At 42.4% G+C, this 144,179-nt stretch overlaps 3 protein-coding genes across 10 annotated transcripts in view; 2 read left to right on the plus strand and 1 right to left on the minus strand.

The window, feature by feature from the left end:
* Nucleotides 1-8,047, plus strand: part of LOC132781293 (phosphatidylethanolamine-binding protein 1-like) — a 21,570-nt gene extending 13,523 nt beyond the window's left edge. Inside the window, exons 2-4 of the mRNA XM_060785426.2 lie at nucleotides 4,185-4,294; nucleotides 5,103-5,203; nucleotides 7,726-8,047. Coding sequence (XP_060641409.2) covers nucleotides 4,185-4,294; nucleotides 5,103-5,203; nucleotides 7,726-7,952 — 438 coding nt within the window. The 3' untranslated portion in view covers nucleotides 7,953-8,047. The remainder of the gene's footprint in view (nucleotides 1-4,184; nucleotides 4,295-5,102; nucleotides 5,204-7,725) is intronic.
* A 3,710-nt stretch (nucleotides 8,048-11,757) lies between these two features.
* TAOK3 (TAO kinase 3) lies at nucleotides 11,758-106,491 on the minus strand. 6 transcript variants are annotated; one of them, XM_060785423.2, is made up of 21 exons: nucleotides 106,462-106,491; nucleotides 77,481-77,592; nucleotides 76,531-76,742; nucleotides 73,776-73,847; nucleotides 72,411-72,512; nucleotides 71,822-71,867; nucleotides 70,951-71,047; nucleotides 69,280-69,393; nucleotides 68,296-68,387; nucleotides 66,444-66,537; nucleotides 59,371-59,452; nucleotides 57,105-57,272; nucleotides 53,459-53,665; nucleotides 41,786-41,920; nucleotides 26,381-26,617; nucleotides 26,008-26,136; nucleotides 22,450-22,653; nucleotides 20,421-20,660; nucleotides 19,322-19,534; nucleotides 14,711-14,893; nucleotides 11,758-12,282 (listed from the first exon to the last, which is right to left on the minus strand). In XM_060785423.2, exons 3-21 carry the CDS (start codon nucleotides 76,648-76,650, stop codon nucleotides 12,121-12,123), a joined length of 2,697 nt encoding a protein of 898 aa, XP_060641406.1. In that variant the 5' UTR covers nucleotides 76,651-76,742; nucleotides 77,481-77,592; nucleotides 106,462-106,491; the 3' UTR covers nucleotides 11,758-12,120. The 6 variants fall into 6 exon arrangements, with proteins under 6 accessions (XP_060641406.1, XP_060641405.1, XP_060641403.1 ...); XM_060785422.2 differs by lacking the exon at nucleotides 106,462-106,491 and adding an exon at nucleotides 106,370-106,453; XM_060785420.2 differs by lacking the exon at nucleotides 106,462-106,491 and adding an exon at nucleotides 106,235-106,453.
* Nucleotides 106,492-116,623: 10,132 nt separating this feature from the next.
* Nucleotides 116,624-137,290, plus strand: SUDS3 (SDS3 homolog, SIN3A corepressor complex component). Of its 3 annotated transcripts, none has more exons than XM_060785416.2 (12): nucleotides 116,624-116,984; nucleotides 119,706-119,775; nucleotides 121,571-121,626; nucleotides 122,040-122,111; nucleotides 122,756-122,775; nucleotides 123,027-123,183; nucleotides 124,033-124,128; nucleotides 127,006-127,067; nucleotides 127,862-127,883; nucleotides 130,093-130,198; nucleotides 132,420-132,504; nucleotides 133,450-137,290. In XM_060785416.2, the coding sequence occupies exons 1-12, from the start codon at nucleotides 116,780-116,782 to the stop codon at nucleotides 133,546-133,548; spliced, it is 1,050 nt and encodes a 349-aa protein (XP_060641399.1). In that variant the 5' UTR covers nucleotides 116,624-116,779; the 3' UTR covers nucleotides 133,549-137,290. The 3 variants fall into 3 exon arrangements, with proteins under 3 accessions (XP_060641399.1, XP_060641402.1, XP_060641400.1); XM_060785419.2 differs by having other exon boundaries at nucleotides 130,111-130,198; XM_060785417.2 differs by having other exon boundaries at nucleotides 119,712-119,775.
* The last annotated feature ends 6,889 nt before the right edge of the window (nucleotides 137,291-144,179 follow it).

The following is a 144,179-nucleotide window of genomic DNA, read 5'->3' on the forward strand; positions in this document are numbered from 1 at the left end:
TATTATTATTATTATTATTATTATTATTATTATTATTATTAATTCTATTTAATCCTGAATGTTGACATAAAATGCTTAAAAAAGTCATAGGGACCATTGCTCCAGCTAGCCAATCACAGGCCAACAAATGACCCTCATTTGAATCTAAACAATGGGCTTTGGTTGCTACAATGAAAGCATCCCCTTTGGAACCATTGCTCCAGCCAGCCAATCACAGGCCACCAAAAAACATTCATTTGAATCTTTGGGCTTTGGTTGCTACAACGGAAGCAACCTCTTTGGAGACATTGCCCTAGCCAGCCAATCACAGACCACCAAACGACCCTCATTTGAATCTTGATGATGGGCTTTGGTTGCTACAATGAAAGCGACCCCTTTGGAATCATTGCTCCAGCCAGCCAATCACAGGCCACCAAATGGCCCTCATTTGAATCTTGGCGATGGGCTTTGGTTGCTACAACGAAAGTGACCCCTTTGGAACCATTGTCCCAGCCAGCCAATCACAGGCTGCCAAATGGTCCTCCCTTGACTCTTGCCAATGGGTTTGGTTGCTACAACGAAAGCAACCTCACAATCTGGTCTTCTGAGGCTGTCCTTGGGGCCATTGTCCTCTCAGCCAATCAGGAGCTCAGAGCCCACCCTATATAAAAGGCCTGCTGGTCTAGACTCACCAGCATTTGCAGGTGAATCAGCTCCTTAAGACAGCCAAACCATGGCTGCTGCCAAGAAAACCAAGAAGACTGTTACTTTGAGAAAAAGTCGTCATGGAAGACCCCGGAACGCCCTCACCAGACGCGGGAAGACCTCAAGGCCCAAAAAGAAGGTGGTCATGGTCAAGTTTCCCAAGAGAAATTACTATGCCACACGCTGCCTGATGCCTTCCTTCTTCAACCGTAGGATGCGAGCCCACCGCTTTGTGGCAAAAAAGGGCAAGCACCCCACCAGGGGGGGACAGAGCCATCGCAAGATGCCCTTGAGGTTAACCAATCGGGTGGTGGCCTCCAGATCAAGGAACCGCAAGGCACCCCTGAAGCTGGCCAGCCGGAAGGCATCCCTGAGAGCTGCTGCGGCCCGGAAGAAGTCCCTGAGAGTCACCCGGAAGGTGCCCATGAAAGGCGACAAGAGGAAGAAGCTCCTGAGGGTAACCAAGCAGAAGGGGGCTCCACGGTCCCACAAAGCCAAGAAGAGCTTCAACTCCAGAGCCGCCTATCACAAAGCTCTCCAGATCACCCTGAAAAAAGTGGCGAAGAAGAAGAAAGCCAAGTGGGTCATCCCTAGAGCCAATAGACGATGCCAGGGCAGCAGAACGGATCATGAGGCCTCCAACCAAGGGTCCCTTATCAATCAGAACCAAGACCATGGCTCCTCCTCCCTTGATGCTTCTGGGTTGACCCAGTCAACTGCAAATGCTTTCCCAAACGTCGCAAGCTAAAAAGGAAGTCCTTCTCTCTTCTCTGAAAAAATGAAATAAAAGAAGCCAGGCTGGAGGAACAACCCACTGAGAAGAGAGAGAAGGAAAATGGACCCAAATCCCCCCTGCACCAGCCTGCTCAAAAGATCCGCCAGCCTTGAAGGAGGCCACCTGAACCCAAATTTCAAGCCTATTTCACCAAATTAGATTTTATCCAACACCAGAAGAGAACAAAGAGAATAGTAATTCATCCCAAAGAACAGAGAATGGAAGAATGGTGACTACAGCCCAGGTGTCGACACCATCCCCTTCCCTCAAGGATTCCACCTAGAAATTCTAATAAAAGCTGGATCTTTTGAAACCCATCTCTTGTGTCATGGCAGTGTTTCTTGAATTTTGCCTTAATTCATACATTTATGCCCTGGGGGTGCGTCATATTGAGTGTTTGATCTCAAAATGGGAATGGGTTGAGGGATGTTAGGGGAATTGGTGGGGGGGGGGGGGGGGGGGGGGGAGGGTCGTGGAGAAAGAGAAGGACATTGCATGATGAAGAAAAGAAGAATGAAGCCATTGGTGAAGATTTTGGAAAGGCAGAGTCTACTAAGCATTGGTATTATGAGGGGATGGACTGGGAAGACCAAGGTTGACATCACAATGGGATCAATTGGGAGGACCAAGGTTGGCATTATGGTGGGTTTAACTGGGAGGACCAAGATGGTGGTATAGTGGGGTTAACTAGGAGAACCAATCCAAGCTGCTGCACCTACTAGATGCTCAAGAATTGAAGTAGAAGAACCAACAACGAACAAGCAGAAGAATAAAATATATAAATACAATCTATATAAATAAAAATGTAATGTTCGTTTGTGGGATTAACAGAACTCAAAAACCACTGGACGAATTGACACCAAATTTGGATACAAGACACCCAACAACCTAATGTATGTCCTTCACTCAAAAAATTGATTTTGTCATTTAGGAGTTGCAGTTGCTGGGGTTTATAGTTCACCTACAATCAACGAGCATTCTGAACCCCACCGACAATAGAATTGGACCAAACTTGGCACACAGTTCTCCCATGACCAACAGAAAATACTGGAAGGGTTTGGTAAGCAGTGTCCTTTGGTTTTGTAGTTGTAGTTCACCTACATCCAGAGATCACTGTGGACTCAAACAATGATGGATCTGGACCAAACTCTACAAATAATATTCCCAAATGTGAACACTAGTAGAGTTTGGGGAAAATAGAATCTTGACATTTGGGAGTTGTAGTTGCTGGAATTAATAGTTCACCTACAATCACAGAGCATTCTAAACCCCACCAACGATAGAATTGGGCCAAACCTCCCACACAGAACCCCCATGTGGGCCACAGCAACGCGTGACAGGGGACGGCTAGTATAATATATAAGAAGATTTTATATTTTATTTTTTGAATAAAAAAACTTTGCACTTTTCTTTACATATTGATCAGAGCTGACAAATGGACCAATTAGAACAGAAAGCTTCAACTGGAACTCAAACTTAATTAAAGTAAGCCCATGGAATAAATGGGACTTGCATAAGTGTTGGTTCACCATTCAGCAATATTTCTGGATAGGATTGACCAATAGGATCCAGTCTTTGGGGTGTTTAGTCTTTCCTAGTCTGGCTTGGTTCCTTCTGACTTGTCCATGTCCTGAATAGAGTTTACCCCAACTTTTTCTTTGATGGGTTCCATCTTTCAAGAAGCCACTCCAAAGCAGGGAGATCCCATTGGTTCCTCTCCAAAGGGAAAGCCATTGCGATGAAGATGGTGGAGACGTCTGTTCATTTCTAATCAAAACTTGCCCAAATTTGAAACCATCCCTTTAAATCTGAAACAAAGAAACTGACTGTTAAATAAAAGTAATTGATTCAGGAATAAGCAAAGTGTGTCCATTTGTGTTGCTTCTAATTTATGGAGACCTTAATAAGGTGAACCAAATGCCGGATTTGCTTGGCAAGATGTCGTCAGAGGGGATTTGCCTTTGCCTTGCTCTGAGGCTGAGATCGTGTGACTCACCCAAAGGTACCCAATGGCTTTCCATGGCCGAGCAGAATTTGGATCTTATTTTCCCAATGCTCAAATTGCTAGAGCGCCCTGCTGCCTCGTGGTAAACATATCGAACAAACAAGACAACAGAAAAACAAGGTTGGGTCGCTCTGACAATGCGGGCTGCGGCACAAAAAAGCCAGCACTAAACCAAATATGTTCCCTCTTTGAGCGGGATGCTAAAAGCACTATCGTCAATCAGAAAAAAATGAAGATTTTAATTATCTGTTTGTGCGGCTGCGTAAACATTTAATTCCCCCTCATGTCTGAAGTACGCCTCCTGTTAATTGGAATCAATTTAAGCACACTTAAGGTTCATTTCTATATAAATACAACTTTTAGAATAATTGGACGGATAGAAGCAGGGCCTGTTTTTTTGTTCGGAACTAAATGTCTCCTTTCAAAGAGCAATTAATCCAATAGGACAAAGGAGGGGGTTGAGATGTCAATAATGATTAAGGGTTTTTTATTGGAAAACGAAATGGGACCACAGTGAGCCTTCGGTATCCATGGAGGCTCCAATTCTATTGTAGACAGAGGCATTATATAAGATGGCAAAATCAAGGTTTGCTTTAGGGAGTTTTTCTTTTTGAAAAAAAAAATTCAAGCTCTGGATGGATTTGGGGTTTGATTCACTGGAGTTGGGGACAAGGGTCTTCTCTATCCATGATGCGGATTTGCCAATGTTTTATCTTGTAGGTCCAGAACCACCCAACATGCATCGACTGGACCGGATGTGACCCGAAGAAACTCTACACCCTGATTCTGACCGACTTGGATGTTCCCAGCCGGGAAGACCCCAAATCCAGGTGAGGGAGAGATTCCCCACAAGCAGAGACCAAGACTGAAGAACATCCCCAGGAAAGAAAAAAGAGGAGACACATCTCCAAGGGCTCCTCTGCCATCTGGATTATTGAATCACGAATTGATGCAAGCCCCAGGCCTACATTTTAATGGCCGCCTCCGGGATCTGTATAGAACAAGTAGAAAATGATCACTGCCCAAAGGACAACACATAATTGTGCAACTGTATCTATACAAAACGTCATAATATTTAATCATTTTTGGAAAATGCTCCTAGAAAAAGCCCCAACTGACCATTTGTACAAAGTTAGCAGAAGACATCTCTGGAGTTGAAAATCTCAGTCCTTTAGCTCAGTGGTTCCCAACCTTTGGTCTTCCAGCTGTTTTAGACTCCAGCTCCAAGAAATCCCAGCCAGCTTCCCAGTTATCAGGAATTGTGGGAGCTGACGTCCAAAACACCTGGAGAACAAAAAGATTAGGAACCACTGCTTTACCTGGACCAACAAAAGCCATCAGGATTATTATATAGTACAAAACACAATGGGGATGGGTGGATAGATAGGTGGATGGGACAGATTGATGTTTGGATGGATAGATAGATGGATATGTATCCATCAGTGTCAATGGATAGATAGGATAGGTGGATGGATAGATGAGAAACAATGAGCTTTCTTTATAATATCTCTCATGGGCACTGAAAGTGTCTGCCAACCACATGCCACCAAAGGTACATGGGCAAGATCAGCTTTGGATTTTGAATTGTGAGCAGCGGATGTTGACTTTTGCTCTCCCCCCCCCCACTTTCTCCTTCAGAGAGTGGCACCATTTCCTGGTGACCAACATGAAAGGCCACGACATGAGCAGCGGGTGCGTCCTGACCGATTACGTTGGCTCTGCACCAGGCAAGGGCACAGGTAGGTCGGCCCCATGGGCCTAGAAACCTCAAGGGGTGAGTAACCACAACAATCCTAGCTATGGAGTTCACTCACTTTCCAAAGCCATGGCAGTAAGATAGAGGGCACAACGGTGGGAACACCTCTCCCTGGGCAAGCTTGACCTCACCTGTCATGATGGATTCAGTAGTGTCCAATGATTCATGCATGTTCGTGTTCCAAACCATGGCTTTGGGCAAATCTCCGATAGCAACCCAGGTGCTCCTCTTCTGCAAAGGCAAGCAGAGACGAAGCCCAGACACCAAACAATGCATTTTTTGCTTTTGGGTGGGTCGCTTTGCTTGCCTCGAAGATTAGCGGAGCCTGCTAATCTGGCCTGCTCTTCAAACAATGCTCATGGGAGAGTCCGTTGTTGGATCTTTCTTTCTACCTTGACAGCTTCTTGGCTTTTCAGTTTGGGAGAGATATTTTCTCCTCCTTGTGGATGATTTTTTTCTGCTCAAAGAGCATGGTAGCCCTGGACTAACAGCTCCAGAGATCAGTAAGACATGAAAGGGGTTCACATTTTAATTTAGATGAGCTTCATTCGCAATCTTGGAATCTATATATCCAACTGAAGTACTTGGGCTTTGCCATTCTCTAATGCAATCGTTCTCAACCTTCCTAATGCTGCGATCCCTTAATACAGTTCCTCATGTTGCGGTGACCCCCAACCATAAGTTGATTTTTGTTGCTACTTCATAACTGTAAAGAATTGTTATAAAATATCTGTTATAAAATATCTGATATGCAAGATGTATTTTCATTCACTGGACCTAATTTGGCACAAATACCTGAATTTGAATACTGGTGGGGTTGGGGGAGGGGTTGATTTTGCCATTTGGGAGTTGTAATTGCTGGGATTGATAGTTCACCTACAATCAAAGAGCATTCTGAACTCCACCAATGATGGAATTGAACCAAACTTGGCACACAGAACTCCCATGAACAATAGAAAATACTGGAAGGGTTTGGTGGGCATTGACCTTGAATTTTGGAGTTGTAGTTCACCTACATCCAGAGAGCACAGTGGACTCAGACAATGATGGATATGGACCAAACTTGGCACGAATCCTCAATATGCCCAAATGTGAACACTGATGAAGTTTGGGGAAAATAGACCTTGACATTTGGGAGTTGTAGTTGCTGGAATTTATAGTTCACTTACAATCAAGGAGCATTCTGACCCCCGCCGATAGAATTGGGCCACTTCCCACACGGAACCCCCATGGCCAACAGAAAATACTGTGTTTTCTGATGGAAGAGATATGATGCTCTAATGGAACACAAAAGGACTCTGACTCCCCCCCCCCCCCCACCTAAATTGTAATGAAAGAAAGAAGAAACCTATTATTCCATCATTACACACCCAGCTAAACCACACTCCTAGAATTACTATTAACCACAGTCATGGATTGTTGTGTTGCTAGATTTCCTATTGCACCCCCCCCCCCCAAAAAAAACCATCAACCATTTCCAATCTCTCTAACCACCTTAAGTTGGTTTCTCCTTTAAAACTCATATCAGTTTGGCAACCTTGGCAGTCCATTCGAGGCAAATGTCGACATCTTGAACTGCCAATGGAAACTGCCCATGTTGGAAGTCTGTGCCAAGTCAATATGGGAATAATTCCACCCAGAACAATATTTCCCAGGGAGGTCCTCTCTGTCCCCATCACAAAACAATTTCTATCCCTTTATAACAGGTCAATTGACGCTTTGAGCCAATCCCCATTATGTTGAATAAGAGGGATAGCATACAGTATTCTATTGTCATGGGAAAGAATTGCAGTTAAGCCCAGAGGAAAAAGAAAAATCGGGATGGGTTTCTCTCCGAACCTTAGGAGCTCTGGGGTCTCTAGACCAATTATTTCAGCTAGCTTTGCTGTATCTTAGATGGGGCTTAGCTAGCCATTCCCATAGGTTTCACTACCATTGCTAAGGACCCTTTCACATGGCGTAAATATAACACTACGATTCCACTTTAAAAGCCATTGTTGTGTCCTATGGAATCCTAGAGCTTGTAGTTTGGTGACCCAGCTCAAGTTCTCTGGCAGAGATTTCTAACTGAATGACAGACCCCAGGATTCGATAGGTCTGCACCATGACAGTTAAAAAGTGGTATCATAGTGCTATAACTGTGAAGTGCAGTACTCAATGCAGTGGTCAATAGTTGAAATTGACTGCTGCCCCCGCAAAGCCTAATAGGAGTGGCTTTTTAGCCTCAGGGTCATCTCCCTGTTGGATCCAGGGCCATGAACATGTTGGATCCAGGGCCAAACCTGCCCTTCTCTTCAGGCTTGAATGCCCCTTTTGTGGGGTGGGATTAAGTTCAACAAACAGCTGTGGATTACAGTGTTGAAAAGCTCACGCCCAAGGCCTGCGCTGTGAATGAAGAGAGATCACCCTGTACACTTTGTTCCCAAACCTTTGGGGATTTGTCTCCAGTCTGAGCAAGATCAGCCCATAGTTTGACATCATACATTCTGTTCTTGCCCACTGCAGGACTTCAGCGCTACGTCTGGTTGGTTTATGAGCAGCTGCAGCCCCTCACCTGTGACGAAGCCATTCTGGACAGTGTCACCGCCACTGGGCGTGCCCATTTTCGGGCCTCGGCTTTCCGTAAGAAGTACAAGCTGGGGGCTCCGGTGGCGGGGAACTGCTACCTGGCCGAGTGGGACAGCACTGTCCCCAAGATCTACAAGCAAATGAATGTCAAAGAGGACGTGTGATCCTGGTCTGGGGAAAGCCAGGCATCGGAGTTTGGAAGAGTCAGTGGGGAATGGAATAAAGCAGATTGAATAAAGAGCCAAAATGTTCCCATTTACATCTTTGCTGTCTGGTAGCCATTCTACACTTGGGTTCCCAAACTGCTATGACTTAATACTGTGGAACCATGGGAGTTGTAGTGACGAGGCTTCACCTTCTCTGCCAAAGAGGACAGGTGTCCCACCAAACTATGGATCTCAGAATTCCACAGCATTGAGTCAGTAGTGTCCAACTGCATTCATTCCTCAGTGCAGATGAACTCTTGGATAGGCAAAACTAGACAAACAGCTCAATTATGAACAATACAGTTTGCTTTCAAAACTGAAATAGGTTGAGTATTCTTTTTCCAGAAATCCAAAAAATTACAAAATCCAAAATAGGTAGCTGGGATGGTGAGACCTTTGCTTGCTGATGGTTGATACACTCATTTTGTTTCATATAGAACATTATTACAAATACAGCCTATGAAATGACCTTCAGGCTAAGTATATAGGGAATATAGTAAATATTGTTCAGTTCCCCCAAAATCCAAAACCAATACGCAACCCTTCTGCTCTCAAGCATTTCAGGTAAGGGATACTCAACCTGTACAGACAAATGAAAATTCAGGGCACATTTCAGAGGTTATCTAAATCCCAATGTAATCAGTTGTTGGAAACCAAACTTGATTGCTAAGTACGACAAAAGCTGAGAACACAATTATGCCGGGTCAGAACATTTCAAATTTCCCAAGGTTCCTTTTGATAGAAGAGTTTGATCAAAATGGGAAATGGATCGATATTCAAAAAGAGAGCCTCTGTGAGCAAAACAGGCATCTGAAAATGGTTGCCCTTTCCTCAGGCATATGTTCATCAGCCTTCAAAAAAGGGGAATGAAGGCACTCATAATAGAAATGCCTCCCAACGGCCATTGAAATAACAGCTCGTTCGGCCCTACTTCCATTGTTCAGGTGTGAAGCATCCATCTCTGCTTTTAAAGCATCACTCCCATGATGGGGCTAGCAGTCATGCTACATATTTTAAAATAAAACACTGTAGGTGGGATGTGTTTCTTGGAGATGTTGAAGGCCATCCCATGAAAACTATCCAGGCTTAAGAGAGCCATAACTAGTACTCCCCTGCCTCATTTTATCAATTTATTTCCTTTATTTTGATCCCATCTTTCTCCCAATACAGACTCAGGACCAGCTGGCAGCCTGAAAAGGAAAGCACTTTGAGACAGGTGGCAGTGAGGACATAAATATTACTTCTGTCTTCATTCTAAGAGTTTGCAAGGAGCACCAAGAAAGGGCTTTTTCAGGGCAGGAGCACAATACATGGCCGAAGCTCCTCCTCAGTTACTGGGGAGGGCAACTGAAGAAGGCTAGGAAGCTGCATTAGCCCTCAGGAGAACGTGAAGGGTCATGCTTTCCACCATACCAACCTTTGGTAATACAGTCACGTATAAGTCTAGTTCATGTATAAGTCTTGCTCATGCATACATCAAGAGTATTATACATACATACCCATGTATAAATCAAGCTCATGTATAAGTCGAGGGGCCAAAATTATGGATTTTTGATGGGACCCATGGATAAGTCAAGGGTCATTCCATGGGGAGGGGAAAGTGCCAATGCCAACTTGGAGGCCCCAATGATCATTTGACCAGCCAACTATTCAAAAAGGTCAGAAATAGCTCCATGGCCGAGAGAGCAAAGTGGATCAGTACTTTCTTTAGATTCTCCTTGGACAGATTAGGTTCTTCACCACTCAGTATTTTATACATACACACACATACCTACACACACACATTCATTAAGGTACAGTGAAGTCGATCCAAGTTTGGGGGGTCAACCTTTGTATGAAAATTTCTAGACGTATTCATGAGCAAATGCAGTAACACTCATACATTATTACCCCCAAACATGCTGTAAAGTTGAGTTTCTTGAACTTCTTTCCACTTGCGACCCCTTTCTGCCTAGGAAATTTGGATGTGACATCAGGTATATGAAAATTGGTATAAAATCCAAACATTTACTGATCACAAATAAGCACTTGCAAGGCTTGCTATACAGGCTGATTTTCCTTCTTATGAAGTATAGCTGAAACATCTTCAGCAGAGTCCATTGTAAACACTGCACAACACATTCATGTAAATGCCTAAAGCAGCCAGTAGGTGGCATTCAGAAAAAAAATTGGGACTCCCAACTTTTAGCTAAAGGGACCCCACAGTTTAAGAAGCCGTGCTTTGAGGTACACTTTGGACATTCTCAATGGTTGCTCTTCCCCTAGAGAGCACTGTGGGTCATTTGGAGGCAAGGCATGGGCCACAATGGAACATTGCCCACTCCTGCTTTACACAGAGATTAGAAGACGCTTCTTCCCTCCCAACTAAGGTGGACGACACAGTGACGTCTCCGTCAAAAAGGCTCTCTCTGCTGCTGCTGCTGAATGTCCCAAAAGCAGGGAGGGCGCAACCGTCCGTCCTCCGCACCCGACGGGCAGCGGGGAGGGGATGCTCCCTCTGGCTACAATGACACAGCAAAGCGTCGTGAGCAACATTTTTATTTACAAAGATTATTAAAAGCTCTGACAAGTTTATCATGCTCTTCCTTTCGAACCTGGAAAAAAAGTAAAATCCTTTTGTTTTGTTTTTTTGTCTCGTCTCATTTTCGTGGGGAATTTTTTTGTTTTGTTTTAAAGTGCATGCAAAAGAAGTAAAGCCTTTTTTTTAAACCTTTTTTATTGTAAGAAAATACACAGTTTGAAAGTGTGAATAATGCAATATTCATGACCAAGAATTTCGGGGGAGAAGGGAGGGAGGGGAGGTAAGGAAGGAAATGTGGGAAGGAGGAACCAAAGGTCGAGGAGGAGGAGGAGGAGGAGAAGGAATAATAACAGGACGCAGCAGGGCCGGTCGGGGGAGGAGGGAGGAAAGTTCAAGGTGATGCGACTGAGAGACAGTGTTTAAACTCCAAAGATTGATCTGGAAAAGAGGTGGCAAAGGGGAAGGAAAGGGGTGGACGTGGTCCAGAGAGGGGTGGGGACAAGGAGGCAGGTAGTAAAAAAACTTCTGATCAGAGAAACAGTTAAAATACAATATGAAAATAAGTAAATTTCTCCTTAAATTTCCTTCTATACACAAAATACACAATTTGACAAGGCCCAATTTGTGCTCCTGGGATCCTTCTGGGCGTCTTTTTTTTATTTTTATTTTTTAAGTGTATTCACATTCTCTGCTACAGCAGAAAATGATTTATGATACAATCAAGAATGTGCCAAAGACCGCGGCCAAAAAACCCACTTGGCCTGGCCTGGCCCTTTTATTTTATTTTATTTTTTTCAAAAAAATCAGTCTCTCCCTCTTTCCCCACCCGCCCCCCCTTTCCCCGCCCCGCCGCCCCCAAAGTAATAATTATGTCCACCACTGATATGTACAGCACAAGTCAGAATTCATATTTTCTGTAAAATGTATCAAATTCTCGATCTCTTAATAAATTTTTTTTATTATTTTTTCATTTAATTATTCCTGATGAATAAATACCAAAAAAAGAAATCATCGTAATAATAATAATAATAATAATAATAATAATAAAATTAAAAACTAAATGTTATGCAGCAGCTGATTTAAGGTAAGGCTGCGATATCCATCTCTCTCCCCCTGGGGAATCTGACTTCTGGTTTTAAAAATTTTGTGTGTGGTTTTATTTTGTTTTTTGCTTGTATTTGTCATTGGTTGGTGGCAACACAACATGAGTGATTGCTCAAAAGCAAACATACATCCACTTTGTTTTGTTTTTTTTTTTGACTCATTAGAATTGTCTCCAAAGTTTCCACTGAAACGTTATTTTTTGTTTGTTTGTTTTTTAAAAAAATCATTGCACAGAGACATCAATACTGTGAGACACTATGAGATTCAAGAGGCTGCCGAGCGCGGTCCAGCTCCGGAACGTGACACTTGGCGGGAAGGGGGGGCCCCTGATGGAGTAAGAATATACAGGCACTAAGTCCGACGCGATGTCAGTAAGAGAGAGACAGAAAGAGAGAGAGCACACCCGTTAACATGGGGGGAATGTTGGGATATTTTGAGATTGGTTTTTGTGTTGTTGGTTTGCATTTTTGTTTTGTTTTTAATGGCAAAAGAAATTTAATCTCATCTGTAGTCCTCCTTAGGAAATTCTAATGTGACCAAATTTCCAAAGCCCATTCGAAGGCTCTCCATGTCAAAAGTTTCAATCTCTCGCTCTTGCCTTTCCAACAGGATCTTGATCCGCTCGCTGCGCTCCTTCTGGAGGGCCGCTAACTCCTCTTCAATCTGAAATGGCAAAGAAAAGGGCTTCGGTCAGGGCAACTGGGGGCAACGGGAGCTTAGCTAACACCACCATAAGTGCCGCCATAAGAAATACATGATGTTTTATGGTTGTGTTTTTAACTGTGCTGTGCCCCGCCTCGAGGAGAGGTGGGTAAGAAGAAATAATAATAATAATAATAATAATAATAATAATAATAATCACATAGTTCTGGGAATTGTCCGATGTGTGATCCAATACAACAACCAGCATAGTGATCTTGTTTGCTGTATACTAGTCTTGTTGTATTTCAAATAATGATAATAATCTATACATCTATAATACCTATGTATCTATATCCATATATAACAGAACTGCCCTCCCCAATCTGTACCTAGTCTGTACCTAGAGAACTTTGTGTATTTAGGGGATTGGGGGAGTGGGATGGGTATAAGAAAAAAGGGTGCAACATTCTGGAGAGGAAGATGGGGGAAGGGGTCTACATTGTTATATTGCAGCAATATCATAAATCATAATAATAATTGGTTTTTAATGCAAAGATGTTTTTTCTTAACTTGTATAGTTTACTGTATATGCTTATTTTTATGTTTGTTCAAATGGCATTGAATTGTTGCCAATTTGTAAGCTGCTTTGAGTCACCTTTGGGGTGAGAAGGGCGGGGTATAAATAAAGTAAATAAATAAATAAAAATACGTGAAAACATGTTTGTATGTATGTTTCTATCTATCTATGTTTGTATATATTTTCCAAGATGGCTCCCACTTCCAGAGAGCCCTGTGACTCCCACCAACAATGGATCTGGACCAAACCTCACACACAGTCCTCCCATAACCAACAGAAAATACTGGAAAGTATTGGGGGGTGGGTGGGTGGGTTGATTTTGACTATTGGGAGTCATAGTTTACCCCGTATCCAAAGGATCCTGTCATCCACACCGGCAATGAATCTGGACCCAACTTGGCACACAGACCCCTCACAACCAACCTTTAAATACTGGTGGGGTTTTTGAGGGATGGAACTGGGATGACGAGAGTGGTAGTTTACCCATATCCTTATGAACTTCCTAATGGGATGATTCATAAAATCCAAAAACAATGACTTTTTCTAATAAATTGAATTCATGTTTATCCTTGTAAAATCCCTAACCTGGACATCACCAGGTAACTAACCTAGTTAGTATTATAAATGACGAAGGGCAGGTACAGAGGAAAACATGCAACAACCTGTGTTGCTGTGCTAATGTCTAGTTCTGCCCTTCGATGAAGGCACAAATTGGGGCTGTATACCATATTTCATCGAATAAGAGTTGCACTTTTGATCCCCTTGGAAAAAAAAGGGGTGCAACTATTACGCAATGAAATAAAATTGGTGCCTTCCATTTGCTAAATTCTGGGAAGAGAGGAAGCTTGGTGTTCATTTAAACTGTCCTTGGGAGAGAAGGGAGTTTCTATGTGTTATAAACACCTGCGATGATTATGTGAGATAAAGAAAAAAAAGCATTTTGGGACCCCAAAAATGGGAGTGTGACTATTATGCGATGAAATATGATATGTCAACCACCTCCTTGCAATGTAGTACTTTTCATATGTTTAAACTATGGACAAATGAAATCTTATTTCCCCAGAATGATAGCCCAAATGAGTATATCAGAACTACACTTAGAATCTACATAAAGTAGTTCATAGTTCCAAAGAAGTGCACAAAATTGCATTTTTCTACTTTCTGTGGCAGATTTACAGGACAGCACATGCATTAAAGCACGACTTCTGCATTTCGGAGGCATCTTAACCAAGGATGACAGGACATTCTCCATCTCTGGTATTACAAAGCCTGCTCTTACCAGAAGTGACAGCAGGAATTTGTTTATCCCTATAATTATCTACTCACGGCATTCAAGGGACCATCTATACCTACCCCCCCCCCCCCAAGAAAAGCTAACATTCCGGCTGCTTTGCTGTATTTCCTCATGTATCACAACCATAGCAATAACCTCTTGAAGGAAATGTCTTCCTTACTTCACTTGTTTAGGGTTCACTGTGAAGGAACACAGCCACAGCCTGAAACTTTCTTGTCGATCTTAAGATTAGAGGAACCAAGTCATTGGTCCATCCAAGGTTTTATGGTCCTCCCAAGGATGCCCCCTTCAAACAACCTGGTCTATCCCATTTTCTCTATCTCCTCCCAAGATGTATTTCCTCTCCTGAAGCCCCCAGGAATGGCCATTCATGCTTTAAACAGCTGACAGCCCTGCTGCAATGTTAAACATCAGAACTACCACTTTTTCAAAACCCAGAGAACCTCCAGCCGCATCCATTTTTGCTTCTTGGGAAACATGCGGGAGGAATGGGATACCCCTGTCTACCTGTGACCTCAGGCTTTCCCAGTGCTTGTGCTGGGTTTAGGCCAGGGCCCTCTGACCCAGGCCCGCCGTACCTTTTGCTCAAGGTGGGCCCTCCGCAACGACACCCGCTGCTCCAACTTCTGGTGTTCCCGCTCGTGCTGTGCTTCCGTCTGCATCTTGATTTTGCTCTGATAGGCATTGAGCAGCTCCATCTCTTGCTGAAGCTGCAGCCGCAGGGCCTGACATTCTGCTTCCTGAGCCTCGTCTAGCCGCAGCTGGGGAAGGGGAAACAGGTGAGGTTTAAGCAGGGAGAACCTTTCTCATTGGCCTAAAGTGCTGCAATGATGCATATTCAATGGACCAAAAGGAAGCATCGATTACCAGTCTAGGTCACAGAGCGGAAAACATTAACTATTGCCACCAATTTCAGGAGTCACATGATCACAATGTCTGCAGACTACTCTCCAAGAACAGTACAGTAAGAAAAGAAGCAAAATAGGAAAATTTAGAAGAAGAATAAAAAGATGTTGACTGCATTGCCCCTGTCGAAGTGGGCAAAATACCTCTTTTGCTGCAGGTCATGATAAGCCTTCATGGTCTGCAGCCTTTTCAGACCTCGTAAAGGAGCCATCCAACAATGGGATCTACCAAAGCACAAAATCTTAGGGAAAGAAGAAGCTGGCAAGTAGAATATTTTAGCAAGGCCACCACCAGCTGCAAGACTCTCATAAGAAAGGCTGGCATTCCAAGGGTGTCTTTGTGTATGGTACAATCCATTGTGAACAGTGAGTAAACCCTAAAAAAAATTCAAACAATGGAGCAATGGTCAAAAAGGTTGCCGTGGACCTTCTAGAGTGGGAAATAGCACCAGATGGTCTTCAAAGAAACATAGGTCTTATCAATGCAGAGCAAAGTGGAGAAGGAAACTTTTTAAATGCAACAACTTAAGAAGAAGAGGCAAACAGAAGCTGTTCTGCTGATGACTCTGTGGGACTATATAGAAGTCAGCTTCTTTTTCAGTGGGGTGAACAAGATGAAAAAAAGGAGGAGAAACATGACATCCATTAACCTACAGAAACAAAGAATTAATCTTAGAAATAAAAACAGGACCAGTCCTTCAAGTTACTGCCTCCTTCCCCAAAATACAAAGGTGCTTATTGACACAAAGTGTCCCCAACTTGGGACACTGGTCTAACCAAGAGAATGGCCACTAAAAAGATCAGTGAGAAGAGGAAAGGTCTCACAGGCTTGAACAGTACTACAATTAAGCATACATGCCAGAAAGATAAGCCATGAAGCCCAAGAGGATTCACAAGAGATATGCCTGCAATGTTCTCCCATCTTTATGTGCACACACTCTGTGATTTAAGGTAAAATGTGATGTTTTATAGAGTTGCAAATGCAAGTGGAAAGTATATTTGGTGATGTATGGTCGGTTGGCGGAGAGAAGGAACGTTGCCACACTAGAAATGAATGGCAACTGGCTGAGTGCTTGAAAAGAAATAGGGAAAGTGGGGTTTGACGGATGGCGGAACTCCTTGAAGTGTGCTTGTTGTAGGCTGCGGAGGTGAGGAAGAGGATAGGGTCAACACTGCTAATTGTTTGGTTTCAATGGTGGGGCGGATTAGAAGAGAAATACCTTGATGGATAGGTTAGGCAGGAATATAACAATGTAAGACGCCATATCCTACACCGCATGCTTCTGCACTTAAAGTAATCTTGCTCCTTCAATTTTACTTCTGTGAAAGCTGTCACAAACACACACGTCTTTTCACTGGCCATGAAAGCGGTAAAGATGTTTTCAGGGGATTGGTGATAACAACACAATGCAAGAACTGGGCTACAGGATTGAAGATGAGACACTATTGATCCTTCATCCCCTACTAAGTGCAACATGGTCTGTGGGGTCAGTAGGGAGTCACTAAGACCTCTCTTCAGATGGATTTTTGGTATGATTCTGGAGATCAATGAAAGCAGAAGACAGGTACCGAGTAAGCCTGAAAACCAGAGAACCCAGATCTCCTGGTGGTACAAATCTGGCAAAATAGAATGGTAACTTGTGGTTCTTATTTATGGTGAATAAATCCACCTCAAGCCCAAAAAAACTGCATGATCTCTACAAACTTGGATCTATCTGAGCAATGGCTAACTCAATTGGTAGTGGTTGCTATCAAATACATATCTAAGGAACCACCAATGGGGCAGATAGGAAAGTTAGAGTTAAGAGATTTACAAAGCCTCTCAACTGGAGTACCTTACACAGAATCTCTGTGTGGATCTATTGACTTATTTTTGTTGTAAGCTGGAAAGCAATTTACAAATTCCAACGTTAATATAGTTCGGTACTCATCCCCTTTCCTGGGAACTGTAAGGGAAACTGAGTACACTCCACCTCATCTTTTGAGTTTGCTTCTATCTACACCAAACAATGAATGATCTGAAGGACAGTTTCCTTATTTTCTTGGCGCACTGAAAAGCTGAGAACCAGTTGTGGCAGAGAATGAAATTTTATTTTGTAATGCCGTGTGCAATACGTCTAAATCTGTGGTCAAGGCACTCCAGGATCGAAAAAGTGGGTCTAAGAAGCTGAGAGACACTCAGCATGAGCAACCTCCCTATATCCTTCTCAAATGTCTTCTGGTTCAGAAGACTGGGAGTTGGTCTGGAGTGTGAAACAAAAGCCATTAGATCTCAAGTTGCGAAAAGCGCTTGCTCTACAGAAGTTGAGACAAAAAATGGAGAAGAATGGTTCTAATTGATCTTCGGCCATTCTTCCTCTGCGAAACTTCAATTGAAATAGCTTCCAAAGAGCCTTGTGCCTTGGAATGCAACCAGGGCCATTTTTTCCTTGCCTGCATTACAATGCTTGAGCCACATGGATCTCCTTGCTCCTGCAGCTGCTGCAATGGCCCATGCTGAGAAGATAATAGAATCCTGCATGGCCTCAGCAACATGGGCAGAAGACTTATACAACTTAATGAATGACTTACGTAAGGTCTTGGAATCTAATTAGTTGTTACTTAACAAGTAATTTATCCAAATTATAGCGGGCCCGGACATAATACATGTGGCAAAGGAAGCTCCAGGGGTAGGAGGGGAAGGTTGAGGTGCCTTTTTTTAAGAGCAGGAAACATGCAGTGTCAACTTTTTAAAAAATTGTGTTGTTTCATTATGACTGGGCATCACAATCCATAAGAGCAATGATACTGGTAAACTGTGTTTTAATATGAGAAATCTAACAAAACCTTCAGTTGCTTCATTACCTGAGGAGACAGAGCATAAAGCTCCTTCCTATCCTAGCTTTATCAGTCAGGGAATCTCCGGACTGGTCACATTAAACTTTCAGATCCTTCAGAGGAGTCTCAGAAAATGCTAAAGGCTGTTGTGGTTGACTATATGACTTGGCACCTAGTGGAAGATCCAAATTAGCCATGGCTATTACTTGAATAAAGTCTACATTAAATTATCTTTTGCGGTCTCCTCCACCTGGGCAGAGTCAGGCCATTCAAGAATACAAGAGGAATCCCACACAACCAGTAAGTGCTCCTAAGACTGAGAAGCCAAGTAATTAGATCTTGTCATTGTGACCATGTGACTTCCTGAGTAACAATGGGAGCCATAGCACTGGTGGGTGGCTCCTGCAGTCTGAGAATTAAGACAACGGGTTAAGGGCTCTTTTAACTAGGATGTTAATATTTTAATGTGTATGGTGCTGATATTTTAATCGTGTAATGAAGTGGCATTGTGTTGTTATTGTATATTTTTTGTATGTTAACACATGTTGTGAACCGGTCCGAATCCCTCTTTGAAGGTGAGAGGGTCGGTATATAAAACCTCGAAATAAATAAATAAATAAATAAATAAAGGGCAAAATAAATGCAAAAGAAGTTAGAATGGAAGGCAACGCTTAATATAATACAAATCTTCATGGCCAATATGGCAGCTGTGAGGCAATTAAAGCTGGGTTGATCCACAGCCTCGAGATCAGGCTTCTTCAACCTGCAGTGCTCCAGCTGTTTGGGCCTCTGACTCCCATAAGCCATAGCCAGCTTGTGAAATGGTCAGGAATCCTGGTAGCTGGAATCCAAAACATCTGGAGGGCCACAAGTTGATGAGACCTGCTCTAAAGCTTTCCTTCTTCCAAAAGCTCCAAAACCACTCCTATTTTTCTAGTTTACCTTCAAGTCTATTCTTCTCCTGGCCTCTTGCTTCTAGAACTCTTTCATCCATCCCTCTTACTCTATACTTCTTCCTCTTTTTCTCCCATTGCATAGTCATTTCTGTCTCGTTCATTCTGGCTCTCAATCAACACTGTCTCTACAGCTCAGTTCTTTTCTTTTGGAGTATATATTATCTTCACTCCTTCCTTTCCCCTTTCTGTGGCATTCAAACAGCACTGGTTCATTCTCAGTCTCTTGTATTCATATCCACAACAACCTGTTCTCCTTCTTTTCTCTGTCCTCATTCTGCAGATGGAATGACTGAAGCTGGGAGAGAATGGGACACACCCAATGCCACCTAGTGAGTTCTTGCCACTAGCAAGAACCCAGACTCTGAACCATTATGCTATAGCTGCCCATCGTCTGTTGAGAAATGTTTCCCAGTCAGCCTCTGCACAAAGTTTCCCAGCAACCATATCCTGAATTTGATTTCAGAAGGACCCTGCTCTCTCTAAAGGAAGAATGTTGTTGAGTTGTCCTCACCGCTTGCGACGCCATCATTTCGTTGATGCTCTGCTCATACTGTTCAGCCAGGATGGCAAGCTTCCTTGTCTGCTCGTCCTTCAGGCTTTTCAAAATAGTTTTGTGCTCACTCTTTGGAGTCACTTCCAGCTGGTGGTTCTTGAGTGCTTTATACTGCTTGGTTTGCACTTTGCATGTGTCCTGGAATTGCTTCTTGATCTGCATTTCCATGGCCTGCGGCAGAAGAAAACCACGTGGGATGAGTTCACAAGCCATTGCTTATACCATATTTACTCAAATCTAATGCTCATCTTTTTTGGCTAAATTACATAGCCAAAAGTGAAGTGTGCATTAGATGTGATTGAGCATTAGAATTGCACACGTAAAGCCACCTGTGCCCCTCTGTCAGGTCAAGGCTGGTGAACTTGCCAGCCTCAGGCTGATGGAGGGGTATGGCTTCCCAATTGGCTTCATTTATTGAGGTCTTCAAAACCTCTCCCTAAGTTCAGAAGGCCTTGTGAATGAGGTCTTAGTTGGGAAGCCACTGTCCGTACATCAGGCTGGCAAGTTCACCAGCCTTGGTCTAATGGAGGGGAACAGCCTCCCCTTCCCTGTTGGCCATTCAGAGGTAGGTATGCCTATACATTTCTATGCACACAAGCAAACAATTCTGAAACATTACAAGCTGCACAATGAAACTTTGAATAAAATACACACCAATCATGGCTACTGAATTTATTTCTCTGGTTTTAATGGCTAGAAATAGGTGATCACTTTTTTAGGGGGTTGAACTGAAAAGGGATGGTTGCATTTGGGGTGGGCATTCACCTTTGGCCAAACCATTCTGACCAGAGGTTACAGAGAAATAATCATGCAACTAGAGGGCTGCAGTGAGCAATTAGGGGCTAAATTATACTTTAATTCCCACTGCAAAGTATGCTAACATCTCTCTATGATGGAAGAGGGTGTTAGAATGTCGTTCTGTACCATAGAGCCCTGAAAGATTTCCTTTTCTTTCAGTAGTGAGGACTGTGGTGGTGAGAGGCAGTGGGGAGCATGAAACAGGGGCTCTTTCTTGCCCAACTCCTGTACTAGGCCCTAACCACTGGCTCCTTGCTACCTTCAGGTTTTTGGGCTGCTGCCGCAGTTCCATGACATGCTTCCTATGCAGCTCCCGCTCCCGCCGCTTGTTGTACTCCAGCTGGTTCTCAAGCTCCGTCTGGTGCTGCAGCCGGATCAAGTCCATACGCAGCTTCTGCAACGTGTGCAGCTGCCTGTATTCTAACTCCCGCGTCGACTCATCGTGCCGGATCAGCATGGCGTGCTCCATTTCTTTCTGGGTCCTCTTCTTATTTAGCTCCTGCCGAGGACAAAAAAAGGATGAGTTATCATCCAAAATTTCACTTTCCTATGTGTCACGGGAGTCGTGACACCATCTCGGTGGTCCAGGATAGAGTCAAGCCCTGCTTAAGAACTGTTATACTGAGGCTGAATTAAATGTATATATACCACTACTGTCAGAGGTTACAAAGCAACTACTATATTTTTGTAAAACAGAGGTAGCATATTACAGTCGGTTCTTTATATCCATAGATTCTGCAACCACAAATTCCAAGATCCATGGCTTGAAAATATCCCCCTCCAATAAAAAAAAATCCCATTTTACATAGGGGACACTATCTTGCGACCCCACTGTATACAAAGGGAGGTGAGCACCCACAGATTTTGGTATCCAAGGGGGTCCAGGAACCAGGGCCCACTGTATGACAATTATTCGTATAACAATTGTGCATTTTCCAAATGAAATATCACTATTTTTAAAAGTATCCTAAATGTGTCAACAGCAAAAATAAAAATTGTTGAAAGATTTCTCCTGATGCTGAGATTGAAACAATGTCTGGCTAATCCTGCCTCCAAATGCAGAGAGATCTTTTGAAGGTAACAAGGAGTGCACGAAGTTGCCATCCTATTGTTGCTCATTCCCTGAATATGGTACTCAGGGTTATATTGCCTCTGAACATAAGAGGTTCCCATTTAGCTATCAGAGGTAATAGCAGTTGATATGGCTTCTCTTTCTCCATAAATTCACCTAATATCCTTTTGAAAATCATCAGAGCCAGCAGCCAAGGTAAACTCCCTACATTCATCTGCTGCACTGAAATTTTGTCCCACTCTCCGAGCAAATCACTCTCATTATCTCCATGATGTCAAGACAACCTTTCAAGGATGTATTTCCACAAACTGCCCAGAAGGTGGCAACCAGGAGTAAAAGAAACTCGGTTTGAAGAAAAAAAGGTTCTTTCTGCTCTAAAACCTGGCAAACTAACAACAAGTGGCTGAAGATGGAGGGTGGGGATGTATCCTTTAAATAAAACCGAGCAAGGCTATCAACATGGCTGCTGAATGAGAGTGAGACAGAAACACCTTTTGCAGGTATCTCATATAATACAGAGTTACCTATGGTTAAGGATATTCACATAAAAGTTTAAAGTGTTGAACATCCATTCTTGTTTGGAACCATTCTAGAACCTCACTTGAGTACTTTTCATGCAATTATGCACAGTTATGTTCCTCCTCCCACTTATTTTCCATTTCTAGCCCAATCTTGGCTCCATCTGACACCCATTTTTTTTCTTAAAGAATTCCGCCATTTCTCCCTGGTGCCATTGGAAAGACAACTTTTTGTCTCCAAAGCATGGCCCTTCCACCTTAAGTCTCAAATAAGGGTTAGGTGCAGTCTGGGTGAAAATGGTGGAGTGTTGCAACCCAAAGCAAACTGATGCAGAATGGTCATTTTGGCAGGATTTAATATTTCGCACATACTGCTCCAGTCTCAACATTCAGGTCAAATAGTTTGAAGAGACTGAAGCGTTGCTGCCCCACGAGCCACTTAAAAACATTGGCAATCTCATTTAGCCACCCTTCTGGCTTATGAACTATATATCTATTCTGTATTTCTGGAATAGAACAAGGCTGAGTTACGATTTCCCATTTTGTAGGGCAACACAGACAATGGGTTCACCATATAGTCCAACATAAAATAATTTGGTAAGTTACTGATGGGCCAACAGGGGCCTATATTCCATCTATATTTTTTCTCAGTCTCTTGAGAGGAATAGGGAGAGAGAGAAAAGATTAAAAGGCCGTACCTCCCGAATGTTTTGCTGCTCCAACTCGTGCTTCCTGAGCATGGTTTTTCGCTTGAAGAAACGGCAGTTTTTGTCATAGTAGAGTCTCTGCTGGCTGAGAAGATGGGCCTCCTCTTCAGCCTGTGTGTGCTGCAGGTTCTCTTTGTGTTTGGATATCCGCTCCTGTTTCTCCTTCTTCGGTGTGCTGTGATCCTCATTCATCTCCTGGACACACACGGAGGGAAGGCCGAGAACCAAAGCCATTTGTTAGAAAGTGGACGGCTTTTGTGGGAAGTGGGCAGAAAAAACACACAAGATCCCCCTCCCGCCATCTGTACGAGCTTAACAAGAACAGTACGGGCCTTTGAATCCCTGTCCAAAAGGGTTTAAGCCCATTACCCCTCAAGACACCCCTGCTGAGAGGTAATCAGGTTATACCAAACAGAAAAAGGCTCTCTAGAAGCGGGAGCAAAAGTGACTTAAAGCTCAGGGAGCCGGAGGGAAGGAAAATCCAGGAGTGAAAGCAGGTCTCTGGGACTTGAATCTACTTCACAAAACTACAACTCCCAAACAGATACCATGACAATTTAAAGTGGGACATGTGTGATTGGGTTGAATATTGCGAAGGAAAGGGATGGGAGACATGAGTTTTAGCTTCACTCCAATGGAGGAGAGGGGGAAGAGGATTTGCTGAAGGGGCTGCATTTGAATCTAAGATCAGGCTGGTAGGGCTAACATAAAAGTAGGCCTGGAGACCAGTGATGGAGTTGACTTCCAATAGATCAGAGTTCCAGGTTCATAAAGGGATTGTGGCCTTCGGACAGGCTTTGGGACCAGATAATAAAAAAGATGGCCTATAGAGAAGTCAGACAAGGTGCAGTGGGATTTGCCATGACTCTCTCAAGAGGCAACACCTTTAAGGAAACATCTGAGCTGCATTTAGCAAAAGCCATAGATCTGGAAATTTCTAGGTCTTCCGGCATGACCTCAGCTGGAAGCTGTGTCCAGAATCGTATTGGAGGACCTAGAGATTCTGAAAAAAAGTCCTCTCTCAAGAAATCTCTAGGCCCTCCATGATGACTGAAAGAAGTGGACTACAGAGTTACAATGGAAGATGAGGAATTCTTGGAGAGGACATTTTAAATCAAATATGTGAATAATCAAATCCACCTGAGTCAAAAGCGCAAATGTAGAGGGATGGCTGCATAGGCTATCTGTCTCGCTGTTTAAGACTCTTATGGCTCTCTGTAAAATCTAGACAGAATGTGAAGGCAAAGAAAGTTCTGCACCAATACTTTTCTGTTCCAGCTTTGTTCCTCTTTGATCAAATACACAAGGAGACATGGATACTCCTGATTTCATAGCTCTCTGAAATAAAATAGCTTATGGGGCCAAGAGGCCAAAACCAAGGACCTATGTGGTATATGTACAAAATACATGTTATCAGTTGTAATCTATTCATTGTGAATTAAGAAGAAATGTGTTTCACACATTTCATAATCTGTAACCCAAAAGTTATTTGTGTGTTTGAGGGTGACACAAGGAGGAAAGAGATAGGATTCAAAAGACAATCTCTACAAAGATTTACCAAACTTGGTTTCCTCCATGGGAGAAGAGTAAACACATTTAGCAGATTAATGAATGAATTCAATTCAAGCCAGTGCTGGAAAGTCCTTTATAGAGCAAGCCCTGAAAATAAATGCACACAAAAGCCACAAAGGCAAAACCGAGCACCACTTTGGAAGTTCATGCAATTATCCCAAAGCTCTTTAGCTGTAGGTATTTAGTTAAATATCCATTTTTAAAAAGGTTATTTTGAAAATATATTTGTACCCAATTTGTAACACAGTGTCCTGAATTGAAAAGATTATAAAAATACTGGAAGGAGCGTGGAGTTTGCAGTGTTTCTGAATATTTCTAGGGGCCGAGGGAAAGGAAAGTCTTTGTGGGCAATCCAAAGGAACGGTGACCCAGGGACAGAGAGAATTGGTTCGAATTACGATCTTGGAAGAATGAGTGAATTTCTGGATGATAGTTTTAAAAAGTGATTTTTTTCAAGCTCTGGTTCAATTGGTCACACATACAGCCATTATGACTGGTTGCTACTGATGACTCCATCCTCCAATAATTTGTCTGATTCCCATTTAAAGCTGCCGACGTTGGCAGTCATCACTCCAACTTGAGGAGACACCGCACTTTTAACACCACCATCCTTTTTTTTTGTCTATCATAAATCTCCTATCATTCAACTTCTCTGGATGATTCCAAATTATAGTCAGCTATAGTCAGATATTTGGAATTTAAAGGTGGAGAACTGTTATACATAATAACTTCTAAAACCAAATCAAGGCAGGTATTTTGCAAGGGAAGCAAGTAATGAATGCAGTTTGAAGTCACTTCAGTTGCCATGGCTCCAGGCGATGGAATCCTGAGAGGTGTAGTTTGGTGAAACACCAAAACTACTTGGAAGAAAAGGTTAAAGGTCTTGTAAAACTACCCATGGTTCTTGAGTGCTTTATACTGCTTGGGTTGCATTGAGCTGTGGGAGTGAGACTGGTGTTAAACTGGATTCATTCAACAGTGTCAAGATAAATTCCTGGAGAGAATCTGTTATATATATACACACACATATGGTCAGACATAATGGAGGAGGTTTATAAGAGATGCTTGGTAGGTGACATTTAAATCAGGAAATAATTTACATCATGGAGTGTATTCAGTAAATGTATGGGAGCTCCTTCTACCAATGTAAAGGACAACCCAAAGGTCATTCAAAGGTTAGCATTGCATAGTCTCTGCTTTCACTGGGTACCAGAGTCAGACTGAATTACATCTACTGCTGCCTCAAGGATATGGGGTAATTAAAACACCAGAGAAGCGTCCCTATGCCCATCAAGGCAACCCTACTATAAGAGTATTCCAGAGAGGGAATGTGGGGGTCTTACGCAATTCCTTGTGAAAGGTTGCCCTCCTGGATGGCAAAAGTAAGAGACATTCTGCACGTTTTGTTGAATTTGAGATACCTTATAATATAGGATATTTGGATCCATATCTCAAAGCATGGGGCCTGTAAATCTTGCCTTTGAGTCATCACTCATGCATGAAGGTTGACAGAGCTACTGTGTATTTTTGGAACCCACTTTTCTTAGCGTATTTATATTTCAGAAATAGATAAATACTTTCCTCTATGAGAGTAGGTTTTCAATCTTTGGCCTTCCAGATGTTTTGGATTTCAATTTCCCAACATCTGTCAGAATTGTCCAAAACATCTGGCACGCTAAGGGGCGCATGTCATGACCAAACATTGGTGTCTAGGCTTAAGGAGAATTGGTTAATTAAAACTGACTGCATTTCATGTTTATTTACTATTTAATTTAATATAGCACCCACTCAAAACTTTTAAGGAGTTATCAGCTTATAAGCTTAGACAGGTTTTTAGGCAGAATTCACAGATGATGTCCTGCAGTGCGATATCATAAGCAACATTAAATAATGGGCCTTATATTCATTCAAAGCCATACTATCAATGATCTGCTTTGGGCTTCCCCCAGAAAAAAAAACAGGAACAGCTTTGCTTGCCTCTTTAATCTTTTCCTTGCAAATCTTGTATTGCTTCTTCTGACTTTCTAAGAAATTGGTCAGATCCCTCTTCTGCTGAGCCAAAATCTGCTGCTGGAATTTCTTCTCATCTGCTGCCGCTGACTTTGCCTGTAAAGGGAAAGGAGACAAACAAGTGGATTTTGGTCAAGAGTTTCAACCATCCCCTTTGCTACTTTTATATATGCTACTGTTTTAAGTGGAATTTCCAAGGGCTGCCCTTTGGCTATCCTGTGTGCAAAGCTCAGACCTGACAACAGGACATGGTTTTTCTCCACTAGCTGGAAGAGGACGGAACGAAACTTAGGTTCTACTCTTTGGGCCCCATATGGGAGTGTCTCTTATCCCAACTCACCTCCTTTTCTATGACGGCCACTTGCTTCTTGGCCAGCTTCTCCAGCTCAATGGACGAGTTGTTGGCATGAGTCTCCACCTCTTTCTGCAGCTTGAGGCGGTGCTCATCCATTTCAGCCTTCAGCTTGTTCTCCAGGGCGATCAGCTGCTTCTGGTGCTGGCGCCGCATCCGCTTATATCCTGACATCTGTTCCCGCAACTCGTTCTCCTGCTCATGCTCATGGATCTGCCTTGTAACCTAGGGCCATCAAAAGGGAGAGAGTGTTCACATTCTGCTTCAAAGACAAATCACAACATACGTTCCAAACCCAATGGCATTGTGGATGAGAATGCGCAGGAGTGGCTACTAACTGGAAGGCCTCTTGGAAGGCTGCAGAGGCCCAAGTAGCTTGGTTAGAGAGATATTTGAGCAAGGGAATGGATTGAGGCTCTCCTTGTTGACAGATGTCATTGCCCCTCATCATTTGCCTGTAGATTTGGGGACTGGGGAAACAGGTAGAATCAAAGAGGGTGTTGGAAGAAGCAAACATTCCTCACTCCTTGGAGGATGTTAGTATCTCCAGTTGCAACCTAGTCAACATTGTGAAGAGGTGAGGAAGAAAAGATGAATGAAATACCTTATGGAAATCAAGATCCCATACACCCATCTCCACACCTTCCTACTGAATAGAGAAAATTCAGGGGTGATTTAAGCTCCTTCCTGAACATAAAGTATCTGCTTTCTCCAACCATCACTAGAGTAAGGACGCAAAGGGCAATTCCTATCAGGAGTCACACCCATGGGGTTCTTGGTTTCGTCACACTCAGCTTGGTCAGAGGACATGAGGTCCCTGCTATGAGTGCCCATGCCTGGTTAGTGTCTTGCGCCGCTTCCACCCCACTATCCTTCTTGATGCCCTTCCGATGCAAATCCTTTGCTTTCATGTTGCTAAGAACTTAGTTACCCAAATATATAGAAAATAAATAACAGCACAGGCTTGAAATTATGTCCCACTGTATTCAGCAGAGTTACAGAAATGTCCATAGGAATTCAGTCTGAGAGTTGCTAACCCAATCTGTATTCTAAAAGGTTGCAATGTTTTGCTTAAACATTATGCAATGACAGCTTTAACATACAATAAGCTGGTATTTAGGTCCCACCCTTTTGTCTTGGTGTCTGAGACCTTCTCTGAAATGGGATTCACTTATATTTGGAAAGCGATCCCCCAGCCTTGACTAATACTCAGCAAAGCATGAGGAGGGGCACACAAGATCAAGAGAGCCAGGATGGTTGGCAGGCATGATCTATTACCAGACGGACTCAGGAGAGAAGACAAAGCTTGCCACATACAGTTCCTGGTTAAAAATCACTCAAATGTATCATTAGTGTGCCATAGTCCATTCTGGGCAATGGCCCGTCCCTCTCAATACAGTGATTCTCCACTAATACTGAGGAACTCTAGAACACACCAAGGAGAGTCTTGAACACCATCTGCCTGAAATACCAGTACAGATCCTGCTACAGCTAATGGGTAATCCACAAGGCAGGCCCACTTTAATATAGCAGAACTATATATCAGCCTCAGAGCAGAATATACAGCTTCCGGCAACCTGTGCACCTCCTTTGCTGACATCCTCAATGGCAGAGGAACCCATGGTGTCAGTAGAGGAGATGCCAGACTCAAACATCATAAGAACCCTAGAGTTCAAACCAACCTCAGCAGGTCCTGAGCTTAGCTCCAGCACTAGAACAGCAGACATTCCTTGCAACAGCTCTTGGAGAGAAAGCAGAGCACGAAGCTTCAAGTCATAGCATGGAGCCTAGGTCATCCAAAATGAATCAAAGCTCCAGACCTTGCTAGGCAAAGTGTGCTTCAGAGCTCATCAACTGTCTTGCATCTCACAATGTGGTTGAAAACAGTCTTTTAAGAGGGCCAATGTTAGATATACTGCAACTTAGCCAGTCATTAAAACAGCGTTGTTGGAATTTATATTGATGGCTCCCACTTCATAAACTTTTCAAAAGTTGGCTGCTCTCATTTTAAAACCAATTACATTTAAGTCAATCTGTAGTTTATAGCTCCCTTTCTGAAGCAAAGGATGTCTAAGATAAGTTGCAGTATTTTATCAAAAGTTATTTTCCTTGTTTAAAAAGCATGCTACCTTTGTTATTTTCCACTTTCAACTTTCACTCCTCATTTCCTACTAGAGAATCAAACAGCCTAAAAGAGGGCACCCTTACTGTGCAGCACCATCAACCTGAATTTCACCGATCCAACTTTTATTGAGTAAATTACCAATTAAAGCACACAATTTACAAAGGAGTTCATGATGTTTGTTGCATGTGACTACTTCCACAGAAACCAATCACATTCTTATTTTGTCACTGGGAAACTGAGGCTGAGAGATAGCGATAAGATGTAACCAACTATAATGGACACATACACACATAAATGGACTGCAAAATCTGGTCCAAGTTACAAAAGGTATGTTAACACACACCTAAATGGGCCACTGACTAACAAATCAAACATATCTTTCATTTAGGTCACGGAAAGGGATCTTCTGGTTCCTATATCCCAGTTCCCTGCCTCAGTGCAAAATATCAAACATATAAAATCTCCCCAGGAGATACCCTTTTACACTATCTTTGAACTGCCAATCCACAATGGAATTTCTAGTTTTTGCATACTCACATTCTCCCAACAGAAGCTAAATTACACCTACAGGTAGGCTTATTTTCCTCTATTTTAATCCACAGAAGTCGAGTCCAGAAAAGAGAAGCGGCATTAAGATGGTCCTAGGGAAGGAGCGCAAATGCTTAGCAAACGCAGTCGCTTCAAGCGCTAGGTCCGCTCTCGCGGCAACCAGTTGCTCACTCCGGTTCAATGCAAACATCCTTCTTGTTTAACCTCGGCAGAGAAGCACTTTTCATCCCCTGCTTTCAACATCAGATTTCAAAAAAGCATCCTAACACCAGAAGCAGGATGAAGATAATCTAACACAACTGCCCACCCTAAGGAAACATCCTGCAAATAGCAACTCAGTGCAATACTACAAACATCGCTTCTTGACCAGAGAAAGACGGCACAAGGTAACCATATCAATATCTAACTCACCCTAAAAGGCTGAATTAGTTTGTAAAAAGAATGCTTAGATTTTTATGTGAAATTACTTATGAGCATTATTCTAATACTGAGTCTAAATTCCTGGGCTGAGCATGCATTCAGAGACACCTGTTCCTCAATTTTTAGTATACATCTCTCTCTCTGCCTGAACCATGATATTCTCCTGGATTCACGTACCAGAGAACAGGATTCTAGGTTTAAAACAAATAGAACCCACCAGTCTGAAGTTGGCTTGGCTTAGTAACAGGAAGGATAAGGCGTAACTTTCAGGACCTCGGAGAGCTCCACAAAAGCAAGGTCTGGAATTCAACTTCTACTGAAGAGAGACTTCAACATTTCAACCATTTCCTAGAGAGCCTAGAAGTTATCCAGCTTGGATCCTAACACTTCATCCCCTTTCAAACAGCTCCTCTCTTGCTTTAATCCATCTAATGGACTTCTTGCTGGTCTCTTGAAGGTTTTGAACAACTATACTTTAAACACATGGTAAGAATTTAAACCAAATCCCCAAACTAGACAACCCGTAACCAGCGCTTTGTATTTACTTACTTCTCGCCTTTCCATACAAGAAGTGCATTCAGGAGCTGCTGCCATCTTCCGCTTTCCTCTCCCTGTCTCCTTTCTACCTGTGCACCTTCCTTGCTCCGGAGCAGGTCTCAATTGTGCTGAATAAGGCGTTGTGACTACTTTCGCTTAAATTCCCCCTATTAATATAATCTCAGCCAGCATTAGCCTTCCGAGCACCCTGCATTACAGCAGTAATGCATATTCAAGTGTGTGTTTTTTTGAAGCCATAAGAACCCTAAAGTCCTTCTCAGGCCTACTGTTGTCTAGACAACTATCCCACACTCGGCAGAGGGATGGGGTGGATGGGCAACTCCCGCAAGTCAAGAGGATCAATATTGACGCCCCCCCCCCCGCCCCCCCGCCCCGAGGTCTGCCATGGCAACCTCTCCGCAAAATCTTTGCGGAAAGTGGCTGGAAGCACGAGCCTGGCTTTAACCCCCCGCTCCGTGCCCAGTAAAAAGGTGCCCTTCGGATGAAACAAGGCCTGGCAATTACCAGGGATAATCATTCTAAAAGCTTGTCATTGTTTGGAGTGTCTCCCTATTTTTTTCCTTTGGCAGCAGCAGCAGCAACCGAGGATGGGTGGGGGGGGGGGGGGGCTTGCTATAGAAAACAGGCAGGGTGGGGGGCATCATGTGCCTTAACTGGCAGTCCCATGCCTAAACCAAAGGAGGACTGGTGAGGTTGGGGCTACTCCCAACTATATTGAAGCCAGGCTCACACAGGAAACATCATGGCAAAGATAATATTCATTTTGGGTATGCTCACTTTGGATTTGTACTGAGCCGATACTCTTTCACTAACTTCAGGTTCAATTTGTCTCAATTAATATTTGGGAAGATGCTCGCCCCATCTAATTCTATTGCGATGGGAGTGGCTTTGGGCACAGCCCACTTGTGGAAAGGTGGCATACACATTCATGAAAGTCCTCTGTGAACACTGTGCCTGTGAAACACAGAGGGCACCTTTTCCACCTTTGCATTGTTCTCCTTTCTGAAGGGACAAGAACTGGCAGTGAGGGTTGTATTTGCCCCAGGAAAGGAACAGAAAATGTGTTCAGATGCTCCCTCAAATTCATGACACATTCTTGTGTTTTATGGAATATTATACTAAGGCATACAGCACCCCAACCTTGAGAGAAATGCAGGGCACAAAAGGCACTTGAAAGACAGTGAAATATATATAGTATGAACTAAAGTTCTTGTGATGTACAGCTACTTCCATCACACTCAAAAATATGTCCAAAGTTTTGGTACAAACTGGGACATTCCGGGGGAAGCAGGGCATTAATGGGGAAGAGAGTGGGTTTAGTTTATGGAAGTATCTGAGACCTCAAATCGTCTTGTGAAAGTGTCATTGCGTCTCTCCCTCACTCCTGTAAGCAACAAAACACTGAAGTTGGGGAAAGCTGCCTGACTCATCCTGGAGGCACATCTAAATGCATTTCAGCTCCCAGGTTACTTCATGTACTCAGCAAAATAATTGGGCATGCGATGGGGGCCTCATCCAACCTCAATTAGTCCAGGACAAAAAAATAGATCAATTTTGAAGGCCCCCTTTAATTAATCCAGCCTTTTCAGAACGGCGTGTGCCCATCGCCAATTTCAATGCAGAGTTCAACAGATGCCAGAACTGTGGTTACAAAGCAGTCATTGAGAAAGTCACTGGATTTTGAGAAAAGCTGAGCAGGGACTACCCATCCCCAACATCCCTTGGTTCCTTATTTCTCTGGTGCCTTGGTTCGCCAGAAAAAAAACAAGAAAAAGAAAGAAAGTTTCCCTCCGTTGTGGCATCTGTGCCCTTCTAGAAGACAATGGGGGACAGGGATGCCTTTGGGAAGCTGAGAGACATATGAAAATAGAGATAAACAGCTGGACTCACAGCCATCAATGCCCCAACCCCCTGCTAAAACCTTGCTATGCCTTCTGCAAGAGAGAGCTCTGTTCATGCCTCCTGAACCAGGGCTGCCCCTTTGCCATCTCCTTTAGACCCCTTTGAGAGCTTCTCAATCTATCTGGAGGAGGGGGATTCCTCTGCGTCTGAATAGAGACCAGAGCAGCTAGTGTCTGTGCTAGAGAGCCTTCCGTTGCTCTCTCTTGCAGCCCCAAGTGGGCGTGGGCGCGCGTTCGCTGCTAGCAGCCTCTTGACATATGCACAGCAAGGGATGTCAACCAAGCATCAGGAAACCCAACCGCGGCCTTCCCACAGAGACTCCACACAAGAACCCCTGTCCCCCCACCCCCAAAGTTTTTAATGATCCAAACTAATGGAGTATTGGGATGACTTTATGGAGGAATCATGCGGTCCTCTCAACTAGGCTCCTAGGCAGCATTGCCAATGTAATGTCCAAGGCGAGGTTCAAGTTATGGGGCCAGCTAAAAATCCAGGAGGCATTCATAATAAAATAGTCCATAATGTATGTACACACACACAATTCGTGATGAATCAGGATCTTTCTATGCTTCCCTGCCAAAACTCATTAATTTGGTTTTGGAAGGGCAGAGGTGGGAAGCAGAACAAGTTCAGAAGGGAGACTGCATCTGAGAGGATTCCTTGTCTTATTGAGGGGATTGAAACTCCCCAAAGCATGCCTGGGTCTTCAATAACAGCCCTCCAAATTTGTCTGGAGTTACTCAAGATCACTGGCCCGTGGTTCAAGAGTCTTAAAAACAGTGCCACTATCTTCCACTGTCTCAGAACAGAGCAGAGCTACCTGTAGAGTGCATCTTCATAGAAGCTGAATACTGAAGTATCTGAGGGAAAGCACAACTACTGGGAAGGAGGTTGCTCAGGCTTTCCCCCACATCTGCCCCATTATGCCCAATGGCACACTTAGCACCAAGCATCTTGCGATGTAGATGTAACGTTGTGGATAAGGAAAGGAAAAAGTTTGGAAGTCCTTGGTTCAGAACTCACCTCTGCAGCGAACTCACCAGTTGAGACCTCCTTCCTCAGCTTTCCATCTACCAATGGGCATAAAAAATCCAACCTACATTATAGAGCTTCGAATACTCTAAAGCAGTGGTGTCCAACTTTGGGACCTCCACTTGTTTTGGACTTCAGCTCCCAGAATTCCTGACCATTGGACAAGCTGGCCAAAACTTCTGGGAGATGAAGTCCAAGAACCTGAAGAACCAAGGGTTGGACATTACTGCTCTAAAGAATGGTTGGGGAACCTGTTGCTTCAGACAGAGATTATAGCCCTTGTTTCAATTTTCTGGCTCCACCAAGCTGCATCATAGGACCCTCCTGAGAAGTCAGCTTCAGCAGGCTCTTCAATGTTGATCCAGCAGCCATGCCATCAGGCCAACATATCTTCTAAATGACTTCACCATGAATGTCCTTGCCTTACTTTCCCCCCCTTCCCAATCCCCTTTTCCTTTTCTGTAATATTTTTAGAGTGTAAGCCTGACTATAGATCTTGTTCTTTTACTAGTGTGTAAGCTACTATGAGAGGACATCCAGCTGCTAGGTGGGATTTGTCACTGTGATGTGCACTCATTGACTCTGATTTATGGAGACCCCCTTCCATGTTGTTTTCTAGCTATGCTTTCTGCAGAGGGAGGCTTGTCATTTTCCTCCTCTGAGGCTGAGAGAGTGGGATTTGCCCAAGGTTGCCAAGGGGGTTGCCATGATTGAGCCTTGGTCTCTCAGCATCCAACACACAAAACCACTACACCACCATGGTTCTCATGTTATAGATAGACAAATGTCATGGCGTACTCGGTTCCGTTCCAAAAGCCCTCTGCAAACATTCCGTTCAGGCTTCTAGCAAAAGCAAACTACTCTTCTTCTTCTTTTTCTTCTTCTCATCATCATCATCATCATCATCATCATCATCATCATCATCACCACCACCACCACCACCACCATCATTTTATTCAACTTTTCCCCAATATTGTGACTCAAGGTGGCTTACTGAATAGTTAAACCAGAGCAAACTAAAAGCATACAAAATTGCCAGTAATATATAATATGTAAGTTACTTTAATAATCTATAGATTTGAAATTTTAAAATTCATTAAAATACAAGATATAAAAAAACCCACAACACACCATAAACGCTCCTTGCAGTCTGTTCCTGAAAGCCAGTGGGAATAGGGAAAGTTTTGATTTTAAAAGGAGAGCAAGGAGGGAGCCTTGCTGGTCTCTCTAGGGAGGGAGTTCCATAGTCTGGGAGTAGCCACTGAGAGAGCCTTCTCCCTTGGTCCTATCAAAAGTGGGTTAGAATCAGAGAGAAGGTCTCATTACTACTTTGGGCTACCAAAGAAACTGATGACCTTTTGGAAGCCATTTAAATAAGGAGGAAAAGGAGAGACTACACAAGGGTTTTCTCTGTTGGTTTTCTCTGTTGCTTAACACTGGCTTGAGCCCTGGAAGCAACCCCTGGAAGATAAGTCCAAAGGAATCTGGTCTCTTAACAGAACCCCTTCTTCCTGCTCTACATTAACTCTTGTCCTCATCATCCCCACAGTAACAATACTACTAATTGGACGCAACCCCCACCCCCCCTCTTTTTCTGAGTCACATTGCTTACAGACTTTGCCATAGGAGAGGGTGAGTTCAGATGAGAAGCTCTCTCCTTTGGTGACCTCTTTTGTGAGGACATACACAAATACCTCATTTAACTTGACTACAATGCGGCGATCACCATTGATGTCCCTAAGGGAACAGCGGGAATGGATTTTAAAACCTGATATGGAAAGGAGAAAAAGCGTGATTCATGGAGAGAAAAGATGAACGGCTGGACTGGCTTCAAGAGAACGCAGGGGTTTTGAAGTTAAGTGATACAAGGAACTCCCCTTTTATCATGTCAGGCCTAGCGGTGCATCTTGCTCAGAAGTGTCCACCCTTTTTCTGGGTCCCAGACGGAGAGCGTCTTTCAGCCCAGTTAACAGGCAATCCCTTCGATGGGAAATGAACCTCAAACCAGGGATGGGGGAATGTTTCACATTTGTAAGTTAACTGACCAGTGGTGGGGTGGTAAACTCTTAAGTCTGCTTCTATTATAAGAGCCTCCATAGCCATGGTTTCATGGAAAGTTACGAAACACAGATAGCTTACTAGTCAGTTCTGGCAGTTTTCATCTGAACTAGGAACAAATCTTTTGTAAAGTGAGTGGCTTCTAACTGCCCATGTGAGTCCATGCTTTGCATTGCAACTCACAGCAATATGCTGTTGGGAAAATCCATGTTTTCTCCAGTTACTATGAGGATTTTGGCTACACTCGGAAGAAAACAGGAGCTTGAGTGGGCTGGCAGATGGTATCATTGTCCATGCTATCCAAAGTTCCAGTGTTTTGAGCATGTGAGTCCTGCCTCCATTAGATCACTGGAACCAAACTCATTTTTTTTTACTTTCCAGACTACTGTGTGGTTCATAATCAAGCTATCCATTGGATTACCAATGTATCGGATTTTCCCAATACAGTCTTTGGCTCAAAAATGTGTATGTAAGAGCAGGTTTCATACAAAAATGCAAATTCTTGCACAGGTCTGGGTGGAGTCAAACGAGGGAGACTCCTCTTATTTTCATATATATTTATAGAGGTAAGGTCTATGCTCTTAATTGTTTGCTTGAGGGACATTTAAGGTTTAAGAAAGGTTTCTGAATATGGGGGGTTGGGGGCTGTTTGCAGGATGAAGAAAAACACACAAAAAGAGGAGGTGGGCCTTATGGAATAGCTTGAGGTTTACAGAGGGTGGGATTAGGGAGAAAGGAAAGGACATTTTGAAAAGGAAATGCCTTTCTTTGGAAAGCTTCTCCTTTCAAATAGGCATGGGGCAACAAAGCTTGTAGGAAGGAACCTGTAAGGACCTACACAAAAACGTGGAAGAGCATTTCTAGTCTTTACAAGACACACCTCTCTTTCAGGTCAACAGAAAGGGGAAGGTTTTGGGATGAAGAACGGATTCAACTTGAGAAAACCCGCACTTGGCATTCCATATGAAGCGAAAGGACAGAGGTTGAGGATGAGTGGATTGCCACAATCATGAGAAATTTATTGCTGGGGTGGTTTCTAGAAATGAGGAAAAGAACAGGGGTTGCACCAGAAACGTTCTCATCTAGTGTTGGGGGGAATCATTTTTAACTTGGTACAACATGCCCCCTTAGTTTTAAAAGCCACACCCTCTAGAGATTTCCTTCCTTACCTGGCATCCTTAGTAGGTTAGAATAAATGTACAGGTGAATAAACAACACAGACAACTGTGCTCAGTTGCTTTCATTGGTTCTGGAAGCCACTGAGCATGGATCCCATATTGAGTTATTAGCTATATCCAATCATGCCCTCCAACTGTCCCAATTTGGCAGGACCCTTCCCAGTTAATCATCTCTCATCCCACTTTCTCAACTGCTTTCAAAAGGTCCTAGTTGCAGGCTCTTCTCACTACAAAAGCAAACTTCTGCCAACTAGTCTATTCTTCCTTTGGCTATCTTGACCACACTCCAATTTTGTTCTGCAATATGTGCCTCAGTTTTCAATCTGTGTTGGAAGGTGTGTCTCTGTGTGTATACAAATAAGTATAGTTCTGTGCTCATGGTGGGTCAGCTGACTATAATGAAAAGCCTCCTTTTCATGCAGTCTTATTATCCTTACCTTGTCAAATAATGGCTGTGGGACTACCCACATTTGGTATTAGGGGGAGTGATCATCAGGGTGACAAGGAATGGCTGCCTCTCAAACATCTCCCCAACTGAGAGAAAGAAATCCAAACACAAAAATGAGCTTGATCTGGGCAATGGTGAAGTCAAGATATTCCTGAGATACAGGACTGTTATCTCCTGACTATACAAGTTTGGCATGCCACCTCTTTGACATGACATGTCAAGAAAAATGGGAAAGAAACCAAAACAAAAGGGAACTAAGGTTACCAGTACAAACAGCAGAAGTGGAAATGTGACACAGAAGGAAAGACTGGGCTCCAAACATGAGACCAAATACGCACAATAAAGGAATCCCGGGGAACTGGCACTTTCAAAAGTAGAACATAAGCATCCATGGACCAGAGGCCACTTCATAAGATGCATGAGACCACATCTCAAGTTGAGACAGTTGTTATGGACATAAATGTAGGGAGGAGAGATTTGCTGCAAGATCAGAGAACAAAATGCAAGCAATGCCAAAATTGGAAGTTGTATGACAGCTCCCTTGTCAAATAATTACAATGACCATTTATCAAGTAATGATGAATGATGAATACACTGGCACTGGTCAGCTAGACTTTGGTTAGGCTTGACACTCCAGATTGGCCTCCTAAATACACCTTCCAAATAGCACCCATGCCATCAAAGCACTCATGTACTTATGCGAACTCCTCCAACATTCTAGCCATCCTCCCAAGACACTCGCTCTGACTTAGAACACAGAATCAAATTCTGGTTAAAGAGAGGTGCATATCCTGGCCAATTTAGCATTCAGCAAGAGGAGGCGGTCTTTGGTCCTCCAGATGCTTTGGCCTACAGCTTCTACCAGGCTGACCCAGTATGGCCAATGGAAAGGCATGGGGACTTGTAGTCCAAAACATCTGAATTTCAGAGTCAATAAAAGCAGTAGCTCAAAAAAAGCAGAACTGACCAGGGAAACTTAGATCACCTGTAAGTTGAGAGTACATCCAGTGAGCATGAGTACTCTTCCACTAGTTTGGAGATGGGAGGAACCTTTCTCCACTCCATGCAGTTCAGTTAAGGTGAGGAGGCAATTAAAGAAAGAAAGAAAGAAAGAAAGACTAAAATAATAATTAAAAAACAATGGTTGGGTGTCTTTCTTGAAAATCTGGGAGGAGGAATGTTCTGATGACACTGCCAGTAAAGTCCAGTTAGTTTAGACTTTGGGACGCTTGGGTTGAAGATGGGAAGCCCTTCATTTGAGGATTAAAAAGGGACAGAACAGAGGAGGCTGGAATGAAGGCCTATGGGACATACAACGTTCTCCCCGCCCCCTGCTTTCAAGATGACAAGTTCAATACACTTCCTAGTACTTCGAAATGGGCAGCTTCTCATGTGGCATACAGTGGGGCTCTTACCTTCCAATGGGAAATGCCTCTCTAGCAATCTTCCATTTCTTAGTAAAGAGGGGAAGAAGCCATTAGCAGGCTCTTCAGCTTGAGAGTGCTTACAAGTGGTGTGAAGGGGCGGGGGGGGGGGGGGGGGGGTAGGCTTCACCAAGCCAAGCTGCCCTGGTAAAGATGTATGTTTCATAGCCAGTACTCAGCCCCTAAGTGGTTAGACTGGATAGGCTCACACCACTCTAGAAGATGGACATTAGTTCTGTGTTGTCGCTTGTCAATCTTGTATCCCTGAATTGTCTTTTGGTCCAAGGATAGGAATAATGTGTCAAGACGTTCAGGTGTCAAAAAACTTTTTCTCACCTGTTTGGAGTACCTTTGTGAAGACCTAGACACCTTTTGTTTCTCTTCAAAACTGGGGATTTAAAAATATCTATTACACTGTCTCCATGACTGAAAAGAAATCTTAAGAACAGAACACTGACAAGGGACTGTGAAGGGGCTGTGACAAGTGACAGAAGGAAGGGCAAGAAAAGGATGGTCAAAGCCAAGAGAAAGCGATATCCTGAGCCTTGAGGTTATGGAAACTAGCATGGAGGAGGATAAATAGACATGAAGGGTCAACATGACTGATGGACAAGATACTTCACTGAAGATGAGCAAAACGGTCTAGACTAGTGGAATCAAACTTGTGGCCCTCCATTGGTTTTGGACTTCAGCTCCCATAATTCCTGACCATTGGATAAGCTGGCTAGGGCTTCTGGTAGTTCAAGGGTCAAATAACTGGAAGGCAATCTGTTTGACACCTCTGGTCTAGACACTGTATCTCCATACTCACCTGTGTTTACCAAGGCAGGCTCTCTATTATGTAGAATGCTTATGAAGCTGTTGGACCAAAGTCATAGTGGGCATAACAAGTTACAAGACAAGTTAGTCCTTTCCGCCTCCCAAGCCATGCTTTTGGTGTGCTGGCAACTGAAGGCCTCCTCCTTACACATGACTGTGAGCTCAGGTGGCCAGAGCTGACAGAAATGGAGCCCAAACTGAGAAGCAAGAAGAGATCATTCTCAAGGGAGCCTGGGTAAGCAAAAACAGATAATATGGGGAGTCCATCAGCACCCAGCGAGGCCTGAGCATGCTCAATGGCCTCCAGAAGCCAAGGAACACTGGGGATGGTGTAGAGGAACCCTAAGAAACTGGAATGGAGATGCTTAGTGTGAACTCTGCACAGCTCATAGTATCCTGGAAGTTAGAAAGGGTGGCCAAAATCCTAACCAAGAAGTGGACAGTCCACTTTGATATTTGGTGGTAATATTTATGTATATCATTGAAAACCATGAGGGAGACGCTTAGGCAGAATATCTTTTTTTTTCCCAATAGGCCGGCCTATGCTTCCAAGCATTAAATAGAGAGAGAGCTGGACATCCACATGGCACTCAGAAGCAAAATTACCTGTAATGCTAGCTGGAGATAATAGTTGCAGACATGGAAGGAGCCAGCGCCAGAGGTAATACACCAGTGGGCAGCTGGCTATTTCATTCTCTCGCAGATAAGTATCTTGGGTCATGGTAACCTCTTCAAGCATCATGATACTTCAAACTGCTGCCCAGCCAGTAATATGATATTTAATAGCAAATGTGCTCCAGCAGACATTACAATTTTGGAAGATTGCTTCTGAATGCTGACAATTGGGTGTAAGTGAGTGTTCCAGATTTTTATATATTCCCTACTTCTAGGATACACTCTGACTGTGGATGAACCTGAGATAGTCAGTATCCATGTGTAAATGCTGATGTTCATTAGTATTTGGATAAAGGAGAGGCTGACAAAGATGGTGCTATAGCACCAGTGTTAAAATCTGCACGCTGTTCCTTCCCCCTTTAGAGAGGCCTAAGCTAGGGCTGACTGGCGTTTTCAACCAAGAGTTCGCTCATGGCTGGACAGCTCCACCAGCTCCCACTGAATTGGGCCCATTCTGATGGCAGGAAAGGTCTCTCTGGATGCCATGGGGTTCACTACCAGAGAAGAGAAAACAGAGGCCTCTGTTCAAAGGCGGTGTAAGACATGCTGCTTTGAAGGCTGTTCTTCCACGCCCATACATCCAGGTCAACCTGCAAGTTCCAGAGGGAGCTCTTCCCGATGCCAGAGGAAACTATATCATACACAGACACACATACACACCCCTCCCAGGATCCATGCCAGCAAAGCATGAGACTCTATGAAGGGTGGGGGGACAGCTCCTCTGGCTACACATTCCCTCTCCTCAACCCACCTTTGTCTGGGGCTCAGGAGACCTTTTGCTGTGCTTCTGAAGATGGGAGTGAGGTTTAGGGAGAGCCGTGGAAGGGGAAAATGGCAAAAGGAGAAAAATCATTCAGAGAGAAGTCAAGACAAAAAAAAAAGGGGGGGGGGAGGACGATCCATTGTAATTTCTGGGCTGGCTCAGGATGATGTCATAATGGCAGGCAGCAAATGCAATGGCCAAATGCTGGGCACCCTGTAAATCTCTCTGCCCATGTGACCTCTAATACTGATTTGGCCGAAATACCCAAAGATTTTGATGGTTTTCCTATGGAGGAGAGCCTTTCTGGGTTGCGAGGTGCCCCACAAACCCCCTCCTCCACCCACGGGTGGGATGCTGCTGCCAATTGCCAGCCCTGTGTGTGTGTGTGCGCGTGTGTGCGCGAGGCGAGTGTGTGGTGTGTGAAGAGGAAGGCTGGGGGAGGCGGCACAGACCTCACTCTCTCCCAGCACACACCCCTTTTGCTACTACAAAGACATCACTAGCAATCACATTTGCAATAGTACAAATGCTGCCTGAACCGCCGCCGTGGCCGCCACCATCACTGCTGTCACCAACGTCCCCTCCTCTGCTGGCTTTCCTCGGCGCCTCCCTTCAAAACAAACAACTCCCCCTCCCCCAAATAAAAAATAAAAAATTTAAAATTAAAGTAACCCCCTCCCTGAATGAAAGCAAACCAAAAAAACCCCTCCTCTGATGGTTTTTGGGTCCATCTCGGTGTCAAAATGGGAACAATGCAGTCCGCCGTAAAATGAATGAATGAGAATGAATGAAAGCAAACAGCCTTTTCACCATGGGAGGCAACCACGGTTCCTTCCGCTGGTCAAATCCATCAGCCCTCATTAAAATTACAATCATCAATAGCTTAGACTCAGTCAGCTCTGACCCCCGCACTCCCCCTCCCTGACTCCCAGCCCAGACAGACAGAAATGATATTCCACCAAAAAAAAAAAACCAGAAAAAAGAAAATGGATGCATTCGCCACAACCCAATCCAAAAAAGCTCATAGATGCACATAGGCACACATGTGTGCATGGATGTGCATGCATGTCTCCTTCTTGGTGTTGTTTGTATGTGTGTGTGTGTGTGTATAATATATATATCCCCATCCAGCCTTCTTCCCCCTCCCCCCTCCCCAAAGCCATGTTGAAATTTCCAAAGGCTGCAAATAATTCTGACGGCTAAGCAATATTTCCACAATATCCCAGAAAGACAAAAACATCACTTGTGCAATATCGAGTTGCTATGCCAACACAAAAAAGGAGGAAAAAAAATAAAGGGGGTGGTGGAAAGGAGAGGATTCCTGACCCCTTCCCCAGACTGACAGAGTCACATCGGAACAAGGAAGGGAGGGAGGAAAGGAAGGAGGGGGGGGGGCGACAGAAAGGGAGGCTAGTGGGGCAAGGGGTGTGGTGGCTGCTTACCAAAGATGCTGATTTGATTGTGGCAAAGCGTTCTCGGTTCCGGTAGTGGAGGGCCTGATTCTGGACTGAGTGGGTAGGCCGCAGCTCAGGCCTGCGCTCCCCGTGGCCCACCTCATCCCTTATGAATACATGATCCTGCAGAAATGGATAAAAACAAGGAGAAAGTCCGGTTGTGCTCTTTCTTCGCCGGCTGCCTCGCTCTCGCCCCTCTTTTTGCACAAGCCCCGCTGTTTGAAATGCATAGTTTGGCTCTCTCCTAGTCCCTGCAGCTCTCACAGTACAAAATGAATAAGCAACACATTGCAGCCTTCAGTTAGGAATGTCAGCTGATCGCTAGTGGGATGCCTTCTGAATCCCTGGCAGAAGAAAATCTCGCTCGCTCGCTTTCTTTCTTGCTTGCTTGCTTTTTTTTAACCTCCAAGAATTACATATGTGCAAAAGAGAGAGTCAGAAACACAAAGCACCACCGCAGAGCAGGAAGAGTCCTCAGAAGAAGAGCTTGCTTAAAACACTGCACCCAAATAATCCCTTTAAAAACATGGTTTCCATGGCTAGCAAAGATGCTGCTGCTGCTACTGCTGCTGCTCCTTCTCCCTGTGAACACAGAAGCAAGGATCTGCCACATTCCCTTCTTCCCAGCCTGGATTTGTCCTCCTTCTCCTCGGCGCTTGCTATCTTTCCCGGAGAAGAAGCATTTCTGCCTCCAAAAGCAGAGAGAGATGCGGCTTGGCGGAGAGCAGCCTTTCCCTCTCCCGCGCGGTGGGCTTGTGCTGAAAAGACTCTGTGACCACTCAGGGATCCTGCTTTCTAGTCATGATCGTGCACGGTTCTAGCATTTTCTCTCCATAGCCTTGGAAAGGAGGGTTTTTTTACATTTAAAGAGACAGAACACCCTTTTGTAGAAATAGTTTGGGTCTCCTCTCATATGGCCAGGGGTTCAGACAACACCAAAAAGGCACAGTCCAGTACCCTGATGCTTTGCATACCCAGAAACATCTCCTTCAATGGCTACATGTGTCAATGAAAACCTGGGATGTTTCCAGGGCATCCTGGATCTCAAAAGCACAACTTCCTTTTCCAGCTCCTCTATGGGCATGGCTTTAGGTGCCATAAGCCCCTCGGCCTCAGTTGCTTATCTGCACAATGGGACTATGGCAGTAATCTACACCAAGGGTGGGCCATTTCCAGCTCATATCATCCATGTTCATTTTTACAAGATGCACCAAGCAGAGTCAGCTACACTAGATACACACTGAGACTTAAAACCTCCAAAAATAAGAACAGGAATTCATTTCCAAGATCAAGACTAAATTGAGCTCATAGTCCTTTTCATAAAATTAGCTCTGGTTATCTCAGGTCTTCATTTCAGTAGCCCAATTTTGAATGGTTACTATTGTTAATAACCAGATTTTGCCAAGATATTATAAGTTACCTGGAGATCAACTAGCAGCTCCCAATCTTGCTTTATTATGTTTATTTATATTCTGCTTTTTCTCTCCACAAGGAGAGAAACATGACCAAGACAACATGGCCCAACATGACCTAGAACCACTCAAGGGTTTCAGACAAATAATTGCATATACATGATTGCTACTGATCTATTATACATGCTCAGGTTACAACAGGCCACTACAAAGACTTTCATGCTCCATGCTTAGTGGCAAGTCTCTAAGCTAGGACAACTCAAACAATGTATTCTACATTTCTCAACGCAGTAAAGAAGAGTATTAGTTGTGTGTGTTTAAACAAAAATTGCACAATCCGACAGAGGTCCAAACAGTATTAGAGGATGTGGCAGAAGAATCCATCTAGTCCAGTGACCCAACATCAACCTGAATTCAGCATGATACCTTCAGGAGGTACCTAAAAAGAGCTATGGACTTGTAAAAGACCTAGGGCCAAGCACTATCATATCAGGCACAAAAAGAGAAACCAACATTAGGAAACAGTAGAGATGGCTAGAACATAGGTAAGAAAAAAATGCATGATGGACGCAATTGAACGTAAGTGAGGGCCCACCAATAGGCTTGTTCTGTGGCAATGATGGATGCCAAGAAACTGTTCTTGTCCTCTGACATTGCATCTTCCAAACGTTGTCTCACATAGCTTTTTCTTGTTGTGGCCCAAGATGTGCTTTCAGGCTAAATTACTTCTATAATGGAAAATTTGGTACCCGAAACAAAAATAACATGTAGAGAACAGGCATAGGTTCCCATACCACCAGAAAAGAAGTTCAACCACGTTTCAGTGATTTAAAAAAAAAATTAAAAAGAAAAGTTCAACCACAGTGATTTTTAAAAATTTAAAATGAACAATACACACGTGAAATGAAACAACCAGGTCAGCAAGCCTTGGCAAAAGAAACAAAAACATGTCAAACTTTCTAGAGACTACTTGATGACATTTTCCAAAATGCAATTACTTCTTGTTTCTGATTTTCTTACAGTTTTCATATTGGTGGCCAAAAGTATAGATGGATGCTTTTGTAACATACTGAGGGTATCTCGTGAGGCAGGCATATTTGTACATTTCTCTCTCTCTGTTTTGTTGTCCATGCATGTTCTGTAAGGCATGCTGGAGATAGCTGCTGCTTTCTTACTTGTTGTAGCCAAACATACTCAACTACAGAAGGATTGGCTAGAGCAGAATCCCAGTTTCTCACTGCTTAAGCTTTTCTGCACTGGTCTGCATTTCTTCTAACGACTTCCATCATTCTCCACATATAAATGTTGCTAAAAACTTTAAGACAGACTTTATACAAAAAAGTATTTTTTCAGGGGCTTTGTTACCTCAGGCAAGTCTATAGAGAAGTAGTTGATGCAATGGCTGACTTCCACAACATAGCTTCAATACTCTTTAGGGGTAAAGTTGTATTTGTCATGATTTGGACTCCATAGACAAAGAAGTTGGGAAAGATGCCTCCCGTGTACCATATGGTCATTTTGTTAAATATATTCACCTACTGGAGCTTGAGAACGTGGACACGTAGTTTGAACATAGAGGCTTGGCTGAACTCCATCCATCATTGCTCTTTGCAACTTAATGAATCTAGCAAGGATGGGATGTTCAACTGGATCCATGAATGTGTAAATGTCTCCTGAAAAACACTGTTTCTTTAGAAGATACACTTCTGCTCCTTCAGAGGTCCTACTCCGAGTGCCCTCACAGAGTGAAAAGAAATGTGACTATCATATTTGGACAGTGGTATCCCAGTTATGGAACAACTTTCTCCAAGATTTTCATTTAAGAGGTTTCATTCTGTTGAGCCACTGTTCACAGTTCTACATGATAATGTAGTCTGCTTCATTTTAAAATCGGTGAGGGCTGATGACTCTCCATTTTATTGTCTGTTTTATTCTGCATTTCAATTATTTTTGCTTTTGCCCATTGACACTAAATTAATGTATGTTACAGGAGGGCACACAAACATATATATGAATGCATATGACATACATTCTGGTACACACAGTAGGAGACAGTTGACACCCAATAAGGACTTTGAGCAGTGACTAACTTTGAATGCAACCCATCGTTGTGCATAAAACCAATGGACAAGATATTAATCTGAACACTGATACATTATCTTGCTGACTATTATAGATTGTCCATAGGTCACTGTGCTTCCCCCTACAGAGCAGTGAATGCTCCCCAAGCAGGTTAAGTAATTCTCCTGTTGAATATATGAGTTTGAGGACCCTTCAGTGAAAGCAAACAGATCACAGATGGACAACAGACCTGGTATGAAACAAAAGAAGTCCCTGAGTCTCTTCTCACCAGGATCTCCTGACCCTTTCAACTCATTGCAACTTCCATTATCCTGTTGTATGTGTAAATGGTTCAGGAGACAAAAGCCTGTCACTTTGCTTGAGACACATTACTGACACTCGACAAAAAAATCCATGAAATTGGAGGCTACTGTTGAGTTTAGAAGGTGCTGTGGCAAGTTAGTGGGTTATATAAATCTAATGACAGAGTCTCTGGGTCACTGTGACCAAAACACCTTGCTCCTCTAAAAACTTATCTTAAAATGAGAAATGGCACAGGAACAGCTCATTCTTGTTACTTAGCAGTCCTAAAGACCGCAACTACATTATTATCCCTAACTGCTAATGGGTTACCTTATGTACTTTTTGTATTGAGCAGGCTTTAGTAAAAAGCTCCAAAAGCTGCCCTCCCGCAATTCTTTTCATCTCTTACCAGTACATCATTTTGCAGGTCCAGCTGGATCCCATTGCTAAGGGTTTTTTTTTAATGCAATCTCTCCTCTATTAGCTGCAAGTTAAATGCAATTTAATATAACCAGATGTGCCCTTCCATGTCTAAGAACTTGAAAAGAACACTAAGCTCATATTGAAAGAATTCTATTGTAACACTGAGTTCCAGCTTAATAGGAAATTTGGGTACAAACATAATGTCATGTTGCTTACAGGGAGGTCCACATTTTCAGTCCCCCTAAGCCCACATACACTTTGGTGAGCCAGCCACCATTTGTGTGGGACCTTTTCTGCTCATTAGTACTGTTAAGTGTAGGGAACAACAGATGAGAATGCCGATGACAAAGCATTATCACTAGGGATCATATTTGGGAAAGCCTCATAAGCAAGACTATAGTCAGGATGGTTTTTCAAGCACATCCAAATGTGTTAGTTAGTAGATATGACCAAACCCAGTTCTAACAAAAAGAAGAAACTTAAGGCAGGACGGTCATTTCTAGCAATGGATTGAACATACTCCCTAGGATATCTAACACCAGCATTTCAATTTTATTTTATTTTCCTAAGGCAGAAGAAGCCACATTCCTAGGAAGGATGCCATATTTCTCTTGGAAAAAATCAACAGAGATCCTACTTGACAATAAGAAGTGACAACGTGTATCTTTCAAACCAACACACGAATTTACAAGGTAATTTAAATTTGAACCAGAAAAACGTCTAAAGAGCCCTGATTCAAAGTAAATATGGCTGTGTTCCAAACAATATATGTATAATATATATGTTTACCTATGAACATTCAGGATAAAAGGAGCTTGGAAAAACATGTCACCTTATTTGGAAGCTGGACAGGAGACCTGGTATGTGTTATGGACAGAGGGAAATCATAATTTGGCTAGCTTTTCAAAGAAGCCAAGTTTCCAATGACACTTAAACTATGTGGGTATACATAGGAAGGAGTCTAGTCATCACATGCATTTCAATGAAGCTAGCTTTTAATCAAGTATCAAGACTAAATATTTAATTTCAAGAAAATATGGCTGGGATCCCAGTGGAGAAAATCTCTCAGGAATCTATATTTAGATGGACATATGATCACTAATAGCACTGAAAACAAAACATGTCAGGGGTGGAGGTTGCAGCACCATTTTTGTTCATCAGAAAGCTCATTCTTCCTCGAATTAATTTTTACTTTGAGACTCTATTCTTGATCAAGGAACTCCTGGGGCACATGGACAGGACATCATATTGCACATATCCCAATGTAATGAGGATCCCCTCTCCTTCTGCAGAGCTCCATGCCACAGCCTTCTAGAGTTTTGGAAGGAGGTGATTAATTATGTATTTTAGCAGCCTTCATTTTTGTCCCTCACAGCTCTTCCATTAATCTGAAAAGATAACTCAACACCCTTTAACATTTTAATCCTGCTTTACCAATGATGTGTAGCTCCATACTGTCTATGTCCCAAGTTGGTTCTACTGAGAAGCCCAGAGTATGCCAAAAAAAGGCAAACATGGAACTGGAAAAGGGGTAGAGAGGTATTCAGCAGACAAGATTACAGGGAATGTTCTGGAGGACCTAGCAAAAATGTCCTATTGTTTCTTTAGTTAGAAGTTGCCTCCTGCATTGCTAGTTACACATTTGCATCTGCTGGAAGCTTTTAACGAAAGAATATAGAAGTCCATCAGATGTGTTAACTCAAGAGGACTCTGGGTGACAGAAATGGAGGAGTTGTTTATAGCTCCTGATTTGAAGACACCTAGTCTTCAGAAGAGAGCACTTTGTTTTCCCTTGCTCTAGGCTTAGGTTCTGTGACAGAACAGTTACATTCCAAGGATTTACTTCAATGAACAAATTTCAGCATTTCGGAAAAATACTGAACACAGTTGGCAATAGGGAAATAAGTTACAATTTTTTGAGCCCCGCATTAATAATACTGTTCACAAATCTATTTAGAAAATTTCAACAGTCTTGTATAAACCAGTTCTAGATTTATAGAATGGGATCACTTTAAACAGAGCACTCAGCCCAGAAGTGACCCTGACGCTACTGTTATTCCAATGGCATCTGATTTTTCATCTCGAACTAGTAATTTAAACTCATTGATTATGCTACCCAAGTTCCTTGCAAATAAAAAGCACAACTTTTGTCTAACCTCACCTAGATCCCCATAATTGATAGTTTATGACGCTTGTATTAATTACCAAACAACCTCCATGGAGGGAAATTATATAGGACAGCTCTTCATCAAAAGAAAATGTGGAGAACTCAACTTCATACCATTCTTCTTAGCTATCATTCCTTGGTTTGGTGTAACCAAAGCTAGTGCTAAAAGCCATCCTTGCAAGGCACGCATGAATGGGTCAAAAAGACATTATTCTCCTCAGTCATTTGTAATGTGGTAAGCATCCTTGAGTGCTTTTTCATGGAATAAGGCAGTTAGTTGCCATCACATGGATGAGGGAAAAAGGCATGGCTTAGCCTAGAGACGTTTCATACTGCCCTGTCTGAGCACAGAGCATGCAGCATTTGACAGTTCTTGGGGTCAAATCTGGGAAAAGTTTGGCTGAGGAACTATGATCAGTTACTGAACGGACTTCGTGCTCCACTCTTGCCTTCAATTTCCTTGAAATCCTCATACTTTCCTTGAGATCCAGAATCCTTGAGGCTTCTTCCTCGTTGGTCCCCTTGGTGCTCTATTATTTCCAACTCCTTGTGGCCTTTATCATCCTTCGGTTCTTCTGTAGAAATCCACAGCTTCTTCTTGACATGTTCTCCAAATGGGCTTTCTTTTTTAGCCCTAAGGATTTTCTCAGCACCTTTTCTCAGCACTTTATCCAGTCTTTTAAGCTGCATTATCCAGATTTCACAACTGCATCAAATAATGCTACCTGTTGATGGTTCTTTAATGTTTCCCTTTATGCCATTATCTTATCCAGGCATACATTAGTGATGTAGACTAATACCTTGAGTCATTTGATTCTGATTGTTTCTCACTCAGGGATATGAATGCCAGGAGAGAGAAAAATGAGTACCTGGGTTACCAGGTAGAAGGCCCACTCAGGGTTTCATCCATTCTGCCTTGATATCCTTCATGTGGGCTCCAGGAAATCAGCACAGGTCCATGGATGCTGGAACACTGACACACAGACCATTGGGTTTTCATTCCCAAATGGAGCAAATCCGAATTGCGATAATGTTCTTCTTCATTTAGAGCAGACTTACCTGTCTTCAATGTGCGATTTGGGTATAGACATCGTAGGCCCAGGAGACCTTGGTACCACTACTATTTTCGCAATGCATGTTCTATTGCATTCATTTCACTTGGAAGGCCGATGAGAGTATTGGAGGGCAACAAGTGCATAACCTTGTGGTGCATGCATACACCGTTTATTTTACATTTTGGCAGAATTCTAAAACTAGACATTTTCTGTGGTGTACTGCAAAGCTGTCCTCCAATTAAGAGTTACCTGGATGCAGCAAGAAATGGGACAAGGATGAAGATTCTTGACTTGCTCACACCTGAGCAGGAATTGGGTCTGATGTCAGGTCCCAAACAACTAGGCCCACTACAAAATATATCTATTTGTCTAGAAGTTGGAAAGGTGTTTTTTAAATACTACCACTCCCTAAAATTCTGGGAGTTTACTGTCTCGAAAATTCTGGGTGTTTATAGTCTCCAAAAGGAGACATTCCCAATCTCTGCTCAAGTCACATATGAAAATATGTATTTCTTTAGATGGATATGTCGAGCAAAGTTGGAGTCCTACCTCTATGTATTTTGGAAATGCAGCAATTTATACCACATTATTCATAACTGATGGGGGACAATGACGTGTAGATATACATAACATAAAATAAAAAGACTTTTTAAACAAAAGATTCCCCCCTTAATCAGATCTAAATTGCCTAGCAAAACAGAGATCTTGAGACAGAGTAAAAGCATACTAGAAATGGTAGGTCAGTATACTGCAGCACCAAAAAAGCCTAATCTACTGCTGGGAAAAGGACTGAAAGACTTAAGGAAGCCCAGAAAGGTGCTTCCTGTTATAAAGGACAGGTGCAGACTTATGTCCTTCCCAAGGACATCCGGGATGCCCCAACTCTGGCAATTTTTAGGAGGAGCCTGAAAATGTGGTTGTTCCAGTGTGCCTTTCCAGAATAATGAATTTCTCAGCAATATGTCCTCAAAATGCACTTTATTATTGATTTAGGATTGATTGATTTGCACGCCCTATCCCCTCCGAAAAATTTCCATCGCAGTTATATCCTACCTTGCTCATGCCTAGCATTATTTTTTAAATTTTACATTTTACATTTGGCCCAGCCTTAGGTTTTAAATGCTTGTTGTGTTACTGTACTGCTTTATTTTATTTTTGTTTATGAGATGTACTTTAACTGTTTTTGTTATTGTTTGTTGCTATTGTTCTATTATTGATGTGCTGTGGGTTCGGCCTCATGTAAGCTGCACCAAGTCCCTTGGGGAGATGGTAACGGTGTATAAATAAAGATTACTATTACTATTATTATTATTATTATTATTATTATTATTATTATGTTTGTTTGACTCCAGCTGTCCCACATGTAGGGGTTCTGGATGATATGAAAATGCACAACCATTTTGAACCATACCTGGAAGTCCCCCATTTCAAGGAAGAGAAATAGTAATCTTCTTTTCCTATAGAAGGGTTCTATGGGGTATGCATGCACCATATACCAGCTATGCAGTGCTCTACAAATCTGATAACTCTGGGTGGGGAAGAGGTGTGCCTCTAGAACATGGCCATATAGCCCGAAAAAACCTACAACAACCCGGTGTACTTCTCTATTTAGGGCACAGATACAGATTTCTATATATCTTAAAACTGAACCCCTGAAGCCCAATGTCTATGAAAATTTCAGCTTTTTTAAGTGAAAGAAAAGTTTAAACAATTTGGTGGCCCTCCCTTTTGGAGGAGAAATCACCAAGACATATTGGGCTGTGCATGTCGAAAATTCTAATAAAAAAAAAAAACCCTGCGCACCACACGGGTCCCATGCATCTTGACATGCGTAACATAATTCCAAAAATCAAAGCCATGTCATCACATTCCTCAACCCAATCACAAGAGATCAATGAAGGCGACAAGCAACCATCCACTTTTCGTAGCCCGTTTTGAAACTTTACAGAGTGACCACCTTTAAGTATGAATGGCTTCATTTTAGGAGGGGAAAAAATACTGAAGCATGGATACCTAATAAAGATTCTGCTGTTTGTGTGATCAGGGCTTTCGCTGCGACGGCTAACAATTTATGGCAGAACAGGAGATGAGTCAGCTTTTTAGAAGGCCCATCCTTCCGACAGTAGCATATTCTATCAACAGATGGCGAAATTGTTTTAAATCAAAGGGTTCTCCAAATGATATCCTCTGCTATAGTTCTCCCGGTTTTAGATTAGACTCTGAAGAGAGCACTGCTAAAGCAATTCGTGGGAGAATTTAGTCCAACAATCCATTACCGGACATGGCCTGGAATATGTACCTCTAGGAGACATTAAGCCAACAGGTCTCCTCCTTTTTTGCTGAACTGGACTTACACTGAGCCTGTAGGATCCACTTAGCTGCAAGTGTGCTTATTATTTTGGGCAACTAAACAAGTGGCTATAATATAGCAAGGCATTCCAAATCTTAATTTTGTAGAGAATGAAGACCTGTTATTGGTCCTGCACCCACTAATGATTTCATCTGAAAAATACATGAATTCTAGGGTTGTGCAAAGGGACAGAATATATCTGTGTCCACCATCTCTATGGTAAGCCCTAACTTTATCAGCCTCTATCCTACTGCAGGATCACGAAAATGTGTCGGTGTTTTAACACAAGGGGTATGCAATCCGGTGGAAGTGCCACTCCCAATGACCAGACAATAGCATCCATAGAATCTAGAGGGCACCAGGTAGACTACTCCTATTTTGGACTTTCACCATAAGGAAAATGCTCCACCACATTAGTCCTTCAGTTACCCCTTGGGAACTTCAGCCAGTTAGTTTCACAAAAGAATGTGGTATCTTCTAAATGTAAATGTATCAGATTTTATAAAAACCTTCTGATATTTGTAAAAATCCCACTCTTTATAATATGTGCCATGCAAATAACGTCTTGCATACTAAACTGACACTTCCCAACAGAGCATATGGAATATTAGGATTATTTCCCCAAAATAATGATTACTTCTGCTTACTTATATAGAACTTTCTTTGCCACTATGTTGTCCCAACTGCTCACTTCTGATAGAAATATGCCGTTCTTCCCAATTCTTGTCTTTTTCATGTTCCTCTCCAAGCTTGAGTATCTCAACATTCACTTTTCACTCAAGGTCACCTATAATTACTCCACTCTAGGCATAATACCAAACCTTGGGAAGACTCAGTTAAACACACCCCTCCAAACCTCTGCTTCTGGTTATGTTATCTACTTAAGACCAATGTGCCTTTATCACATGTCTATTGAACCTTTGGTGGGAGTGTTTTTTTCTTCAGCTGTCAGAGACTTAGCAATCTTTTCTCTCTGCTCAGTGAAATTATCAAAAGAACTGGGCTACTGTACCCAAGATCAGGATGCGCATTACCTGAAAACCACCTTGAAACTCTCACCAGAGACAAAAATGAGGCACACCACCATACATTTGACCATTCTCCTGCAGCAAAGGCCTCTGATATGGTCTAAACCAGGCCTCTTCAACCTGGGGTGCTCCAGGTGTTTGGGACTCCAACTCCCAGAAGCCCTAGCAAGCCTGTTCAATGGTCAGGAATTCTGGGAGCACTTGCAGGGTTGCAGGTTGAAGAGGCCAGGTCTAAACTTATTCCTCCAATGGAAGCCCCAATGCTAATATTGTGCTTTGCATCACTCTCAATGGACAAAGCAGAAAAAGAGAGAAACACCATACTGATGTTGACCCATAAAAACATACCTTCAGGAGGGTGGTCCAGTACGCTGTTAACTTGTCAAGAGGGAAAGCCAGGGGCATGTCAGGATTAGGTGTTGGAAATTGCTGAGATTATTGTATTAGCTTGATGGATATGACTGTTTCAATCAGTGTGACAACCACTTGGGGGGAAAGACAGATGTTCAGAAGACAAGGTGATGTTACAGGCAAGGATAAAAGGTGGACATGCAGTGCTGGGGTGCAAAACGGGAGAAAATACTGGAGAAGACTCTCTGAAAGGGCAATTCTTCCTTGTCTCCATTGACCTGTGGCAGCCCACAGATCTTATACACACCTCACTTTCTTAACACCACTACAATTGTGCCTCTTCAGCCTCTTCCTGGCATACCAGGAAACCCTGGCTGCAGCGCTAAACCTGGCCTTACTTCCCTTCAACTCGCTTCCCCAGTGAACTAAGCGTGCCTCAAGAGACCAGAAGGAGAAAGCGTGACAAAGCAAAGATCACCTGAGGCTGGGGAGAGAGCACCAGCAAACATACCTTCTTGTGCACAACAGAGGAAGTAGAATTAAGGGTGCTCTCGTCATCATGCATCATGACCAGCTCAGAGCTGCTCTCATCCAGGACCTCCTGAATGCTGTTGACACTGCTGCTCTGGCTGCCTGTGCTGACAGACATGCTGGGGATAGAATGGTTGCTGCCCAGACTGTCCATCGTCCTACTCAGGTTTGTCCCATGCTCACTGTCCTACAAAACAAGGGGCAGGAGGGTTAAACAAGACACCACAGAAGGCATACGGCCAAACACAGAATTCTGCAGCGGTGAGCATCCAGTTAAAGGCAACCCTGCAGAAAGGAATGCATTGGTTTTGATCAATTTCATGTTGATGGAGGCAAGGTGGGCTGAAGCAAGGAGGTGCGCCTTCCAATGCACTGTCTAAAAATTGTCCACTACATATCGTGTAAAACTTTCAAAATAGCCAGCCACATATTTTTCCTGGAGGTATGGCCACCCACATATTTTTCCTGGAGGTATGGCCACCTTACAGTGAAATCATCATTTCCATAAAGGCTGGACAGGGGAACAAATGAAAGACTGAAATAAGCTTTCCTTCTAAGAAGTCTTAGGATAGTTACTCTTCACCTCCCAAAGATAAACCTGGCAAAATCAAATTGAAAAAATTGAGGAGATTCCTGGCTAACTCTGGTCCCCAGTAATATTCTTGTGGGTCTTTTCATTTTAATAGGACAGTTGTCTCAATGTCATTTTAATAGGACAGTTGTCTCTGGCCTGTCACCTTGTTTGCTTCAACCTTTTTCTTCTTTTGGCACACATGGCTACATTTCTGGATAGGTTTTGAAAAGACGATAGGAGTCTTTTCAAAAATAAAGAAAATGGGAAGGAGGTCTCTGGATATTAGTGGGAATGTTATTTTTTGAAAAGCTCTAACAAAAATGGAAAAGGAGGAGAGGGGGGTAACAGATGGGAGTGGAATGAGATGGAAAACGATGGTCAAAACAATCACGGCTAATCAGTAAGAAGTCCGGAGTAGCCTCTCTTTTGGAAAATGGGGACATTCCTCAAAGGCACCAAATTCACTGTAAGTTTTAAATACAAACTGGTCCCTATTTTTTTCCATCCGTGTCTTGGAATTGGCCATTTGAAAAAACCAGCAATTACACCTGGTCTTCATTGACTTTGGGTATAAGGGGTCCTGAGCAAAGAGGAGACTACTGGCAGAAATTTGTCCTTGATTCCCTACCTCAATAATCCTGACTCCTCTGGGAGAAAAATGCTGGAACCTGAAAAAGACCCTCTCCTCCCAAAGGCAGCCTTCATACTGCGACAACTGGTGACTCGTGAGCCAGGATATCTACTTTGTCCTTTAAGATCCCAGTCAGGCTTGTCCAAACTGAGGCGGTCCAAAAAGGGCTGCCAACTTTAAGTCCTTTGTGCAAAACTGCTTACTTATTCATATAAGGATGGGCAACCGTATGGCCCATTATCCGCTCCCTACAAAATAGTATGTGTGTGTGAGAATAGCATACCCCAATGTGGGAGGATCTGATCAGTCATGTTTTCATTTGTGGAATTCTGTTCAATTTTAAAACCTCTATAGACCCTTTAAAAAACTACCCACAGAGGAGTAAAAAATGAGGGAAATCCTCACCTCGTATGATTATATTTATATGGGGCATATGGGATCTTTAGAGCACAAAAAGGCCATGTGGTCTACAGCCTGTAATTTTAAATTTCCCCCACTTACCTTCATTTTCATTTAACTCCAGGACACTATAACAAAGATGTTAATAGATAGCTTTTATTTCCTAAGGACCTCCAATACCATTCCATAAAAAACTGAGATGCTATCCTAAATTCCTGGGATCAAGCCAGAGTTTGAAAGGAGAAATTGGGACTCAATAGACTTGGAGAAAAAGGCCCCATGTTTTGGAAATGAGGGAGGAAGGAGTCCATTTCACTGACATTGCCTGCTCCAATCCCAGCACTGAAACTTGCTTAATATTTAACAGGTTAATATTTAAGGCTGAAATGAAAAGGAGGGTGTGCTTTTTTAAGAGCAAACATGTCAAAGCCCACAAAAGACACAGGAGTGACACACACACACACACAATTAAAAGGCAAAATGTCATTCTTTGTGAGCTGCTTTGGGAGAAAGATGGCATATAAAGGTAATGGAGAAATTAAAATTTAAAGACAGCATATGTCACAACAGCCATCTTTCTCATGAGACATTGTACAGCGCTCTTTCTCAATTCTGCAAACTTTAGAAAGTTAAGTTTTGTCTCAATGCCCCCAAGATGACTTACATTGTTCCTCAGAGGATAACAGGTGGTATCATATTTTGGTTATACTTTAATAGAGGCTTGGAGACTTAGATCACATAGTTGAAGACTGTCAAGAATGTTTGTTGCTATGCAGTCTTGGCAATGTCTCATGGGTGCCGCTAAGAGCCAGACACATGCAACGATTCCAGGATGGATGCTCTGACATGCTTGCAAACGCTCAATGCCACATGCAAATATTATTTCAGGAACTAAGAGCAAGTCTGGCTGGACCACTCCAGAAGTATGTCTCAGAGAGGACAACTCATACCATCACTGTTTTTTGATGCCTCTCTAAAAGGCTCATAGCACTATGGTCTACTCTATTGTGATATACTGTTCTCTTTATCATGCTTGATTGAAAACTTGGATAACTATCTAACCTGTAAAAGTGTGACTGTTTTCTTCGGGCTTTTCCAAAATAAAAAAACCAAGTATAACACATAGATTGTGTTCCAATGACCCCGAGTTCCATGCAGAAAAATGTCTCTTTCCAATGAGAAATTAAAATAAGGAAAACGCTGTTTGAACAGAGATGGAAAACATTGACACACACAAGATATATCACTAGGAATTGGCCCATAGCTGGCAGTATGGGGAACCATGGATCTGTGGGAACTGGAAAACTCAAGGCAAGAATAGAGGGTGAAAGGGATTCTGTTCTTTGGCTTATCCTATTGACTAGATTTCACTAGACTTTGGAATGGGGCACATTGATTCTATAGAAGCAGGTCTCTTTGATCTTAGAAAGCAAAGCCCAAAGATTAGCACACCATTCCCTGCTGCTTTAGAAGATGATGGAACCCCGTACTACTGGAAATTAGGCCATTACTCAGGTGTCTCTGTTGCTGTTCATCCATAATAGTGTCAGAAGCAGGGCACAGACCAATAGTTACCCAGCTATATTCTACCATTATTTAGTAAGGGCTAAAATACGGAAGGATTTTATGGAACCAATAGGTCCAATGTCTGCTTTCCGGAACCAGTCAAGTTGACCTATTCACACCCAGGTGATATGCACCCAACATACTCTTGGAGCACTATGTATAAACAGATGGGAAACCATCAACCAAGGAACGTCATTCTGTTGGGTCCAATCAAATTATTTCCCAGGGGTCCTCCCAATGATTGACAGCAAGTTCCAACAATGTCAGATCCTTCAATCCATTCTGTTCCAAGTAATGAAGGGAGAAAAACCATGGGCCCAGAATAAGACACAAGCATTCCCATTCATGACAAACTTCCACAAGTCATGCTGGAACCCATTGGGAAAAGGAACGGAAAAGACCGCATGCAGAATGGGGCTCATTATTACCCATCACTGTTATAGATAAACTTGATACCTCCTCCTCTTCCTGAGATTCATTCAGAGGGCCGTTGTGGGCCTCTTGGAAGAGGATCTTCTTCATTTTCCGGTACTGAAGGTTATCCAGTTCTCGCACCGCATCCTTCGTCCTTTGAATCAAATCTATTAGGACCCGAGGAGGCCGTTCACAGCGCACAAACTCATGCTGGGTTCAGGAGAGACACAAAAGCATTGGGGGTCAGAAAAAAAAGGTCTATGTAAATGAACATCACATTTCTACATCTTTAAAAAGGAGCTGTTTCACAGTTTTGAAGATTGAAATGGCTGCAAGTAACATCTTAATGGAAACCACTGAAGACATTCCACTATACTGTGTAGTGTATATTTACAATAAATAAAATCCACCACAAATGAAAAGAATCATAATATTTTTAATACCCTTGATAAAGAGGGCATTATCAACTTTCAAGCATGAGTTTTGATTTACATTCTGTTGGTACTATATGTGAATACTATATCTGTGTTTGGTGCAAGTTTTTATCTATGTAATTTATTGTAATTATTTTATGTTCATATGTTTTTTACTTCGTTGTGCCCCACCTTGAGACACCAGGAGAGGCAGATAATAAATAACACACACACATACACACACACACAATATTATTATGGCAAACTTCCCATCTCATCTCATGTTTTCAAAAAGAAGGCAGTTATTAAAAGGAAAAAGGAGAACACATTTTCTCTAAGGATCCATAAGTAATGGCTGCAGTTTCTCAGTTTCCACTCTTTCCCAGTCCATTTCCTCTGAGTTCCAAAAGAAATAATAATACATTTGATATGATTTATTAATCAAATCCCCGATTGGGGATGGGCAACTTGTAGCCCTCAAGAAGTTTTCTTCTTCTTCTTCATATTATTATTATCATTAACATAAAAAAAAACCAAGCAAGTCTGAGTCTGAAGTTCGGAGGATACTTATAACATCAAAGAAAGTTGACATAAAGTTTGCTGGTTTGTGAAATCATTTATTCAAAGACTGGATATTCCTGGAATTGTTTTAACCCGAATGCTTACAAAACATAGGCATTTTATTCTATAAGGGGTTTTTTTATAATGTAAACCCATTGAGAATTTTTAGCATTAGGTAATTTTATAAACTTGATTTTTTTTACCAGTTTCGTGTCTTTTAACCTAGCATTTATTATCATCATCATTATTTTTACTAGTATTTTGCTTCCCCCCCCCCCCCCCCGATTTTTCACAATTTTACCATATTATACATTCAATAAGACCCATATTTTTGGAACCCTAAAAGCAATAGAATTAAAAATGCAAAGAACAGGAAGACTAAACCATTTTGGTTTTGTTAGCTTGATAAGCTTTCAACGACCAGGATGGTTTCTACAAGGGCCCAACTATGCAAAACTTCTGCTCTGAACATTGTGCTTAACCTAGTTCAGAAGTCATTCTAGAATACTACAATCCAGCAAACACTGGGAAAGAACCAGATGAAAGTGAGCACCAGCTGGATCATGCATTCGACTGCATTGGTCAAGTTGGGCACCTCAAAGACCATTCATACAACAGCAGAGGAAATGGATGATGACAATGAGACTGTGTCTAGTTCTTGACTTTCCTTTAATGAAGGTGCAGCTAATTGGTCCATTGACCAGGTTTGATTATTGTTATTATGTTTATTTATACCCTGCTTCTTCTCTCCACAAGGAAACGCACATCATTACAATAAAAGCATTTCAATACAATTTAAAATCCACAAATATACAAACATTAAAACAGAATTAAACATCAATGGAATTAAAAAATTAACAGTTAAAATCCACAAAACTGCTGAAAAATGTAGTCTGGACCACAATTCCTGTTAATTATTTTTTAAAAGACTGGAAACCTTGTATGATGTTTATTAAAAAAGAAAGAAAATGGCTTGTGGGATTTGAGAAGTAAACATAATAAATAAATATAATATGTAAATACAAATATTATATACTAAATATAATAGCAGTGGGTGGTAAGGTAGAAACTGAGATTGAGAAGCATGACTGCGAAATGACAATTATATTTCCACCTCAATGTCTTTGGGTTGGAAGATGGAATGTAAATGTATGTGTGTGTGTATTCATTCAAGTTTTTTTTTTTTGTTTGTTTAGCGTACAGGTTAGGTGGGGTTGGAAATTTTAAGAAAAAAGTGGAAGTAGTTTAAGACATGTATAATCTACTAAGGCTTTTCCATAATGTCTGCAACTTACATTGCAATGGTAAAATGATATTTTTTCCAAGATAATTACCCGCAATAGTTCTGCCGACGATGGCCTTTCCTGAGGTATTTTCTGCAAGCAGTAATCAACAAATCCCCGAAAAGAGTTGGTCCTGAGTAGAAGAACAGAGCAAACATGAAAATAACATTTACATATATGGGACCAACAAGACACAACAAGAAATTCTTCATTAGTCAGGAAGTTTAATAACTTAGACTGCTTTGATTTGATAGGAAGGGTACCCTGTTTGTTTGGGTTGTTTTTTTTTTTTGTTTTTTTTTTTTTTTGAGTACTTGGACAGTAACAGAAAAATACTGAAAAGATAGAAAAGCTAAATCTAACTTATTTTAAGAGAGTGGGCTTCACTGTAATGCTGGGGAATCTGAAAAAAGTATGATCATCTGGATGAGGGGCTAACCACTCTTGTAGCAGTCATGGAGAATGGGCACTATAAGAAAGCTGTCAAGCATGTGTTTAATGTCAGCTTTGGCTCTGAGATGCCATTATTTGACTTCCTTCATGCTGACAAAACACACACAAAAGCTGTCATAAAGGGAGTACATAAAGGTGGACAAGCAAGGCAGCCTTAACCACAATGCATGTTCCAAACTCATATATTTGAATTCAAACTCATTTCATGCTTGTTTCTCAACTTTCACTGATCATTCTCCACTACAGTCATCTCTCTGTGGATTTGATTACAGACAGTCCTCATGTTATGAACAAGATAGGTTCTGTAGGTTTGTTCTTAAGTTGAATGTGTACGTAAGTTGGAACAGGTACATTTTTAAAGTGTAATTCTTGCCAAAAATATATGTATTTTGGCTTTGGATAGCACAGGGATGGATTAACACCCCTGTGGTGTTTGTTTTGCTGTCTGTGCCCCTGCTCAGAAGATTTCACCTCACTTTCTCTCCCTGTGATGATTGGATTTTGAAAAATGTGGCTTCTTGTGGAAACAAGGATTTGAAATAAAGCTTCGGTGGAGACCCCTTTTCCTCGATAATAACTCTTTCATGAGGTAATTTCCCTTTCTTCCAAAGGGGAAGATTTTTCTCACTTTCTGTTGTCTCACCTCCACCTTAACTAGGCATCGTTTGCAAGTCGGAGGTTTGTAACTCGGGGACTGCCCGTATTCGCAGTTTTGATGAAAATCTTCTTTCTAGGTCCTCCAGTGAATTCTATGCTCAGCTTCAATTAGAATTGAACCACAGAGTAATTTTAGAAGACTTAGAATTTCCTACAGGAATTTTCTCAGATTTTTCAAAAAAGCTTGTAGTATATTATTAAATGAAAAAGTGTGACTACATACTATGTATCTATTTTTAAAATAATCTTTATTTGAGTTTATAGTTTAAAACAGTGCGACAACAAAAGAGAAGAAGAATCATAAAGCAATAAAAAAACCAAGCACACATAAATAGAAAAATAGACATTTGGACTTCCTGGTATCTTCCTGAGGTCTTATTCCTTTCTTTTCTTCTTCCCTTCTTCTCTCCTTCCTCTTCTTCTTCTCCTTGTTGACTTCTTACCCTCCCTTCTTGCAATCTTCCTTTTTGTATTGTCCATTTCCTCTTTACTAAATCAAAATCTTCTTATTTCTTTGTTTAAGGTGTTCAGTAACTTTTTCCAGTCTGTTTCTTTCACTTTTATTCCTTTATTTTTTGACACGAGGAAAATGAGGAAAATCTCTAGTATCTTCGTCATCCACTCTTCTTCTGGTATGTCTTTTTGTTTCTACCTTTTCACGTAACATATTCTCGCTGCCGTAGTCATAAAAAAGAGTAATTTGTCCATATTTTTTTCTAGTTCTATCTCGTTCATTCCTAGCAAGAATAATTCTGATTTCCAGGGGATCTGTATCTCTAGCATTTTTTGTATTTCCTTCTGTATTTCTTTCAAATATCTTTTCGCTCTGTCGCCTGTCCACCATCCTGTGCTTGTGTTATTATAGCTTTTTCCAAGCTTCTTCGGGGTCATATACCAACTTGTGATGTCTTTACCCAGTTCTCTTTTAATTCGGTTGCGTATGTGTATTTTATTTTTTCCTCCATATTTCCTCCCACTCTTCCTGTCTGATGGTTCTTCCAATATTTTCATTCCACCTTTTCATGTAGTTCTTTTCTTCCTTTGATTCCACTGCCCATTCTAGCAATTTTTTATATATCTTTGTTATCAATTCCATTCTGATTCCATTATTTTATCCCAGAAGTTTTTTTTCTTGCACAAATCCTATTTCTTTATCTTTTTTATCTTTTTCTTTAATTTGCCAATATTGAAACCATGAATTTTTTTTATCGATTGTATTTAGTTCTTGCTGTGATTTTATTATTAATTCTCCTTCCTTTTTTAGTATTTTGGCCATTCATACCATCCCATGCATCTTCTTTGTTCTGCTTCTAATGGGGATATCCACATCGATGTATTCTTATGTAATTTCTTTTTATATCTCTCCCATATTTTCAGAATGGATGATCTTATAAAATGATAAGGTTCTTGTGGGTTTTTTCGGGCTATAGGGCCATGTTCTAGAGGCATTTCTCCTGACATTTCGCCTGCATCTATGGCAAGCATCCTCAGAGGTAGTGAGGATGCTTGCCATAGATGCAGGCGAAACGTCAGGAGAGAATGCCTCTAGAACATGGCCCTATAGCCCGAAAAAACCCACAAGAACCTAGTGATTCCAGCCATGAAAGCCTTCGACAATACATTATAAAATGATTTCCATTTTTTTTCTTTTTGTCCCTCATACCAAATGTATTAGTGCCAACCCTCTCTCAATCCTATTCCTTCTAATTTTAATAGCTTCTTTTTATCCAATGTTGCCCAGTCTTTAGCTCATATTAGGCAGCTCGCTTCGAAATATAGTCTTAAATCTGGTGTGGCAAGTCCTCCCTTTTCTTTTCGTTCGATCATATTGTTATAGTGTATTCTTGCTTTTTTGTAATGTCTTTATTCTATTCCTTCAATAGCTTTTGGTTTCTTATGATAGGCAAATTTTGAAACAAAAAGATCATTTTTGGTAAGGTCTTCATTTTCACGGTTGCAATTTGGCCTAATAGTGACAGAATTACATTTTTCCATCCCTCAAGTTCTTTTTTAATTTCCTTCCGTTTTTCTATGTAGTTGTTTTGTAGTAATTGTAAAATTTTAGATGTCAGGCAGGCCCGTAGCCAGGATTTTGATTTGTCGGGGGGGGGGGGGGGGGGAGCAGAGTTTGATTCGGGGGGGGAGGGGCTAAGTCTGAGTGAAAGAGGGTCTACCCTAGCAAACCTTTTGTATCGTTACCCCAATACCCCCATGCATATGGGATATATTGAGCATGGTGATCAGATCATGATATGAGTAAACATAACAGTTTAAATAACGTACAGTAAGGCCTTTTCGTAGACCACCATGACAATTTCGGGGGGGGGGGGGTGTGAAGCCCCCCCCCCCCGGCTACATGCCTGATGTCAGGTGATCCCTAAATGTTTTGGCTTTGAGACAATTTGTATATTCCATTTTTCTTTTAGCTCATCTTGTTCTTTTTTTTCTATATTTTTTGTTATTGCTTTTGTTTTTTCCATATTTATTTTGAATCCTGAAACCTCGCCAAATGTTTTAACTGTATTTATCCAATCTCCTAATTTCTTTTTTGGTTCTTCAGTTATACAGATTACATCATCAGCGAATGCTCTAAATGTGTAATCTTGTCCTTGTATTCTGGCTCCTATCAAATCTTTTTCTTCTCTTATCTTATTTAGCAATATCTCTAAAGTGAATATAAATATTAAGGGGGATAGGGGGCATCCTTGTCGTGTTCCTTTTTTATTTCTAAAATTTCTGTTTCTTGTCCATTTACTATAATTTTTGCCTCCTGTTTTTCATATATTGCTTCTATTACATTTTGAAAATAAAATCCTGTGTCCATTTCTTTCATTAAAAATTTAAAGAAGTTCCAATTTACATTATCAAATGCCTTCTCCACGTCTAGAGTCAAAAACATTACTTTATTTTGATGTTTAATTTCGTAATATTCAATTAAATCTATAATTGTATTGTCGAAGGCTTTCATGGCCAGAATCACTCAGTTCTTGTGGGTTTTTTCGGGCTATATGGCCATGTTCTAGAGGCATTTCTCCTGACGTTTCGCCTGCATCTATGGCAAGCATCCTCAGAGGTAAGGTCTGCTGGAGCTGGGAAAAAGGGGGTTTATATATCTGTGGAATGACCAGGGTGAGACAAAGGGCTTTTGTAAGTTGGGCTAGGTGTGAATCTTCTAACTGACCACCTTGATTAGCATACAATGGGCTGACTGTGCCTGAAGCAAACTCTTCTTGAAAGGTGATTAGATGCAGGCGAAACGTCAGGAGAAATGCCTCTAGAACATGGCCATATAGCCCGAAAAAACCCACAAGAACCGAGAAATCTATAATTGTTCTTACATTATCTTTTTTTATATCTGTTAGGTAGGAAACCTGCCTGTTCTTCCTTTATATAGTCGCTAAGTAATTTTTTAAGTCTTTCTGCCATTATGTTGCTAAAGATTTTGTAGTCAACGTTGAGTAGTGAGATTGGCCATCTGGTCCTGGCGCTTTATTTATTTTTAAGTTCTTTGTTGCTAATTTTATTTCCTGTTCTGATATTTCTTTGTTCAGATTTTCCCTTTGTTCAGAAATTAGTTTTTTCTCCCTCCCTAGGTACTGATAGATCTTTTCTTCTTCAATTTGTTTGTCTTGATATAGTTTTTTAATAGAATTCATAGAATGGCCTCTTTATTTCTTCTTCCTGTATATAGGTTCTCTCTTTCTCTCTCAGTTTAGTTATAAATGTTGCCTCTTTTCTTTTTCTTAATTTATTTGCCAACCATCGGCCCGTTTTTTTTGCATTCATAAAGAAGTCTTGTTTCATATATTTTAATTGTTTTTCTCTCTCTTCCATTTCCAGATATTCTCTTTGTTTATGTAAATATTCTAAGGCCTGTTTTGCCTCTTTGTTTTTAGGGTCAATTTTTAGTTTAGCTTTTTCCTTTCCCATTTCTCCCAATATTTCATTCACCTTTTGGGTTTTCAATCTATTTTTATTGTCTTCTGTTGTATAAAATTTCCCCTCATTACAACTTTACTTGCTTCCCACAATGTAAAGAGTTGTGTTTCAGAGTTATCGTTTGTCTCAAAATATTCTTTTACTAATTTCCTATTTCTTTCTATATCTTCTTCCATTTTTAAAAGATTCTCATCCAATCTCCATCTCCTCATTTTTGTTGTTGTTGTAATTTCTATTTTTAAATCCGGCAGACAATGATCGGAGTCTATTCTTCACAGGATTTATATTTTTTAAACATTTATTAGTAATGATATTGAGCCCCAAATCATATCAATTCTTTACCAGTTTTGGTGCCTGGCCGAGTAATATGCATAATCTTTTCTATTCTCATTTTTAGTTCTCCATATATCTTTTAGATCTAGTTCTCTAATCATATTTATCATTGATTCTGATAAATTTCCTTTATCTTTATTTTTCTTCTTTACTTCTTTATTTACCTTACTCCTATCCAGATCCCTATCTAGGACTCCATTAAAATCTCCTAGGATTATCAACTGATCGTATTCTTGTTCTTCTATATTCTTTTTAAGTCTTTCTACAAATGTTATTTTGGACTCATTTGGGGCGTATACATTACATTAGTATTTTTTATTTTGTATTGTGATGTTCACCCCTAGGAATCTCCCTTCTTCATCTTTAAAGGTGAGTTTTATGTATCTAAAAAGGAGTGGACTAGTTAGAATTTAACAAGCTGGAAGCTAGAGGTCTGTAGACTAGTCTTTGTGTTTGTTAGTCTTGTTTTAGTATAAATGTCAAACTTGTATGTCACCTGTGTTGGTGTGTTTCACGTTTTGTCTTTATGTGTTTTTTGTGTTCTCAGCTATATTTTTGTATTAGTTAGAAAAGTAGATTAATAGGGTTTTTAAAAAAATATATAACTTTGTAATGCGTTTTCTTACTTTATTATACTTGTATTACGACTTTTCTATCAACAAAAACAATAGCAATTTAAAAAAGCAATTTCTTCATTTATGAGTTTTTGCTTTCACTAGCATCCTGTGCCACTAACCCTAGCAAACATGGAGGGCTCTCCATAGCCATATCTATGTCACATTCAAATTGCTCAGACATGTTGGTTGAGGGATTACAGAAGTAAAAAGAAAAAGTAAGATTTCAAAGATGGGGACATTTTCTAACTGAATGAAAAAATTAGGAATGGCTACAGTAGTATGTCCCACAGATATAGAAACAACAGGAGTGGACCAGAGCTCAATATAGTCAGTTCTCAAGATACAAACAATATAGGTTTTGTAGATTTGCTATTAAGTTGAATTTGTAAGTAAGTCGAAGCAGGGACATTTTTTAAGTGTACCTCCAGCCAAAAATACATCTTTTAAAGCTTTGGATAGCACAGGGGTAACACCCCTAAAGTATTTCCTTTGCTGTCTGTGCTCCAGTTCAAAAGATTTCACCTCACTTTCTGTCCCTGTGAGAACTGGATTTTGAAAACTTTGGCTTGTTGTGGAAACAAGCATTTGGGCTAGAGTTTCATGGAGACCTCTTTCCCCAATGATAATAACTCTTTCAGAAGTGAATTTCCCTTTCGAGGGGTAGATCTTTTTCACTTCTTGTCATCTCAGCCTGTGGTAGGGGATGACTGTTTCAGGTTCAAACCTGAGCATTCCAAGGCAAAGGGCGTAAGTAGTAAGAGCCCAATATCCCAAAGTATCATTGCCAGCTGGAGGAGACAATATTAGACTTTATGGGTACAAGGAAGATTCTTAAGGACACATAGAATGAATATGAGCATACTTATTGACATTTGAAGGCATGGTCCTGTATCTCATGCTTCATTTGCTTACTCCAAAGCCAAACCTGACTGATCCTGACTGGGCCTTGGACCTGGTCCCCCCACATGAACACCATCGATGTGGATCCACTGCACCCCAACGAACTCCACTCCAAGGATACATATCAAACCGAAGTAACGCACCGTCTTCCATAACACAGAAGGAAAGACTGCCAAAGGTCACCCCAGTATTTTTCAAAAGTTGAAAGCAAATTGAGGCATTTACCATTCGTTTGACTGTAGCATCGGGGAGTCATTCTGGGCTATGTGATATAAGGCACTCATCGCATTCATATTGAAGAGGGGAGGCTTCCGTTCCGCTGCAGGGAGAGGGAAAGGGAGGCGTCAAAAGATATGGAGGAACCTCCTCCACGCAAAACTTCCCTGTTCCATCCAAGAACACAAGGACCACTCTCTGAAAGTCTACTTTTGCTTGTTTTTACAGGGTTTTACATGACAGATTCTGTATCGTGTCTGTGTTTACATGTTGCTTCAAGATCTGACCCACTTTTGTTTTGCATTAAGAAAAAATGGAGTAGCCTTTAAAAAAACATATAATAATAATAATAATAATAATAATAATAAAATATTCACCTGAAGATGTAAATAATGCTTTTGTGCTTGTTTTGAAGAAAAACAGAAATTCTACAAAAACAACTAAGTATCTTGTAGCACCTTAGAAACCAGCACACTCTGTTTGGCATAGGCTTTCTCCCATAGCAGAACACTTCCTGAGATGTAACTGTAACAATAATGGATCCTGCCCATACATCCAAATCAAGACACTAATATTCTCATTCTAATGCCATTTCTGGCCATTGTGGCTACCAGTTAACTCAATTAATTATTATTATTATTATTATTATTATTATTATTATTATTACTTTATTTGTACCCCGCTAGCATCTCCCGAAGGACTCGATGCGGCTTACATAGGCCAAGACCTCAAAACACAACACAACAATACAACACCTAAAGCAAATTAAAAACAGTTAAGCAGTATAAACAATAAACAATACATCAAGACACTATAAAACTGGGCCGGGTCAGAGTAATGGATACAAGATTAAAAGTGCTGATGTGGCAGGAGGTATGTAGGATTATAAAGTAAGTGCAGTGTGCGGTGTACAGCAATCTTAGTTCTACTAAAGTGCTTCTGGGACTTGGTATTGGAGATTCCTAATCTGGGAAGGCACATCGGAACAGCCAGGTCTTCAAGTTCTTTCTGAAGACTGCCAATGTAGGGGCCTGTCTAAGATCTTTTGGGAGGGCATTCCAGAGTCGGGGGGCCACCACAGAAAAGGCCCTGTCTCGAGTCCCCACCAAGCACGCTTGCGACGCAGGCGGGATCACGAGCAGGGCCTCTCCAGATGACCGAAGTGAACGCGTGGGTTCGTAGACGGAGATGTGGTCACGCAGGTAGGGTGGTGCCAAACCATTCAGGGCTTTTATAATACACAGGTTTCTTTTGTTGCTCAAGTACTGGACTACCTGTATTAGAAGATGCTACTGTGACCATGCCATGCTTGTGGGCTTTACAGAGGCATCTGTAGTATTGGACATCAACTTTAACTGGCTCCAGGTATTAATTCTCATAAGTTCCAGCCAGCATAACCAAAAGCCAGGAATGATGGGAGGTGTAGTCTAGCAACATCTTTGGTCTGATCCAGCACAGTTCCAATCATGTTCTTATAGGTCACCAGATGAATCAATTTATTTTATCTGGTCCTTAGTGAGAGCCGTTTAAGTGTGGAAGAATTCTACTGATAGTCTCAGTCTATGTGAAAGAAGGAGTGAATCAAATATTTTAAAAAATATAAATGAAAGGTTTCCATAAGATATGCTGTGTCCCCATGCATTTTGTTTTTACAATTTATATATGCATCCATATCTTTCATAAGGGGTTTGTGAACCTCCAGTTTGCTAGTAAAACTGAATGACTGTGTCACAAAACAATGCTTGTCTCAAAAAGGTGGTTGGAAAGCTCTGATCTAGAGAATAAAAGCAAGGCCCTTCCCTGAATATAATAACAATAAATGCAACAGATGGTTGTCTGTGGAAGGTGGCCATTTACTCACCTAACTCAATGCACGTGATCCCAAGAGACCAAACATCGACCTTTCCATCATACTGTCCTTCATCCATAGCCAGGATTACCTCGGGAGCCATCCTGCCAAGATACAAAGAGAGCAGGTTAGGCAATGAAAATTTGTTGTTGTTATGTTTATTGATACCCCACTTTTTCTCTCCACAAAGGAGAGAAAGGGGAACTGTTGCCCACCTCACTATCACAGCGATTTCAGAAAAGACCAGAATCAAATTACGATGGAAAAATAACATTTGTCCACTTAGCAAAGAATCCTCCTGGACATAATGGGAAAAGATTATCTAAGAAATGGTGTATGAGGGAAAAGAGGCAGAATGGAGTGAGCCACCCCAGTCTCACTGGCATTGTATCTGGAGACAGCCAGCAGGGGGTGAAAGAGCCGCAAGAAATCCATTTCTGTTGGCAGTGTTTTCCTAGCTATGCCCTGCTCAAGAGTGTGGCTAGGAAAAAGGCAAGGGGACAGGGGACAGAAAAAATATATTTGGCTACTTAAATGAATGTGCCTCCCCCATTATGCCTTTCAACCTGCTTCCATGCATCAACTATGGAGTAGGAAAAGGGATATAAGTGACAAGAATCCCTTTGACTAACTTCTGGTTTGACAGACAAATGGAAAACACAGATGTGAAAGGCAATCTGTGCATAGTCCAAGAGAGAAGGAAAAACCAACGGTGAGGTCAAGCTTTAGAGGCAAAAATGCTCATCTCTCTTGGTGCTACATCATAACAAAAATGTAGAATGATGGCCAAGACAGAAGTGAGCAATCTCTGAGTCTCTGCAACTGATTTTGTCCTCTCCCAGTCCTCAGCACACACACTTGAAACAGCTAAAAGAATAAGCTAGAGATAGGATTGGAGAGAAAAGATTAATCATAAAGTTTAGCACTATATATACACGATAGATAAAAGCTCTGTGTTTTTAAAAGCATCTGATACAGAACGAAAATTTCACTTACCAGTAAGGGGTCCCCACGAAGGAGTTGGCAGGAGAGGCTATAGATGCAGACCCAAAATCAGCCAGCTTGACCTGGCCTGGCTCTGTCAGGAGAATATTTCCTGCTTTGATATCCCTTTAGGACAGAAAGAAGGAAACCACAACCATGGTTAGAAAAGGAATCCCTGCACAATATCAACTAAGCACCCTATGGTTTTAAACTAGCCTCACTATTCATGCAAAAACCAGAAAACATTAACAGGACAACGGGGAGAATAAAATCTCGAGGGTCTTCAATATTTATTTATTTATTTATTTATTTTCCATCTCGCTGTGCAATGGAGAAAAAGAACATCATTCAGTATATGAAACAGTTAAAGCTAGCAGGCTTGAAAATTTAGAAGGGGGAAATTCATATTCAGACATTTCTAATAATCTAGAAGTTCAGTTTCCAGTTAGTATTCAGATGCCTTCAGGCAAGATTACATGCAAGCTGCAGGTCCTCTATAAATATCCACCAGAATGAAATCAGCAGCTCATAATGAATTTCCTGGCTAGGTTTTCTTCCTCTAGACATCACATCATAGCTCTATGTTTTGCAGTGCACCGGGCTACACAGCATTTAAATGCATACAACTCTCAGTATATTAATAAGGCCACATCTTTTGTTTCTGCAAATGTCAGAATGGCAAATTGCTCTGTTAGGTCAAGCTTCCCCAACATACTTGATTTAGAGCACATTTAAATTTGGATGGCTTACATTCCTTTCTCGATAGGTTTCTGGTCATCTATTTTTACTATCATTATAGCACATTTCATTAAAGTCCTCTTATTTAAGATATGTTAGATTACCCCTTTTTAAATAGAAAGGTTGATCAAACAAACTACAAGAAGCCAGCACCAATCAATCAATCCGGTACATTGGGGACCAATTCAAGATCCTAAGCCAATGATGGGCAACCTTTTGAGCTTGGTGTGTCAAAATTTGCCAAAAACCTGAGCATAACTTGGGTGGGGTGTCAACTTCGAGAAAAAACCCCCATAATTTTGCAATATTTATAGTTTAAATAAGAAAAATGTATATTCCATGCTGAGTTATGGAATGAACAATGCTCAAACATGCAGATGTTAAATGTTTAGAGCCTTTTACAAATTTAAGGATGGAGTTAGATTGGCTCTTATAAGGTGTACTTCTCTGTATGTGACCGCATGTGGCTGTGTGTCATCAAAAATAGCCATGCGTGTCAGTGCTGACACGCGTGTTATAGGTTCACCATCACAATCCTAAGCAGTCTTTAAAGGCACAAATAAATCAGGTGGGATGTTACCAATGAACTGATAACAGCAAATTCACTGTCATCTGTTGGAAAGTGCTTTGGGCAAAAGAAGATCTGGAGACAGTTTAGATCCAAACTAGATCTAAGTGTCCAAACACTGTGAACCCAATGCTCGAGGAGGCGAACTACTTATACCAGTGGTCCTCAACCTCTGGGTCCCCAGGTGTTTTGGCTTTCAACTCTCAGAAATCCTAACAGCTGGTAAACAGGCTGGGCTTTCTGGGAGTTGTACACCAAAATACTTGGGGACCCACAGGTTGAGAACCACTGGCTTATACAGTCATCACTGATAGCTGGGATGCTACCTCCCCAGTTGGATGAATCAATGCATTCATGAGAGAAGTTGATGCTCTTACCTATGTATCTTACAATGAGAATGCAGGTAGGCCAGCCCCTGCAAGGCACCATCGGTAATGGCAGCTATCTCAACTTCCTGAAGCGGCTTCTTGTGAACTGAATTAGAAAAGGGAAGGAAGAGATAGAAAATTGGGCATGGCTTTATGCAATGCTACCAATACATTGCCTCAAACCTTAAAGATAAAATTCGCAAAGACAGGAGGAACCTCTTCCTGTCCGTAAGAATAAAGACCATGTGTGTGCTCTAAAGTTACAGATGATTCAAGAACAGACTTAATGCATCTTTCTGCTTTTTTATACTCTTATATGGTATAAAGAAAAATATATCAACACTACACCTCTAACAAAAGGTTTGAGACAGGCAGGATGAAGCAATGAGAGTGTAAAGGCAACCTAAGTTTCTTTAGACATCATTGTTTAGGGTATCTGACAAGAAAAGCAAACAAGGGAAGTATACAAGGAAATCTCAAAAGACTGGAGTTAGGAAATAGAGGCCACTGGATCAAATCGGGCCTTTTCAGTAATGTAGTGCCATTTGCCTGCCTCCACCCAAATGTTACTACCCTCAGAATTGAAGTATGTTCAATGTCTGTGTCAATAAAGGGGAAGATCTACGTTTTACTAAAACCATTACTTAATCAAGAAAAAATCAAAAGCCTAAAACAAGGCAAGGCTACAGCCTGTCTGTTGAGATGAATGAGCTGAAGCCAACTGCTTGTAGACACAATGCCAAAACTGTATTGCCAACCAGATGTGAATGTACTTTGAGAAGGAATCATATTGCATCCACACCAAATTGCAAATCACTTACAAACATACATAACACCTTCCTCTAAACCTCAAAGAGACATGGAAGTGTTCGAGGCTTACCTTCCAACAAATCTGAAGCGGATCCTAAACAGTACTCCATCACTAACTGCAAAGGATAGGAAGAAATGCAGTCGTTAAAGAGGTGGGATGCAGGTGGCTTAAAGACGGAGCATATTTAAATAATATATTGATGCAAAAGATTTCAATATGAAGACTTTAAAGCTCAAAACTACAATTCCCACAACTGCTTGGAAAGAAAACCATAACAGTTAAGTAGTTCACACTCAATAAGGTTAGTAACTCAGTTCATCAAGAGCTTTCAGAGATGCAGAAAACAGGCATTGTGGTTTCTGCTCAGTACCTCTCGCATCCACATGAGGGGAGGCATGTTTAGTAATATTGAGAGCTGTTCTAACTTTTCCATGGCAATTTCCATTTCAGGTCTGTCCTTCACAAACAGCAACACGCAATTGAATGTGAATCATCGCTCAGAGTCATTACTGCGGCTCATTTTAGCCTTTCGTCCTTTTTGCCTTGACGCTGGATAACTTGAATAGCTTTAACAAGAAGGAGCAGTACCCGATTTATGTTTGGCTCTAACTTTCCAAAACACAAAAATTACAAAACATTGAATTCTTCTTAAACTCACCCAGGCAGTATGCTCTTTTAAGTAACAACCCTTGTATTCTATGGTGTTGGGGTGCTTCAACTGTCGTAGAAATTTGACTTCCTTGATAATATCTTGCCATTTCTGTTTTTTTAAAAAGTCAAAGGAATGCAGTTTACTATCCCAGCTTGCATTGTCTAGTTTTCCACATAGGAACACAAGGAAAATACAGTGTTTCTAGAGCAGGATAAGATCAGAAGCATTTTTCTTTCTGTCACCACACAAAGAGTATTCCATCTGGACAAACCTAGATTTGAGAACCCAGGAAGCCAACACACTACTAAATCACTTAGTAAATAGTAGCATCCATACCTCAAGGCAGTAGCAAGCTTTGGTGACAGTGCTATTATTCATTATTAACATTGCTATTCCACCTTTCTGCTAAAAAGAACACTCAAGTGGGCTAACTATCATTAAAACAGACTAGGAGCTAATTAAAAAGAGGCAACACAAATTAAAACAGATTATTCAATAATCTGGAATGGATGGAGATGCTCTAAGAACATATATGTTACTATATAGTCCGTTACATTCATGGAATTAGGAGTAGAAAATCAACTCTTATTTGAAAACACCAAGCTAAGGAGGAGTATAAATCAAAAGGAAAAATAATATAATGCTGTGTAATCTGCGGTAGTATTAAAGAATTCTCACAAATCTTCCTGCTTCTGAAGAAGATGGTTAAATAGTAGGACGTAGAAGATCACAGCAGTTCTCCATACAAGGCTGTACAGAAAGTAGTCACACACAAACTAGATATACGAATGATTATATGGCAAAGGACTGGAGAAATATGGCTAAAAAGGGACAAGACCATTCTGGTGTAGTAGCCAGAAAAATCCATACTGGATGATCTTGTTCCCACCAGTATATCTCAGGCTAACCTATCCAGAGCATAAAGATGAAGGCAAGAAGAGAACCCTGTCATGCTACTCTGTGAGCATTAAAGGAATGGTTGGGTGAGAGTTTAGTGATAGCAGGGGTGTGTTTGTATGTGTGGGAAGAAATATACAGGGCCTGAGGAAAGTAAGGGATTAACTGCTAGGAGGTTTGGAAAGGTTTTAAAAATGTGGATTTCACATGTTTTTACCAGTGTTCACTTTTGGTCTCATGCGGGGTTTTGGTGAGCACTCTGCACATACAAAAATCACTCAGACGCCCAGGCGGTCGGTACTTCGATGTCTACATTCTCATTTCACTTCATGAACAAGCAAATGCTGCATCAGTTGTACATTTTTAAAAGCAGGGATTACAGAATTGAACACCCTGTCTGGCTGCTTCAATGCAAAGGAAACAATGGCTGGGGTAGTGGAGGTTCACAAGTGTGCAGTGTTTAGTCCTCCTTACCTCATTTGTTTGCTTGCCGCTGTAGGACATTTTCTTGATTGCCACCACTTCATTGGTGCGGGCGTTGGTGGCCTGGGAAGTGGAGAAGAAAGGACATTTAACGGATTTTCTCAGCAAACAAGCCATGGCGTTTGGGAGAAACTGCTCCTTAGGAACATTAAATAGGCACCACATTGAACTTCATACCACCGGCACAAGTCCTGCCATTAATCCAGGCCAAATACCGCCTGTGTCTGCTAAACACTCTGGCCTCTTAATGCTAACCCCTCAAGTGTTAAGTGTGAAGAGCAACAACATTTGTCCAAGCCTGAAATGTATGATTTTGGAGTCAAATATTCAGCTTGAAATCAACAGCCCCAAAGTGACAGTGGGGAACATATGGCCCCTGAGAAGCTGCTGAGCTACAACTCCAAAAACAACAGTCCAATAATATCTGGAGAGCCACATGTCCTGCAATGCTAGTGTCTCCTAGATAGGGTAAATGTTCCCCCAAAATGAACAGTCAGATTTCAACGTCCATTTGGACACCACATCTTACAAATGCTCCAGTAATATCCTTACAATTCAACTAAATGACCATTACTGCTCCTGCTATCTAAGGAACTAATGCAACACTTAATGTTTTCCAGCATCTGCACTGTATTCAGTGACTACCAGCTGTGCGCCTGACTTGTAATGTTTTGGAGATACTGACAACAGCGAGCTCTATTCAAGGCTAGCTTTTGAGAAGATGGCAAGTGGCACCAGAGCAAGTGGCATCAGGTAAGCTCAGAGAGGCAAAGTAGGACTGGCAGACTAGTAAAGTGGCATATATATACTTTAAGACATTTGTGTGTAAAAATTAAGAAGAGCCCTGCTGGGCCAGACCAAAGGCCTAGCTAGTCCTCTGACCAACAGTAAGTAACTAGATATCCCTGAAGACGGTAGCCCTCTTCTAATGTTGTCCCCCAGACGGATATCTACCCTGGTAGCTATCCGCAGCTCCATGTATTTCTAATAAGGCAGGCTGTAGCTCCAGGCTTTACAGAACTAGATGAAATCTTGCCTCTTGCTTTACTAAAGCAACCTACTAAAGGTACTATCTCCTTTTGTCCTCATAACAACCTAGGGATGGATGCTAAACCAGTGTCATCTCTTGGAAAGCTTTTGTTGTGGCACAGAGAGTAAAATGAATGGGTCTTGTTGTCAACCTCCTAACATAGTATTCAGCACCTGCTGTTTCGTCTCCCCTTCCTGCTAATACTGGTTATGTTTAATATGATTTGCATGTGTTTTAACCTTTTCCCCTTGTTATGATGCCTGCTGACACCCAACCTAATATTTCAGGTGGGAACGTAATGAAAATTGTACCTCTTTCTTAAAAGTGCTATTTATAGGCTGCAATGACTCACTGGTTCTGCGTTATTCTATTAATAAAAAAGAAGGCCTCCCAATGCACTTTTGAAGGTGCCAGTAATATCTGGTGATATTTTTCCACCCCATGTGCCGAACATGAACGATGTATCCGAAAGCTAGCCCAAGGTGTGGCAAGAGCCTGCTCAATGCGCTCTCCACCAAGAGCACTGGGAGGAGAACCATTTCCCTGCAGAAAGCTTTTCCATGGGGCTGTCTGGTGGAGCTTTAAATGATTAAAGCAGCAGGGCTCTACTTTCCTTGAAGGACTAATCCACAGCCTGAGACACCGCACGGTTAAATAACACGCTCATCAAACAGACTGTAAGTAATGCTGTGCAGCAGGCTGCTTTCAGCGGCCCTGCCTCTTTTTCAAGGAGGACTACATCATTTCTGCAAAGCAGAGGAACTAATAAGTTCAATCTACTTCATTGCTAAAACTGGGTCACCTCCTTTAGTTAGCACACAAGCAGCCATCTTTGGCAACCAATCATATCCCAAACAGTGACATGAAATACTCTTTAAACTGTCAATGTTTATTTTTATTAATTGATTGAGGAGCCACAGGGGGTCCCTGATCTAAGACTTGTCTTGGCCCCAGACTCACTCTGGAGCCTTAGGCAAGGTATACTTCCCCAGACAGAGTGCCCCCATAAGCAGCATCCTCCATCCTCAGTTGTTACTCAGCTTTAAGGTGGAGGATATCGCTAAGACATGACACATGAAAAGTGGAAGAGTGGTGTGGATGCTGGTCAGGCAGAAATGGTTTCAGTCCTGTTTGGTGGACATTTAGAATGGAATAAAATATGGAATACAAAATTAGCAGTCAAGATGGGTCTGGGGGCTTGATTCTCTCTTGACAAATAACAAGAGAAAAGTCATTTAAGGAGTAAGCATACATATGTTTACTCCTTCTCCCATCCACTGACATTCTTCTGCTTGTTATCCCACTTTCACCGAATTGACAAACAAACCAGAGAACAAAGAACCAAGAAAAAGTGAAAGAGGGACATTTTTTATCTATATCTATCTATATACTTCCACCCATTATTTTCCCCAAAGAAATAAAATCTGTCACTTTGCAGCAGAAAAACCCTGGCTAGAAATCCCAGATTGTGTTTGATGCCAATTCTTGGCCCTCTAACCCTCTGGTGTTGTTTCCAAAATCAGCAACAACAAGTCAGAAACTACATGCATTTTTTTAACACATATAATGATGCCATATTGGAATGGTGGGAGGAAAGAGGAGGAAAGGGTCAACTGCCTTCAGGAACAATGGCAAGTGTTTTTCTCAATATTATTATGAAAAGGTGTCTTTTTACTCCCTCATTCACAGTAGAATTAGAAAGCAGAAAGGACTTACAAAATAAACGGCTCCGAAGCTCCCATGTCCAATTTCATGTAAACCCACAAACAGTTCCTGAGGATCATCTTTGTAGAACAGGTCGGCTATATCCGGGTCCTTTGGCACCCCTTTGCGCATGGTGAATGGTATTAGGACCTTGTTCCCACCTCAAATTCCCAAGCGGCTTCTTCCTTCATTGACAATGGGATTTGCTGGTAACAAATCAGAACCTTTACAGAGAAGGAAAAAAGTGGATGATTAACTAATTACGTTTTTCTATCACTGACATTCATTCATATAGACAGAGATTCAAAGAAATAAGTTGAGGCTTTCCGTTTTCTTAATGAGTGCTATTTAACACCTACTTAAATAAAGTTGTTCCCAGGACTTTAGTTCAATTTAATTTGAAATACTTATATACTGCCTTTTTCCCTGACAAGAGGCACTGAGGATGATTTGAAATAAAATATTAAAGACACAAAAGGGTAAAAACAAATAAGCAGGCAGAATGATATTAAAAAGGTACTGTGCTGCTACTGTCATTCTTTTAAAATCCTGCAGAGCACCCACATGGGGAAAGAGCTCCTCTCCCCAATTTCATCCACTGGATTGGAACATTTACCAGGCAGCTGGAGAGAGCTGTGGGAACTGAAGATGTGGAAACATTGTTACAAAGCCAGCTATCCCCATTTCCATTTCCCATTATTTCCCCTGCAGTTTCTGCCTCTGTTAAAGAAGCAACCTGCTTTGTTAACTGGGGTATGCCTGTGCCTTGTAGCTGCAAAGCCTTTGCTCCTTGAAGGGCATTTAAGCAGTATTACTCCTCACTAATTGAGGCCATAGGAAGAGCAGCAGTTGGAGCCACAACCGAGGCATGTTAGCCCCTTGGGGAGTGTGCAGGTAACATCATTGCTGTATCTTTATGGTCCCTATCACTGTAAAGTTGGGAAAGTGGCATTTGAGCATACCTTGGTAACTGCGACATTAACCATATTTTATGGCTCAAACTCATTTCGGCAGAAACAATGGGGATCCCTTTCTGTTGTCTCCCCAATCTTCTAGAGAGTGTTGTCTTCTGACCTGTGGAGATGGGCAGAGTAGTAACAATTAAACCAGGCAACAGATTATACAAATGAGCAGTTAGTTGATCCACTTTGTGGCTATGGACAGCACCACTAAACTAAGTGTCTTCACTTGCCCTCCACCCAATACAGCAGAGCTTGATATGACTGCAAGCAAGAAATCATCAACTTCCCAAGCTTTCCAACAATGAGCTCTCTCTCAACTGCTTCAACAAGTTGCCATTTTCTCAGCCCCATTTCCCTGCTGCAATTTCCCATCTACTTGCTGTAAAGACAACTGAGCAAATGTTCACTCAGATTGGAACAGGGTTTTTTTTTTCGTCGTGTCAGGAGCGACCTGAGAAACTGCAAGTCGCTTCTGGTGTGAGAGAACTGGTCATCTGCAAGGGCTCAGGGGACGCCCGGATGATTTGATGTTTTTATCATCCTTGTGGGAGGCTTCTCTCATGTCCCCACATGAGGAGCTGGAGCTGATAGAGGGAGCTCATCCGCCTCTCCCCGGATTCGAACCTGCGACCTGTCGATCTTCAGTCCTGCCAGCACAGGGGTTTAACCCACTGCGCCACCGGGGGCTCATTGGAACAGGTGAGCGTGTGAAACATCATCAGCCTTATCCTTACACCTCTCGTTCATGCCTACTGTCTCGGATCTTTCACACAGCAAGACCAATATTTAAAGATCCCGTTATGCATGAAGGCTTCTCTGGGTTGGTTTTGTAATGTCTAATTTGCTGGCCCAAAATCAACCTGACCAAGCATCTGTTCCTATGTATAGGCATCCCTCTGCCAAAGCGTGCCTCTATTGCAAGTCTATTTACAAGGCAATTGTTTGGAGACTTCAAATCATCTGACAGGATGACTAAGGAGGCATCCAGATGGCAGCTGCCCACACTGCTGGCTCAATGCTAAGGAGCATCCAAGGAAGCCAGAAGCCATTCCTTCAGCCCTCTCCCTGCCCTCACTGGAGGACAGCCATCCACAACTCCTCCTCTCATTGACACTTTTCAGAGGCAAGTTTCAACACTGTTTCAAGACAAATATGTCATGTAAGAGGTGTGCGCGCATTAAAGGCAGCATACCAAAAGCCTTTCAATAAGGCGAGACAGTGTTCTTGACTGGACAGCTTGCAACAACCAAGTCAGGAATGAAAGCTTTCTCAGGTTGTGGAACATCTCACTCCATGAGATCTGTTCCTCACCCACTCACACTTTACTATTTCTTTTTTTTAACCAGTGTGTCAAAACTGTCATGTTTTGGGATGCATTAGACTTCCCAGGCAGATTTTCTGTCTTAATATACTATTGTTTTAGAATATTTTCACCTGCTGAGCCTACCTCCATCTGAGTCAATTTTATGTTTTTGCGTGGCACTGTGGGTTTGAAAAATTATTACAAGCCCTAATTAGCAATTCCCCGACTCACAAACATCCGACTAACAAACAACTGGTAGTTACAAACGGGGGTGAGACAACAGGAAGCGAGAGAAACCTACCCCTCGGAAAGAAAATTTACTCTTGAAAGAGTTGTCATGAGGTAAAAAAAATTCAAAATCCAATGATCACAGGGACATAAAGTGAAGTGAAATCTTCTGAACAGGGGCACAAACAGCAAAACAAATGCCACAGGGGTACTAACCCTTTCCTATGCTATCCAAAGCTTCCACACACACACATATTTTTGGTTGGAGTTACACTTTTAAAATGCACCTGTTCCAACTTAGATACAAATTCAACTTAAGAACAAACCTACAAAACCTATCTTGTTCGTAACTTGAGGACTGCCTGTATTGTACAAGTAAGGTATCAAATGTTCAAGTTTCATAGCAAAAAAAATGTATCATAAAAACACACAGCCACCCCTGTTTATTGCTATGTACAGTTGAAATGTATGCTTGTTGGAAGTCTTCCATCTTTTCTCCTTAGGAGCCCCTCCTCAATGTTTAATCCTGGGTTTTCCTTGACAAAAAAAACCCAGTGTGGTTTAATGGTTAAACTAGAACTGGCAAGGCCCAGAGTCAAAATCTCCAACCAAAGATGAAAACCTGGAGCCAATCACTATATTTGAAGTTAACCCACTTCACCAAATTGCTGTGGGAATAAAATGGATCATGCAAGTTGCATATTGCTCTCTGAAGGAAAGACAGGAATTATTATTTAACGCAAGTGCTTCCCCTTCCTTAACTGAAAGTGCATTTAGTGTATGCCTGTGTGTACGTGTGTACTTTGTAAGAATTGCATTGTTCATACATCCCACAGAACCCATGGTGGTTGTTTTCCTGTACAGACCTTAACACACTTATCTCCCCCACACAAAGAACAGCATACATTGCAAAATGGAAAGTGAGTGTATCATTAAACACATTGCAGTGAGCTATGTAGAAACGGGAATCAATGGTCAAAGGAGGAAACTGCAAAATTCACTCTCCCTAGTGAGCAACCACCTATTTGCTCAGGGACTAACGTGCACTCCTGCCAGACTATAAATAGGAGGAAAAGGAATAAGTGGCGGAGCCTGTTATACAGTGGAATCCTAGAGGAGGAGATCTAATGCCACTCACACACTAAAACATCACAGGAACAGCCATATTTGTAAGGGCTCACTAGGAAGAAGCCTAAATCCTTCCCAAAAAAATCTACCAGAAAGTAAGGGGAGATGGATGGCTACATCTGGAAGAAGTTTTCACATGCTGTTAAAAGCAGCTACATAACAAAACTACGTGATTAAAATTTCAATCTAATTTGAGTCTAAAATGAACTGGCTCCATAAAAGCACATAGTTCTGTCCATGACCCATTAGACTCGTCCTACTTCTATTCTGGATCTACTGAGGGAGTAGTTATTTCTGAAATTAAAATATGGAATTTGGCACAAACCCCCATCACACTAGGAACCCAATCATCAGCCATGATGGAACAGTATCTTGCCCACTTTCTTAAGAAGGTGATCTAAGTAGTCAAAGCTAACCGTGGCAATGTGAACAGTGCAGGCAACTGCAATTCATGTCCAGGTGGAATCACAATTCATTGCACTGGCATGGCATACCCTGAAACCACCCCTAAATGGGTGACGCCTACTACCCTGGTTGACTTCTGAAGTCTTACATGATTCTCAGTGGGCAGAAGCACAGACTGACAGCTTGTGCAGTGCAAGAGGGCTGGACTGGGGACTTCAGCAACTGATGGCAGTTCACTATAAGGACTGGCGACGTCAGCAGAAAGCCATTCCAGGCTGCTTTCAGGAACCAGTGCATGCAGCTGGCCAGAAAGCAGCACTGCAGCTCGCATCCTGACACACCCAGGCTGACTTAGGTGTCTGCCAGGGGGTGCAAGGGGCCAAAGCAAGGTTTCACTTTGCCCTATAAAGCTGGGGCGATTTTTGTGGGACTGAGCTGCTACTCAACTATCCCCCTTGCTTTGCCTTGGAAACATTATATTTAATCATATCCATCAATGTCTTCCATTCTGCACCCTGTCTGATACTTTGACTTACGGACACTAAGATTTTGTAAACCTATCCACCTACTGTATATACTCATGCATGTTTAAAAATTTAAGTAAAAAAATTCAGCCCTCAAAGCAGGTCAACTTATTCATGGTTGACGCAGTAGTGTAGTTTAACTCTTATACAAAAAAAACCCCAACCTCACACAAAAAACATTTGCATTTTTACCTCCATGGAAAGACCCTCAAGTTATCCATGGAGCATATAAAAATCCATAATTTTGGCTCCAAAACCAGTCCTCAACTTATAAGTGTTTGATTTATCCAGCAATTCAATTCTATTCAGTTTTGTTACAGTACAATGCTATACTATATTTTATTTTCATTACTTATTTATATTATTTTTCCACTCATAAGGAGGAACATTCTGAAAATGCTTTTTAAAAAACCTCTACTCTAATTTGATGTTGGTATTTAATGTTTAATTTGTGATTGTATTGATATCTTTTTGTTTTGTTGTTGGCATCTAATGGTTGCCGGATGTAAGCCGCCCTGAGTCCCGCCCTGGAGGTTGAGAAGGACGGGATATAAATGTGTGAAATAAATAAATACTCATTAGTAAGTACCCGGTAACAAAATATGTGTTTAAAGAGAAAGTTGATAAGCTTCCTAGCTTTCCCAATTCAGAGTAAATTCTGGAAAGGCAAATTATGTTTAAAAACCAGTAAGACTGTAGGTCTATAAACAGGCAGTCCCCAACTTAGAAAAAAGATAGGTTCTCTAGGTTTGTCTTAAGTTTAACTTGTATGTTAGTCGGAAAGGTACATTGTTAAAGTGTAACTCTGTCTCTGTCTCTCTCTCTATATATATATTGAGAGAGTTGGATAGCATAGAGAAGGGTTAACCCTGTGATGTTGGTTTGCTGTCTGTGCCCCTGTTCAGGAGATGTCACCTCACTTTCTGTCCCTGTGATAATTGGATTTTGAAAAAAAAATAGCTTGTTGTAGAAACAAGGATTGGCAAGAAAGCTTCAGTGGCGACACATTTTCACCATTATAACTCTTTCAGGAGTGAATTTCCCTTCCTTCTGAGGGGTAGATTCCACTCTCTTCCTGTTGTCTCACTCCCATTCTTAACTATGAGTCGTTTGTAAGTCAGGTGTTTATAGGTCGGGACTGCCAAATATTGTCAAAGGTATCCTGGCATCCATTTCCAAAGCCTCCTTGTTCTCCAAGATCCTTTACTTCCTGCTACTTACAATCCTTCTGCGCATGCTCCTGAATCTCTTGAGGGAGCATTTCTACAGCTGTTAAGTGACTTGGTGGTTAAAGCAACCGAACTGCAAATCAGAGTCAAAATGAATTAATGCACAGAAGGAAAGTCTCAGCAGTGAGTCAAGTGTGAAAAGGTTACACCCTGCAGAAGAAAAGCAATCTCATGGACAGTCCAATTTCTATGGAAAGTTTTAGCCGTTTCCATTATTTTTTATGTTAGCTTTTTTTAAATACCCCACGTTTTCTCCACAACTTGGACTTAAGGTATTATATGAATTAAAATGAGTACAATGCAGCTAAAAACACACAAATGATTAACACTGAAGCAGAATAACATGAGTAATAACATTAACAACAAGAACAACAACAATAATGAATTTATTACCCGCCTCTCCCTGCGGCTAGAACACATTTAGAATACTCCAAACCCACTTCCTTTTCAAAATATCTTAAGGCACTTACTCTTATACTGTCCACACTGCCCAAAATGTTAAAGCAAAGAGATAGAAGGCATTTATACAGCCAGACACAGAGACTTGTGACAAAAGTTACCTGGCCATCATTTGCTCTCCAGGAGAATTTATCTACAGATTTTACACCTTCATGTCTCAGCTAACATTAAGCACTACCCCAATTCCATTGATTTCAGTAGACAAATATGCAAGTTTCCAATTAAAACCAAGAGAACAGAACCACTTCACGTTAGCTGGACTGCACACATACAAATTATAAATCCACAATCCACATTAGAATAATGCCTTTATTAGGTCAACCAAACGGGAACAAAAAAATCTGGGCACATTTTAAAGATATTCAAATGTTTTCATCAGGGAGGCATGTTAGAAAACTATCTTGAGAAGGAAGAGTGGGGAGAGGAGAATACAGTCATTTTAATGAGGTTCTAAGCATCAACCCCACTGCAGCCCTCTGATTCCCCCAATTCCCATCCCTAGGACTGTGTTCACAGAACTAAAGGCCTTTTCAGGGGAAGGGGATTCAAGCTTTTAGGCCTAGGTGGGCCATTTTTTTCAATCAGGGAGGGGACATGTCTCAAAAAAGGGGTACAAAAACATGACAAAATGGCCAACAGAGATCACCTAAATCCTAAAAGATTCACCAGATGCTATTCTAGGATGGAAAGTATGGGGAGCAGGAAGCTGAAGCCAGCTGTTTTGTTTTTTTTTTTTGTTTTTTTTTTTTTGTTTTTTTTTTTTTTTGGTGGATCTACAGTTGAAAATGGCTGTCTAGAGCAGTGTAGATTGGTCGGTTTTCTGCCTGAAGGGAATATGAGTTGTTCAGGAAACTGCAGCCATGACACAACTAGAGACTCCAAGCAGCCAAAGCTTCAACTCAGATGGAAGCAGGAACAATTTATCCAGTCCTATCAGTTCAGTAATGTTAATTGAAGGGTTTGGAACACCCAACAAAATGGCTCTTCCAACCAGTACCCTAATACAAATTGAAATGACACCCTATCAACCCTAAATTAAGAAATGTTCGGGTTCAGGAAACCACACAATTCAGATACAGCACTCTTCAAACAGAACCTTTTTATGCTATTTCCCATCCGTCACCACTTCACGTTGCCTCAATATTACTGAAAGAGGTCCTCATTTTAGAAGTAGAGGCTCTGGGTTTTTTTTTTTTGGGGGGGGGGAACCCTTCACTACGTTATCTACCACCCTTGCAGCTGCTCTTATCCTTGCACACAAAATATCAGGTAAGTGTTCATCATTGTGTTCCTGCTTGTCGGCAGCTGGAAACAAAAGAGCCTGAGTCCCGGGTGAGGAGCTAACTCTTCACGCTCCACAGACCCAGTGCGGAAGTTTCCTTGTCACTGCACCATTCTGTGCCGACATATTTTACTCATAAATAAAAGGTTCATTAGATATTCAGCATATCAATTAGTACACGGAGGCATGCACACATCTCAAAAAAAGCAGGCAGCTAAGGTGGCTTTACCAAACCTACGTCAAATGTCCTTGAATATTAGCCAGACCTGTGAGATCCCCGGAGAAGTTGACCAGCACACCAAGGGCCAAACACTATAGTCTCCTTATCATCTTTTCTCTGACTCACTATCTTTCTGCCTCACTTCTTCACACAAGCAACAAGGGAATGGAAAACCCTGGTATAGCAAATGAGCCAAGACAATCCCTTCCTTCTCCTTGGCAAACCAAAAGGAGCCGGGATGCCAATCAAGCCCTACTTCTTTAATAGGGAAAGTGTGTATTAGGACAACGACAAGAACCTTGCTGCTTTTTAAAGCTAATTCCAATCCCCACTGGGCTTTGAACAGAACGCAGAATGACACACGGCACAAGCCAAGAGGAATGTAAGCTGGAAAGCACATCATTGTAACAGACAATTTATTCCTGCGTCTTCTCCCAGAGCCTGCATTCCTTGGCTAAACCCAATGGGTGTGGCGACTAAACAGCATTATCAGCACAGAAGAAAGTGTCCCATATTATGACCCCAACCATTATCATTTTGGTAGGTTTCTCCTGGGATTCCTGCAATTATCTGGACACAGAGGCTTCCTAGAAGAAACACAGGTGACCTTTGACCTTCACAAAAAGTGGGTCGCTTATGAACAACAATCAAACAGGCAACACTCGTAAAGAAAGCCATACCTCCTAGCATTTTACTCTGCCCACTGTTATCACAACCATCACCTTTATATGCTTATTCTTCCCTAAGAAGCTCAGAATGGCTTACACTTGGTTCAGCTTGAACAACTGAACCACAAAACAAGATTTCAAGCCAAATACAATGCATGCACCTAGTTGTACCTGGGCTCCAAACGTGAGGATCCATAAAGTTGCAGGTAACTTATACAACGAATGGACGCTGTGTAACACGGGGATAAGTCCAATTGTTAGTCCCAGCCAGAGTAGATCAGTGAAATTAGATGCGAGGGCCCTTTGCTCCATCAACCAATGTTGGAATGAGATCCCAACATTTTTCTCTATTAACTGGCTTTTAATTCACAACTGCTTTAAATCAATGGGAACACGATAAGTCAACAAAACCCATTAAGACAATGTGTCTATGCCAGTTAATGCTAACAACTGTCATGCCAAAATTTTATTTATAGGCTTTAGTGTTCTTGTACAGAAACAGCCAGGGAACCAGTATCTTCAAGACATTATTCAAAACATTGTAACATTACCCTCAGACATACATTTTAATAACATATATGTAAGTGTAATAATTGCAGACAGAATTTGGCATTTTTGACATAAGTGCTGCTTGCACCATTTGGAAATGACAAGCTTAGCAGTTCTTTTCTTGACCAAGCCATGTGATTGTACAGAGAAGCCACACCTTCTAGATTTTTTTCCCAAAGATTTTTAAGCAGGGACCTCTGAAATGTGCTTGAGGAAATATTTGCTATCAACCCAATGAATTTCAAGGAATGCCAGCAACAGTTTCAGATATCAGCTTTCAGTCTAATTTTCTGAAGATCTTTTGTACCAGGTCAAGATCTTGATGGTACACTAATAAGAACTGCGTGCATTTAGGATTTTAACATCCCAAGGGAAAGAAAAACAAACAGCCAGAACAGACAATAAATAAAGATCTTTTAATAGGGTCATCTTATTCCATATTCCATAATTCAAACATTCTGCTTTGGAAACCATACAGTGCAGATCAAACATTATACTTAAAAAGTCCATTAAATTACTGGCAACAAGTGAGAGTGATCAAATCATGAACCTTTAAAGATAATGTAAATTAAAACATCATATTGCATTTTACTATATTCTGTAGGCTCATTGCTGTATTCTAACATACTTAATCAAATATTTATCTTATGATTTAGTGTTTTATTTAACTTGAAGCTAAATTGCCAACTCATGTTCTACCGTATTTACCCACTGAAAAGGCAGTATATATTGAAAAGCAACTGCGTTTCTCCATACCCATTGTATCCTCCTGAATGAATATATACAAAACAAACAGAAAAATACACAGAGAAACATTTTATCATATCTTTGCGAGGTTTACAAACAGTTGTATTCAGCAAGTATTCTCTCTAGCACAAGGAATGGTCTATTTTGCTCTCCATATTGTGATAGGTTTACACATTCCTATCAGCACCAGCCAGCATTGCAAATACAGAAGGATGATAGGAGATATAGTCTAACAATATCTGGAGGAGCTTACATTCCTCAGCCTGACTCTCAAATCTATATATATATATATAAATGCTCTGTGCATAATGAGTGGCTTAAAAACAAAAAGACTACGGGGCCAAATGACCCCAAATTTGGCAATAAAACTCCTCACAATCCAAGGAGTGACCATCACTGAAAAAACCCCACAAAAACACATTTAAATTCAAAAAAGGAAGATAACAACACACCTCCCCTGCCTCCCCCCCCCCTCCCCCGGCTGAGGACACAGAATGAAAGTTCCTAAACAGCTGCAGCCCCTAACGAAGACTAAGGCAAGGGATCAAAGGGCAGAGGCTGAGGAGGTGGAGGAGAGGGGGGGGGGGAAGGAAAAAAGAGGGAGGTGGGTCACACTCTGCACACACTCTGACTATCTCCCACACACACACTCCCACAGCATAAGGGAAGGAGGAAGGTGCCATGATGGGGGTAATAGGGACACTGCTTGGAAAGGAGCCCTAAAGACCATCCAGCCCAAACTCATTTGGCAGTAAAGGAAGACGCGATCAAAGCCCTCATAATGGATAACCAACCAGTTGAAAGGGCGCCCTAAAGGCCATCTGGTCCAACCCCCTCCTACCCTCCTTCTCTCCCTCCCTTTCTTTACTTCCCTTTCTTTCCTTCCTTTTTCTCCTCCCCTCACCAGCTTCATCCTCCTTTATTAAAACTACAGTGTAGATGTATCCAAAGTAAACCCTTCCACACTGCCATGTAAAATTATTATTATTATTATTATTATTATTATTAATTAACTTTATTTATACCCCGCAAAATTTCCCAAAGGACTCGATGCGGCTTACAAAGGCCAAGGCCGCCAACAAACAACAACATACAAATATAACAGTAAAACTCATAAACAAATAATAAAACATGAAGCAAAGACAATAAAACACTAAAAACAATGACACATGATGCATTTAAAATCTAAAAGGCCACGCCAAATGTAATGGACAAAATTTAAAAGTGCTGAACTTGACAGGAGGTATGTAGAGGTTTTTTGGAGGTAGGTGTAATATGCAGACAATCCTAGTAATCTACTAATCTAGTGGGAATTATGAAGTTCTCCAGATCTTGATAGGACTGCACCGTTCATCAGATCTTTCACCATAGTCCATGCTACAAGGAATGTTATGAGTTGAGGTTTAACAACATTCAAAGGCTTGTATTATTTCCCTCCCTGATATAAACCATATCCATGCTGAGAGTGTCATCTGAAGAGAAACAAGCATAACATATGTATCATTTTTGGGGCATAAAATGGTCCACTACTGCAATTACTGGCCACATTCATCCTGCAGACTTTAGTTTCACAGCCATGCGCTCTCTGCCAAAGAACTATGAATTGTAGCTGCATGAAAGGATATCGAAAGATCTCTTTAAAAAATGTTTGCCAGCCCCTAAAACTACAACTCCCATAATTATTTGGAAGATATCAGACAGCCCAGTAAGACATCAATGCATACATCAGTGGTTCTCAACCTGGGGTCCCCAGATGTTTTTGGCCTACAACTCCCAGAAATCCCAGCCAGTTTGCCAGCTGTTAGGATTTCTGGGAGTTGAAGGCCAAAAACATCTGGGGACCCCAGGTTGAGAACCACTGGCATACATAGTACAGGTGCTCCCTTGACAGGTCAAGACATCAGTGTCAGAAAAAAGGGCTTTGCAATTTGATATTATCCACACCGCAGGGATAGATCCTACGTGTGTAACAACAGCAAGATGTGACTGAGGCTAGCCCATTTATTAAAATGAGGTGCAAAAAAAAAAAAGAAAGCACCACAGATAGTAGGAAGAACTGGGAGCACAATACTGGAAATTCCTTCTTGACAACTGGAAGGCAGTGTATAACAGGAGAATTAATGTGAGTTACTCATGCACACAGTTGAACTTTACAATTTACTGTAACTGCTGAAGAAAAAAGACCTGGGGTCAATGCAGTCAGCTCTCTGGAAGCATCTGGGCTCAGGAAAAAAGTCACAGAGCAAATACAGGATTCAGCCTCTAGTCTAAGAAGAATATGCCATTCCATGATGCCCTTGACCAGAACCAGCCAAGTATAGTTTACCTTAGGCGAGGTAGAGGGCAAAACGAAGACCACAGACACCACAAATCCATTAACTTATATGCTCAGCATGAAGACATAAAAAGAGCCATTGTTTTCTCCTGAAAGCTATAAAACACCCATGACTCAAGTAACTATAACAAGTTGTTCCCTTCTTTCTCAAGCTCGTTCTTTTCCGTTCTTGTTTTGCTCCCTCCCTTGGTAAGTTCTACACTGGTTTTCTGGCTCTTCTCATATGTTCTGATAATCACCCCATTTAAGCAGTGGATCTAAAAGCTAAACTCAGATTGCCTCAGTCTCTCAGATATCTCAACCCAAATGTGTGAAAGTCCAATCTAACTTTTCTCCTCCCTTGGGGGAAAGTTCAAATCTCAACCTCAGATATCTCGCTGCAAGAGGAGGGATGTGGGGTCCAACTACTGTACCCCCACTGCAACAACCAAATCAAAAACAAACCAATTGCCAACTATACATTTTATTCAAAAACCAACCCCAAAATTCTGAGTCAACTTTTATATTTGGATCAATGCGAGTACTGTACCTCAATTCTAGTCGCTTCAAACCCAGAACCTCAATCAATGGCTGATGCCAAATGAGAGACTCCCCCCTGGGCACACAGAAAACTGGGCGACTTGGAAGGCACTGAACAGACTGTGCTCTGGCACCACGAGATGCAGGGGCTACAAAGTGGAATCCACGACATGCGAGTGTGGAGAAGAGCAAACCACTGACCACCTGCTGCAATGCAACCTGAGCCCTGCTACATGCACAATGGAGGACCTCCTTGCAGCAACACCAGAGGCACTCCAAGTGGCCAGATACTGGTCAAAGGACATTTAATCAACTACCAAGCTTGCAAACTTTGTGTTTTGTCTGTCTGTCTGTTTATTTTGTTAAAAATGTAATACAAATGTCTGGTTGCTCCTGACACGATAAATAAACCTCAATTCTTATCAACTGTACCTCAATTCTTATCAAAAATGAAACCATCCCCTTCTCTGAGCAGAGTAGCAAAAGGCAAGAGCATATTGGGGGGGGGGGGGTGTATACACATATGCACACATATATAATGGATAAATTAGAAATCATTGGTTTTATGCTAAACAGTTGCCGTGACCTATACATAAGGTCAACTTATACCTGAGTATGCATGGTAACGTTTTGATCTGGTTGTTACAAAGGCCATACGGTATAATAAGCATTGCTAAAAAAAGTAAACAGCAAACATCTCTCCAAATAAGGCTCCCACTCCTTTCAGAAAACATACATCAAAGGAGAAACACAAGTGAGTTCTAGTGCTATTACTTGGTTTCAAAGTTCTACAGAAGTCCCTGCTTAAAGTTTCCTTTTCACCTTGAACTGGTACTACTAGCATCCAATGATAAAAGGGGTTTCATTAAGTAGTTCAAACCTAAGGTGTATACAACAGACAATCTTCCAACCTGGAACAATCGTGTGTCTAAGCTACTTGAAACAATTCAGATATTTAGTCTCCTGCTCAGGAAAGGAGATGGAACAGAAGCATCCTGTTCCATGCATGTCTATGGTAATTGGCTTCTTAGAGATGGCAACCACAAAAATTTAAATGCTTTAGAATATTGGCCACAATTGAGGATTTGGTGAAAACTAATTTGGACATGCTTTTGAAAACGGCTGCCATAGATGTGAACAGATGGCAATCCCTACAGCTATCATTGTCAGACTGAGCAAATGTGATCAAAATGAAAGCGTCCTCTTTCCTGGTATGCTTTACAAGAACTCAATATTTTGCCCACAGACTCTTGAGGAGATTCCTACGCAGTCAAAAACTGTATATAGTCTACCCCAATTTGACAACTGTACATAAACAAAGAAGCTTCTGTTTTCCTCTTTATTATCTAGATCCCCTCCTTCCCTTAAACCACTCTATGTTGATCCCAAAGAAACAATTCCAGTTGAGGTGTATTTCAACTTCTATTGACAGATCTTCCTGGGGAAATTGCTACTCTGACAGCCATGCGTTGTATGTACAACATGCTCAGTCTGGGGGCAAACAGAATGGCCTTATCTGCTTTCACAATCCAAGGCATAACTGTTTTATAGAAAGAAGTAAAATGCCAGAGAAGAAAAGCAACAACTCTAACATTTAAAGCTTCAGGTATCTGTTCAGTCTTAACCTTCCCAGCTCCCAGATGCATTAAGCATTTCAAAGAACTAAAAAATAACTATTGTGTTACACAGAATATTTCCAAAAAGATGTACGCGCCAAAACCAGATGGAGGTCGACGCTCTTGGAACAAACAGGCAAAGCTATTAGTTGCCTGGAAGACTGCATTTAAAGTAAATAAAAATCACCACAAGGCATCAGATTCAGATTTACTAAAGGAAAAGTTCACTCATATCCTCACTTTGGCCCTGTTTGACGATTACCCCATTCTTGAACATGATATTTCAAGACATCAAGTCAGTGCAAGTTGCATTTACTGGTACAGGGCATTCACACCAATGACATACAGTACATTTAGATGTTCTAGCTGTGAATCCTTTTTGAGTAGCTAAGAGTAATGTCCTTCCCAAATTGCCTAATGATTGCCATTACACAAATGGTTGCTAAACATTAACATAGTCACGTATAAAAGTATGCTTCATATCACTAATATCTTCTAGAGATATGAGGAGAAAGCAAGACAAAATTATACTGTAAGTTTTAAGACTGAAACTTTCCATGATGGAAACCCTATAACCATGGCTAAAACAGTCTTTCTGGCCAACGGTTTCAACCCCCAGAGAAAGACAGTAAATTATCTAGGGCAATAAAAAGAAGCAGTCAAAGTCTGACACAAGAGCATGCAGAGATACATAGCATGTGCTGTTTGTGGTGGGGTCAGCTTTAGACAGACATGCGGAAAAGAAAGTGAAACAGCCGGGCCTGTCCTCTATGTGGTACACAGAATCCCAATACAGCTTTAGAGGAAGGCAAATTAGTGAACCCATAGAGGAAGAGTCAGTACTGCAGCTAATGCTGTATGACTCATATATGGATATAAACAGAAGAGCTCTTCCAAATCAAACCAAAGGCCTACCTAGTTCAGCATGCTGTTCTCACCATAGCCAAATGGAATGTGCATGCATTCCATTTATGAACAGCTCAACACTTAACAAACATTCCCAACACAATACAAACATCAAAAATATCCTTCTCTACTTATATTATTAATTTTCTTAGCAAGGTAAAGCTAACAGGTTCAGAATTATCTGCACTCCTTCCCACCTGATCTTTTTCATATACTGGCATTACACTGAATATCTTCAGTCTTCTCATTCAGAGAAAATCAGAGAGATACTGCATATTTTTGTTCAGCAACTGAGCAGCCACATAAGAGTCCAACTATTCAAGTGATAACTTCTGTTAGAACCCACTAGCCAGCAACATACATCCAGAGAGCTCATACACAGAGCATGAAGGCAATGGCCCTTTTTCACTGGTTGTGCACGTGCTCTAGTCTTCACAGATACAGCGCCTCAGAGACAAAAGGCCAAAACAATTCAAAGATCTGCACTCAAGGGTTAATATGGGAAAATTCATACAATGTATAAAAACTTGGTTCCAAACTGGGATAAACAACAAGCAGCAAAGTTATGATTTGGGAAAGAAATGTGACAAGCAGTACCATGAAATAAAGAAGTGACATCCACCTTAAACCTACAGAATTAAAAACTGTGACCAGAACCCAGAGAAGCCTTAAAAATCATGGGGACTAGAAACTTGTCTGACCTCTTTAACAGGTGTAAAACAAACAAACTAATCTTGTCTAAAGTCAAGAAACCCTGGTACAGATCCTGCGTACAACAAAAGCTCTCTCAATTTGGTCCTCCTAGGCATGAAAACTGAACAGGTAGAAGGCCAGGCCATGTGTCAAAGCCGGAGCTGAAACATAGGAGTGGATGCAGAAACCTTGTTTTTCAGAGCCAGGAAGTAAGGAGTAGCTACACTCACATCATACTTATTGGCCCACACATGAAAATCCAAAGGAAACCGACATCATAACCACAATCTCATTCTGCACAAGTCTTACCTGTTCTTAGAAGACTATTTCCTTGGATAAGCAAGAAAATGAAAGGAAACGAAAAGTGACACCGAAAGTCCACGGCATCAGACAGAAGAAGGTGAGCCCCTCACTCCTGCTCAATCATCTCTGCGTGATCTCTCCGCTTTATAACATCTGGGTGGCTCAAAGAGAACCAGCAAGGGGGGAAAAACTAACAGCCACCCCCATGCACTCCCAGCATCTGCAACCACAAAGACTCATGCTTGCAGTGAGATAACTCCAGATGCTAAAAATAACCAGCTGACTGCAATTCCCACTGTATGTAGCTGGGCAGAAAGGATTCATTTCCCCCAAGCACGCTTCTTTCTCCATTGCAATGTTAAAAGCCAAACTTCAGGCAAACATGCCCACAAAGGCCTGCATGGTAACTTCTCCTACAAAATACGAAGGAAAAACTTTTGCGAGAACACAGCCACAATTGGTTTTTCAGATACAATTTTATCAGAGCCCTCAATAAAGAGACAAGGATAGATGAGACTTGGGAGAATTGTGCCTGTCTTTTGCCTCAATGTCAGCCTCACTATTCCTGAATGCTGTTGCAGGTGATAATAAGCAGGGCTACTCAAACCACAAGAGGGATGGGAGAAAAAAACAACACATAGGGTTACTGGTGAAGATCAAAATAAGCACAACATCAAATATGTCCTCTAACATGTAATCCAGGAACAACTGCAGAAGCTGGACTTGTGAACAATGTTATCCATTTCTTTCTGAAAGCTACCTTTTAAACAGTAGAGAAAGCAGCCAGATCAAGTGTTACACAAGAGAAGAACCATCTATTACCTTACCAAATCCTGTGTCCACAAAACTGTATGTTAAAATAACAGTACTGTTAGGATAAAGAGTTAGGGGAGAACTTGCACCTGGACTGTGTGTACATAAGTCTTGTTATGTCCTACAGTTTGCAACAGCATAATACTCCTTTACCTCACTGGGGGAAGTGGCTTGATGACTCCAAGTTTTCAGAGAGATAGCTGTGTTAGTCTGAAGCAACACAAAAGGAAAAGGGGAGCTGGGTGAAACAAGGCATCTAGCAACTCTTAAACTCGACTGTTTTATTTTAGCATGAGCTTCTGTGGATTTTCATCCACTTCTGCAGATGAACTGAGATCATAACTCCTCTAAGAAGTACCCGGCAGCATAGATAGCTCTCCCTTCTGCACAATCTATGGTCCAATGTGGTCCATAGCTCATTTCAAGGAGTTATGATGCTGATCTTGGTGGGTTAAGGAAGGAACAGAAATAACTGCTTGGCAAACACGTTGTTAATTGTTGCAGGTTAAATATATGTACCTTGAGGCCTGAAAAACATCACAACACTATCCATCCCACATCAAGATCTCAAAATAGAATTTGAGAGTATGGAGCCCTGACAAGAACATCTACAATAATATTATACCAGGAATCACAGAAATATTTAAAAGAAAAAATATTTTTAGTATCTTTGGAATAGTTTGTCCTTTTGTTCACCCAGATCTCTAGGCTTTTCCCCATCTTCCCATCAATTTGTTTTTAAGCTGATTCCATTTATCTGAGCATTTATTACTGTCCGTTCCTTCATTTTTATCAGCCTTTATCGGCTATAGCATATCAGAAGCTCTCATTTCAATTCCTCCTCACAATACTGAAAATATTAGTATCATTTCATCAACTCCTCAAAATTACTCAAAGTCACTTCAGATAAGTAAGTGATTGACCCGGATCTTCAAAGATCAACCCAAAAAAAGATTCAGAGTCTTGACATTAATACTCAGAAAGACCAAATCCAACAGTGCCATCCAAGACTATTTCAAAGGAGAAAGGGAAGACTCCATGAGAAAAATGCAGCAAAGGTTAATGCCACATGGAGAACGTTGGAAAAGACTTCTGAATCTTGCCATATATTAATGCATAGCAACGTGCAGACTGCACAACATTTTCCTATCATCTGTCACTATTGAAGGAACCAGATGTATGTACTACATCTAAAATTTTCATTTATCCAATTTGAAAACACATGTGTAGGTTTGCTTTCTTTATTGAAGAATATCTTGCCCTCTACTTTCTTTGTATCTGGTTCAGGACAACACTGCTCAACTTCCTGCGCAGACTAACAAGTTCAGATTTTATTTTCCCCCAATCTCAAGGAAGCTCATAAAATATGAAAACCATACAGATAAAAAACTGAAAAAGTGATATTTAAACCAGTTGTAAACCAGTTGTAAACGCTGAAAGCCTTTTCTTGCAACATCCGACCAATAGCCAAAAGTACATATGAATGATAAGGTAACCAAGAGAACCTAAGAGCAACCCTTGAGAAAGCCCTCAGTGAACATTATAAATAGTTGCCTTATACTGAACCAGATTCTTGACCTTGATCTTTTCAGCCCAATACAATGAACTTTGACCTGTAGGATCAATTCTAAACCTGAGAGGAGAAGATAGATTTCCCAGTCCTATTACCTTAGGAGAGAGAATTTTAATGGGAGATCAAACTTGGGTCTTTCTTCTTGCATATCTCCATATCATGATCTCCCCAATACAACCATAGCAACAGCAAGAATTGCAAATCTAATATTCAGTATGTGCCTATCACGTCTTCAGAAAATGAAAACAATCATTCAACCCCCCCCCCCCCATAAAAAGGAGTTTTTTAAAAAATCTACAGGCATAAGGAAATTGGGAAGGGGTGATATTCACAGATGCTTCATACAAGTAATGTTTGAGCATCCCTTAGACCAGTGGTTCTCAACCTGTGGGTCCCCAAATGTTTTGACCTTCAACTCCCAGAAATCCTAACAGCCGGTAAACTGGCTGGGATTTCTGGGAGTTGTTGGCCAAAACACCTGGGGGCCCATGGGTTTAGAACCAATGCCTTAGACAGAATGCACAAATCTTAAATACATCAAAATCCGAAACTGTTCACATCTATCAGAGTAATTTGATTGTGCTTTTACTGCATGGAAGGGGGTTGAACTAGATGGCCCACGTGGTCCCTTCACACTCTATTATTCTATGAATGGCTGACAAAGTGGCATCTTTGTTTTCTGATGGTTCAGTGTACACAAACGTTGTCGCATGCACAAAATTATTCTAAAACATATACAATTCCCATCAGGCTGTGTGCATAAAGTGTATATAAAACATAAATGCAGTTTGTGTGTAGACTTGGGTCCTTTCTTCAAAATACCTCATCATGTACATATATAAAAATACAGGTATTCCAAAATCCAAACCCCTAAATACCTCTAGTAACAAGCAATTCAAATAAAGGATGCTCAATTTGGATTGCTTCTTTGCCTGATGAAAAGCAGGAATTGCTACAGCTTTTTGTTTAACCACATTGAAAAGAATATGCAAGCTACAACACAAACTCTTTGTCATGACATAAAATCAAAATAGGATTGTGTGCTGATTTTTTCCTTGTTCAGTACTATAGTCTACTCCCTCACTGCCCTACATTTCTTTACAGAGAATGAATTTCCTCAGGGTGATTCAGCTCTGACTATACTACCATGAATCTGGCAGAACACACTGAAAACCTCTATCAGCAACACCCCCTTCTTACTTTTGCTTAGTGAGAGACAAAGAACACAACTTGAAATTGTAAAAGAACAGATTAAAGTCAATAGGCGGTGTGGTGTTTGCATCTCTTTTGAAAGTAGGGTAACACTAGAACACAGGTATAAATGCTTCATCTGAAACACTCTGGGAGCCAAGAAGAGATGGTTGACCCACCAAAACCGACCAAGGATTCATTAACATCGCTTCTATAACACACTGGATTCAAATTATGTCCTTTGTATTTGATATTTTTCTTCCTACACAAGACACCAAGATGAAAAGAAGAAATATAACTACAAACTTCCTTTAGCTGTGGAGTGGATTAAATTTAAAAATTTTACAGCAAAGAAACAAATTGAACAAGTGTAGTCGTAGAAATTCACAGCAGATATTTCCCACAGAAGGCAAAGAGATATTGTGTGCTAACCTAGGAAAACCCAGATGATCCGAATAAAACACAAAGGTTTTGCAGGACATCTGTGCCTTTTCATCTGGGGAATCCCATATGAGGCAGCTGCTTTGACTGCAATAAAAGGACCTATCCTCATGAGTTAACGTGCCAAAGAATAACATTTAAGCGGTAGATCCAGGTGCTTCCACACTAACAGATCAACTGGCAAGACGAACCCACCTTGAACTAGAGTCCTCCTTAATCAAAAGAACTGCTCAAAGCCTTCATGAAAAGCACATCTAGGAGCTAGAATGGGCTTCTTTGAAAGCACTGTGCTAGAGCTGTGGCAAAAAAGCTATTGAGGAGTTAACAACCCAGCCTGCTGATTCACATATGCGGCTGGGGCACTTTCGCAAATAGTTTATCTCCCTGCTCTTAATGCATGCAAAAAAAGTTATTTCTGTGGAAGGTATTCTCAGAAAATGAAGTATTAAGATCAGCTAATCATTAGCTTCAAAGTACTGTATACAGTATTAAAAATTGGCCCACAATTGTTATCTGCAATAAAATGAAATTTCATCATACTTTATGGGTTACATAGAAATTATTTAGAAATGCAAACTGCCCACCCAGAAAACCAATAATAGAGTGTTCTTGGGAGAGGAGAAGGAAGCAGACAGATAAACACTGCGACTTTTCCTTTTCCTGGAAAGAAACTGAGTGGTATGAGCCTCTAAGGCATAAGTCGCCAAAAGGATGCCCACCTTCTCAAAAATCCAAATGAGACGACTTGTTGAAAAAGCACTGGGATCCTGCCCCTAGGGATACCGCTTATGGCTGCGAGCCATCATAGTTTCCTGATTATCTTGCCAGGGAACACATTCTTAAAACTATCAGGTTAAAATGAGACATGTATTAAAACTGCATTTTATTGGTTTGAAAGCATTCCATTATGACTCTGCCAAAAGTGTTCTGTAAGCTCTTTACATTAAATCTGACATTTTCCTACCACTACAAGTTGAGTAATGAATTCCTCATATACACAGCATGAGCTCACCCTGCTATAGAGAGAAGCACATGAACACTGTACCCATGAGTAAAGGAGGAAGCAAACCTAATCCCAAGTGTCGGTGGCAGTGCTCAGACTCTCTTATAAAACCTGTCACCATCATAAATCAATCCTCTGGGAGTACGCTGTTTCAATAATGGGGGTGGGAATCAGTTTTTCTTTACAAAGCATCGTAACAGCATCTTGAAAGTAGAATTGTTCTAAACACATAAATATGTTCAGTCATGGGAGAAACAAATGGCGCATGATACAAATGTTTTTCCCCCACTTATGCAGTTCTCTGGTGAGTCAGAACATGACTCTGGAGAAGGTGCTCACCTCAGGTTTGATGACTATTATCTCCTTTGACCATAGCTGGGAGGATAAGAGCTGTAAGGAAGCCAGCAAGATCTCCAAAGATGTTTCCTTTTAGATGGCTTAGGCATACCTACCTATCTCTATAAAAGCTACTAGCCTAATCTACATGATTTCTGCAATAATCAGGGATCCTTTGCCTTTGATACACCTTTCACAACCAGGACTATGGTCTGACAGACCAAGTTGCAAAGTTTAGAGCATGGGACCCCAAACTATGGCCTGTGAGCAGGATGCACCCTCCAAAGTCCTTTATCCAGCCCCCACTCTAAACTTTAGACTTAGGGTTGCCCTAGATCTGAAACAACTTGAAGGCACACAACAATCCTAATTAATTTGATTCTCCCAGCAGCCAAAAGCTACTCCACACTTCCCATTGAAATACTGGTAAGTTTATGTTAGTTAAACTTGTTCTTCATTTTAAATATTATCCGTTTCTTTCATGGTTTTTGCACTACAAATAAGATATGCACAGTTGCATAGGAATTCATTCATGCGTGTTTTTTTTTTAAACTATAGTCCTGTCCCCTGTCTCCCTAACAGTCTGAGGGACTATGAACCAGCTGCCAGCTTTAAAAGTTTGAGGATCCCTGGTTGAGAGACTAATGCTTGAAGAGCCTAATGCAGAAGATATTCTACAGTCATGCTCACAGTAAGAACAATGGTGGGTCTTAGATTCCAGTGTTCTGAGAAGTGAACTTAGAAATACTAGTACAATACATTTAAGTGTTTTTGTTCTGCTTTTTGAACTAATTTATTAGCACTGTGGCTCCCCTCTCAAATGCACACACATACTGTACATTACAACAGTTTGGTTATGTGCCTACCTTTGCCTGCTCTTCATGTCTTTCCATCTACAAGTTGTCCAACACCTACTTTGCACTTACTTCCTCTTCTTTCATTTGCATGGGGTCACTACCATCAGTTAAAGTTATGTTAAAGCCCAGTTGGTCTATAGATGACTCTTGTGGCCTCTTTCAGCTCAAGAGCTTCTTGGATTCTATAGAATTCTACAAGCATCAAAAACATTACAGAGAGACTTCCCTCTTGGAAAGAAGGAAGAACCTTTAAATATTTCCTGAACTAAACCATAGTCCTATTTACTTACATAAATAAAAATGTGTAAGTCATAAATCCACACACACCCCTTCACAGTGCTCAAAAACGCTTTATTAGCCATACACAGGGAATGGGCAGTAAACAGAACAGTCTTAAGGATTTGTTCCCAATCACACAAACCTAAGCTATGCGCTCCTCATTCTTCCTTCATTTCAGATAAATCAATTGTTTTTCTTTTAAAAATACCTCCTTTACAGGGAAGGCATGCTGAAATGAAGCTAATTCAGCTCCATTTCTATAGCACCCATCAACATCTTGTGATGATGATCAGTGCCGCTTCTAATCCTCAAACATGCAATTGTGTCTTGAGGTACTCTGAAGACTGATGTTTTCAGGAAGCCCTCAGGTTTATAATTTATGGGGAAATTTGTGGGGAAATTACAGATTCTGAATAGTACACATGTAAAACAGCTGTCCAAACTCTCATAGCCAATGTGAAAAATTAGTGTTAAACCATGTTTAATATTTCCATACACCACTCAGGTTTTATAACCACTCACCTCTTGACTAAGTTGAGTCTAGACAACATACAAAAAAGACTGAAGTAAAAAGACGCTTAGAAAAGATCTCAGCAAATAAGGATGCAATTGGTCTGGTGTAATAATTGCACAAAACCAATCCTTTTATGAACACTTAAGATCGAACATCCAGGAGGAAAGGAGCTCTGCTTGCAATACAAGGAGTGGAGTATCTAATGAAAGCATTCCACAGGGCGAGAAGCACAACTGAAAAGGTCTAGCTGAATACCATTCTTCAGTATAAACCCAGAATACAGCAGGACTTCACTAAGTGATTTAAGATAGGCTTCCTCAACCTGATGCCCTCTGGATGTGGTTTCACTTCTTCTAGAGGGTCACTCTCATGAGCTAACCCCTCCACAAGAAATTCCCAAGGAGGACTGATGGAAATAACTCAGAACTCGAAGACAGGGTGCTGAAATTTTCTGAGAAACTTGCATGTAGAATATATTGATGGCTTTCAACCAACAAGCCTTTCTGAAAAGTAGACCTTACATAATAAATAAATAAACAGCCCTTCTTCAGAAGCCATTCATAATAGTTGACAACCTACAAAAAAACAAGGACAAGAGGAAAACTCCACCACAGATATATGATGAAAATATACCATATATCTGCAAGGGCCAGGAAGTAAATAAACATAGCCCTTGTCAACCCCTCAACTTTCATTTTCAGTGGATACTTAAATGACAACAATGAAGAAGACAACTGCCGCTCCTCTAAGAAGAAAAAAAAGCAAGAGCCAAGGTGCAAAGAAGGTGGCTACCCTACTAGCAGCATGTATTTGGGAACTACAAACAGAGCATATGCAGTCAAGTTTAAAATCAGAGATGGGAAAGGGTGAGCACATTAAATGAATCATTAATATGTTAAAAAATTTAATCCAATTATGTTTAGGCAGAAAAGAGCACATTTCACTATTAAGTTATTTTTAAACAAGCATTTATAATTTATGTTAACCGTACTGCAGTAAAAAACCTTACCAGAAGCAGGACGAAAAATCCCAATCAAGATTGTATTCCTTTCTCATCCCCACCTTTTGCCCATGTTTAGAGCTTCACAAGTAATGAAACCGACAGCATTTTTGAAAATCCAGTTTCTCATCCACTCCACCCAAAACCTAGCTCTTGTTTCCCATTTCCCACTTCCTTTCCCTGCCTTCACTTTCTGATTCCCACCCAGGACTCAGCAAAAGCCCCAGAATTATGAGTTTCAAAATTCAAAGGTAAAATAAATAATTAGGTACACATGAAAGTATGAGTTCTCAACTGGATTTTTAATCTCCGTTTGGATAGAGCGGGATAGGTCTGCAATTATTACTGCACTGAAATCCTCCTATCCCACATATTGGTGGGAACAGAATACATACAGGTTGAGTCTCCCTGCTCTAAAGTGCTGTGGACCAGAAGTGTTTGGGACCCCCCCCCCCCCAATATTCTAGAATACCTGCGAAGACCTAAAGTTTAGATCTTGGAGATGGGGCTTTTGCTTACACGCAGAATTTATCAACACCTCATTACATGAGTAGCCTGAATATCACTTTATACACAGTATTTTTGATTAATATTGTGCCTGAAACAAAGTTTGCATCATTTAAACATCAGAAAGCAAGGGGACCACTACCTCAGCTAACCCATATTGAGAATTCCAGATTTCCACAGAAGGGAAACTAGACCCATATTCATAAATAAAGTATCTCCTGAACTCTGCAATATCCCCCCCCCTACTTCCTCTTGACCTTCCCCTAATGCTGGAGGAGACCCCCCCCCCAGATCCACCCACATACTCAGTCTTAAATACATATTCCTAAATGACCCCCCCCCCCCCAACACTGCTCTCCTCCACCTATCTCCCTCCCCTCCAAACCTCTCCTCCACCTCCCTCCCTCCCTCCCTCCCCCAGAGCTCTTTCCTACATATTCAGGGGATATAATATCTATTCCTCAAAACTGTTCCCCCAAACCTAACCCTCCGTAATTCCTCCCCTTTCCCCTAATCCCCCCTCCCTAAACTTGGGGTGAAGGCTCTCCTCCACACTGCCTCTCTTTGCTTCCCACTTAGGGCCCTACCCTGAATTAAATATCCCTAAAGAAACTCTCCCAAACTCTACTCTGCCACCTGACCTCACTTCCCCAGAGCCAGAAAGGGAGATTCCCCCCTTTATCACACATACTCAGGTGCTAAAATAAATATTCCTAGAAAAACTGTCCCTCAAACACTGCTCTTGCGCTTCTTCCAGATATAAATAAATATTACCATCACCATCATCATCTTCCTTACACCCCTTCCCTTCTTCCCACTTTGGACCCCATCCCACTTACTCAGGGGGGTCCAAGACAGTCATCTGTGGAACATTAAAGACATCTCTCTAAAGAAACTCTCCCCACTCCCCTAACCTCCCTACCCTCCAATTCTTTGAGTCTCATTTAAGAGAAGAAAGCAGAATATAAAGTAAATATAACAATCATCATCTTCATCATCATTCCCTCCACCCAACCTTTTTCTAATTTAGGAATTTGTCCCACTTACTCAGGGGAATTAAAGATGTCTCCCTAAATAAACTCTTACCCCCTCCTTAGCCCCCCTTTCCCACTTATGACCTTATCCAACTTGGGAATTCAAGACACATTCCTAGGAACGCCCCCCCGCCCCCCCCCCCAACTTTGCCACTCCTTTCTATCTTGACCTCTATCTCCAATCTTGGAGGGAATACCCCCCCCCCCAAAAATCACATCACACATATTTAGGGGTTAAACTGAATATCCCTTCCTAAACTGTAACCCAAACTCTGTTCTCCTCAAACCACTCCCTTCCCCTCAATCCTGGAGAAGGACTCTCTTCCCCCTTGCCTTCCTCTCCTTCCCTATCCCATATACTCACGGGAATTCAAGACAGATCCCTGAAGAAAATTAAAGACATATCCCTGAAGAGATTCGCCCCCAAACTCTCCCCTGGCATAAATATAATGATTATCACCCCCAACCCCTTCTTCCCACTTAGGACCCCATCCCACTCACTCAGGAGGATTCAAGACAGATCTCTAGAGATGCTTTCTCCACTTTCTCTCTCCCCTGACATGAGTATCATCATCATCATCATCATCATCCCTCCTTCCAACGTAGGACCCCATCCCACTCAGGGGGATTCAAGACAGATCCCTAGAGATGCTCTCCCCATTTTTTCTCTCACCAGACATGAGTATCATAATCATCACCATCATGCCCCCTTCCCTCTTAGGACCCCATCCCACCCACTCAGGGGGATTCAAGACAGATCCTTGGAGGTGCTCTCCCCTGACATAAACATCATCACCATCACCTACCTTCTTCCCACTTATGACCCAATCCCATTCACTGCGAGGGATTCAAGATCTTTACCTATAGAAACTCTCCCCCTAACTCTGCCTCCCTCCTTTCTCCCTTGACTTCACTTCTTCCCCAGTCTTGGAGAGGATACTCCCTCCCCCAATCATACACATATTCTGGGCCTAAAAGTAATATTACTTACTAAACTGTCCCTTGAACTCTGCTCCCCTTTTCCCCCAATACTGGAGAGAAGACTCTCTTCTCCTTGCCTTCCTCTTCTTCCCCATCCCATATACTCAGGGGAATTCAAGACATATCCATGAAGAAAATTAAAGACATATCCCTAGAGATGCTGTCCACTAACATGAGTATCATCATAACCCCCCACTTCTTCTCACTTAGGCCCCATCCCACTCACTCAGGGGGATTCAAGACAGATCCCTAGAGATGCTCTTCCCTGACATATTTATTATTATTATCATCATCATCATCATCATCATCATCATCATCATCCCCTCTTTCTTCCCACTTATGACACAATCCCACTCACTCAGGGGGATTGGAGACTCCCAAAACACTCTCCCCCAAACTCTGTCTCCCCCTCCCATCCGCCTTGACCTCACTTCCTCTCCAGTCTTGGATGGTATACTCCCCCTCCCCCAATCGCAAACATACTCAGGGGCTGAAACGAATATTCCTAACTAAACTATCTCCCAAACTCTGCTCCTCCTTTCCCCAATCCTGGAGAGGAGACTCTCCCCCCCTTGCCTTCCTCTCCTTCCCTACTCCATATACTTATGGGAATTCAAGACAGAACCCTGAAGAAAATTAAAGACAGCTCCCTAGAGATGTTCTACCCACCCTCTCTCTCCCCTGACATGAATATCAGTATCATCATCATCACCCCCCCCCATTCCCACTTAGGACCCCATCCCAGTAAACTCAGGGGGATTCAAGATCCAAATAAACTCTCCCCCACACTGAAGCCCCACTTTCTCCCTTGGTCTCATTTCCTCCCCAGTTTTGAAGAGGATACCTCCCCAAATCACACATACTCTCAGGAGCTAAAATGAATATTTCTTACTAAATTGTCCCTCAAATTTTGCTCCCCCTTTCCCAAATCTTGGGGACAAGACTCTCTTCCCCCTTACCTTCGTCTCCTTCCCTATCCCATATACTCAGGGGAATTCAAGGCACATCCCAGAAGAAAATTAAAGGTATATCCTTGAAGCAGCTCTCCCCCAAGCTCTCCCCTGACATAAATATAATCATCACCATCCCCCATCCCTTCTTCTCACTTAGGACCCCATCCCACTCAGAAGGATTCAAGACCTCTACCTATAGAAACTCTCCCCCAAACTTGTCCCCCCACTTTCTCCCTTGACCTCACTTCCTCCCCAATCTTGGAGGGGATACTCCTTCCCCCCAATCACACACATACTCAGGGGCTAAAATGAATATTCCTTACTAAACTGTCCCCCAAACAGTGCTCCCCTCTCCCCTGATCTCCCTTTCCCTCAATCCTGGAGGGGAGGCTCTCTTCCTCCTTGCCTTCCTCTCCTTCCCTACCCCACATACTCTGGGGAATGCGAGGCAGATCTCTAGAGAAAATTAAAGACATATCCCCAAAGAAATTGTCCCCCAAACTTCCCTGACAGAAATATAATCATCATCGTCACCCCCCCCCCCCATTTAGGACCCCATCCCACTCACTTAGGGGGATTCAAGAATCAAAGAAACTCTCTCCAAACTCTGACTCCCTTGCTTTCTCCCTTGACCTCACTTCCCCCCCCCCCACCACCACCACCACCACCACCACACACACACACACACACAATCACACACATAGGGGCTAAAATGAATGTTCCTTACTAAACCGTCCCCCGAACTCTGCTCTCCTCAACCTCCACTCCCCCTTCCCCTGATCTCCCTTTCCCTCTATCCTGGGGAGAAAACTCCCTTCCCCTCCTTCCCTATCTGATATACTCAGGGGAATTCAAGGCAGATCCCTGAAGAAAATTAAAGACATCTCCCTAGAGATGCTCTCCCCTGACATGAGTATCATCATCACCCCTCTTCTGTCCACTTAGAACCCCATCCTACTCACCCAGGGGGTTCAAAACAGATCCCTAGAGATGCTCTCGCCTGTTGTGAGTAGTATCATCATTACCATCACCCCCTCCCCTTCCCACTTAGGACCCCATCTCACTCACTGTGGGAGATTCAAGACTCAAAGAAACTCTCCCCCAAACTCTGTCTCCCTCCCTTTCTCCCTTGACCTCACTTCCTCCCCAGTCTTGGAGGGATACTTCTCCCCCAACCCCAAATCCCCAGTCACACACACACTCAGGAGCTAAAATGACTATGCCTTATTAAACTGTCCCTCAAACAGTGCTCCCCTCCCCTCCTCCTTTCCCCTGATCTCCCCTTCCCTCAATCCTGGAGGGGAGACTCTCTTCCCCCTTGCCTTCCTCTCCTTTCCTATCCCATATACTCAGGGGAATTCAAGGCTGATCCCTGAAGAAAATTAAAGACATGTTCCCCTGACATGAGTATCATTACCCCCCTCCCTTCCCATTTAGGACCCCATCCCACTCATTATTCAAGAGGATTCAAGACCCAAAGAAACTCTCCCCTCAAACTCTGTTTCCCTCCCTTTCTCCCTTGACCTCAATCTTGGAGGGGATGCTCCCCCCCCCCCCCATATCACGCACATACGAATATTCATGACTAAACTGTCCCCCAAACAGTGCTCTCCTCTCTTGTCTTGGAAGGAGGTCACTTGAGGGGATCCAGTGCCTCTCCCTGCAGGGAATTCAAGACATCTCCCTGGAGAAACTCTCCCCTGATGAGGCAATACCGGCGCCCTCCTGAAGCCACCAACTCTCTTGCTGGCTTCCTTCCTGCCTTTGCCACCTGGCAGTTCCCTTCCCCGCCGTTAGGGGGTGCCCACCTCCTTCTATCCCCCTCCCCTTCCTTCCTAATTTGTCTTCCTCCTCCTCCTCCTCCTCCTCCCTCCACATTCTTCCTTCACATCCCCTCGACTGTTCGTCATACCTGAGTTTTGAAGGGGGGGCGAGGAAGACTCCTTTTTGTCCAACCCCCGCCTCACTTCTTCCCCCTCAGTTTCTTTTCCGCTCCTTTTTCTCCCCTTCAGGGCTCTTTGCTGTGGTGTTTTGGTCAGGACCCCCCCTCCTCCCCTCACCGCGCATGCGCACACGTCCCTCGCCTCTTCTTCCCTCAGCAAAAACACTCAAGGGAGGGAGGGGGGGGAGAGACAGTTTCCTCACAGAGCCCAAGTACCTCTCTCCTTCCTCCTCCTCCGTCGGACGGGGGGAAAAGTTCTCCGCTGCCGTCCAGGCCCCGGCGACGGTCAGGGGAAAGCGGAGCAGCCAAAGCCAAGCGCGGACGAGGCGTCCGACCCGCACTAAGACCCACCCCGCTTCTCCTTCGCCCTGAGGTGCGGTTCCTGCTTCTTTCCCAGGCGCGGCCAGCGAAACCGCGCTCGACGGCCTCGGCACTCGACTCACCCGCCTTCGAGGTCGGCCTCAAGGAGTTTGACGCCGCTTGGCCCCGCCCCCGCTCTGCCTTATAAGGAGAAAGGGGGCGGGGTACGTCTTGCGGGGGCGGGCCAATGAGGCGACGGGCTCGACTCCCGCCTTCGAGGCCGGGTAAAGGAGTTCGACGCTTCCTGGCCCCGCCCCCCTGCCAAACCTTATAAGGAGAAATGGGGCGGGGCTGAATTAGGAAGGCGGTCCAATGACTCCCGCCTTCCAATGGGAGGCGGGAGAGCCTTGGCTCCGCCCCCGCGGAGGCGGAAGGGATCGAGGTCAATGGACTGATTGCACAATCTCGGCTTGGGAGCTGCTTGGCTGCGTTTCTCATTGGCGCTTGGATCTTTGTTTTTTTTCTAGGAGGTCAGGACGGATGTACTTAAGACGAACAACTTGAATGTTCTATATTATGGTGCTTATTGTAGGCCCCCTCCACACAGCTAAATAAAATCCCATATTATCTGCTCTGTATGTCAGTGTGGACTAAGGGCCCCTCAACACAGCCCTATATCCCAGAATATCAAGGCAGAAAATCCCACAATATCTGCTTTGAACTGTGTTATCCGTGTCCACACTGCCATATAGTCCAGTTCAAAGAAGATAATGTGGGATTTTATTCATCTACCAGCTGTCCCCTGCCAGGCCGTTGCTGTGGCCCACATGGGGTTTCTGTGTGGGAGGTTTGGCCCAATTCTATTCTTGGTGGGGTTCAGAATGCTCTGTGATTGTAGGTGAACTATAAATCCCAGCAACGACAACTCCCAAATGTCAAGATTCTATTTTCCCCAAACTCCACCAGTGTTCACATTTGGGCATATTGGGTATTTGTGCCAAGTTTGGTCCAGATCCATCATTGTTTGAGGCCACAGTGATCTCTGGATTTAGGTGAACTACAACTCCAAAACCAAAGGACACTGCCAACCAAAGGACACTGCCCACCAAATCCTTCCAGTATTTTCTGTTGGTCATGGGAGAACTGTGTGCCAAGTTTGGTTCAATTGCATTGTTGGTGAGGTTCAGAATGCTCCTTGATAGTAAGTAAACAATAAATCCCAGCAACTACAACTCCCAAATGACAAAATCAATTTTTTGAGTGAAGGACATACATTGGGTTGTTAGGTGTGTTGTGTCCAAATTTGGTGTCAATTCGTCCAGTGGTTTTTGAGTTCTGTTAATCCCTCAAACGAACATTACATTTTTATTTATATAGATGTGGAAGGGGCCTCAGATATCCCAGTTCAAAGCAGATACTGTGAAATATCTGTGTTGATATGCTGAGGCCCCTTCCACACAGCTGAATAAAATCCCACATTATCTGCTTTGAACTGGGATACATGGCAGTGTAGATTTATTTATTTATTTACTTACTTCACTTGTATACCCAACGGCGACTCAGAGCGGTTAACAACCAGTATCAACAATACAGTATAAAATCATTAGTCATTTAAAACAGTAATATCAATTAGTTAACATCAGGACATCAATACAACAATACAGGAAAACAGCAATCCATCACGTCTCATCAATAGAATCAGCATCCGATCTCGTTGTCCATTAATCCATATTCCAGTAATCAATCAATTGCACTGCTTAGTTGAAAGCCTGTTCGAAGAGCCAGGTCTTCACTCTCTTCCTGAATGCCAATAAGGAGGGGGCCAATCTAATGTCTGTAGGAAGGGCGTTCCACAGCCGGGGGGCCACTACTGAGAAGGCCCTGTCTCTCGTCCCCGCCAGGCGTGCTTGTGAAGCCGGCGGGACCGAGAGCAGGGCCTCCCCAGACGATCTTAACGTCCTAACTGGTGCCCTTTCTACATGGCCCCACATTCCAGAATATCAAGGCAAAACATCCCACATTATTTGAGTGTGGACTCAGATAACCGGACTCAGATAACCTCGTTCAAAGCAGATATTGTGAGATTTTCTGCCTTGATATTCTGAGATATAGGGCTGTGTAGAAGGGCCCTTAGGGATCCTTGGAGCTGTAGTTTAGGTAAGCACCAGCCCTCTTGGGCAGAGAAGGCTAAAGACCTTATTAAACTAAAACTCCCAGGATTTCATAGCATTGAGCCCGAGTAATTAAATTAGGGTCATAACACATTCATTCTACAATACACCTCATATGTTCTATTGGAAAGGGTGTGTGCATTTTTTAGGGAGGAGGGCACCTTATATAGCTGCCTTGGGTCTCTTTTTTAGAGAGAAAAAGTGAGGTACTAGTTATAACAACAACAACAACAATAATATATACTAATAAAATATATGATTGCAATCCTAGATTCAATACCAATCATCTCCATTAGAAAAAGAAAAAGAAAGAAAGGGTAGCTTGACATCTGGAAGCCAGCCCATCTAGCCATCACATTCTTTTTAACATGAAACTGGACTGACTTTCCTCTTTCAGTTTTGTTTGGAAACAGTGCCACCTTGTCATATATATGAGGGGTATTTTTTAAGTAAGGTCCGTTTTGTTGTAGACACTAGTAGTTCGTGCGCATACCGCAACAAGCGCGTGCGTCGTGTACCGGCATGCCTCGGGAACAACTGTGCTCAGTTTCCACTCTGTAGCTAACCTGTATGGTTCTGTTCTGTGCTTTAAAAATGTTTAAGACTATCAACTCACCCGCCGCATGTGAGGTTCGCTCAGTGATACGGTTTTTGTCAGCAAGGAACCTGCCTGCTGCAGAAATTCATCGACAGATTTGTGAAGTGTACGGTGATACTGTTATGAGTGAAAGCAAAATGCGTAAGTGGGTATGACACTTCAAAGATGGCCGTGACATCGTCCATGATGAGGACCGCTCCGGTCGCCCTTCTTTGATTACAGACAATTTGGTGGCTTCAGTTGAAGCGAGAATTCGTGAGAACAGGTGCTTCACAATAACAGATCTCAAACGAATTTCCAGACGTGTCGAGATCAGTGCTTTACAACATTGTTTCTGAACATAGGAATGAACAACGGAAATTGATACTGGATTGTAGTTTTGGCGATGAGACGACACGGAATGGCTTTTGTAGTAATGATGATGTTTTTGATGAGGATGTTTTCTGATAATGTTGAATTGTGGATTATTTTATACTGTGTCTTATATTTTGCACCTTGTTTTTTGCTATGTTGTACACCGCAGTGAGTCGCCCCTGGGCTGAGAACTGCAGTATATAAGCGAAGTAAATAAATAAATAAATAAATAAATAAACACCTAAAGTTTAGGAAACTGTGCTCCCGTTAGGTCCCGAAGCTCCTAACAGAGGAACACAAAAACCAAAGATTTGAGTGTGCGATCAAATCAAATAGTCCAACTCCCTTCACCAGGGCAAGAAAACGTAATCAAAGCCTTCCTGACAAAGAGCCATCCAGCCATAGATATAGATAGATATATATGATACACACAGATATAATATCATAGATTTGAAAGGGACCCTTAAAGAAGGACAATGATATGTTCCATGTTCCAGGGTGGGCAAACCAGACACTTCCACATCAACACTGACAAAGAAACAGCAAGAAATACTGTTTACCCACAAGCAGAAAGAAATTACATATATTAGAAACCAACACTTTCTCATTACTTTATTTTCCAGATCAACAGACTGGGCCACATCATAACTCAAAATCCGCTGGACAAATTGCCACCAAATTTGGATACAAGACACCTGCTAACCCAAGGAGTGACCATCACTCAAAAAAATTGATTTTGCCATTTGGTAGTTGTAGTTGCTGGGATTTATAGTTAGCCTACAATCAAAGAGCATTCTGAACTCCATCAACAATGCAATTGAACCAAACTTGGCAAACAGGACTTCCATGACCAACAGAAAACACTAGAAGGGTTTGGTGGGTATTGGCCTTGAGCTTTGGAGTTGTAGTTCACCTACATCCAGAGAGTACTGTGGACTCAAACAATGAAGGAACTATACCAAACCTGGCACAAATACTCCATATGCCCAAAAATGAATACTGGTGGAGTTTGGGGAAAATAGACCTTGACATTTGGGAGTTGTAGTTACTAGGATTTATAGTTCACCTGCAATCAAAGAGCATTCTGAACCCCACCAACGATACAATTGGGCCAAATTTCCCACACAGAACCTCTGTGGCCAACAGAAAATACTGTTTTTTCTTGTGGTCTTTGGTGACCCTTCTGACATACCTTCATGACCCCCCAGGGGTTCCAACCCCCGGATTGAGAAACGCTGCCGTAAGGCCATCCAGTCCAACTCCCTTCACCAGGGCACGACAACCATCCAGTCATAGATATAGATAGATAGATATGATTCACACATACACATATGGATGTATATGACGGATACAGTATCGTAGATTTGTAAGGGACCCCTAAAGAAGGACAATTGTATGTTGCGTGTTCCAGAGTAGGCAAAGTAGACAATCTCTACATTAACATGGACAAAGAAACATCGAGAAATACTGTTTACCCACAGGCATAAAAGAAATTCCATAGATTAGAAACCAACACTTTCTCATTACTTTATTTTCCAGATCACCAGACCTGGCCACAGCAACGTGTGGCTGGGGACAGCTAGTAATATATAATAAAAGGTTTTTAAGCAACCTGGCAGTACATATAAAAATAATCTGCGTACTGAAATCTTCCGCTTCAGAAAGGTTATTTCAGGTCAACAGACATAGCAGTGTACACAGAGAAAGGTAAATTAAAAGGTGCCAATGGCATGAATCAAATCTTTAAAGTAAGTCTCTTGTCTAGTTCTAAGTACAGGACTTTTCTCCTTTTGCTGAACTCTATTTCTAGTTTTTCTACCCAATTAGAAACAGAAACACTTCATAGTATGTATTTGGTCTATGGTCCAAACATTAATACATTACACTATAAGGAATCTTATTAAGAGCTTTGCATTCTGGCAGGAACATTTAAATATATACAGAAATGAGAGAAAAAATAAAAGAAATTACACAAAAAGGACATGTACACACAAAAGAAAAATATCTACCAGGTAAACTATTAACATATATAAATGTGATTTCCATTTCATTTGTGGTGTGTGTGTGTGTGTATTGCCACAACAACCTACAAAACCATGGAATCCATAGGATGGAGCCATGGCGGTTCAAGTGTCATTCTGAAATCCAGGTGGTCTATCAGTATGGTCTGAAAGCCGGATCTCAAGTCTTGGGGTGCATATACACTGCGGAATTAATGCAGTTTTACCCCTCTTGAACTGCCAAGGCTCAGTGTTATGGGATCCTGGGAGTTGTAGTTTGGCAATGCCAAAGAGTGCCAAACTACAAATCCCATGATTCCACAGCATTGAGCCTCTGCAGTTCAAGCGGGAGCAAACTGCACTCAGGGCAGATCAGCCATGTATTGCAATCTTTCTCAATAACACTATGGAACATGATTTTTCCCTTCTTTTCTCTTGGCTCCTGAAACGTAAGTGTTGTGTCCTTCTGCTTCTGCATTTGAGTTTCTAATCGGTTTGGATGCTCTGTAATCTGCCCTCTACTCTATGAAAGATGTCCTACCTGAGTGCCTTTATTGATGACATTATTATTATTATTATTATTATTATTATTATTATTATCTTGTTTATTCGTTCAGTCACTTCCAACTATTTGTGACTTCATGGACCAGCCCATGCCAGAGCTTCCTGTTGGCAGCGTCTGCCCTCCTCCCCCTAGCTTCTTCAAGGTTGAGTCAATCCCTTCAAGGAGAACATCCATCCATCTTGCCCTTGGTTAGCCCCTCTTCCTTTTTCCTTCCATTTCCCCCAGCATCATTATCTTCTCCTGTCTTTTCATTATGTGGTCAAAGGACTTCATCTTTGCCTCTAATATCCTTCCCTCCAGTGAGCAGTTGGGCTTTCTTTTCTGGAGTGTGGACTGGTTTGATCTTCTCGTGGTCCAAGGCACTCTCAGAATTTTCCTCCAACACCACAGTTCAAAAGTGTCTATCTTCCTTCGCCCAGCCTTCCTTATTATCCAGCTCTTGCATCCATAGGGGTAATACCATTGCTTTAACTATGCAGATTGATTCATTGCCAGTATGATGTCTCTACGCATAACCAATTTATTGAGATTGGTTATTGCTCTCTTCCCAAGAAGGAAACATCTTCTGATTTTCTGGCTGCAGTCTGCGTCTGCAGTCATCTTCACACCTAATAATACAAAGTTTGTTGCTGCCTCCACATTTTATATTTATTTATACCCTGCTTTATCTCCCCTGAAGGGGACTCAAAGCTGTTTTTGTTCCTGGATTATAAAGGTCATATCCTAATTGATTCTAACATAAAAACATGGGAAAAGTTGAATAAACTGCCCAAACGTTGGTTTTTACATGGCATCCTGCAGCACATTTTGCTCTAGTTTTTCAATGAATATCTCATCATTTAGTCTCAACCAATTCAACATATAACCCTTCCAGACAGGCCCTATATCCCAGAATCTGATCCCATGTTTTCTACTTTAAACTGGGGGCTCTTCCATACAGCCCTATATCCCGGAATATCAAGGCAGAAAAGCCCACAATATCTGCTTTGAACTGAATTATCTGACTCCACACTCAGATAATGTTCATAAAGGGAAAAGGGGGCATGCAGGATTGGGGAAAGATTGGCCTTTGTCATCTGAAGTTCATAAGGGAAGACATGGTTATAAAATATTATTTACTTGGCATTCCCTTTTGCTAGCCTCAGACAGAAAGGCCTTGGAATCCTTTGTCTGTAGGTCATTGACTGGTATAGGGGACAATTAGCACAGTTGTTAATTCATGGGTCTGCTTAGGTAGGCCAAAGGTCAAATGCCTTTTGTGACAGGGTTACCAGTAAATATAGCAATTACCTTTTGTTATAAATATGTAAAATATAGGGCATAAATCTTGATTAAATGTACACACAATTTAACATGGGAATGGTCCTTGTTGTGGTTGTTAGTCCTTCTGCAGATTGGCCAAAACTTAACTCTTATTATATCATTCTGATGTTGAACACGAATTTGGAAGGCCCTGCCAAGGCAGAGACCAGCTAGACCCAAAAGGGGGATCCAAAACATCTGGCAAGACAGCAAGCACAAAGAAAGATTTTCCCTTAATTTCCCAAATAAAGTCTCACCAAGTTGAAGGAAAGCCACCGAAGTTTTTATTTCATTCCAGTTGGAACGGATGACGACTGCAGTTATCTGCCTGAGGAGCTGACATGCTCACTGGGCAAGGAAATAAAATATTTATAGAACTGTCAAATTCAAATCTCCCGTGCCCACCTCCTGGTGGTTGGAGTATCAGCTGACTGGGAGGAGCAGCCGGGGAGGCTGCGTTCTGTCCAATCAGAGCACTAGCCCCGCTTCGGCCACTCAGCCAATGAGTGGAGAGGAAAGCGGGCCAGAAGGGAAACAATGAATGAATGAGTAAAGTGATGAGATTATGAATGGCCTCTTCCGCACCTGTATTGATAAGAGGGCCAAAGCGATAGCTTAGCTCTCAAGCCTCAGCCCAGACTATTGTCCTGAATCTTGAAATATCATCTTTTGTCTGGCCCCAAAGGATAGTTCCATTGTCTTATAATCCAGTGATATTTACTTGATGATGAGAGAGTTTTCACAATGGGCAGTGACACATAGGTGCCTTCTGTGTTGAATGTTTTAACGTGTCCATGGGTCACATCTTCCTGGATGGTCTGGTTAATGAGACCCTCCGAAGTCCTGGAGAGGGGCCATTGGTCCATGCAAATTGTTTTGGTCAAGTCCTTTTGTTAGGGGATTACTGGCTCAGGAAGTTGTGGAGTCCCTAGAGCCATGAGTTTCTGGCATGGTTCATGAAAAGGTCACTTTGCTTCATAACTTTTATACATACACACATATAATGGATGGTGGCACTGTAGGGGCAAAAACGATCAAGATAATCCACAAATCCAAAATCCAAGAGCAGATTGCCCCTTCCCAAGGAGGGCGAGGAAGGACACCACGAAAGTTGAATCTTTAAAACTGCAAAATGCTATTTATTGTGCAGCTGAAGCAATAGTGACAAACATGCATATAGAAATGCAATAAAGGGATTTGTCCAACCTAAAGTTGGTTGCATTGATTATTTATGACTTTCATTAAAACAGTTTGATTGGTACATAGAAATCAATCATCTCATTGGTTCCCAAAGACAAATCATTTCATTGGTCTAAGTTAACTATGCAGTTCATTAGTTGTTTGTGATTTTGATTGACATTATAGCACACGTGGGATCCTAACAATGGCACAAGTATAACATAACTATAGTCCATTGTTCTCTGACCATGACTGTATCTTATCTGTTAGTCTGTTGCAAACATGGCTTCAGAGCGACTGGGAAACTTGGGGGTTCTATCTAGCAAACAGCTAGCTGGTTTTGTCCGGATATGTTGTTACCCTTGAATAGTAACTTCTTCTTTGGAGCACTGATTTCTCAAACAATCAGCATTTTCTGTGAACAAAGGCCTACTGCAGAAATAGGCCAATATGGCAGTAAATCATGACATATGGGCATTGGGGAAATATATGAAAATTCCCTTTTTAAAACCACGTCCCCTCCAGCACGAGGCATATACAGAGATCATATGAGAAAGGGGGAGGCATGCAGGGTCAAGGGGGAATTCATCTCAGTCACCCCAAAGTCCATAAAGTTCATGAAAGTTGGCAAGAAGTTAATAAAAGTTCTCAAAGGTTTCAGAAAGTTCATGAGAGTTCATACAAGTTAATAAAGGTACCGAGTAGCTAAAGTCCATTAATAAAAACAGGAGGTTCATTCATAAGTCCAATTCATAAGTGGCGAGATTGGCCTGCCAGTGGTCGGGGGTCCCAAGGAGTGACCACAGGAGACTCCCCGGGTTTGAGAGGCTTCCAAGTCAACGTGCACAAGAAGAACAGGTTGTGTGGAGCCATGGAAATAAACCTTCCATGCAGGCATGTAGCGGGGGGGGGGGGGGGGGGGGGGGACAAATTCTCATGGTGGTTCGCGAAAAGGCCTTACTGGTGCATTATTTAAACTGTTATGTTTATTCATATCATGATCTGATCACCATACTCAATATATCCCATATGCATGGGGGTATTCAGATAATGATACAAAAGGTTTGCTAGTCTAGACCCTCTTTCACTCAGACTCAGCCCCCCCCTCGAAACTCAGCCCCCCCCCCCCCGAAACCCCCCTGAAAATTTTTTACCCCCCCCCCCCCCCCCGAAACGAAATCCTGGCTACGGGCCTGGTTCCATGCAAAGAGGTGGATCTCCGGGCGCAGGGGTCCATTCAGCAAAAAGTAAGATAGCAGTTAGTCTTAGAATTGACCCAGGAAAAAGATGACATTGATTTGGAGTCGATCGGTCAACCTGCAGACACCAGTGCCAAGCTGGTTTCCGTATCCGCGGTTTGAAGGATCGCAGTTTCGGGCTCCCCAGTACATTGTAAGAGTGTCGCAGGTGAGCCAGCGGAGTTCCGCGGCTCGGGAAGAGGAGGGTTCATATTAATTGGTGTTAGAGTCAGTAAAGGGACACAATGTATCATTGCAGAGAGAGAAACATTAGAGAAAATAATACTTTTTATTGGGGGGATTGTTACAATGAAGCGGGGGGGGGGGGGACTAGGAGGGAGGAAAAAGGTTTCTCAATTGAAGCTGTTACTGGAGCCCCAGTCCTTTGGTTCATCTTGAAAGTCCATGTTGTCAGGAACTGTGGAACTCCCTGCTGCATTCAAATCAGTTTGAAGGCGGGGGCCTCTGAGTTCGACCTCAATTCCAGCTTGCTGTCCTTGGCAAAACTATGAATTCCCTGATTATAAACTATCTTTTATCGGGGGGGGGGGGGTCACTTCCACACAGCCCTATATTCCAGAATATCAAGGCAGAAAATCTCACAATATCTGCTTTGAACGGGGTTATCTTAGTCCACACTCAGATAATGTGGGATTTCCTGTCTTAATATTCTGAGATATAGGGCCGTGTGTACGCCCTAACTGAACGCGGAAACACTTCACGAAGCGTGTGGGTCCATGACTGAGTCGAGTCTATGTTCAAGGCACTAAGAGATGGACGGCACCTGTGCTTTCCGCCTAAGGGAAGCGCTGCGGTCCAAAACTAGTGATGACAACGAGCGCGGGTAAAGACGCGCGAAGGCTTCACGGAGCGCATGCGCAAGACGAGGAGGCGGGGGAAAGATCCGGAAGCGGCTTGTGCGCCTGCGCGAGGGAGCCGAGCTGCTCCTTCGCTCGCTGTGAGGCGAAGGAGAAAAAGAGCGGGTCTCGAAGGGGGAGGGGAGGGGGCGCGCGCTCTGCGCCGCTTTCTCCGCCGCTTTCTCCGCGCTGCGGCCATGAGCGTCGCGGCCTTGGTTTCCCCCGCCCTGCCCTCGCCGGGGCCGCCCCCTCCTCCCACCGCAGCCGTTTCTACGACCACGGCGCTTCCCCCCGGGACAGGCCCCGCCCCCGCCGCCGAGAGCTATGAGGAGGAGGACCTAGACAGCCCGCTCGACGAAGAGGATGGCGAGCGGAGCGGACGCGCACGGGACTCCGACGAGGGTGAGTCTGGAGCGGCTTCTCAGGGGGCATCCACACTCCAGACCTAACGCGGTCTCGTGCCGCTCTCTTTGCCCCGGCTCAATGCTGTGGGCTCCCGGGAGTTGTCGTTTGTCGAGCCTTTGCCAGGGAAGGCGCCGGACTTGGTGAAACGAACAGCCCGAGGGATTCTGTCGCCTTGGCAGTTCCGCTGGTTTCGAACCGCGTTAATCCGACAGTGTAGGTGTCAGAGCGATGGTGCGAAGAGAAAAGGGAGATGTATTGTCGAAGGCTTTCATGGCTGGAATCACTAGGTTCTTGTGGGTTTTTTCGGGCTATAGGGCCATGTTCTAGAGGCATTTCTCCTGACGTTTCGCCTGCATCTATGGCAAGCATCCTCAGAGGTAGTGAGGACCTCACTACCTCTGAAGATGCTTGCCATAGATGCAGGCGAAACGTCAGGAGAAATGCCTCTAGAACATGGCCCTATAGCCCGAAAAAACCCACAAGAACTTAGAAAAGGGAGAGCTCGCAACGCTTCCAGGGCCCCTTCCATGCCACTTTTTAAAATCGTACATTATCTGCTTTGACCTGGAATATATGGCAGTGTGGACTGAGGGCCCTTCCGCACAGCCCTATATCCCAGAATATCAAGGCAGAAAATCCTACAATATCTACTTTGAATTGGTTTATCTGAGTCCACACTCAGATAATGTGGGCTTTCCTGCCTGGATATTCTGGGATTTAGGGCAGTATGGAAGGGCCCTCAGATAACCCAATTCCACACAGATTTTGTGGCGTTTTCTGCCTTGATATTCTGGGTTATATGGCTGCGTGGAAAGACCATGGGTTCTCCGAGTCCACACTTCCAGATCACACTGGGTCCTTCCACGCAGCCGTATAACCCAGAATATCAAGGCAGATAATCCCTAAGGCTATGCTTTGAACTGGATTATCTGAGCCCACACTGCCAGATAGGGCTTTTACCCCAGGATCTGATCTCAGGTTTTCTGTTTATCCCAGATTATCTGGCAGTGCAGACTCATAATCCAGTTTAAAGCAGAAAACTTGGGATCAGATCCCAGGTTATATGGCTGTGTGGAAGGCCCCCCAGAATATCAAGGCAGAAAATTCCACAATATCCGCTTTTAACTGGGTTATCTGAGTCCACACTGTTATATATTCCAGTGCAAAACAGATAATGTGGGATTTTATTCAGCTGTGTTGAAGGGGCCCCTTTCTACACTGCCATATAATCCACATTCTCAAAGAATTGGATTATATGAGGCCCTGTCTACACTGCCCTGTATCCCAGGATCTGTAACCATGGTTGCTCTTTATCCCAGGTTATTTTATTGTGGTGGTGGTGGTGGAGGATGTCACATAACTGTCACCTCTGGTTGCTTGATAGATCCCCCCCCCCCATCTTGATTGACAGTTGCTCGAGGATTCTGGTTGCTCAGGTTCCCGCTAACTGAGGGGCCTTCCGCACAGCCCTATATCCCAGAATATCAAGGCAGAAAATCCCACATTATCTGAGTGTGGACTCAGATAACTCAGTTCAAAGCAGATATTGTGGAAATTTCTGCCTTGATATTCTGTGTTACATGCCTGTGTGGAAGAGCCCTCAGAATCTGCTGTTACAATTTTTTAAAAATCTAAACCGAAGCAACCTGGGATAGGTTTGTGGGAGCAGATAAACCCAATCTGTGTAGAATCCTGGGATTTGTAGTTTGAGAAGCCACCAGCAGTCTCAAGGCCTTGCCAAACTACAGTTCCCATGGTTCCCTAGCAGTGAGCTGTTGAACTATTCATTTGACAGTGTGAGAGAGAGCATCCCGTCTCCCTCCCACACTGCCTTTCCCTTTTTCCTTTGTGCCATGTCTTCCTTAGATTGGAAGCCTGGGGCAGGAAACTGTTGGGTTCTTGTTTTTGCAAAGCCTGGCGCCATGGAAACAGATGGAGGAAATCAGGATGCTCTTCACCCCCAAAATGTTCCCCAATTGTCTGCGTGAGCCGGTGTGATAGCAACTCTTCTGCTTTCACGTGGCTTGATATAAACAAACCATGCTTCATGTCCAATGTTTTGTTTTTTTTAAAAAAACATTGTGCATGTGAAACATAAGAGGATTTTGTGTTTAGACCCAAGATATCTCACAATATATGTGCAAATATTCCCCAACACCTCTGGTCCCAAGCATTTCAAATAAAGGATTCTTGAGCAATTATTATAATAGATGTGACATTCCTATTGATCTGTCTCTAGGGTTTGAGTATAGAAAGAAATAGAAATCAAGACCTGGTAATGGGTTTCAGACCAGCCTTCCCTTTATAATACTAAGTAACACAATTTTTGTTCCTGGGTTATAAATGTCATTCCTGATTAGTTCTTTCATAAAATATGGAAAAAGTTTATTAAACTGCATCTTGCAGCACATTTTGCTCTAGTTTTTCAGTAAATATCTCATAGAGTCTCAACCAATTCAACGTAATTTGTGGCAGCCACAAACATGAAGTTTCTGTATAACAGCTCCTTTAAAAGTAAGCACCGTACAATCAAACAGGAACAACACTTTCAAACCAGGAACAGAACATTTTTCAAAATTTGTTACCTAGGGTAATCAACTTAGTTTCTTTACAATGGTAAAGCAGATGCCCAGATCCCTTGTCATTGAAGTAGGTGCATAGACAAAAATCTACTGGTTGCTTGTACTCTGATGCAATGCTGATGCTCCTGTTGTTCAGATACAGAAGATGCGAGTGAAACGGATCTGGCAAAGCATGATGAGGAGGATTATGTCGAAATGAAGGAACAGTAAGTAGTATTTCTCTTCTTGAACATTTTCCTGTATGTCTTTTCTCAGTCAGTGTGGCCAATTGCTGGGGAATTGTATTTTAAAATGTAATTGGAAAAATTGAGAAAACTCCTTCCTTGCTTTTCTCCAGCCTTCTTTACTCATGGCTCCCGAAAAATGAGTGTTGTCTCTTACTGCTTCAGCATTTGAGCTTCTAATCCATTTGGATGCTCTGTAATGTGCCCTCTACTCCATGAAAGATGTTCTAGCTGAGTGCTTTTATTGATGACATGATGGCCCCTTCCACACAGCTGAATAAAATTCCACTTTATCTGCATTGAACTGGATTATATGGCAGTGTGGACTCGGACAACGCAGTTCAAAGGAGATATTGTGGATTATCTGCCTTGATAGTGCAATGATGAATGGAACGGCTTTGGATTATGTTTTTGGACTACATGGTTTTAATGTTTGATATTTTTAGCTTTTTGGTTTTTAATGTATTTGTTTATTTTATCTGTATGTATTTGTGCGGCATCGAATTGTTGCCAACTTCTAAGGCCACTCTGAGTCCCCTTCGGGGTAAGAAGGGCGGGGTATAAATATAGTAAATAATTAAATATTCTGGGTTATATGGCTGTGTGGAAGGGCCCTTAGTAATGCGATTTTTCTTACTGGGTTATAAATGTCATTTCCTTATTGGTTCTATCATAAAAACATGGAAAAGGTTTATTAAACTACAAAAACTTTGTTTTTGTGGTCTGCACAAAATGTTAAAAATAGCACATGAAAGGTTTAAAATGGCACATCAAATATGGCAGCCACAAAAACAAAGTTTCTGGAGTATAACTACTTTCAAAGTAAGTACCACACAATTAGACAGGAAATAACACTTTCAAACCAAGAACAGAATTTTTTTGAAATTTTGTTACCTAGTGTGATTCACCCTCTTCGACTTCTGGTACCATCTTTGATAAAATCCACTTTACAGTTACCAGAAAGGAGCCCATTTGCAGACATTATTTTAGCACTATCCCACTTTTAATTGCCATGCTTCCATCAAATCTCATGGCTTTCAACATGAGTATGAAGTACACTTCCTTTTTTCCCTTCACTGTCAATATCACTTGATAGGATTGCTATCCTTTGAAGTTGAAGATGTTAGCTTCTGTAAATTCTCCCTCCTAATAATAATAATAATAATAATAATAACAAAAACAACAACAGCAACAACTTTATTCTTATACCCTGCCACCATTTCCCTGAAGGGACTCGGGGTGGCTCACAGATGGGGCAAAATGCCCACAGACACAAATACAAAACAATTCATCAAAGCAAAAACACAATTAAAATGAAGACATAGTTAAATATAACAATCCAGATGGAGCCCCCGGTGGCGCAATGGATAAACCCTTGTGCTGGCAGGACTGTTGACCGATAGGTCAGCGGTTGGAATCCAGGGAGAGCAGGTTGAGCTCCCTCTGTCAGCTCTAGCTCCCCATGTGGGGACATGAGACAAGCCTCCCACAAGTATAATAAAACAGCAAACATCAGGGCATCCCTGGGGCAATGTCCTCATAGACAGCCAATTCCCTCACACCAGAAGCGACTAGCAGTTTCTCAAGTCACTCCTGACACGGAAAAAAAACAGTCCAGAGGAAAGCACAATTCAGTAAAACACAAGAGTATAAAACAGCAACGTTAAAACTCAGTCAAAACAATACTCAAGTGTATTAATTGAAATTGAATGTAAAATGAATATTTTTGAGTATCTTCTTTTAATACCTGGGGTTTGGTTTTTTTTTTTTTTTGCAGGATGTATCAGGATAAATTGGCATCTCTCAAGAGGCAGCTACAGCAACTACAAGAAGGTATTGTTGTGGTTATTTACTAATGGACTAATATTCTGCCTTATTCCTAGTATTGAGAGTCAAGGTGGCTTACAAGATACTAAATAAAATATAGATACGAAGACATAAGTAGAAACACATAGATGTTATTTTAAGATAAAAGTTAAACAATCTATAGCAGTAGTTCTCAACCTGTGGGTACCCATATGTTTTGGCCTTCAACTCCCAGAAATCCTAACAGCTGGTAAACTGGCTGGGATTTCTGGGAGTTGTAGGCCAAAAGACCTGGGGACCCACAGGTTGAGAACCCCTGATCTATAGAATTAAAACAATTGTGGGTATCTTAATTAGGGTTTAGCACCAGTTGCATGATTGTGCAGACATTGTAGGCGAGCGAGGAAAGGATATGAAGTTTTACCACTTGTCTTTGTTAGGTACTTTGCAGGAATATCAGAAAAGATTGAAGAAGCTGGATCAGCAGTACAAAGAGAGGATACGCAATGCAGGTTAGTAAATTGCATTTCTGATGGCTTAGGTCCCTTCCACACAGCTGAATAAAATCCCACATTTTCTATTTTGAATTGGAATATATTTATTTATGGTATTTCTATATGGCAGTGTGGAGTCAGGTAGCCCAATTCAAAGCAGATATTGTGGGATTTTCTGCCTTGATATTCTGGGTTATATGGCTGTGTGGCAGGGCCCTTGGTTGAGAGGGGTTTATTTAACCTAGTTCAGTAAAGGAACTCATACACGTGTGAGCCTTTTTCAGCCCCAGATTGTTTTGGCTTCTTCCATGACATTCTTGTCCTAATCAGGTTAAATCAGTTCTCTAGTTGTTGAACTACAAATCCCAGCAGCCCTAGCTAGTGGTGAAGATGCCACAAGTTGGCCCTCCAACATCTCAAGGGCCACAGCATTCTCTTCTAGTTGAGAGAGTCTATCACAGAGCCCTATGGCAACCTTAACAATACTGTTTTAGGTGAAATAATGCCATGGTCTCTTTATTGTGATCCTAATTATATTGCCTATGCCTTAAAGTCTGCAGCTATCAATGCATTCCTTCTAAGGTAGTCACTCTGGGGTTTTACTGGAAGTAACTGTTTACATATTCCTTTGAATGACTGTTACTTGGTGTCTTTTCTTTCAGAGCTTTTTCTCCAGTTGGAAGTAAGTGCGTGTCTTTTTTCCTTTTCTATTTCTTGGTCTTACTTGCAAAGTCTTTGCATTGGGTTGGATCCACACTTAGTGCTTCTTAAAATTAGACTAATGGATTTCCACAGAACCAATCTCAGGTTTGACGAAGTCTGGATTCATCCCTCTGTTGCAGAAGTTTTGAATAGGATTGCTTTTCTTAAGATCACTGTCGTGGCCTTTCTCCTTTTTGGATCATTCTGTATTTTCTTTTGCGCCCGTATCAGACAGAGCAGGTGGAACGGAACTACATCAAGGAAAAGAAGGCAGCTGTGAAAGAGTTTGAAGATAAAAAAATTGAGTTGAAGGAAAACCTAATTGCTGAATTGGAAGAGAAGAAAAAAATGATTGAAAGTGAGAAGTTAACCATGGAGCTCACAGGAGGTGAGTAAAAAGGCAAGCTTGTCTTGTCTTAGTGAGGAAGGGCAACATCAGTGGTAGATTGCAACCTTTTTGCTTGTCCCTAATCTTATCTGTCATATCAAGAATGAACCAAGGGTACAGTTGTGATGTATTTGAGAAAAAACACAAAGTTTAAAAACTTGGCTTTATATTAAATGTGTTTTAACCAGTAGCTGGTCACTTGGAGTCCCTCTGGTATTACTTGGAGTCCCTCTGATATTACTATAAGGAGGTCCTCCATTGTGCATGTGGCAGGGCTCAGACTGCGTTGCGAGTTTGTTCTCCATACTCGCATGTTGTAGACTCCACTTCATGGCCCCATTTCTTAAGGTTGGCTCTGCATCTCGTGGCGCCAGAGCACAGTCTGTTCAGCGCCTTCCAAGTTGCCCAGTCTTCTCTGTGCCCAGGAGGGAGTCTCTCATTTGATATCAGCCATGGATTGAGGTTCTGGGTTTTTAGCCTGCCACTTTTGGACTCTCGCTTGCTGAGATGTTCCTGCGAGTATCTCTGTAGATCTTAGAAAACTATTTATTGATTTACGGTGTTGGTGTGCTGGCTGATATCCAAAGAGGGGACTTCCCTAATTATGTTGATTGAGATGTGAATCACTGATTTTTATAGAACAACCTCCCTCCCCATTAACAGTGATAAGGTGTTGGTTGTGACTGTCCTTGATCCTGTCCTCATTCCGAATCTTTAGTTATAGTCCATAGATTCCGTTTGAGACTATTTATTAAGCTTTAGCACATACCTGAGTCTTAGGGTGCATCTAAGAATTAATGTACTTTGACAGTGCTTCAACTGCCTTTCTCTCTGTCTGCCTTCACTCAGATTCCATGGAAGTGAAGCCTATTATGACAAGAAAACTGCGACGGCGGCCCAACGATCCTGTTCCCATCCCCGACAAAAGGAGAAAGCCTGCCCCTGATATCCTTTGAGCAGCAACTTGTTGCGCTAGGGTTTTGGGGACTCCTTAAAGGCTGCTGGATAAAGACATTGATAATGATTAGCAGTTATCTGTCATTATCTAAAGATCTTCTGCTGCAATGTGTGGTCGCAATGGAATGTTAGGCAACAGGTCAGACCAATGGGCATGGTCTCTGTCTTGGCATTCTGACTCAGTGGCATAGAAAATCAGTGGTCTAAGAATACTGCTTATGAATGTAAGAGCCCTTAAGCACTTGTTGGAACCCCTGGTGGCGCAGTGGGTTAAATGGCTGAGCTGCAGAAATTGTTGATCGAAAGGTCGCAGGTTCGAATCCGGGAAGAGGGGTGAGCTCCCACTGTTAGGCCCAGCTTCTGCCAACCTAGCAGTTCGAAAACATGCAAATGTGAGTAGATCAACAGGTACCGCTCCAGCGGGAAGGACCGGCACTTCATGCAGTCATGCCAGCCACAGGACCTTGGGGTGTCTATGGACAACGCTGGCTCTTCAGCTTAGAAATGGAGATAATAATAATAATAATAATAATAATAATAAAACTTTATTTGTACCCCGCTAACATCTCCCCAAGGAACTCTGTGCAGCTTACATGAGGCCAAGCCCACAATACATCAGTAAAAACAATAACAACAGTAATACAAAACAATAAAATAAAACTCATAATAGAAAATAAGCAGGAAACATTAACAATAACACAACAACATTTAAAAACCTATAGCTGGGCCAAATGTAATAATTAAAATTTTAAAATAATGCTGAGCATGACCAGGTGAAATATAACTAGTATAGAATTTTCAGAGAGGAATAGGGCATGCAGACAGTCCCAGATCACGAATAAAGTGCAATTAGGGACATATTGCTGGGAGTTTCCTTATTCTGGGAAGGCAAACTGGAATAACCACGTTTTCAGGCTCCTCCTAAAGACTGCCAGAGTTGGGGCATGCCTGATGTCCTTGGGGAGTGAGTTCCAGAGTCGAGGGGCCACCAACCAGAAGGCCCTCTCCCTTGTCCCCACCAATCGCGCCTGCGATGGAGGTGGGAGCGCGAGCAGGGCCTCTCCAGATGATCGAAGAGATCGTGTGGGTTCGTACATGGAAATGCGGTTACGCAGGTAGGCGGGTCCCAAACCGTTTAGGGCTTTGTAGGTAAGAACCTGCACCTTGAATTGGGACCGGAAAATGAACGGCAGCCAATGGAGCTCCTTAAACAGGAAGGTTGACCACTCCCTGTAAGGAGCACCAGTTAACAACCTGGCCGCCGCCCATTGGACCAATTGAAATTTCCAGGCCGTTTTCAAGGGCAGCCCCACGTAGAGTGCATTACAATAATCCAATCTGGAGGTGAATAAGGCATGGACCACCCTGGCCAGATCTGCCTTCATGAGGTACGGTCGCAGTTGGCGCACAAGTCTTAATTATGCAAAGGCCCTCCCGGCCATCGCCGGTGCCTGAGCTTCAAGTGTCAGTGATGAGTCCAGGAGGACACCCAAACTGCGTACCTGTGACTTAAGGGGGAGTGCAACCCCATCCAACACAGGTTGCCACCCTATACCCTGATCCGGTTTACGATCTACCAGGAGGACCTCTGTCTTGTCGGGATTGATCTTCAGCTTGTTCGTCCTCATCCAGACAGGCACTTGTCCAGCACCCGAGGGGCTTCCTTGGAGTTAGGTGGAAAAGAGTAATAGAGTTGTGTGTCATCTGCGTAGAGATGGCACCCAACTCCAAAACTCCGGATGACCTCTCCCAGTGGTTTCATGTAGATTTAAAAAGCATGGGAGACAGAATGGAACCTTGCGGGACCCCACAGGTCAAAGGCTAGGGGCGTCTCCCAGCTTCACCATCTGGGAACAATCCTCCAGGAAGGACCAGAGCCATGACAGAGCCGTGCCTCCAAGGCCCATCCTGGAGAGTCATCCCAGAAGGATACCATGATTGATGGTATCGAAAGCCGCTGAGATGTCCAAGAGAACCAACAGGGTCACATTCCCCCTGTCCAGCCCCCTGCGGAGGTTATCCACCAAGGCGACCAAAGCCGTCTCGGTACCACGACCAGGCCTGAAGCCTGTAACCGATCCAGATAGTTGATGTCATCCAGGAAACCCTGGAGCTGAGAGGCGACCACCCGCTCCAACACCTTGCCCTAGAAAGGAAGGTTGGAGATTGGTCTATAGTTGTTCAAGACCATGGAGTCAAGGGAGGTTTTTTTCAGGAGTGGGCTGACCCTTGCTCCAACGATACATTAATGATCAGCATAAACCAATCAAACCTCCGTTGGCCGATTTAATTAGCCAAGACGGGCAGGGGTCTAGAGCCGACGTGGTCGCCCTCACGGCCCCAATGACCTCCTCCACATCCTCAGGATGAACAGCACCAACCCCAGAATTGGACACGACTGGACTTCATGTCAGGAGAAAACCTTTACCTTTACCTTTTTAGCACTTGTCCCGCCTACTGCAAGGCTTTGAAGGGCTTCAGCTCTGGATCTCTTTTTTCCATTATTGCATTAGCAGCTGGATGCAACATTTGTCTGCTTAGCACTTGGCCTCCCCAGACGAGTGAACTGTCCATGACTGATTTATTTAGTGAGTTTCTAAACCGCCTTTCTGGATAGATTACCTTCCTAAGGCTGCTCGCGGTGCTCAGTAAAACAGTTGTAGCAAGATTGCACAAAACAACATTAAGGCCTTAAAACGTACCAAGATCATGCATGGGGAAGGGTGTATAAATCAAACAAATGACAACTGCAATTAAAAGCATTGTAGTTTTAGTTAGCTTGGTGGAGGAGAGGTTCAGAACTCACCCTTAGGATGTGGAGCCACATATTTTATTTCAAAACTATGGGCCCTTAATTTGTATTACCTCAGCTGAATTATTTATTAACAGATGAGCAGATAATGGAGGATTTGAGAACCCTTAATAAGGTAAGTATATTAAGCATAAATGCTTTAGGGTGGGGGGAGCCCCACCAGGTATTGGATTACATCTCCCATTAGCCTAAATCAGCTTAACTAGTATTGAAGGATCATTGGTGCTTCAGTTTAATAACACCTGGGGAGCTACCAGTTGTCATTCTTTGATTTACTGAGGTAGGAGGAAAGACAGATGAACTCCCTTCTCTGACCACATGGTGGTACTAACCAACCAACATTTGTATTGCTGAATGGAGAAACGCTTCCAGTGGACAGCCTGACTAGCTTGAGAATGTTCAAGGGTCCCACTGCTTTTTTATTCCCATCCCAAGAATAGTGCAAAAGAGCCACATTCAGGGAGAACCTCTTGCAGTCTTCTATTTTCCTGTTCTCCAAGGAAAGCATGTACCAGAATATGTAGGAACACATGTCTGGTGGTGGTGATGAATAATCCCGAAAGCTTTTACTTAAACTAGTAGACTGACTCAAAGCTTTGGTGCAGGCATTCTCAAACTCTGTGGCCCTCCAGCTGCTTGGGACTCCCAACTCCTAGAAGAATTCCTGCTCATTGAAAAAAACTGCCCAGAGCTTCTGGGAGTTGGAGGCTCAAACAGCTGGAGGGCTGCAGTTTGAGGATAACTGCTTTAGTGGCTCCAACTTAGTATATCTATTAAATTAGTATATCTAAATACTTGTACCCAGAAGCGGATTTTCTTTCTAGTTTGCCACATATTGATCTTACCACTATCTTTTATTATATACATGGTTACTCAAGTCAGTAAAACAGTTTTCTGATTCTTTTTTAGCTCAAATCACCTAAAAGGCCAGGTAAGTGTCTGTTGATACTCTTTTTACATCAGTAGCATTCAGAAGAACCTAGGGCCCTTCCAGACAGGCCCTATATCCCAGGTTTTCTGTTTATCCCAGATTGTCTAGCAGTGTGGACTCATATAATCCAGTTTAAAGTAGAAAACCTGGGATCAGATCCTGGGATATAGAGCCTATCTGGAAGGGTCCATAGATAAAAGCCATAGCTCACTTGAGAGGTTACCAGCATTGCCTGCCAGTGGTCCCAGGTTAGTTCTGGCCGCTCTGGTTAAAAGGATTTTTGTTTTTTAATTTGCATTTAATCCTCATTTCATTATTTTTGGCTGTGCTGAACCTAGAGGCATGGCATTGTGTGGGAAGGACTTTGTCTCTGAATTCTAGAGAGGCACTGTGTAGTGAAATCTTACCTAGTAGGCCAGAAAGGAAACCTGGATAACAGTATGGCAGTCCTCCATTTTGGGAGTGTATGCCAGGGAGGCAGCCATCTTGAGTGAGGATAGTTAGAAGAGGGGAGGAGTTTGGAGTCTCCTAGGATTAGCTAGAGCAGTTGGGAGGAGCCAAGTCTTAGGAGAGAAAAGAATTCAGCTTCTGTGAGAGTTGAGAAGTGGTGTGTGAAGAAGTGTTTTTGAAACTGGGTTTTCAGAGAGAGAGTGTCTGTGTTACAGTGCTGTGAGCTAACAGGAAAAAGGTCAGACAGCAACCTGATTTCTTGTGAGAGTTAACACAATAGATTAGCTCTCTAGGCTGGGTTAGTTAACAGGAAGAACTCTAGGGAAGAGTTAGTTAATAACCCAGGGGACTACCTAAGATAGGTTAGTCAGAACTCATTACTATTTCTATGAAGTAGAGTGAGGGTTTTTGTTACCAACAGCTAGATCTGTTTGGTTAGCTTTGTAACTAAGTGAAGAAACTTACTCAACCATCAAGCTGAAGTACTTTTGTAACAAATTATGCTTTTTGTACCTCTCAGGAGTAGTTAGTTGTCTGTTTTTTATAAATAAATCTTGTTCTATTTAACTTTTAAAAAGATCTCTGCTGTACCTCATTTCATCATTCAAGCCTGTGTGATAGTTCCAACATTTTTAACATCCTGTTACTACAGAAAAGCCTCTTGACAAGCAGTTATTTTGGGAACCAGGGGAAAAGCAGTGTTGGCAGGAGTGGGAGAAGTTTACCTCAAATACTCATTTTAAAAATCCTGAAACTACTTAGGTTGGTGGCAGCTTTCATTCAAAAGCGAGATTAAAGAAAAGCAGTGTTCACTTCGCTATAGCACATATACATCATCGTCTCGCTACTATATTGGAGGCACAGGGGTGGGATTTTTTGAAGAAAAGAAAATCTTTGGGGAAGATCCATCCTGCCCAGACATATTATCAATAAGCCTCCAGCCTCGTGTCACCGGTTGTGTTATATATACATTATATTGGTGTCCAGTGGTGTGATATTATATATAATCCTTTACAGTGGTGTTCACCTGTGGGATATAATTTTATAAATTCATTAAAGTGGTGTCCAGCGGTGATATATTATCATACTTTCGTTATACACTGCTAGTTGAAACAACGTGTGTGTGTGTTGAAGGCAGCTCACACCATAAATTACAACATTAAGACAAACCTATCATATTAAATCAACCAGATTATGAATTCAGTATTAAAAACTAGGCACTTTTTGAGCTAGATAAGACTAATAGTCTTAAGCTGGTGCGATGCAGCTTCTCTGTTTCTAAATCCATGGTCACGTCATACAACGATTTATGGTCTTTGAGAGGTGAGGCTACCTCAATAGCAACTGAGGGTTTAGTGATAAAGTGCAGTTGAAGAAAGAACTCAGCTGTTCAGATCATAACTATCGGATCGCCATTTCAGAGTAGATTGCTTCAAACGCTTGCGAAACAGCTCTCATTTTTATAAAAAGTGGAAGGCAATAGCTTAGGACCCATGCTTTGCATTGGAGGAGTCCTGCTTTCAATCCAAGTGAAATTCTGTCAGTTGGTAGGCGATATAGAACTACAGGGCCTAATGTTCTGACCGCACAGGTCTGTGCCAGTTTGACCAAAGTTTGGCAGAGGTTCTCTGCTTACAAAGCTGCCTGCTCTGTCCTCGGCTGGAGAGGAAGCCACAGTCCCTGGGTTTAGCATTGCCCACACTGAAAAGGTGGCTGTGTAGGTATTAAGCTGTGTATAGAGATCACTCTTCTATTCCAGCATCTCCTTCGTCACCAGAACACCTGCCAGCAACCCCTGCGGAGTCTCCAGCCCAGCGGTTTGAGGCAAGGATAGAAGAGGGCAAACTGTACTACGACAAAAGATGGTAAGTTAAGAGTGAATAATATTCTGAGATGATCTCTGTGTGTGTCCAAAGGCTGCTTCTGTTATGCCTTAAAGAACCACAGTCAAAATTGGAACCAAGATACAGTGGATTTTCACCCAGAGGCAGTCTAAACCATCTATAGGTCCCTGGCAAAACACTTACGTTGCACGCCACAGATTTTAAGTCCAACATATTTCCACTTCTTGAGGTACTCTAGAACCACTGCCACATTTTCTCAACCTTTAACCATCTGCTTGTTTTGTACTTCAACTCCCAGAAGCCTCTGCCAATTTGAGGGATTCTGGGAGCTGAAGTCGGAAGCATCTTAAAGACTAAGGACTGAGAACTATTGCTCGGCATGTCATTTTTAGTTTTCTGCCACAAGATGGCAGAATGCAATCATATGTTATTTTTCTAGCAGAAAAAGCCTTCTTTCTGCTTTATTCCTGTAATATATGTTTTTATAGATTACATCTACATGTGTCAGCTTGGTTCTGTGGATATTGCACAGCTGGAATATTGAACACTTCTCTGTGTTGTTGTTAAACAACAATGGAGTCAGAGCAACATTAGGTTATATATTGAGTCCTTTGCATCTCCCAAGACAGTTGATTTGGAGTATACGTGCCACTGTCCTTTTTCTAGTTCAACTAGGAAGTAGAATCTCTCAAACCCAAAGTACACAGAAGCAAAAGCAATAAGGCAATTTGCTTGTCATGGCTGCTGTAGTTTGCAGGTTAACACTTAGCATTATGACCTTATTGTATTTACTTCATTTACATCCCATCTTTGTCCCAGATGGGATTTACATTGACTTGTGCATGAATTGAAACAAGATACATACATTAAGAATTAATGATAAGAGTCTGCATGGTTTGAGCATTGAACTTTGGAAACCATGATTTGATTGCCCTGACCATGGAAGCCCACTGGATGATCTTCAACAAGTTACACTCTCTCAGCCCTAGAGAACCCTTTGTTAGGGAAGGGATTGATACTAGGGGAAAAGGTTTTTCTTGGCCAGATTGAAATTGCTTCTGAAGATTTGTATCCTGTCCTTCAAGCAATGTAATGTGTGTTCGGACGGTACACACACCATTTTATCCTTTGCAATCATTCCTATAGGGAGATAAAGCTAAGAGGATGAGTGGCCATTGTGACTGAAAACATCTCTAAGCCTGTGAAATCCACCCTCGGCAGTGGAAGAGGCTTCTAATCCTTGTGATGCTCTGCCACCCCTTAATGGGATACCTCCCATTGCAACTATTTTGTGGATTTAATGCAGCATCTCTGCCTTGGTCCTTTCGCTTCATCTTTCCTTGCTCTCCCATCCTTTCTGGTCAACATTTCCCTCAAGACTCCTATTTTTCTTATCACTCCCGAAAATGCCTCCGTAAAGTAGTTATATTTTAAAATAACTCAGGAGTGTGGGAGGACAACTTTTAAGTGCCTAAGAAGATCTCTGCACTATGATGTACCAAAAATGAAACCTTGCTGAGGGGTGAACACTTTTTCTGTCTTCCCCTAAGCTCCTCCTGATGGGAAAGCACTTAAAGGGTTATCATTTCCAAAGAACAAATGTAAAGGTTATCAACAGCAACCCTCTGTCTCTTTAATAGCATTTGACAGAGCTTGTCCTGGCGGGAAGACGTTATGTTGGTTGAAGTCAGATCTTTACCAGTCCATTTATAAAATAACACATTGATGCTTAGCAATTTTGGTTACAATGTCTCAGCAAGGAGGGAATGAGTCATAGTAGATGTATTACGTATACAGTCCTTCTACATTTGCTATTTTTACTTCCGTGTGTGGAGATGATTATTCAAGGATTTGATTAAATTGTTCTCTCTAGCAATCTCTAGATCTAGGCACAATTGAACACATCACAACCATAAAATCAAGAATGCATCAGTTTAAACGTTGCTGTTGTTAACAATTTCTTTGATAGCTAGCTTCACCAGAATAAAAAAATCAGCCTACTGGTAGAAAAACAGAGCTGAGGACGACCAGAGTCTGCTAAAGTTATTTATTTTGCACTTTCAGAATCAGTAATTTTTGGCCAGCTGGTTGGGGGATTCTGGGAGCAGCATTAGAACTATTTCCTAAGTTCTGGGCACTATCAGTGTTTTTCATCATATATAATACAAAGCAGGCCATGGCAGGAATTCAGTTCCCTGGAGGTTAGCCTGCATTCTCCCTGTCTTTCTTTGTTCGCTTCCAGGTATCACAAGAGCCAGGCGATTTATCTGGAGTCCAAGGAGAACACCAAAATCAGCTGTGTCATCAGCTCTGTGGGAGCCAATGAGGTAAAGGCACTCCTACCTTTTCCCAAAAGGCTTAGCTAGCCTAATCTGTTGTCTGGGGGCTTCCTTGGCAGATCTGAACCCCTTCAGAGTGTGGCATTAACACTTTTCTTACCAGTCTTGCCACCCTAGATCTAAAGAAATAGATGAGAAATGACCGTGGGAACACAATACCTGGGTAGAAATAACAGCCAGAAATGATAGCAGGAGAAACCCCTGCCTTCCATCTGCGCTGCAACAAGTAAAGACATTGCAAAGTTGTGTGTGGAAAAAGCAACTGGCAAAAATAGCAGAGAACAAGAGGGCAATTGATAGGAAAATATTTTGTGTTGCTTGCTCAGCCTCTGAATTATGGCTGTGATTCAATGTGTCTTTTTCCATTAATAACGTGACTAGTCACAGCAATGTCATTATGTGCAGTGGGGCGATTATTCAAATGAGCATGCCGGCTTGTACTGAGAGATGCGTTAGAACATAACCTTAAATCAAATTTAGCAATTTCACTCTGATTAACATTAACAATAAGGGAGATAATGTGGTTAGGTGGCCGCATAATTGAAATTAAGTCCTGGCTCGTCCTTCTTGCCAGGAAGGCGCTTGAACTTGGGGTGGAGGCTTCCTCTGGAGTCAATTAGTTGATGCAGTCTGGCTTCAAAAGTTGGCTTGCGGGGAATAAGGTGATGTGTTGTCTTTAAGTTCCTTGGTTCAACCTTGGATGGCAATGTGGAGAGAGACATTTCACTCTTCCAAAGACTGTACCCCATACTGCATTTGCACCCACATAAGAGATCCCAAACTCACAATATTTTTTGCCCCTAGATGCCCATGGGTCGTAATTGATCCACCCAGACTCTTTAAGTGCAGACAAGAGACAAGAGCTATTTATTCTTTCCTTTTCTGCTCCCAAAAGCTTTCCTCATGTCTCTTTGCATTTGTTTTTTTGTGCAGATCTGGGTGCGGAAGACCAGCGACAGCACCAAGATGAGAATCTACCTTGGCCAGCTCCAGCGGGGCGCCTTTGTGATCCGCAGGCGATCAGCCGCATGACTTTTTGCCCGAGCCTCCTTCTTTTGTCAAAAGCAATCAGCTCTCCTGAGGACTCCCCCGGCCCCCTTGGAGGCAGCCGTTCTGCTGCCAGCATTGTTCCAACCTGCCAGGAAGCCCAAGCAATGTCCTGGGACTTGGCCTGAGGCTTCTTTAGCTGAGCCTTTCTTGCTTCCAAAGACTATTTAAAGAGAGTGTATGCCTGAGTTCTCCTCCTCCTACACAGTGAAAAAGGTACCCTTTTGTATCCTCAAGCCCAGTTGCCTTGAGGAGATAAGACCCAGTAGGCTGTTGAATGAGTGGTGAATGATTGAATGAAATCACCTGTTGAATTGCCAGTGTTTTGCCTTTGGGGACATCGTCGGGAGTGTTTTTAAGCTCCTGCCGCATCCTGGACTCCCTCTTGATTCTGTACATGATGAACTCAAAGAATGCCATTTGATCGCTCTGTAGCTGGGAGAACGCTTGAGTTTTCTCGGTAGCCCTTTATCTATCTCAGTAATGAGCATGGCAGGAGTGTTTTCCCCCCGTTTGGCTGATGCTTTCTTCGAAGGGCAAATCAAAAGCATATCTCGATTCTGGGCAAAGGGTTCCATTGGTGGCATTGCACAAATTGTGAGTGTCTGTCATTTACCCTGGGTGACTACAGACCTCCTTGGAAAGGGCTTTTCTTTTGCCAAACAACACATGCTTCCTGCGAAGGGCAAATCAAAAGTATATCCCGATTCTGGGCAAAGGATTCCATTGGTGGCATTGCACAAATTGTGAGTGTCTGTCATTTACCCTGGGTGACTGCAGACCTCCTTGGAAAGGGCTTTTCTTTTGCCAAACAACACATGCTTCCTGCGAAGGGCAAATCAAAAGCATATCCCGATTCTGGGCAAAGGGTTCCATTGGTGGCTTTGCACAAATTGTGAGTGTCTGTCATTTATCCTGGGTGACTGCAGACCTCCTTGGAAAGGGCTTTTATTTTGCCAAACAACACATGTCATGGGAGGCCTCCTTTTTGTGTGTAGGCCCCCAAACCGTCACCCAGTGCGAGCGAGACTTGTTCTTGATCCCAGGATTGTGCAGTGCCCAACTTTGAGGTCTTGTACTGTTCCTGTAACAGGACGACAGCAGTGAAGTTGCTTCCAAAATATTTTGTATTTTCCAAACTTAGCTTGTGGTGTTCCCTTGATCCCCAGCTTCAGAATCAGCCATTTTCCTGGTAGCTTACATTCCTCTCGCAGCTTAGTTTTCACACCAACTCTCCTAGAACCAGGTTGCTGAATGGCTTCTGTCTGCTTATAGCAGTGGTTCTCAACTTGTGGGTCCCCAGATGTTTTTGCCTTCAACTCCCAGAAATCCTAACTGCTGGTAAACTGGCCTGGATTTCTGGGAGTTGTAGACCAAAACACCTGGGACCCACAGGTTAAGAACCACTGGCTTGTAGGAATTATGTGGAGCCTGCCTTGCTGCTCCTCATTCAGCCTCAGTCGGATGTTTCCGCCATCCTTCCATTTCCTATTATTTGCAGCCAGGTGGCAGCCAAGTCTCAGCATTTTGGGGTCCAGCTTCAAATCACCCAGCCAGGCTTTGGGTCTAGATGTGGCCATTCGAATAGCATACCTGTTTGATCCCTTCGCTTCTTCCCCACCTGTCTCAGTCATTCCCAACATGTAGTTGGATGTTCAAGATTCAGAAGCCAGTGACAGCCATCCAGAAAAGCCCATTTTCGGTCCCTCCCCATCAAAGTTTTGCTTGCAGGATGGAGAACCTTTGGTCTTCCAAACTGTTTGGCCTACTATCATACTACTACCTGTGATAATCGTAATATAATATACTATATCCATGATTCTTTGATGTTGGCCATGCTTGCTGAGACTTTTGGGAACTGAGGTTCAACATTATCTCACTGCACCATTTCCAAGAGTTGTCTGTATGCCCTTGATGTGAAGCAAAGTTATGAAGGTAATGTGAAGGAAACTGAAACATGGAATGGGGAACATTGATCTGTGTAGTTCAGTGAAGTCTACACTCACTGACAACACTTCGGGGTTTTGAAGGGGACTCCTTTCCAATTGAACCTGGAGGTGCTAGAGACTTGGGACCTTTTATGTGTAGCCCTGTGTTGTGGCAGTAACCTGGTGGCACAAATGGAGACCAACCAGGAGTGCTCAGAAGTAGAACCTTTTCCTTCCACTGCCATTTAAAATAAGTAGCTCTGGCTCTTCCGTTAGGTGCCTGTGTCAGAGGGTGATTTGTAAGGGATGTTGGCTGGCATCCACATACTGTCTACTCACCAACACTGCCTCTTGGCTTGTTCTTGGGGTTCCTCAGATAACAGGTATTGTGAGTTGGGTGACCTGTGAGTTCTTCTGTATTGTAACTGGCACAGGTGGTACTGTGGGGCATTTGGCTGTGAAGAGACCTCTCCTCCCTTGGAGCTATACATTTGGATCTGTATGTAGAGAACAGCTTGGGTTGCTTTATGCAACTAGTGTTGCTCTCCATCAAGTGAGCTTGCCATCTGAGACCAACCATCAGCAGTAGTGATGGAACCCTCAAGTAGATCATTGGATAGGATGCTTTGATAAATCTCTTCTATCACCTTTTGACTTCATACAAGTAGGATCTGTTGGGCTTAAGAAGGATGACCTGACCTCTGGTGAGGGGTGAGTAAATGAGTAGTGGCAATGATGGCTGAAAGGTAGCTCTCACTTGTGGCTTCTGACTGGTGCATCTGTCAACAGGAGGTGGGTGCTTCTATGTTTCTTTGTTCACAGAATGATGTGGGGTTTTGGGGCTCATAAGCATTCAGGAGCAACCTGCAGTAACTAAATGAAGGGGTTGATCTACTGTAATACTGATCCTTCCATAACCACCTCTAGGATGAAACAACAGGTTTGGGATACACTTTTCTATCTCTTCAAAGCCAGATACTTGACCTTTTTTAGGCCTTCAGAGGTGAACATCCTTCCAGGAAATGTTTCTAGAGTAAACCGCTACGGATTCTATTTGGACAGAAAGGGGAACCACTTTTTCAGTACCCATTGGAAAGTCGAGATAGCATCTTGTCAGGAGGGGAATTGAAAAAAAGATGTGGCTCCTCCAGAACAGAACTAGTCTTCATTTTCTGTGGTTTTGCTGGCACTAGAAGCAGGTGCAGAGAAAATGACAAGCTTTTGTACCGTCAAATTCCAATATGCCATGAGAACGCAAAACGATCAAGGGTTAGGAGATGTGCAGCACAAACACCTTTCCAACCATTTGCTTTGTTCCTATTGGGATTGCGGAAAGAGTTGCAGAGTTGGCAGGGTTTTGTGCAGTGCGGAGTAGTGGGGTTGTGTGTGCAGCATATCGAAGATAGCAGCATGCAAAGCTCTCATTTAGCAATGAGGGCCCAAACCCAACAACCTGAAAATCTGCTTTTGTTTCAATTTTTAGCGTGCCTAGTTTCTCTTGTTCTCCCCTCCTTTTCAAGAAGCCTGAAATTGCATATGCTATTATTTTCTTGGTTTTCCTAGCAACCTTATGAGGTAGGTCAGGTTAAGAGAGGGCAGGCAGCTCAAAGTTACTTGTGGACCCTCATGGTTGAGGGAAGATATGTAATTATTACACTGCCCCCCCTTTTTTGTTTTTGTTTACATCAAGGCTCTGTTTTACAGTTGGAGATGGACACTGAATGTGCTATTGCCTTGTAAAATCCAGCTTCTGACAACACTTTGGTCTTCATTTATAAATAAAACTCAGATTTCTAGTATTTCCTGGTTGTACACTTAATGCTTAAGAGCTTAGATGACAATGCTGCAAAAATCTTGAATGCCACAGTTTTCAATGGGGAGTTTTCAATACCCTTTACAACTCTTCACCCCTATATGTGGAGACCCATTTCTTCCACATTTGAGTGAGCCCAAATGCCTGTTTTCTTCTGTGGCCCCTCAAAATTATTCTTGATATTATTATTGGTAGTAGCAGCATCCCACCTTTCACCCCATAGGGACTCAAGGCAGCTCAATTCCACATTATCTTCCTTTTCGGAGTTAGATTTAGAACTTACCAAACCAAAAACTAGAAGAAAGGTGCAGAGCTGTCATTGGCTCTCCGTATTTTCAGATTCCCGTTATCCATGGCTTGGAAAATATTAATACATTTCGATAAGAGTTTCATGTTGGGTAGATGCAGAGAACACTGTGGATGTAGTGTATCTTGATTTCAGTAAGGCCTTCAACAAGGTCCCCTATGACCTGGCAAACAAACTAGTCAAATGTGGGCAAGGTAAAACTCTGGTTAGGTGGATCTGTAACTGGTTAAGCAAATGAACATAAAGGGTGCTCAGCAATGCTTCCTCTTCATCCTGGAAAGAAGTGACAAGGAGTGTCATAAGCAGGGTTCTGTTCAATTCCTTTATTAGTGACTTAAATGAAGGCAGGATCATCAAGTTTGCAGATGACACCAAATCAGGAGGGATAGTTAATACTCCAGAAGACAGGAGCAGAATTCAAAACTCTTAACAGATTAGAGAGATGATTGGCCAAAATTAACAAAATGAAGTTCAACAGGGACAAATGCAAGATACTCCACTTAGGCAGAAGAAATTAAATTCAAAGATACAGAATGGGGGACACCTGGCTCGACAGCAGTATATGTGAAAAAGATCTTGGAGTCCTTGTGGACAGGAAAGTGAACATGAGCCAACAATATCATGCTGCAGCTAAAAAAGCCAATGGGATTTTGGCCTGCGTAAATAGGAGTCTAGTGCCTAACTCCAGGGAAGTCATCTACCCCTCTATTCTGCCTTGGTCAGACCACACCTGGAATCACACTGTCCAATTCTGGGCACCACAGTTTAAGTCAGTTGACTCTAAGGTGGAATATGTCAGAGGAGGGCGACTCAAAAGACCAAGGGTCTGGAGAACAAGCCTTATGAGGAGTGGCTTAAAGAGCTGGGCTTGTTTATCTTCCAAAGAGAAGGCTGAGAGGAGACATAATGAGGGCCATGGATCAAGATGTGAGGGGAAGTCATAGGGAGGAGGGAGCAAGCTTGTTTTCTGCTGCCCTGGAGACTAGGGCGTGGAACAATGACTTCAAACTACAGGAAAGGAGATTCCACCTGAACATTAGGAAGAACTTCAAAATATTATCCTGTATATGAAGGACAGCATTATATACAAAGGAATTTGAGCATCCAAAAGATCAGTCAACGTAAATCAAAAAATCAAATTATTATTATTATTATTATTATTATTATTATTATTAACAACTTTATTTGTACCCCAGTAGCATCTCCCGAAGGACTCGATGCGGCTTACAAATCACTTGCTTAAGATAGAGACTCCCATCATCCACTAGTAAAGGATGTGGTTTGTAGTCTAATTTTTAAATAATTCCTCCAAAATCCTTTAAAAATATTTGGGGGGGGGGGGGAACGAGGCAGCAGGAAGTGACACAACACGTCTTGCTGCCATTTTGAGAGGAACTACAGAGAAAAAGTGACATGGGTGGGTATTGTGTTTTGGGTGCTCGGATTATTTTATTTATTTATTTATTTACTTCACAACATCATTTAATATAAAAATTTGGAAAAAAATGGAAACCTAGATTGATGCCAGGAATATCAAAATGGACCCCGCTAGAGAGTCTTTACGAGAAGGAGTTTGATTCGTGCTGGTGGAGAGAAATGAGGGACAAGGGATATTATAGGATTAAAGACCTATATGATATGAATGGCCATCTTATCCCTATAAACAGAATAATAGATAAAATGGGAAACAAAAATTAGATTAAGATACTAGGATTATATAATAAATGGAAACAAGGAAAGTATGGAGAATGTATAGGTAAGGAGAGTATAATGGAAGATATTTAAAAAGCACAGTTTTCAGAGAAAGGGTTAATAGGAGTAATATACAAAGGAATGATCATAGATGAGGAATATATTATAAGAACATTACAAAATAAATGGGAAAAAGAGGGAGTACTCACAAATAATAGAGGACTTAATAAGAGAAGTCAAAATAGAGAAGTTCAAAGAAATGGAAAGGAAATTTTTATGGAAATGGTATTATACCCCAGCACAGTTATCAAACATGATTAATAGTAAAAGCTCAACTTGTTGGCATTGTGGCTTAAGCAAAGGATGGTATGGACATATGTGGTGGGAATGTCCAAAAAAACCCAAACATTCTGGGAACAAATAACAGGAAAAATGGAGAAAATATTTAAGATACCACTTCAAATAAATATGGAGTTGATTGTTCATGGGTATATTAGGAAACAGGAAGATCGATCCAAAATATCAATATCTACTCAAAGCAATGATTCTTTCAGGGAAGGCTGTAATAGCTTGGGGTTGGAAAGATGCAAAAAATGGAATATGGTTAATTGGAATAATTATTTGTTTGACCAGGTCCAATTAGAAATTATTGCAAATGCAACCTGCGAGGATATGAAGGAAGATAAAATGAGGAAAATTAAAGAGAAATGGTTCATATATTCGGAATGGATAAAAAGAAGCGAAGCCAATGTAAATATTGTACAGAGATGGGAAAAGCTGAGCCCATGGATGGAGTTAGAGTTCTAAAGGAAATGTGGTATGGGTTTGGGGTGGGGGAGGGAAAAAACAAAAACAAAAGAGTGAATGAACTCTTAAGACATACTAGATAAGTGAGTGGACAATATTGAATGAAGGAGGTGGAAGATAATGGAAGGGTGTAGAGAAATGTGGTTATTGACAACTTTCATGTATTAATTGTATAAATCCACTCACAAAGCAAAATACCAATAAAATATTTTTTTAAATGACATCATTTAATATTAAAACGTGGAATTAAAAACATGCCAATATAAACATTAAAATCACATAATTCAACAATTGCTGCCCAGGCCATTCCAAATATATCTATTGCACATAATCTCTGATCATTCCTTGTACTGCTTACTGCCCAAAGGCTTGGTCCCATAGCCAAGTTTTTACTTTTCTTCTGAAGGCCAGGAGGAAGAGTGCTGATTTAATGTTGTTGGGGAAGGAGTTCCATAGCCTAGGAGCCACCACTGAGAAGGCCCTGTCTCTCGTCCCTGCTAGTCGCACTTGTGAGTGAAGTGGAGCTGAGAGCAGGGCCTCCCCAAATCTTAATCTCTGAGAAGGTTCATAGAGACAGATACAGTCACATAGATAAGTTGGGCCGGAACCATTTAGGGCTTTATAGGCTAAAGCCAGGACTTTGAGTTGTCCTCGGTAACAGACTAGCAGCCAGTGGACCTGGCGTAACAAGGGGCTTGTATGCTCCCTGTACCACGCTCCACTGAGCAACCTGTCTGCTGCTTGTTGGACCAACTGAAGCTTCCAAACAGTCTTCGCAGGCAACTCCATGTAGAGTTCGTTGCAGTAGTCTATACGGGATGTAACCAGAGCGTGGACTACTGTGGCCAAGTCTGACTTCCCATGGTACAGGTGCAACTGGCGCACAAGCTTAAGTTGTGCAAAAGCTCTCCTAGTCACCGCCGAAACCTGGGTTCCAGGCTCAGTGATGAGTCCAGGAGAACTCCCAAGCTGCGAACTTGTGTCTTCAGGGGGAGTGTAACCCTGTCCAACACCAGCTGTAACCCAATGCCCTGTTTGGCCTCATGACTGACCTCTGTCTTGTCTGGATTCAACTTCAGTTTGTTTGCCCTCATCAGAGCTGCCAAGCACTGGTTCAGGACCAGAACAGCCTCCTTAGTGGTAGGTGAAAAGGGTGGACGTCATCTTTGTACAGATGACATAAAACTCCAGATGATCTCCCAGCGGCTTCACATATATATAAACATGGGGGACAATATTGAATCCTGCAGGACCCCACAAGATAAAGGCTGCGGGGCTGAGTAGGTGTCCCCCAACAATACCTTCTGGGAACAGGACTGGAGTCACTGTAAGGCAGTACCTTCAAGCCCCATTCCAGTGAGGTGCACCAGAGGGATACTGTGGTCTATGGCATCGAAGGCTGCTGGGATGTCCAGGAGAATCAACAGGGACACACTTTCCTGCCCAGTTTCCTACACAGATCATCCACTAAAGCGACCAAGGCTGTTTCATTTCCATGACACAGTCTGAAGCCAGACTGTACCGGATCTAGGTAACCAGTGTCTTCCAAGAACACCTGGAGTTGCGAGGCCACCAGACGTTCCATGACTTTGCCCCAAAAGGGGAGATTGGGCACAGGCCAAAAGTTGTTGAGTTGAGTGGGGTTCAACAGCAGTTTTATTACAGCTTCTTTTAAGCTGGCTGGAATTTTGCCTTCCCGTAGGGAGAGATTAACCACCAGCTTCACCCACTTGGCCAAACCCCCTCTGACTTCTTTTATCAACCAGGATGAGCAAGAGTAAAGGAGGAAAGTGGTTGCCCTTCTCCAAATATCTTGTCTAGAACCTCAAGCTACACGAATTGAAATGAATCCATCAAAACTGGACAAGCAGATGCTCGTGTTACATCCTCAAGAGACTGCCGTTAACGTGGTGTCAGGGTCGGAGCAGATTAAAGCGACTTGGTCCAAAAAGACCTGAACAAATGCTTCACAGCTAGCTGACAAATGGTCAGGGATCCCGTCTTGCGAGACAGGATTTAACAAACCTCTGACCATTTGAAACAGCCAATTGGACGGTTCTTTGGCTGCAAAAAGAGAATTTTTTTTGCAGTGTCAATTGCATTGGCATTTGCCTTTAGAAAAAGACACAGCCATGTTTGGTTTGACTTGCTGCACCTGGTACACCACACGCACTCTAGTTTCCTCTTCAATCACTTAATCGTTGCCAGCTCTTTGTTGAACCATGAAAATGGTTTAGCTCTACTACTCAAAAGGGGACTTCCGGAGCAATTGTGTCTACAGCCCTAGTCATCTCCCTATTCCAGAGAGTGACCAGGATATCAACAGGATCACCTACCGAGGTGGGGGAAAACTCAAGAGCCATCAGGAATCCCTCAGGATCCATAAGCCTCCTGGGGAGGACCATCTTAATTGATCCTCCACACCTGCAGAGATTAGGGGGTGCAGTAAACCTAAACTTAATCAGATGATGGTCAGTCCATGGCAATGGAGCGATGGTCAGCTCCTCCATACTACCACTTTCCTCCATCTCTGGCAGAAAACCAAATCCAGTGTGTGCCCAGCTCTGTAGGTAGGGGCAGATACTAGTTCGGACAGCCCCATGGTTGCCATGGTGGCCATGAAGTCCTGAGTTGCTCCCAACAAGGTGGTCTCTGCATGGACATTGAAGCCCCCCAGCACTACGAGCTATTGGACTCCAGTGCCAGGTCTAAAACCACCCCGGCTAGCTCAGGCAGGAAGACTGTAGTGCAGTGGGGTGGTTGGTACACTAGCAGAATCTCTATTCTGCCCCGGTCACCAACCCTCAGATGGACACACTAAAACATGGCAGACTGCGGGATGGGGCACCTGATCAGGGGGATGGAATTCTTATAGGCCACTGCAACTCTGCCTCCCTGCCCTCCAGATCTCAGGGTGCTGCATGGAGTAGCCTGGTGGACAAAGCTGAGAGAGATTAACTTCTCCCTCCCCCCCAGCCTCGTCCAACCAGGTCTCCGTAATGCATGCCAGATCTGCAAGCTCATCCTGGATGATGGCTATTTTTCCATTTACAGATCTGGCATTCAACAGAACCACCTTTAATACAAGAGGGACCGCCAACCTGGGTACTCAGTTTTACCATGTCAGGAGACTATTTAAGAACTATAAGAATACTCTGTCTTTCCCTAGGCTGAATTGGTGGTCTCCCTTTCCCGTATCTTTCCCTCCCCAGTATTACTTCTATGGGGACCCCTAAACCACTGGAACTCCTCCTTCCCCTAACATGCCTCAGTGTCCCGCCATCATCCCAAGGTCCCAGTGTTATTGTCTGGTGTAATAGTTCTGCATTACTAGCTAGCTTTGTTCCCCATTCTTCCCTTTCCCCTGCACTGCAATCTCTAATTCTCTTCAGCCTCCCCCAACCCACCCGCCTCATAAAGTGCAATTACAAATAGAAAGTGCAGGGGGCTCAGGAGCAGCATGGATGGAAAGGTCTAAATTTTATGGATTTCTGTGCCTGTGGTAGTGCATGAAACCACACAGAAATGTGCATTGCCTCACTGTGATTGCACAGTAGACTCAACCATGCAAGTTCAATAACAACAACATTTTCATTATGGTCCAAAGACCCTTATTACACTGTAGCATACAAGTTATGCAGGTAATGGGATTTAGAACATCCAGTTGATTGAAAACACAAATGGATAAAATTTGCAAACAGTAAAAGCTGCTTAAATACATGTTGGCTAAAAACAAAGGTAAAAGACTACAAGTTGTACATTGCTCCACTTACATTGTGCTGCAGCGATCTTTGGTAGAGGGTCCACGTAACATAACTCTCTCAATGGATATTTACACCGTAGCAAAGCAATGTGCAATCTCATTCCCCATGTGTAAGTGTGCTCTTGTAACCCATTCATAAATGAATTGCGCCTTTGCCTGTAATCCACATCATTTTGGGGCAGGGATTACAAGGACCCCTGTCCCAAGAAGCTTGCAAAATAAAGGGGTAATTAATCTGTTCATTACAGGGGATGAGCCGATTCACACAATGGACCTTACTGGCATCTAACCTTGCCCAAATGGATT

Source organism: Anolis sagrei, chromosome X (assembly GCF_037176765.1).
Source record: "Anolis sagrei isolate rAnoSag1 chromosome X, rAnoSag1.mat, whole genome shotgun sequence".
Lineage (NCBI taxonomy): Eukaryota > Metazoa > Chordata > Lepidosauria > Squamata > Dactyloidae > Anolis > Anolis sagrei.

What these genes read in the sequence shown, in the direction of transcription:
- TAOK3 (XM_060785423.2), bottom strand. Translation starts at nt 76,650, where the DNA reads ATGCGCAAAGGGGTGCCAAAGGACCCGGATATAGCCGACCTGTTCTAC. An exon ending in CCTCTGTTGTGCACAAGAAG is followed by an intron (nt 41,921 to 53,458) that starts GTATGTTTGCTG and finishes CCATTTCTGCAG; the next exon opens with GATCATGTATTCATAAGGGA. An exon ending in AGCAGCCCAAAAACCTGAAG is followed by an intron (nt 19,535 to 20,420) that starts GTAGCAAGGAGC and finishes CTTCTGCCGCAG; the next exon opens with GCCATGGAAATGCAGATCAA.
- SUDS3 (XM_060785416.2), top strand. Translation starts at nt 116,780, where the DNA reads ATGAGCGTCGCGGCCTTGGTTTCCCCCGCCCTGCCCTCGCCGGGGCCG. An exon ending in CGCACGGGACTCCGACGAGG is followed by an intron (nt 116,985 to 119,705) that starts GTGAGTCTGGAG and finishes CCTGTTGTTCAG; the next exon opens with ATACAGAAGATGCGAGTGAA. An exon ending in AAGGAGAAAGCCTGCCCCTG is followed by an intron (nt 124,129 to 127,005) that starts ATATCCTTTGAG and finishes AATTTGTATTAC; the next exon opens with CTCAGCTGAATTATTTATTA.